The sequence below is a fragment of the Macaca fascicularis genome, chromosome 5, assembly GCF_037993035.2.
Source record: "Macaca fascicularis isolate 582-1 chromosome 5, T2T-MFA8v1.1".
NCBI lineage: Eukaryota > Metazoa > Chordata > Mammalia > Primates > Cercopithecidae > Macaca > Macaca fascicularis.
The window spans coordinates 39,366,872-39,511,050 of NC_088379.1; the positions used below are offsets into that span (position 1 = coordinate 39,366,872).

Consider the following 144,179-nt stretch of genomic DNA (forward strand, 5'->3'; position numbering starts at 1 on the left):
CCAGGCTGGCCAACATGGTGAAACCCTGACTCTACTAAGAATACAAAAATAAGCTGGGTGTGGTGGCAGGCACCTGTAATCCCAGCTACTTGGGAAGCTGAGACAGGAGCATCACTTGAACCCAGGAGGTGGAGGTTGTAGTGAGCCAAGGTTGTGCCATTGCACTCCAGCCTGGATAACGAGCGTGAAACTTCATCTCAAAAAAAAAAAAAAAGAAAGAAAATAATAGTTCGAAAAACTGAAAAATAGTTCAGGTGCTGTGGCTCATGCCTGTAATCCCAGCACTTTGGGAAACCAAGGTGGGAGGATTGCTTGAGCCCAGGTATTTGAGACCAGTCTGGGCAAAATAGTGAGACCCTGTCTCTACAAAAAAAATTAATAAAAATAAAAATAATAAAAACAAATCAGCTGGGCCTAGTGGCATGAACTAATCGGGAGGCTGAGGCGGGAGAATCCCGGAGGGAGTAGGAGTCCTGGAGGTCTAGGCTGCAATGACCCTGTCTCCAAAAAACAAAACAAAACAAAACAAAACAAAACAAAACAAAAAAAGAGAGAGAGGGAAAAGAAAGCAAATAAAAAAAATTAAAGGGCCAGGCACGGTGGCTCATGCCTGTAATCCCAACACTTTGGGAGGCCAAGGAGGGTGGATCACGAGGTCAGGAGTTTGAGACCAGACTGGCCAATATGATGAAACCTCATCTGTACTAAAAATACAAAAATTAGCTGGGCATGGTGGTGCGTGCCTGTAATCCCAGCTACTCAGGAAGCTGAGGCAGAAGAATTGCTTGAACCCAGGAGGCAGAGGTTGCAGTGAGTCGAGATCGTGCCAGACTCTGTCTCAAAAAAAAAAAAAAAGGAAAAAATCAGAAACATTTTGCTGGAGTGTTTCCTACTTTTTTGCTCCCTCGGGCTGCCCCACTCAGCTAATTTGAGGACATAGGATTATAAGAAAGGTGTGAGGACTGGGGGGTGTGTTGTGGTTAGAAAATGGGAAAATTGAATTGCAGCTAATACAAACTTTCTGGCTACTTAGAGTCTTCTAGGATTGTAGTACCTTGGATTAAGTCATTATGGTTTAGATTTTGAACTTCAACATTCTCAGTTCAATAACATGGTCAAGTCAGTTATATGAAAATGAGTTAAATGAATCCATGGATTCTCATGCCAAACAGTCTCTTGTGAGAATATATAAACCAGAATGTTAATTTACTATCTTACAATGAGAAATGTAACCGGACAGCAGATTGTATATTCAGATTGTATATTTTATCAGCTGCTTGAGATTTTTTGTTTTGTTTTTGAGACAGGGTCTCACTCTGTCACCCAGGCTGGAGTGCAGTACGATCTCAGCTCACTGCAACCTCTACCTCCTGGGCTCAAGCCATCCTCCTACCTTGGCCTCCTTAGTAGCTGGGTCTACAGGCTCAAGCCACCATACCAGCTAATGTTTTGTATTTTTGGTAAAGACAGGATTTTGCCATGTTGTCCAGGCTGGTCTTGAACTCCTGGTCTCAAGTGAACCACCTGCCTGGGCCTGCCAAAGTGCTGGGATTACAGGCGTGAGTCATCACCCCAGCCTGCTTGAGATATTCTTTCCTTATAGGATAATCTACATAGGAAGCCTAGTTATAATCAGATTTTCTGGTAAACAGGAATCTGGAGCAAGAAGAATTAGATCGGTAATCATAAAAGATCAGTGTTATGTAATTACGATAACCAAATGCAATCATTTCAGCTTTAAGAACAGAATTGCTAAGAGAGGGTTGCTTTTTCTCTACTGCTATTTTCTTTCATGTGAGTTGAACTGGAATGATGCGCTCATTGCTTTCCCTTTATTCATTGTAATCCAAGGCAGAGAGTAACTCATCTGATTGCTAAATCAGGAAGAACAACCTAGGTATGCTTGCCTCATTTCTTCTCATTTCTCTCAAGAGTACACACTTCCTCTGGGATTTAAGCCTTACTTGGGCCAGTGTGTTCAGTGTTGTTCAGAGCCAACTTCTTCCTTAGGCACAGCAGGCAGTGCCTAGGGTCCATGAAAATGTTTTAATTTCCTTAAAAATCGGAAGAAAAAAAATGAGGCTGGGTGTGGTGGCTCAAGCCTGTAATCCCAGCACTTTGGGAGGCTGCTGCCGTAGGATCCCTTGAGCCCAGGAGTTGGAGACTAGCCTAGGCAATATAGTGAGACCCCGTATCCTTATCTACAAAAAATTTAAAAATTGGCTGGGTGTGGTGCCATGTGCCTTTGGTCCCAGTTACTCGGAAGGCTGAGGTGGGAGGATCCTTGAGCCCAGGAGGCTTAAACTGGAGTGAGCCAAGATATTGGTGCTACAGTCTGGCCTGGGCAACACCCTGTATGGAAAAAAAAAAAAAAAAAAAAAGAAAAAGAAAAAAGAAAAAACAGAAGAAGAAAAAAGTGAATTTGTAGCTCAAAAATGTTTTAATATATGTATATCAGTATAGCCATAATGTACAATTTTTAGTATATATATTTAATGAAGGAAAAAGAAGGGGAGCCCAAGGAAAAAGCAGAAGTGCCTATGGCCCCATGAAAGCCATAATGTGTGCCTTTGCTGCCTGTGGAACACGGTAGGTAAGTGTGTATCATTCTGGGGTTCAGGTGACAGGTCAGTTTGGTTCTCATGAGCTGCATCCTCCAGTTAATCCTTATCAGTTCAAGGTGATATCTGACCTCACATTTACCTTATGCTTGCCCTTTATTCTCAATTTGGGCAGAGAAGAGCCATGTCCTTTATTGGATGCCCTCAAGACCTCAACATAAACTATAGGAATATATATTTACTGAATCACACTGAAGGAGACTGGAGAATCTGTGTAGTGAGCAAGGCTACACTGATCGATGCTGGCTAACTTCTGCAGAAATACCGTTATTTAACTTCCCTTTTCTATGGTCCATACAGATCAAATCCTTCTATATATATCTATGTATATGTGTGTGTGTGTGTGTGTGTGTGTGTATATATATATATATATATTTTTTTTTTTTTAGACAGAGTCTTGCTCTTTCACCCAGGCTGGAGTGCAGTGGTGCCATCTTGGCTCAGTTCAAGCGATTCTCCTGCCTCAGCCTCCCAAATAGCTGAGATTGCATGTACACTCCACCATGCCCAGCTAATTTTTGTATTTCTAGTAGAGATGGGGTTTTGCCATGTTGGCCAGGCTGTTCTCAAACTCCTGACCTCAAGAGATCCGCCCACCTTGGACTCCCAAAGTGCTGGGATTACAGATGTGAGCCACTGCGCCAGGCCCAAATCCTTCTATATTTTGCATTTAGCCAAAAAAAAAAAAAAAAAAAAAAAGAGAGAGAAAACTCATTGACATGATCGTATACATTATGATTGATTTCTGATTTGGAACAAGTTTTTGTTGTTGTTGTTGTTTTGAGACGGAGTCTTGCTCTGCAGCTGAGGCTGGAGTGCAGTGGCTCAATCTCGGCTCACTGCAACCTCCGCCTCCCAGGTTCAAGGAATTCTGCTGCCTCAGTCTCCTGAGTAGCTGGGACTACAGGCGCACTCCACCATGCATGGCTAATTTTTGTATTTTTAGTAGAGCTGGGGTTTTCACCATGTTGGTCAGACTGGTTTCGAACTCCTGACCTCAGGTGATCCACCCACCTCAGCTTCCTAAAGTGCTGGGATTACAGGGTGAGCCACCGAGCCTGGCCCAAGGCATGGTTTTATATATTAAAAAGTTGCTGGGTGCGGTGGCTCACGCCTATAATCCCAGCACTTCAGGAGACCGAGGCAGGTGGAATACCTGAGGTCAGGGGTTTGAGACCAGCCTGACCAACATGGTGAAACCCCATCGCTACTAAAAATACAAAAAATTAGCCAGGCATAGTGACAGACGCCTATAATCCCAGCTACTCGGGAGGTTGAGGCAGGATAATTGCTTGAACCAGAGAGGCAGAGGTGCAGTGAGCTGAGATCGTGCCATTGCACTCCAGCCTGGGCAACAAGAGCAAAAGTATGTCTCAAAAAAAAAAAGTCACTGATGTTCAGTGATATTATTACATTCGGAGAGCAAGTTGGGATTACAAATAACATTTTTCCAGGTAAATCAGTATATTCTTAGTTTTTTTTCCCCTTATCTACATTAGTTACCTGATTAAAAATCCTGGATATTTGAGTTCTAGTTTTTTCTTTTTTTTTTTGTTTTGAGACAGAGTTTCGCTCTTGTTGCCCAGGCTGGAGTGCAGTAGCGTGATCTCGGCTCAGTGCAACCTCTGCCTCCCAGGTTCAAGAGATTGTCCTGCCTCAGCCTCCCGAGTAGCTGGGATTACAGGCGCCCGCCACCACACCCAGTTAAGTTTTGTATTTTTAGTAGAGATGGGTTTTGCCATGTTGGCTAGGCTGGTCTGGAACTCCTGACCTCAAGTGATCCGCCTGCCTCAGCCTCTCAAAGTGCTGGGATTACAGGCGTGAGCCACCGCGCCCGGCAGAATTTTTTTTTTTTTTTTTTTTTCCCAGCCAAGCAGCAGCTTTATTAGTGGTGCTGGGTTCTTCCCATACCTTGCAGTGTGCTGGGAAGCATTCCCCAGGGTTTCCACAGAATGCCTCCCAGCGCTCGGGACAACACTGTGTAGCTTTGACACTGGAATGATAGAAATAAAGCTTTGGTGTGTAGGTTTGCAGGAGAGAGTACAGGTTAATACTATGATACGAAAAATTCAGACAACACCAGTTCTCAATGTGAATTGGGTTTTTGGCCAAAGGGGTAACTTCTATGTGACTGGACACTGGGCCTGTTGCCACATCTACTCAAGGCCCCAGCGGCAGGAGGAGGGCGTCTAGGGCTGAGGCTCCAAGTGGCCCTGCCACTTCGCCTTCATCGGCAGGTACCGCCCTTTGCCTTCCTCTAAGCGCTTCTCTCTCTCTCTTTTTTTTTTTTTTTGAGACAGAGTTTCGCTTCTGTTGCCCAGGCTGGAGTGCTCCCTGCAACTTCCGCCTCCGGGTTCAAGAGATTCTCCTGACCCAGCCTCCTGAGTAGCTGGGATTACAGTTGTGCACCATCACTATCACGCCCGGCCAAGTTTTTGTATTTTTAGTAGAGACGGGGTTTCACCACGTTGAGCAGGCTGGTCTGAACTTCCAACCTCAGATGATTCGCCTGCCTCAGCCTCCCAAAGTGCTGGGATTACAGACTTGAGCCACTGAGTCAGGCTTCAAAGCGCTTCTTCTCATCCTGGGTCTCGGGCAAGCGCTGGGGCATGGGCAGCGACCCACCCTCCTGGCTCAGTGACACAGGTGAAGACACTGGCGGCCCGGTAGCGCTTCTGGGAGCTGTCCGCAACAGAGTTGGCGTCCACCAAGACCTCTATTTCTACGGATTTATTGCTCGTGAAGGCCATGCGTCCGGAGATGGTCTTGATGCAGTCTTTTCTGATCTTGTCGTGAAAATTAATGGCGTTCACGGAAGCTGTGACGAGGTTGGTCTTGCAGTGGCGTGCAGCCACGATCCCGACGACCTCGTCCGTGAGCTTCATGGTCACGCCTTCATGCACGAAGCTGTGCAGGGTACAGTCTGAAGGCCCCACCAGGTGGATCAAGCTGGACTGGCTGTAGCTGACAGTGTTCGGCTCTGGGTTGAGGACTGGCTGGACGACGTCCTGGTTCCTCCACTTGGTCTCCATGCGCTCCAGCTTCTGGGTTTTGTACCGCTTCCGGCCCTCCTCCTCCTGCTCCTGCCGGGAATACACAACAGGAGGCACTTCGAGGACCTTGTCCACGTTCTTCAGCGACAGGGGCACATACCAGAGGGTGGCCTTATTGGTCAGCTTTTTGGTACCTGTAAGGATGTTTTCGGACATCACGTTGACCTGCACCTCCACTGAGTGCTTGGAAGTGTAGGTGATCTCCGCGCTGATGTGGGCCACCTCACCGATGCACATGGGCCACAGGAAGTCGGTGTGCTCGACCCGTGCCAGAGTGGCCACACAGCGGTCCCTGTTCTGGCTGTTGCAATGCCAGGTGCTGATGATGGCGCCCACCTCCTCGATCATCTTCAAGATGGTCACCCCTAGACATTGCGGACCACACTGGCGTCATCTGGCCGCATGATCCTGCAGATCTGGATGGCAGACGGCGTCTGGATGTCTGGGCCACACACGCTGGCAGCTGCCGCGGTGGCTGCGGGCCGGCGCAGGTGTCTGGCAGGCCTGGCGGGGAATTGAGTTTTAGTATTGAGAAAATTAAAATTTTGGTTGTTAAAATGATTGCAGTTTTAGCTAACTTCAATTTTAAAATTCACCAATAATAAAACTATTATTTATCAATAAGTAGAAACGAGTTAGAAAATATTCAATCCTTTCAATTCAGTTGGGGAATAAACTAATATTTTTCGAACACCTGACACATATCAAGCATTTACTTACGTATTTGCATCCATATTGCAGTTTAATTCCTGCAACTGTCCTGGACGGGCACAGTGTCTCAGGCCAGCATTTTGGGAGGCTGATGGGGGAGGATCGCTTGGGCCCAGGAGTTCATAGACCATCCTGGGCAACATAGTGAAATCCCCATCTCTAAAGAAAACTAAACAAAACAAAACCAGTTCTTTTTTTTCTTTTTTTTAGAGAGGCTCTCACTCTGTCACCCAGGCTGGAGTACAGTGGCACAATCTCGGCTCACTGCAACCTCCGCCTCCCAGGTTCAAGCAATTCTCCTGTCTCAGTCTCCCGAGTAGCTGCGATTACAGGGTCTTGCCACCACGCCTGGCTAAAAACCAGTTCTTTAAATTTAGCATCCTGGTGAGGCACGGTGGCTCATGCCTGTAATCCCAGTATTTTGGGAGGCTGAGGCAGGTGGATCACTTGAGTTCAGGAGTTTGAGACCAGCCTGGGCAACATGGCAAAACCCTGTCTTTACAAAAAATACAAAAATTAGCCAGGCATCGTGGCATGTGCCTGTAGTCCCTGCTACCTGGGAGGCTGAGGTGGGATGATCACTTGAGTTCCAGAGGCAGAGGTAGCAGTGAGCCGATATAGTGCCACTGCACCCCAGCCTGGGCAAAAGAGTGAGACTCTTTCTAAAAAAAAAAAAAAAAAAAAAAATTAGCACCCTTATCCCCACTGTAGAATTAAAGAAATTGAGGCTAGGAGCAGTTAAATATCTTTGCAGAGATCATACATTAATGGGATGGCAGAACTAAAAATATGGATCTACACCTAAAGTTTAAAAGCCTGTATTATTTTCCACTTCACCATACTACTTCTCTTAGTAAAAATAACAGTGATGATGCTTTGTATCTGTCTTACCTCACATAAATTTTAACAAAGGTCCTTAAGGACAGGGGCTATGTCTTATACTTTTACAGTATCCCTAATGAATTTTCAGGAAATATTGCTTGAATGGTATGGTTGGTTCCTGGTATTTAAATACTGTTATTTAATTTTTCAATGGTATTTCAATGATAGAAATAAATTATGCTTTTTTAACTTTAGTGTTTATAATGCAATTATTCTGACTTATTTCACATCAGAGATAATTTTATCCAGTTTAAATTCATCTTACATAGAAAATGTGTAAATAGGCTGAATGCAGTGGTTCACACCTGAATCTCAGCACTTTGGGAGGCTGTGGCAGGCAGATTGCTTGAGCTCAGGAGTTTGAGACCAGCCAAGGGAGCATGGCAAAACCCTGTGTCTACAAAAAATATAATTATTAGCCATGCATGGTGGCACATGCCCGTGGTCCCACCTATTGGGAGGCTGAGGTGGGAGGATCACCTGAGCCCAGGGAGTTTGAGGCTGCAATAAGCTGTGATCACGCCACTGCACTCCAGTCTGGGAGACAGAGTGAGACCATGTCTCAAAAAAAAAAAAGCATAAATAAATATGCAGTTATGTTTGCTGCCATTCTGCCATTTTTTGGAGTGTATGATTTTTTGGAGCATTATTATATCACGCTCATATAAAATATATTTAATATATTTAACTTCATTTGTAGGCTATTGAACTCTAGGAGTTGCCTTATGAATATCATTCTGGGACTTCCAGGATTTTCCTAAGTACTTTCTGTCTGTTCAGTACCAGGAATAATAATATAAAATAAATAGTAAAAGGAGAGTACTATCTATAGAGTTGAAAACACTGACAGAGAAATGGACTTTGCCTTCAGAAAGGTATTAGCCTGAAAGGGTTAAGTAGTCCTAGAACTTGGAAACATGTATGTTTTCCTTTTTCTTTCTTTTCTTTCTTTTTTTTTTTTGAGTCTTGCAGAATTAGCTAGAATGGAAACCCATATTTGAATGTACTAAAATAACTATCAGCCAAGGACTCTTCACTCTGGGATTGGTGCTCTTGCCCTGGCCCTAATGCCTTTCTTTTCAAAATACAAACCAGATCAAACCAAACAAAAATGTCTCACACTCCTCAAACTCCATTCTAATTAGCAACATTCAGAATTTATCTTTCAGGCAGGTCATTACCAAACATTGAAAAACCTAACTTCTTAGGCAGGGACTGAGAGGAAAGTCTAGTGGGTGGAATGTGTTACTTGGCCCCAGGCCCAGCTCACATTTTCCATAAGCAAACACCACCTTAGACCTTAGCTTAGGGTGAATGTCTTTTTTTTTTTTTTTTTTTTTTTTGAGACGGAGTCTTGCTGTGTCACCCAGGCTGGAGTGCAATGGCCAGATCTCGGCTCACTGCAAGCTCCGCCTCCCGGGTTCACGCCATTCTCCTGCCTCAGCCTCCCGAGTAGCTGGGACTACAGGCACCTGCCACCTCGCCCGGCTAGTTTTTTTTTTGTATTTTTTAGTAGAGACGGGGTTTCACCGTGTTAGCCAGGATGGTCTCGATCTCCTGACCTCGTGATCCGCCCGTCTCGGCCTCCCAAAGTGCTGGGATTACAGGCTTGAGCCACCGTGCCCGGCCTAGGGTGAATGTCTTTAACAACACCTCTGGAGCTGGCCTCCCTCAATTTAGGAGGTTTTTTTTTTTTTTTTTTTTTAAGTACAATCAAATTTTGAGAACCTAAATAATTTCATTACAAAGAACTTTACATTTCCCTTTAACAAGCATTTACAGAAAAACTACTATGAGGTCACCCACAGTGGCTCACGCCTGTAATCCTAGCACTTTGGGAGGCCAAGGCACGCAGATCAGTTGAGGCCAGGAGTTCAAGACCAGCCTAGCCAACATGTCAAAAACCCATCTCCACTAAAAATACAAAAATTAGCCGAGCATGATGGTGCATGCCTGTAATCCCAACTACTTGGGAGGCTGACGCAAGAGAATCGCTTGACCCAGATGGGGGAGGTTGCAGTGAGCCGAGATCACGCCACTGCATTCCAGCCTAGGTGACAGAGTGAGACCCTGTCACAAACAAACAAACAAACAAAAACAAAAAGGAAAACCTGCTATGATAGTTAGATTTCTCTGGATGCAACTATCAAGAAACAACTCAAGTTAGCTTAGGCCAAAAAAGGAGAGATTTATTGTAAGAAAATAGGGATGTTTTGAAGAAACCAAGGAGAGAGATGTAGCTGGCCCAGGAAAGACCAGAAACAAGTTGTTGAGAGCCCAGACATCATTTTCTCTCCATCTCTCCAATATCTCTTTTCTTCCTGTTTCTTCTCCCTAGAGCAGCTTCCTCTGCTACCCTGGACTGACGTAGAATATAGCTGCCTCCAACTCCTGAGTTAATCCTATACAAGCTCAGCAGCACAAAGAAACTGAGAATCGCAAATCTTTCATATTTTTACTTAAACGCTATTTATTTTTACACAGCAAATAGATTTTTTGGGGGGGTCTTGCTCTGTTACCCAGGCTGGAGTGCAGTGGAGCAATGATAGCTCAAGCCATCCTTTCACCTCAGCCTCCAAAGTAGCTGGAACTACAGGCACACACCACCGTGCCCAGGTAATTAAAATTTTCTTCTTTTTTTTCTTTTCTTTTTTTTTTTTTTAAGGCCGGGCACAGTGGCTTATGCTTGTAATCCCAGCACTTTGGGAGGCCGTGGCAGGCAGATCACTTGAGGTCAGGAGTTTGAGACCAGCCTGGTCAATACGGTCAGACCTCATCTCTAAAAATACCAACATTAGCTGGGTGTGGTGGTGCGTGCCTGTAATTCCAGCTACTCGGGAGGCTGAGGCAGGAGAATCACTTGAACCCAGGAGGTGTTGAACGTGGGAGGTGGAGGTTGCAGTGAGATTAGATTGCGCTACTACACTCCAGCCTGGGCAACAAAGTGAGACTCTGTCTCAAATTTTAAAAAAGTAAAAAAAAAAAAAAAAATTTGGGCCTGGTGTGGTGGCCCATGCCTGTAATCTCAGCACTTTGGGAGGCCAAGGTGGGCAGATCACCTGAGGTCAGGAGTTTAAGACCACCCTGGGAAACATGGTGAAACTCCATTCTATACTAAAAATACAAAAATTAGGGCTGGGTGCAGTGGCTTACGCCTGTAATCCAAGCACTTTGGGAGGCCGAGATGGGCGGATCACCTGAGGTTAGGAGTTCGAGACCAGCCTGGCCAACATGGAGAAACCCCCGTCTCTACTAAAAATACAAATTTAGCCGGGTGTGGTGGCCCATGTCTGTAATCTCAGATACTCGGGAGGCAGGAGAATCGCTTGAGCATGGGAGGTGGAGGTTGCAGTGAGCCGAGATCATGACATTGCACTCCAGCCTGGGCAACAAGAGCAAAACTCCATCTCAAAAAACAAAACAAAACAAAACAAAAATTAGCCTGGCATGGCGGCAGGCACCTGTAATCCCAGCTACTCGGGAGGCTGAGGCAGGGGAATCGCTTGAACCTGGGAGGCGGAGGTTGCAGTGAGCCGAGACATGCCATTGCACTCCAGCCTGGGTGACAGAGAGTGACTCCGTTTAAAAAAAAAAAAAAATTAGCTTGGCACAGTGGTGTATGACTGTAATCCTAGCTGCTCAGGAGGCTGAGGCAGGAGAATCGCTTGAACCCAGGAGGTGGAGGTTGCAGTGAGCTGAGATTGTGCCACTGCACTCCAGCGTGGGCAACAGAGCGAGACTCCATCTCAAAAAAAAAAAAAAAAAAAAAAAAAAAAGGCGGATTGAGTGGCTAATGCCTGTAATCCCAGCATTTTGGGAGGCCAAGGCAGGTGGGTCACCTGAGGTCAGGAGTTTGAGACTAGCCTGGCCAACATATTGAAGCCCTGTCCCTACTAAAAATACAAAAATTAGCTGGGCGTGGTGGTGCACATTGTAATCCCAACTACTCAGGAGGCTGAGACAGGAGAATCCCTTGAACTCAGGAGGTGGAGTTTGCAATGAGCCGAGATTGCGCCACTGCTCTCTAGCCTGAGCAACAGTGATACTGTCTCAAAAAAAAAAAAAAAAAATTGGTACATTAGCCTGGCATGGTGGTTTGTGTTTGTAGTCCCAGCTACTTGGGAGGCTGAGGCAGGAGTATAGCTTAAGCCCTAGAAGTTAGGCTGCAGGGAGCTGTCATCGTGCCACTGCACTCTAGTCTGGGCAATAGATCAAGATCCTCTCACGAAAAATAAATAAATATATAAAATTGTTTCAGTGAAAAGTCTCTTCATCCTCTTTCCTCTAGCCACCGTCGCTTTCTCAAAGGCAATTAATGGAGCAGTTTGTTCTATCTTCTTCTTGAGATATTCTATGTATATGTGATAAAATCCATCCATCCATCCATCCATCCATCCATCCATCCATCCATCCATCCATCCCATCCGTCCATCATCATATCTATTATCTATCTACCTACCTACCTATCTATATTTAGCTCTCTTTTTCTCCTCTCTCCATTTTTTTTACACTAATGGCAGCATACCATACAAACATTTTTCTTTTTTTTTTTTTTTTTTTTTTTGAGACGGAGTCTCACTCTGTCGCCCGGGCTGGAGTACAGTGGCCGGATCTCAGCTCACTGCAAGCTCCGCCTCCCGGGTTTACGTCATTCTCCTGCCTCAGCCTCCCAAGTAGCTGGGACTACAGGCGCCCGCCACCTCGCCCGGCTAGTTTTTTGTATTTTTTTAGTAGAGACGGGGTTTCACTGTGTTAGCCAGGATGGTCTCGATCTCCTGGCCTCGTGATCCGCCCGTCTCGGCCTCCCAAAGTGCTGGGATTACAGGCTTGAGCCACCGCGCCCGGCCAAACATTTTTCATTGAGCAATATATCTTGGAGATGGTGCAGTACGAACATTTAGAGAGTACCATCATTCTTTTATATTGTGGCATTCTGCTGTTTTCATGTAACATACTGCATTTAACCAGTTCCCTGTAGGTGGGCATTTAGGTTTTCCCCCATCTTTTGCTATATTACAAACAATGCTGCACATATGTAATTTAAAAATATGCTTAAGAGTAATCTGTATTTCTTTTTCTGTGTGCAGTCTTTTTTATAATGTGTCCATTTTTTACTATTGGGTTGTTAGTCTTTTCCTTATTGATTTCTACATGTTTGTATATTGATTTCTACATGTTTGTATATTAGAAATCAGCCCTTTGTCTCTGATGTGAATTGCATTTTTTTCTTATTATTTGTATTTTGATTTTACTAATGGTCTTTGTCCCAATTCTAAAATTTCCCAGGAAGAGACTAATTGGATTAAAACATCCACTCTTGGTTAAATGTGGTGAAAGAAGTGGGTGATTTTTCAAAACCCTGGAGTCTGGTCCTATAGAATTGGGGGAAGAGGGTACAACTGACTAGGAAATTGTAAGCTAGGAAGGTACCCTAAAAGGAATTCAGTACATTTCAATGTGTAAGGAATGTTTTCTAGTTACTGTGGATACATATTTTGTCTAGGGGAAGAGAGTTCACAGTTTTGGCAAAGATACAGACCAACAAATAATCATCACTGAAATTAAGAGAAGTATATAGACATTGCTGTGGGCACAGAAGAAATCATTCTCTTTGGGAGGCCAAGGTGGGAGGATCACTTGAGCCCAGGAGTTTGAGACCAGCCTGGCCAACATGGTGAAACCCTGTCTCTACAAAAATACAAAAAAATTAGCCAGGTATGGTGGCACATGTCTGTAATCCTAGCTACTTGGGAGGCTGAGGCAGAATTGCTTGAACCTGGGAGGCAGAGGTTGCAGTAAGCCAAGATCACGCCACTGCCCTCCAGCCTGGGTGAGTCTCAAAAAAAAAAAAAAAAAAGAAAAAAAAATTATTATTTGTATTTTGGTTTTACTAATGGTCTTTGTCCCAATTCTAAAATTTCCCAGGAAGAGACTAATTGGATTAAAACACCCACTCTTGGTTAAATGTGGTGAAAGAAGTGGGTGATTTTTCAAAACCCTGGAGTCTGGTCCTATAGAATTGGGGGAAGAGTTCTATTTGGGGCATCCAGAAAAACTTTACAGGATAAAAGGACATTTGGGTTGGGTTGTAAAACACAAATGAAAGTGAATGACTAGGTTAGCCAACGGTTCAACATCCCTGGAAAGGATGTATTATGAAGTGTGTGATTGTCTCAAATAGAGGAGTAATTAACTGGCAGAAAGATGTTAGCAGGTATGGTTACAGGATGTACAGTTTCCTTATTGGCAAGTGATACGAAAACTTGGCTGGGCACGGTGGCTCATACCTGTAATCCCAGCACTTTGGGAGGCTGAGGTCGGTGGATCACCTGAGGTCAGGAGTTTGAGACCAGCCTCGCCAACATGGTGAAACCCTGTCTCTACTAAAAATACAAAAATTAGCTGGGTGTAGTAGCAGGCGCCTGTAATCCCAATTACTTGGGAGGCCGAGGCAGGAGAATTGCTTGAACCGGGGAGGCGGAGGTTGCAGTGAGCAGAGATCGTGCCACTGCACTCCAGCCTGGACGACAGAGTGAGACTCCATATCAAAAAAAAAAAAAAAAAAGAAAAGAAAAGAAAAGAAAACTTATAGTTACATAAAGCTGGAGCTCCCACAACATGCTTACAGAGGTATGGCTTCCTGTAAAGTCTCTCACGAAGACACAGAATTGTTGTTGCTATCACACTCACAGAAGGAGGATTATCCCGGGAATGAGGAAGCTATCCTTGGCATTATCTAGACTTTTTTTTTTTTTAATGCTGTCTTTGCCAATCCCATCTCCACCCTTTCTTGTCAAGTTTGGAGACTGTGCCTCATGCCTGCCCATTCATGTACAGAGAAACTGGGTAAAACAAAGGTCAGTTTCTCAAGAGCATTTCTCAGGAGACCTACATTTCAGGCTTATTTGAGGTCATTTCTGCAGGAGTGGCAGCATTTGGAAGCAGAGGTGAGGTGGTTTGGATTTTAAATTCGAATATGTAGACAAGTGTTTCCTCCAAAATGTGATACAAAATCACATGCCCTGGGATACTCTTATGAATAAAGGATTTGCGGTCAAGTACGTTTGGAAATATTTACTATTATATCCTTTTCTTAGAGTTCATAGCCACATTGGCATATTAAAAGCTCTGAGAATTTATTCAAAGAAAAAGCACAGTGTGCAATGAGAAGCCCTTCAGTTTAAAAGCAATGCATAACTATTGATCCCTATTGAGAAAAGCTAGTAGAAGAGGAGCTGTGAAGTTTGTGAGAGGAGACACAATCAGATTAGATTTTTCATAGTTTTCACTCAGACTGGAATGCCATTGTTCTTTATTCTTAGGAGTTATCTTTTTTTCTTTTTCTTTTCCTTTTTTTTTGGAGACAGTGTCTCACTCTGTTGTCCAGGCTGGAGTGCAATGGTGCAATCTTGGCTCACTGCAGCCTCCACCTCCCAGACCCAGGTGATCCTCCCACCTTAGCCTCCTGAGGAGCAGGGACTATTCCTCCCACCATGCCTAGTTAATTTTTGCATTTGTTGTAGAGATGGAGTTTCACCATGTTGTCCAGGCTGCAAAAGTTATCTTCTTTTGGTAGATTTTCTTAGTACCCTATTCCTTCCTTAAGATACTTGTTTCCTTATTATTAACAGCCTTTATGCTTGCCTTTTTTTTTTTTTTTCTGTTTTTGAGACAAGGTCTCACTCTGTTGTCCAGGCTGGAGTGCAGTAGCGTGATCTCAGCTCACTGCAGCCTCTGCCTCTCGAGCTCAAGGGATCCTCCCACCTCAGCCTCCCAAGTAGCTGGGACTGTAGGTCCATACCACCACACTGGGCTAATTTTTGTATTTTTTGTAGAGATGGAGTTTCCCTATGTTGTCCAGGATGGCACCTTTTATAGATAAATAATTGCACTAAGAAAATTACATTTTCTTTATGATTAAGTCCACTAATATCTGTAAAAACTACTATTTATTAAGCCTCTACTTTTATGTACATTTTTATTTTAATTAAGCAGAATGTAGCTTTTATGAACGCCATTTGAGAGATGAGAAAACTGAGTATTTGAGAGTTTAAGTAATTTTCCCAAAGTCAGAGCTTGACGCACCCTGGGTTGAGTGTGGTAAAGCAATCTTTTTTTTTTTTGAGACGGAGTCTTGTTCTGTCGCCCAGGCTGGAGTGCAGTGGCACGATCTCGGCTCACTGCAAGCTCCGCCTCCCAGGTTCACACCATTCTCCTGCCTCAGCCTCCGAGTAGCTGGGACTACAGGCGCCTACCACCACGCCCGGCTAATTTTTTGCATTTTTAGTAGAGACAGGGTTTCACCGTGTTAGCCAGTATGGTCTTGATCTCCTGACCTCGTGATCCGCCTGCCTCGGCCTCCCAAAGTGCTGGGATTACAGGCGTGAGCCACTGCGCCTGGCTGGTAAAGCAATCTTACATAAAGATAAAACCCACTGATATTTATTTACTTTAGATAATGGCAATATTATCTACTATTCGGTTTCCACTAAATCTAAAATGGAAAGTACAAGAATTTCAGTGTATGTTGGTTCTACTTTCTTTTAGTAAAGTTCTTGCAACAATACTATTCTTTTTTTTTTTTTGAGACGGAGTCTCACTCTGTCACCCAGGCTGGAGTGCAATGGCACAATCTTGGCTCACTGCAACCTCCACCTCCCGGGTTCAAGCCATTCTCCTGCCTCAGGCTCCTGAGTAGCCGGGACTACAGGCAAGAGCCACCACACTTGGCTAATTTTTGTATTTTTGGTAGAAACAGGGTTTCAGCATGTTAGCCAGGCTGGTCTCGATCTCCTGACCTCAGTATTCGCCCGCCTTGGCCTCCCAAAGTGCTGGGATTACAGGTGTGAGCCACTGCACCTGGCCAACAATACTATTCTTAGTTGGGAATGAAAACAGTGTATCAGCCATTATGTAGAAGAGGAAAAAATCCTGACACAGATTTTCTTGATTTGCCATATGTTTTGTCATAGAGTGATGCTCACTTACTCTTTCACTCAATAAACATTCATGGAGTGTTTATATTGTACAAGGCTGGGAGTTTGACAATGAGGAATACAAGGCTGAATGGGAAACTTCAAGGCATTGATGACCTAGTAAAGGAGATTATAAACACATGAATAATTAAGCAGAACGCTTCAAGTCATAATCCAAGTATAGGAATACAAAGGTGGCATAGATTATTAATACTTTTGGTTGGAAGGAAATCAGACTTATGTTCTAAACATAAACATAGACAATCATGTTTAGAATTTAGCTGTTAAATAGACCAAATTTGGACTTAGGTAAATATAAAAGGTTTACTTTTGACGACTTGGCAGTTTTTTTGTTTTTTTTGTTTTTTTACAAAAATCCAAGACATTTCCCAAAATACAAACTTTAGTCTTTCCTTAAGGGTAAGTTTTTAACCTAAAACGCCAGGATTCACTTTAAGGTATTAAGTAGTAGACATTTTACCATTCCTCAGATTTATCTGGCATTTTAGATAATTCAATATTGTCACATAATTCTAAAAAGACCAATTGTAATAAAACCAACTGGAAGACTGAAGAGAGTGTGAGCAGGAGTGGCACCCACAAGATAGTCAATAATTCTTTTTTTTTTCGAGATGGAGTCTTGCTCTGTTGCCCAGGCTGGAGTGCAGTGCCGCAATCTCGGCTCGCTGCAACCTCCGCCTCCTCGGTTCAAGCGATTCTCTTGCCTCAGCCTCCCGAGTAGCTGAGACCACAGATGTATGCCACCACGCCCAGCTAATTTTTGTATTTTTAGTAGAGACGGGGTTTCACCATGTTGGCCAGGATGGTCTCGATTTCCTGACCTCGTGATCCGATCTACCTGCCTCGGCCTCCCAAAGTGCTGGGATTACAGGCGTGAGCTACCGTGCCAGGCCCTAATTCTTAAATGTCTTCTTTGAAATTTAAGGAAACACTGCCCGGCGCGGTGGCCCACGCCTGTAATTTCAGCACTTTGGGAGGCCGAGGTGGGAGGATCACCTGAGGTCAGGAGTTAGAGGCCAGCCTGGACAACATAGAGAAACCTCTCCTCCACTAAAAATACAAAAATTAGCTAGGTGTGGTGGCGGGCGCCTGCAATTCCAGCTATTCGGGGGGGCTGAGGCACGAGAATCGCTTGAACTCGGGAGACGTAGGTTGTGCCACCGCACTCCAGCCTGGGCAACAGAGCAACTCTTGTTACCCCCACCTCCGCAAAAAAAAAAAAAAAAAAAAAAAAAAAAGAAATTTAAAGGGACATGAACTTCAATGAGAATGAGCATGATAAACAAAACCTTTATCCCAGGTACTAATCTAATGCTGATTAATGCTTCACCCTTTAAACGACGTGTTGTACTTTTCCCATTGGCTTAGAATTTGAACCAATAAGAAAGGAGGAAATCTTTATAAATATTCACAACCGAAGGCTGGTATTGCGAATGTTGAGTGAAGATTGCTTTGTTCTTCATTCGAGTCTCACTTTCAGAACTTTATGGTATTGATGTTCTTCTTATTGCCATAGTAAGCAAACTTTAAAAACATTCAGCTTGGGTGTTTCTTTGTGGCTTGAAATATATTTTCCAATGTTAAGAAGAGTTTATTTCTTATTGTTCTGACTTAAGATGTGATGAATCCTTAACAAATGTTCAAAGGAAAATAATTTAAATGCCAGTTTTTATTATCATGGTGAACATATTTCAAAAACAAAATATTAATTTCCTCGACTTCTTTCAAGTTTATAATTACTAGGGTTCTTTCATTTCTAAAGTGGTATATATTACAGTTTTTAGTCTCTTATAATGGCTGTTTAGAAGCAGAGTTAATGTTAGGTTCTCAGCAACAGCTATTTATCTCTTGAGATTCTGGGTTATTACAATTTTTTGTTCTTGAAATTTAATAAAAACATTAAGGAGTTTTTCCATAGTGATTTTTTTTTTTTGAGACAGAGTCTCGCTCTGTCGCCCAGGCTGGAGTGCAGTGGCCGGATCTCAGCTCACTGCAAGCTCCACCTCCCGGGTTTACGCCATTCTCCTGCCTCAGCCTCCCGAGTAGCTGGGACTACAGGCGCCCACCACCTCGCCCGGCTAAGTTTTCGTATTTTTTAGTAGAGATGGGGTTTCACCGTGTCAGCCAGGATGGTCTCGATCTCCTGACCTCGTGATCCGCCCGTCTCGGCCTCCCAAAGTGCTGGGATTACAGGCTTGAGCCACCGCGCCCGGCCATAGTGATTTTTTTTTTTTTTTTTTTTTTTTTGAGACGGAGTCTCGCTGTGTCTCCCAGGCTGGAGTGCAGTGGCGTGATCTCGGCTCACTGCAAGCTCCGCCTCCCGGGTTCACGCCATTCTCCCGCCTCAGCCTCCCAAGTAGCTGAGACTACAGGCGCCCGCCACCACGCCCGGCTAGTTTTTTGTATTTTTAGTAGAGACGGGGTTTCACCATGTTAGCCAGGATAGTCTCGATCTCCTGACCTCGTGATCCACCCGCCTCGGCCTCCCAAAGTGCTGGGATTACAGGCTTGAGCCACCGCGCCCGGCCAATAGTGATTTTTTTTTTTAAGGATCAACATGAAGTCTGTGATTTAACACTGGGACTCGAGACCTCTTATAAATACAAAATTCATACAAAAGGAAAAAATTGCCCTATTTTTCTATGTGGATGGTTTCATCAGAAAATTTACCATCTTGAGTTCTCTCCTTATATATTACTGCTTTCTTGAAAAAGCACTAGAATGTTCTCATTGTGAATAAGTGTTCCAGTTAGACCTAAACGACAAAAACCACTTGCACTTGCCCCAAATTTACACTCTGTTTAAAGCAACTCCCATAACAACCAACAATGTCTCTTCGATGCAAAGGGACACTTTGTCATGAGGTTATTTCGTTTCCCTATTCTGGAAAAAACCACTGCAAGTGGAATGAAAAGTAATTGCAGAGGGAGGGGACGGAGGAAGTAAAAAACAGGCAAAACCACCACCACCACCACCACCACCACCACCACCACCACCACCCCCCCACCCCCACCACCACCCCCACCCCCACCCAGAAAGCAAAGGTGAAAAATTTGCGTACCCTGAAAACACTAAACATTTCATATCAGAACCCAGAACAAATAAACCAGGGAAAGCAGAGTTGAGAGAGAAAAAAAAATGGTGCAGGCTTGGAGACGGACTCATACTACAGCGGTTGCAAGAGGGAAGCGTACGTCTTTGCTTTTTCTTGGCACCCGAAAACTCAAGCTCGAACTGGGGGCAAAGGCCAGCGGCTGCGGTTCCACCGGCTAAGGCGCCCACATTCCCCGAGCTCATACCGCACGCTGGCAGGGCCGATGGGGCTGGGCGGCCTCCCTCCACCCCGTGACCGTCACCGACCCCTTTGTCTCCCCGTGGGGCTCCGAGGCCGCGCGCCCGGAAGCCTCCCGCGGGAGGGCCGCGCGCTAGGAGGCGGGTTCCCGTGCCCGCCGCAGCGGCCATGGCCCGGCCGGACCCTTGGCTTCCACAGCTCCAGTAAGGCAATGCCGAGGCCGGTCGCTCGCCTCGCCGTCCCTCCCAACTTGCAGCCCGGACCCCGCGCGCGTCAGGGCTCGCCCCAGCTCTGCTTTCTTCTCTCCCCTTGCCCCGCGAGGCCGACCTCGTGTTTGTTTTATTTTTTGGGGCTCGGGCGAGTGCCGAGGGCTAGAAACAGCTGTGGTTTACCGCGCCGCTTATTTTGGCAAAAATTCCGGGCCTGTTGCAGTGTTCCCCAGCGCCAAACATCTCCCGCCTTCCCCCCGGCAGAACCCGACACTTGAAGAAGGGCTTGCTCCTTCAGGCACCCCCTGACAAGAAAAGTGGGGACCACGGCCGGCTCTTGGGCGAGCCTTGGGTGGGCGGTGGGCGGCCAGAAGCCGCCGAACCGGCCGGGCAGGACTTGCTCTCCAAAGGGAGCGGGAGAGGTGGGAGCGCCCGCGGGCTCAGGTCACCCAGGCCGCCGCGCCGAGGCGGAGCTCGGGGACGAAGCAGAGGTCGTGGCGGACAGCCGGCGGGATTGGGGGGGCGGTGGGCGGCGATCCACCTGGGCGACGTGGCAGCCATTGCCGGCGCCTCGAGACCCCTCCCCACACGGCCGCCCACCCGCCCTCTCGCGGCGGGCTTCTGCGCGGCTGCTCTTCCCCGGCCGGACGGAGAGCGGCAGTGTCTCCCCGCCAGGCGCGCTCGCCGCGTCTCCCCCGCGGCCGCAGCTGCTCGCTAGCCCTGCGTGGCGCGAGAGAGCGCAGTGGCGCCGGCGGGAAAGGGTTGCGGACCTGCGGCGCCGCGTTGTGCGCTAGACGACGCGGCCCCGGTTTCGACGCCCTCTGCCCGTTCCAGGAGCAGGTAAAGGCGGCGGGTGGGAGGCAGGGAGGCTGGTCCGAGGTGAGGGCCCTGGAGGTTAGGAGTCCCGGGGCGCCGAGCCGAAGCGGAGGGCCTGAAGCAGCGGCGGGAGGCGCGGCGAGTGAACCCCCAAGCCTTGAACGTGAGGCCCGGCGCGGGCCGCCTCCGATCCGACCTGCGGGCCCGGCTGCCCGGACGGAAGGGAAGTGAGGCGTCGGCGAGAGGCGGGCCCTGGCGCTCAGCCCGAGGCCGGGCGAAGGCGGGGGCCGCGGCCGCTTCCTTGGCCTCCGAGTGCCTGGCGGGCCTCCAGGCCCCAGACACACCCCTCTCGACCCCCCGAGGTTTCTTCCCAGCTCTGTTCCCGCCAGGACCTGACCTTGCGCCCCTCCAGGCGCCTTCGATGTTTGCCAGGCGGAGCCTTCTGGGAACTTCAGGCCACCTTCCTGAGCACGTAGTCCTAGCTGAAGCGTTTATTTACTCACTTCAAGTCCAAACACAAAACCACTCACACGTTCGGATTTTGGAGACTGCAGGGAGACTTTCCCCTCCCCGGCATTTGTGCGTCTTTGGCCCTCGTCCCGCCTCCCCTGCCCCCTCCTGCAACTTTGACCCTCACTGGGACCCTTCTAGAGCCCCTCTCTCATCGGAACCCTCTATGAGCCGTTTGTTTGGAAATTCATCCTCAATAGAGTGAGTCATCTTAGCGGGGGCACAGTTTATCCCTCATGCGCTTTTGGTTAAAATAGTTTTTTTTTTTTTCCCCCCCGAAAGAGAGCTAGAGTAATATAATGTAGATGACAGGTCAGTGTCAGTGTTGGCTTCAAAAGCTCTTCCTTTCGGCGGCAGTCTTTGTAACTAGGATCTGATATTTGTGGTACGGACAGGTTTGTACACATTCTCGCCATGCAGTGGTTGTAATGTCTCCATGGCACAGTTCTGGCTTGAAGGCAGGATTGGCTGCTTTTTCTACTCGACATCTTTGAGCCAATCAGCAAGGGCTGCTTGCCTGGAGACTGGTTAACTCAGTAAAGGTGGCGATTGGTTGAGCTCCTAGAAGAAAATCCTGGAGATGAACCTAGCCTCTCAGAAAACAATGACTGATTTGCAGCTGTATTAAAAAAATGTTTTCTTTAAATCCCAACATCAGCCTTTTCACTCCGTTTTTATTACTTCCAGTGTTTTTCTTTCAAACACCAGCTGTCTTTTGTAACTCGTTTTAACTCTCATCCTTTAATTTTAACTAAAAGACTTTTTATGCGCTTTAGGAAATGTAAACATCGTGCTTTCTGTGTTTTGATAAACGTGGTTCCATCTGCCTTTCTAACATTGTTTATTGCTAAAGGTCAGAAATAAACAGTTTAGAGTTTCGCTGCCAGGACCTTTATTATTTAAGTGCCGTGCTAGGACGGGGGGTTGGAGTGAGGGGCTGTAGTGGTGAACATGGTGGGAAGAATAGGAAATAAATGGCTGCTCTTTTGCAAGGAGGCTACAATTTAGTTAATGAAAAAAGACTAACATGTAAAACAATAAAGACTAAAGCAGTAGAAATCAGCACGCAGTACGTACGACTGCCAGTTTGTATACCTGTTGACTTTAGTTGATTTGGAGAGGAGATAGAAGTACTGTACTTCATAGAAAAAGTGGGCTTAAATTATGGTAGAGGCATGTTTTTTCCTTCATTAAAGTATATTAAAGTAGGCATAGTATCTTGTTTGTACATAGTAGAGGCTAAATATTATCACTGTAGTTGCATGTTTTTTAAAAATATTTGAATCTAAATACTGTTACATAGTTTAATCTTATTTTATTTTATTTATTGTTTTGAGACAAGCTCTGGCCATATCGCCAAGGCTGGAGTGCAGTGGCACTATCTCAGCTCACTGCAAAGTCTGCCTCCCGGGCTCAAGCCATCCTCCCACCTCATGCTCTAGAGTAGGTGGTACTAGAGGCGCAAGCCGCTACGCCCGGCTAATTTTTGTATTTTTTGTAGAGGAGGTTTCGCCATGTTGCCCAGGCTGGTCTCAAACCCCTGAGCTCAAGCAATCCGCCTGCCTCGGCCTTCCAAAGTGCTGGGATTACAGGAGTGACCGCCACGACCGCCCGGCGGTTTTAAAACCCTGATTATTTTCCTTTTAAAACTTCCCTTTTCATCATGATTAGCCATGATTATGCATGTCTTTTGATATGCAAAGCAGCAACCATTTATTAGTCAATGAATTTCAGAAAAATAGCTACCTTCCTTCACTTTCCTTTCAGCTTTTTATATGCAAAATCATATTGTAAGTCTTGGGAAGAATCAGTTGTCTATTAAATGCCTTTAGAAGTAGTTTATGTTAGGAATTTAAGAAGAGATTGAGCATTTTTTGTGTATGTATGTATGTATTTTGAGACAGAGCCTCTGTCGCCCAGGCTGGAGTGCAGTGGCGCTATTTTGTCTCAGCCTCCGGAGTAGCTGGGATTACAGGTGCTCAGCACCACACCTGGCTAACTTCCGTATTTTTAGTAGGGATGGGTTTTTGCCATGTTGATGAGGCTGGTCTGTAACTCCTGGCCTCAAGTGATCTGCCTACTTGGCCTCCCAAAGTGCTAGGATTATAGGCGTGAGCCACCCCTGCCTGGCCTTAGATTGAATACTTTTTTGATACCTACCTTGCCTGATAATGAGTAAGCATACATCAAGCCATATATCATTATCAACCTCATTGCCCTTGTCCTCATAGTAATGAAGTGGCATACGTATATATATACATACATGCACACCAGGTGCTGTTTTAAGCACTTTACATATGTGATTGTATTTAATTCTTACAACTCTGAGATTTGCACTATTCTTACAGAGGAGGAGACAGAGACTGAGAAATATTAAGAAAGTTGCTGAAAGTTACCTGACTAGTGTGTGGGAGTGTTATGTATGTATCAGGGAGGTTTCAGTCAAACCTAGATCTTTATGACCCAAAACCTTATTATTATTATTTTTTCTTTTTTTAAAGAGACAGGGTCTCACTATGTTGCTCAGGGTGCTCTTGAACTCCTGGGCTCAAGCAATCCTCCTGCCTCAACCTCTCAAGGTGCTGAGATTACAGGCATGAGCCACTGTGCCTGCGCTTTGGGAGGAGTATTTTACTTTCTTACCTGAGAGCTTGAATCTCTCAGCATTGCCCTCCAGAAATTATTTTATTAGAACTCTATATCTAGATTGTGGTTAATCAGTTCTATCTGAGCTCTCATACTTTATTTTATTTTTTGAGATGGAGTCTCGTTCTATTGCCCAGGCTGGAGTGCGATGGTGTGATCTTGGCTCACTGCAACCTCCGCCTCCCAGGTTCAAGCAATTCTCCTGCCTCAGCCTCCCAAGTAGCTGGGATTACAGGTGCACACCACCACGCCCGGCTAATATTTTTATTTTTAGTAGTGACGGGGTTTCACCTTGTTGGTCAGGCTGGTCTCGAACTCCTGACCTCAGGTGATCCACCCGCCTTGCCCTCCCAAAGTGCTGGGATTACAGGTGTGAGCCACTGCATCCAGCCACACATACTTTAAAAATTAAAAGAGCCTTTTATAAATTTATGTGGCTAAGTAGCTAGATTTTTTTTTTTTTTTTGAGACAGGGTCTCCCTCTGTTGCCCAGGCTGGAGTGCAGTGGCACAATTATAGCTCACTGTAGCCTTGAATTCCTAGGCTCAAGGGATTCTCCTGCAATAGCCTCCCGAGTAGCTGGGAGTATAGGCCCATACCGCCATGCCTGGCTCATTTTTAAAATTTTTTTGTAGAGACAGGGTCTTGCTGTATTGCCTAGGCTGGTCTCAAACTTGTGGGCTCAAGTGGTCTTCTCACTTCAACCTCCCAAGTTCCTGGGAATATGGGCCTGAGCCACCATGCCTGGCCTGTTTTTCTAAATGTGGATTGTGTGACCATATCCTTTGATCATGTATTGGCTGCTTTTCTTTTCTTTTCTTTTCTTCTTTTTTTAAAATTTAAATTGAGATGGGATGTTGCCATATTGCCCAGGCTGGTCTCAGACTTCTGGGCTCAAGTGATCCTCCCACCTCGGCCTCCTAAAGCCCTAGAATTACAGGTGTGAGCCACCATGCTCAGCTGGGTGTTTTTCTTAAAACTTTATGCAAGCCCCAGATATATGGTTATTAGTGTCTTTATTATTATTATTTTTTTGAGGCGGAGTCTCACTATGTTGCCCAGGCTGGAGTGCAGTGGCACAGTCTCGGCTCACTGCAACCTCTGCCTCCCAGTTTCAAGCAATTCTTCTGCCTCAGCCTCCCGAGTAGCTGAGATTACAGGTGGCCACTGCCATGCTTGGCTAATTTTTGTATTTTTTATTTTATTTTATTTATTTATTTTTGAGATGGAGTCTCACTCTTGTTGTCCAGTCTGGAGTGCCATGGCATGATCCCAGCTCACTGCAACCTCCGCCTCCTGGATTCAAGTGATTTTGCTGCCTCAGCCTCCCAAGTTACTAGGATTATAGATGCGTGCCACCATGCCCAGCTAATTTTTGTATTTTTAGTAGAGATGGGGTTTGGCCATGTTGGCCAGGCTGGTCTCGAACTCCTAACCTCAGGTGATCTGCCTGCCTCGCCTCCCAAAGTGCTGGGATTACAGGCTTGAGCCACTGTGCCTGGTGTATTTTTTTTTGTTTTTTTTGAGATGGAGTTTCGCTCTTGTTGTCTAGGTTGGAGTGCAGTGGCATGATCTCGGCTCACTGCAACCTCCGCCTACCGCATTCAAGTGATTCTCCTGCCTCAGCCTCCCAAGTAGCTGGGATTACAGGCGCCTGCCACCATGCTTGGCTAATTTTTGTAGGTTTGGTAGAGACAGGGTTTCGCCATGTTGGCCAAGGTGGTCTGGAACTCCTGACTTTGGGTGATCCACCCACCTCGGCCTCCCAAAGTGCTGGGATTACAGGAGTGAACCACCAGACCTGGCCATTAGTGTCGTTTTTTTCTTGAAAATATTTTCATTAATTTGCTGCTTTATTTATTTATTTTTTTGTTTTGTTTTTGCTGCTTTATTTTTTGGTTACTTTTTTTTTTTTTGAGACGGAGTCTCGCTCTGTCACCCAGGCTGGAGTGCAGTGGTGCGATCTTGGCTTGCTGCAGTCTCTGCCTCCCGGGTTCAAGCGATTCTCCTGCCTCAGCCTCCTGAGTAGCTGGGACTGCAGGTACCCACCACCACGCCCGGCTAATTTTCTGTATTTTTAGTAGAGACGGGATTTCACCATGTTAGCCAGGATAGTCTAGATCTCCTGACCTTGTGATCCTCCTCTCTTTAATATCTCTTGAATCTGTTCCTTTTCCCTATCCTCACTGCTGCACTCCTACTCCGTGGTTAGTATCATCTCTCACCTGGGTTGTTGCAGGAGCTTCCTAACAGCTCATCCCTGCTTTCAGTCTTCCAATTCATTTTTCCCACTGTAGCTAGAGTAATCTGTCTAACACATTTGAGCATGTAACTCCTCTGCTTAAAACTTTTTTTGTGACTTTTCATGGCCTTCAGGGTAACTTCTGAACTTCTTTTTTGTGTGTGTGTGTGTGTGACTTCTGAACTTATTCACTTGGTTTTCAGGATCCTTATCTCATGATTTGGATCCTTATTGACACTTGGCTTTCAGTGTGGTAGCCCTGTTAAGTTCCTTGTATTTCTCCCTGAAGGGATCAGAGTTCTTAAATCTATGCTTGACTACAGAAGCTTCTATCTGTCTGGAATACCTTTCCTAGTTTGCTCCTTACCCTCACTTTTGTTTTGTTAACTCACGCTTATCTTTCAGGTCTCAGCCTAGGTGGTAGCTATAGGAGAAAGCCCTCGGATACTTCAAGTCTGGGTTACATGGGCCTCTTCTTTGTGTCCTTAGCACTCTGTGTTCTTTTATTGTGATTGCTTGCTTATTTGTCATTTCACCACATAGCGATAAATGGACTGTCTTAAAAAAAATGATGTGATTTACATGGAGTGTATTGAAAGAGAATGAAATAGTAATTTTGGGGTTTATCTAATAGGGAGAGGAAAGGGACATTATATTTGATAGATGAAAGTTTTCTAAGCCAGAGAAGGCATACCAGGCTCTTTTATAGCCTAAATGAAAAATATCCGTTGATGTCTAATTTTTATCAATTCAGATTCTCTATTTTATTAGGACTTTTTGGAGTTCAAGTGACAGAAATACAGCTTGGAGTAGCCTGTAGGGGAACCTTATTGGTTCATATAACCATATAATAGACATTGTATGGATAGAGATGGCCATGAAGAGCTAGGGTGGGAACTTTCCCATAGTTGGGACCTTTCCATACTTATACTCTGTGCATACTGGCTTCATTCCTTTTACTGCAAATATGTTTCTTCATATGGGAAACCTGGTTCCTGGCAGCACAGGGGTATCAACTAGAACCTTGACCAAATCTAGCGTTTAAGGGGATGAAGTATTATGCTTAGTTCATTCTAGGTTGTGTGATATGCTCACTTACATGACAAGGAATCTGTTAGCAAAAAGCAGAGCAGACCTTGAGTAGAGGAGGGGATGGAGTTCTGGGCAGACATAAAGAATATCTACTTTAATTCTTTATAATTTTATTTATTTATTTATTTTTAATTTAATTAATTAATTAATTTATTTATTTGAGATGGAGTTTTGCTCTCATTGTCCAGGCTGGAGTGCAATGACGTGATCTCGGCTTACTACAATCTCCGCCTCCCCGGTTCAAGTGATTCTCCTGTCTCAGCCTCCCGAGTAGCTGGGATTACAGGCATGCATCACCACACCCAACTAATTTTTTGTCTTTTTAGTAGAGACAGGGTTTCACCACTTTGGCCAGGTTGGTCTCGAACTCCTGACCTCAGATGATCCTCCCACATTGGCCTCCCGAAGTGCTGGGATTACAGGTGTGAGCCACCATGCTGGCCAATTTTATTTATTTATTTAGAGAGATGGGGTCTCACTATGTTGCCTAGGTTGGTCTCAAACTCCTGAGCTCAAGTGATCCTCCTGCCTCAGCCTCCCAAGATGCTGGGACCACGCGGGAACCACTGTGCCTGTCCTCATCCACTGTAATTCTTAACCACCTTTCTGATTATGAATTTATTTTCATTGGTACTTTATTTGTGGTAAAGAGATGCCCTGTAATATGCACCTGTGTATTCCAGGTACTAAAATGCTAAGTCCAACATTTTAAAGAAGTTGGCCTTTTGGCTTATGCTAGCTTATAACAAGTATTTATTTATTTATTTTTTTGAGACAGAGTCGCGCTCTGTCGCCCAGGCTGGAGTGCAATGGTGTGATCTTGACTCACTGCCACCTCTGCCTCTTGGGTTCAAGCGATTCTTCTGCCTCAGCCTCCCGAGTAGCTGGGACTACAAGCACGCGCCACCATGCCCAGCTAATTTTTGTATTTTTAGTAGAGACGGGGTTTTGCCATGTTGGTCAGGCTGGTCTCAAACTCCTGACCTTGTGATCCTCCCGCCTCAGCCTCCCAAAGTGCTAGGGTTACAGGTGTAAGCCACCATGCCTGGCATTAACAGGTATTTATTGAGCTCTTGTTTGCTAAATAAAACACTTATCTGCAAGATACTTGCAGACTAGTAGTCTCAACAAGTAAATACAAAGGTGCTAAGATAGACAGATGTCTAGGGTGCACTGGGAGCTGTGGCTAAATCATACTTTGAGATAGTGGGAAACTTTCCTAAAGGAAAGTAAATTGAACCAAGAAATATGGGTTGGGTGTGATGGGGTAGAGATGGAGTCTCGCTCTGTCGCCCAGGCTGGAGTGCAATGGTGTGATCTCGGCTCACTGCAACCTCTGCCTCCCGGGTTCAAGTGATTCTCCTGCCTCAGCCTCCTGAGTAGCCGGGATTACAGGTATGCACCACCACACTGGCTAATTTTTGTATTTTTAGTAGAGATGGGGCTTTACCGTGTTGCCCAGACTGGTCTCGAACTCCTGACCTCCTGATCCACCCACCTCAGCCTCCCAAAGTGGATTATAAGGGTGAGCACTGTGCCCAGCTGGGGTTAGAGGGACTTTCAGGCGGAGCATGTATAAGGCACAGAGCTGTGAAATGGGCTACCTTGTGTGGGAAACAAATAACTAGATACAGGTGGATTAAAGAGTACCTGATGAGAAGTAGAAGAGGAGGCCAAAGGTACATAAGGGATCACGTCACAGAAGTCCTTGAATGCTTTATCACAGAGTTGGAACTTGATCTTGAAAGCTATTCTATAGCTTTCACTGAAGGAAATTTAAGCTGGACCTCTCAGGTTTGAAGTGCCTATGCAATATTCAAGTGGATATGTCTGTCAAGCGGTTAACTATATTGGGGTTTGGGAGAAAATTATTGACTGGAGTCACACTTATAGGTATTGAAACCATGGGTTTGAATGGACCTAGAAGAGGTGAATTGAACAAAAGATTAAGAACAGAACCTTAGCGAGCAATGGCACTGAAAAAAGTGAGCAGAAGGCAGGAAATCCATAACAGAGACCAAGAAGGGCCAGCCAGAAAAAAACCAGTAAATGCTGCTTGGGGTGGATTGTATGGGGTCAAGGAGTCAACAGAAAAAAGTTGAAACAACAAATATAAACTACTTTCATTTTAAGAAACTGAAACTGTATAGGAAATAATAGGAGTTTGGTTAGTCTGATCATTATCAATTCTGTGTGTACAGAGAAAATAAAATTTCTAGACAGTTCTTCCAATGCAGGGATTTGAATTTTTTTAGAATTTTTAAGGACAGGTAGGAGCGGATGGAGGCTCTTTTGGCGGTGTTTGGGAGGTAAGAAGTGGGTGACTCGGGGCATGGATATGATACATACACAGTCACTGGGGAGTACAAGTACCTAGTAGAGTATTTTGCATATAGTTTCTGGACCTATAAATATCTAGTAAAGCATTTTTTTTTTTTTGAGACAGAGTCTCGATCTTTCGCCAGGCCGGAGTGCAGTGGCGTGATCTTGGCTCACTGCAACCTCTGCCTCCTGGGTTCAAGCGATTCTCCTGCCTCAGTCTCCTGAGTAGCTGGGACTACAGGCGCACACCACCGCACCCAGCTAATTTTTGTATTTTTAGTAGAGACGGGATTTCACCACGTTGGCCAGGATGGTCTCAATCCCTTGACCTTGTGATCCGCCCACCTTTTTTTTCAGGGGACCCGGAGTTAATTACTGATTATATCATTGTAATTAAATTTAGTTCATTTCTCAGGATTTCTATTTGTGATTTTCTTTCTGTTTTTTGTTTTGTTTTGTTTTTGTTTTTTGAGACAGTGTCTCACTCTGTCGCCCAGGCTGAACTGCAGTGGCATGATCTTGGCTCATTGCAGCCTCTACCTCCCAGGTTCAAGCAATTCTCTTGCCTCAGTCTCGCAAGTACTTGGGACTACAGGCATGTGCCACCACACCCAGCTAATTTTTGTATTTTTTATTAGAGATGAGGTTTCACCATGTTGGCCAGGCTGGTCTTGAACTCCTGACCTTAAGTGATCCACCTTCCAAAGTGCTGGGATTACAGGTGTGAGTCACCGCGCCTGGCCCTGGTCTGTTTTTGAGTCTATCTCTCTTGAGTGAACATTCTGTTTCTCTGCTAAATCACCTCTCAATTTTTTTCTTTATAGTTAAGCTACTCATAGTTTTTTTAGTTGGGGAGAAAAGTACAGCGTATTTACTATCTTAACCACTTTTAAGAGTACAGAACAGTAGTGTTAACTATGCACATTGTTGTGCAGTTTTTTTCATCTTGCCAAACTGAAACTCTGTACCCAGTGAACCCATTTTCTCCTTTCTAGCCCTTGGCAACCACGATTCTACTTTCTGTGTCTAGAGTTTGACTGCTTGTAGATAACCCATATAAGTAGAAACATGCAGCTTTTTGTCATTGTTATTGCTGTTTTTGGGGTGACTGACATATTTCACTTAGCATAGTGTCCTCAAGATTCTTCCATGTTGCAGCATGTGACCTAATTTCCTTTTTTTTTTTTTTTCTTCTGAGACAGGGTCTTGCTCTGTCACTCAGGTTGGAGTGCGGTGGTGTGATCATGGCTCACTGCAGCCTTGACCTCCCCGGACTCAAGCCATCCTTCCACCTCAGCCTTCCGAGAGTAGCTGGAACCACAAGTGTGCACCACCACACCTGGGTAATTTTTGTAGAGATGAGGTTTTGCCATGTTGCCTAGGCTGGTCTTGAACTCTTGGGCTCAAGTGATCAGCCAGCCTTGGCCTTCCAAAATGCTGGGATTACAGGCATGAGCCACTGTGCCTGGCCTCCTTTTTTTTTTTTTTTTTTTTTTTTAAGGCCGAATAATATTCCATTGTATGTATGTACCACATTTAAAAAAAAATTTTTTTTTTTAATCCATTCACCTGTTGATGGACATTTAGGTTGCTTCCACCTCTTGACTATTGTGAATAACGCTGTAATAAACATGCATGTGCAGGTATCTCTTGGAGATCCTGTTATTAATTATTTTGGATATGTACCCTGAAGTGGAATTGCTGGATCATATGATAATTGTTTTTAATTTTTTGAGGAACTGCCATACCCTTTGCTTAGTAGCTGAGCCATTTTATGTTCCTACCAGTAGTACACAAGTGTTCCAGTTTCTCTACATCTTCGCCAACATTTTAATTTTTAATTTTTTAATTTTTTGAGACAGATTCTCACTCTGTCACCCAGGGTGGAGTGCAGTGGCATGATCTTGGCTCACTGTAACCTTTGCCTTCTGGGTTCAAGTGATTCTCCTGTCTCAGGCTCCTGAGTAGCTGAGACTACAGGCTAATTCTTATATTTTTAGTAGAGATGGAGTTTTACCATATTGGCCAGGCTGGTCTGGCCAGGCTGGTCTTGAACCTCTGACCTCAGGTAATCCACCTGCCTTGACTTCCTAAAGTGCTGGGATTATAGGCGTGAGTCACTGCACCCGGCCTGTTTTTTAATTTATTTGTTGATAGTGGTCATCTCAATAGGTGTAAGGTGATATCTATCTCATTGTGGTTTTAATTTGTATTTTTCTGATTAGTGATGAGTATCTTTTCATATACCTGTTGGCCATGTGTATATCTTCTTTGGAGAAACGTCTATGGCAAGTACTTTGCCCATTTTTAAATTGGGTTATTTGGATTTTGTTTGTTGAGTTGTAGTTCTTTATATATTCTAGATATTACCAACTTATCAGATAGATGGTTTGCAAATATTTTCTCTCATCCCATAGGTTGCCTTATTATTCTGTTGATTGTTTCCTTTGTGATACAGAATTCTTTAAGTTTGATGTCCATTTTGTCGATTTTTGCTTTTGTTGCTTATGCCTTTGGTGTCATCTTCAAGATATCATTGCCAAATCCAATATCATGACGCTTTCTCCCCGTTTTCTTCTACGAGTTTTAAGTTTAAGGTCTTAGATTTAGGTCTTTAGTCCATTTCGAATTACCTTTTGTATTCAATGTAATGTACATTAAGATTCCAGCTTCATTCTTTTGCATGTGGATACCCAGTTTTTCCTATATCATTTGTTGAAGAGACACTCCTTTTCCCATCGTGTGACCTTGGTACCCTTGTTGAAGATCATTTGATCACATATGTGAGTATTTATTTCTAGGCTTTCTATTCTATTCCATTAGTCTTATGTCTATCTTTAAGCCCTACCATACTGTATTGATTACTGTAGCTTTGTAATGTAAGGTGTTTTGAAATCAGGAAGTATGAGGCCTCCAGCTTTGTTTTTCTTTCTCAAGTTTGTTTTAACTATTTGGGATCCTTTTCATAATTTTTATCCTTTTTTTTTTTTTTTGAGAGGGAGTCTCGCTCTTTCGCCCAGGCTGGAGTGTGCAGTGGCACGATCTCGGCTCACTGCAAGCTCCGCCTCCAGGGTTCACGCCATTCTCCTGCCTCAGCCTTCCGTGTAGCTGGGACTACAGGCGCCCGCCACCACGCCCGGCTAATTTTTGTATTTTTAGTAGAGATGGGGTTTCACCGTGTTAGCCAGGATGGTCTCAATCTCCTGACCTCGTGATCCACCCGCCTCGGCCTCCCAAAGTGCTGGGATTACAGGCGTGAGCCACCGAGCCCGGCCATAATTTTTATCCTTTTAAAAATTCCCAGGCTGGGCATGGTGGCTCACATCTGTAATCTCAGCACTTTGGGAGACTGAGGCAGGCAGATCACTTGAGGTCAGGGGTTCAAGACCAGCCTGGCCAACATGGCGAAACCCGTCTCTCCTAAAAATACAAAAATTAGCTGGGCATGGTGGCGGGTGCCTGTAATCCTAGCTCCTCGGGAGGCTGAGGCAGGAGAATTGCTTGAACCCGGGAGGTAGAGTTTGCAGTGAGCTGAGATCGCAACATGGCACTCCACTGGGCGACAGAGCGTGACTCCATCTCAAAAACAAACAAAAACAAAAAACAACAAAAAAATTCCCAGCCAGGTACAGTGACTCATGCCTGTAATTCCAGCCCTTTGGGAGGCTGAGGCGGGCACATCACTTCAGGTCAGGAGTTCAAGACCAGCCTGGCCAACATGGTGAAACTCCCTCTCTACCAAAAATGCAAAAATTAGCTGGACTTGGTGGTGCTTGCCTGTAATCCCAGCAACTCAGGAGGCTGAGGCAGGAGAATCACTTGAACCTGGGAGGTGGAGGTTGCAGTGAGCCAAGGTTGCACCACTGCACTCCAACCTGGGTGAAAGAGCGAGACTATCTAAAAAAAAAAAAATTCCCTTTCATTTTTTTCCCTTCCTTTCATTTTAAACTCACAGCATGATTGAATTTTTCTTTTTTCTTCTCAACATGTAAGGACAAATAACCTGTACGTAACCTTTGCAATATGGAGTGTGCCCTGCTTTATAAAAACTTGGCATTTTTGAACCACATGTTTCAAATTAAGAGTTGATATTTGAATTAAAAAGGATTTTGGCCAAGCACAGTTGCCCATTCCTATATTCCCAGCACTGTGGGAGGCTGAGGGGAGGAGGATTGCTTGAAGCCAGGAGTTGGAGGCCAGTGTGGACATCAAAGCGAGACCCTGTCTCTACAAAACAAAATAAAAGAAGCAACAACAAAAAATTAGCCAGGCGGAATGGTGCATGCATGTGGTCCCAGCTTTGGGAGGCTGATGCAGGAGTCTTACTTGAGCCCAGGAGTTCAAAGCTGTAGTGTTGTACCACTGCACTCCAGCCTGGGTGACAGAGTGAGACCCTGTCTCTCAAAAAAATAAAAAACAAAAACAACCCCCCAAAACTCTTTCTTTGCTTTGTAGAGGTAGTCTTTTAGTGGATTAAATATGGTTTTATCTTTTCAAACATCTTAGAAGCAAACTAGTTTGCTTGAAGCATTGGTACATTTTAAAAACTTTTATTAGGAAAATACAGATATAGAAAAGTAGTATGATACATTGAACCCACAGGTACCCACCTCCTTGATTCAACAATTGTTATCATTTTGTCATATTTGTTTTATCTACTTATATAAATTTCCTGAACCATTTAAAAGTAAACTAAGAGTGGCAAATAAGTTTTTTTTCAGTTTTCCCTTTTAAGTATCATACGATTGTATTATAAATGTATGTATTTTGGACTCTGACATTTAAAGATTTAGATTGGTATTTGCTCTTTTAAAAGATTATAAACATCCTGGCTAACACGGTGAAACCCCGTCTCTACTAAATATGCAAAAAATTAGCCGGGCGTGTTGGCAGGTGCCTGTAGTCCCAACTACTCTGGAGACTGAGGCAGGAGAATGGTGTGAACCTGGGAGGAGGAGCTTTCAGTGAGCCAAGATCGTGCCACTGCACTCCAGCCTGGGCGACAGAGCAAGACTGTGTCTCAAAAAAAAAAAAAAAAAAAATTTTAAGAAGACATATATCTTCAGATCTCTCCAAGGAAAAGGAGGACATTCTCCCTATATAGCCATAAAACCATTATCATTCCTAGCAAAATTACCAATAATTCCCTAATAATATACTACTTTTTGATTTTTTTTTGAGACGAGGTCTTGCTCTGTCGCCCAGATTAGAGTACAGCTGCACGTTCATGGCTTACTGCAGCCTTGACCTCCTGGGCTCAAGCCATTCTCCTGCCTCAGCCTCCTGGAGTGGCTGGGGACTACAGGCACATACCACCATGCCTGGCTAATTTTTGTATTTTTTGTAGAGATGTGGTCTTGCCACGTTGCCCAGGCTGGTCTTAAACTTGTGGGCTCAAGTGATCCTCCTGCCTTAGTCTCCCAAAGTGCTGGGATTGCAGGCATGTGACCTGATTCCCTGATATATGCTACTTATACTATATTCAGATATCCCGAGTTGTTCCAAAAATGTTTTTTATTGCTGTGTGGTGGGTTTTTTTTTTTTTTAAGAGGAAGTCTCGCTCTGTCACCCAGGATGGAGTGCAGTGGTGTCATCTTCGTTCACTACAACCTCCTCCTCCTGAGTTCAAGCAGTTCTCCTGCCTCAGCCTCGCAAATAGCTGGGATTGCAGGTGTCTGCCACCATGCCCGGTTAAGTTTTGTATTTTTAGTGGAGACGGGGTTTCACCATGTTGGTCAGGCTGGTGTTTTTTTTTTTTTTTTTTTTTTTTTACGCCAGATTTCAGTCAAGAGCTACCCGTTGCATTTGGTTGTAATCTCTTGAGTCTTTTTAAATATATAGGTAGAACTGTCTCTTCTACCCATCCACCTCCTTCTCTACTCTGCTTCTGCTTCCCTGTGGTATTGACTCGTTAGATCTGTTGAGACGATTACATTTTGTATTGCTGCTTGTTTCCTCATGGCGTAGTATTACTTCTTCTTCTATCTTATTTAATTCCTGTAAACTGGGAGTTAGATCTAAAGGTGTGAGTAGACTTAGGGTAAACAGTTTTGGAAGAGTACCTCATTTAGTAATGCTATGTAGTTCCTGCTGTTTCTAGTTAAGAGGCATATAATGTCAGGTCCCACTATTTTGATGCTGTATTTGATCACCAAGCTGATGTGGTGAGAACCTGATCATTTCATTATAAAGTTATGGTTTTCTTTTTGCTTTTAGCAAGTAGTAATCTGTAGGGTGGTACTTTGACATCAGGTAAATTTTTTTATTCTTATTTTTTATTTTTTTGAGATGGAGTTTTGCTCTTGTTGCCCAGGCTGGAGTACAATGGTGTGATCTTGGCTAACTGCAACCTCTGCCTCCCGGGTTCAGGTGATTCTCCTGCCTCAGCCTCCCAAGTATCTGGGACTACAGGCTCCCGCCACCACGCCCAGCTAATTTTGTATTTTTAGTAGAGATGAGGTTTCGCCATGTTGGCCAGGCTGGTCTTGAACTCCTGACCTCAGGTGATCCTCCTGTCTTGGCCTCCCAAAGTGCTGGGATTATAGGTGTGAGCCACGGCCCCTGGCCTCAAATTTCTTTTTAAAAAAATTTTTTTTAACTTTTTTGGAGATAGACTCACTCTGTTGCCCAGGTTGGAGTGCAGTGGCACAATCTCAGCTCACTGCAACCTCTGCCTCCCGGGTTTAAGTGATTCTCATGCATCAGCCTTCCTGAGTAAGCCGGGACTACAGGCGTGTGCCACTATGGCTGGCTAATTTTTTTTTTTTAATTTTTTGAGATGGAGTCTCCCTCTGTCACCCAGGCTGGAGTGACACAATCTGAGCTCACTGCAACCTCTGTCTCCTGGGTTCAAGTGATTCTCGTGCGTCAGCCTCCTGAGTAAGCTGGGACTACAGGCGTGTGCCACCATGCCTCGATAATTTTTTCTTTTTTTTTGAGATGGAGTCTCACTCTGTCGCCAGGCTGGAGTACAGCGGTATGATCTTGGCTCGCTGCAACCTTCGATTCCCTGGTTCAAGCAATTCTCCTGCCTCAGCCTCCCAAGTAGCTGGGATTATAGGCACACGCTACCATGCCCAGCTAATTTTTGTATTTTTAGTAGAGATGGAGTTTCACCATCTTGGCCAGGATGGTCTTGATCTCCTGACCTCGTGATCTGCCCACCTCGGCCTCCCAATGTCCTGGAATTACAGGCGTGAGCCACCGCGCTCAGCCCACCTGGCTAATTTTTGTAATTTTAGTAGAGATGGGGTTTCATCATGTTGCCCTGGTTGGCCTCCAACTCCTGAGCTCAGGCGATCCCTCCCTGCACCCCCCCCAGGCCTCCCAAAGTAATACGACTATACTCGTGAGCTACCATGCCCGGCCCCAGATAAATTTCTTTGTCTTTTTTTTTTTTTGTGGGTTTTTTTTTTTTTTTTTGGGACAGAGTCTCTGTTGCCCACGCTGGACTGCAGTGGTGCCATCTCGGCTCACCGCAACCTCCGCCTCCCAAGTGATTCTCCTGTCTCAGCCTCTGTCCCGAGTAGCTGGGATTACAGGTGTGCCCCACCATACCCAGCTAATTTTTATTTTTAGCAGAGATGAGGTCTCACCATGTAGGCCAGGCTGGTTTCAAACTCCTGACCTCAAGTGATCCACCCGCCTTGGCCTCCAAAGTGTTGGGATTACAGGCGTGAGCCACTGCCGCTGGCCAGGTCAATTTCTTTATCAACTTTCACCTATTTTAGCATTCATTGATGATTCTTGATTAACTATTCAATTATAGGTTAAAAATGGTAATCAGTTTTGGGTTCTGTTGTTTCTTTTACATTTAATAGCCACCTTCTATAAGGATAAGGTTTCTCTTACCGGCTAAGGCTATTTTGTTATCTGGAATTAGTGTTCTACTTAAAGGCAGAATAATGCTTAGTTACTTTCTTTTATGTAGACATTTTCAGAGTGCAATAGCACCTCCAATGGCAGTAAGTGCAGTCTTTCTTGTCTTTTCTCTTTTGTACTTTCTCTTTGGAATATCATGTATATTATATATATTATAGACATTTTTGACTTTGATTTATTTTGTGATTATAGTTTGATGTGAATTTGACTTTAATATATAATTTTCCTTTTATAGTAAGAAGACATGTTGGATAACAAGAAGAGGTGTGGAGTTTGCATACATCAACCGTGGCCTTAATGAGCATGTTGACAGCATCAATGCTAGACAGACAGTAAGTGTTATTAAAGTTGTAGAGTATGAATATTTTACACATAAGATGTTTTTGTTTTTTTTTGAAATTGGGTCTCGCTCTGTCACCTAGGCTGGAGTGCAGTGGCGCGATCTTGACTCACTTCAGCCTCAAACTGCTAGGCTTAAGCGATTCTCTCACCTCAGCCTCCCGAGTAGCTGGGACTATAGGTGCATGCCACCACACCCAGCTAATTTTTGTATTTTTTGGTAGAGATGGGTTTTTTTTGTTTTTGTTTTTTTTTGAGACGGAGTCTTGCTCTGTCGCCCAGGCTGGAGTGCAGTGGCCGGATCTCAGCTCACTGCAAGCTCCACCTGCCGGGTTCACGCCATTCTCCTACCTCAGCCTCCTGAGTAGCTGGGACTACAGGCGCCCGCCACCTCACCCGGCTAGGTTTTTTTGGTATGTTTTAGTAGAGACGGGGTTTCATCGTGTTAGCCAGGATGGTCTCGATCTCCTGACCTTGTGATCCGCCCGTCTTGGCCTCCCAAAGTGCTGGGATTACAGGTTTGAGCCACCGCGCCTGGCCTGTTTTTTGTTTTTTTTTTGAGATGAATTTTCATTCTTGTTGCCCAGGCTGGAGTGCAGTGGCATGATCTCGGCTCGCTGCAACCTCTGCCTCCCGGGTTCAAGCGATTCTCCTGCCTCAGCCTCCTGAGTAGCTGGGATTACAGGCACACGCCACCACGCCCAGCTAATTTTGTATTTTTAGTAGAGACGGGGTTTCTCCATGTTGGTCAGGCTGGTCTCAAACTCCTGACCTCAGGTGATCCGCCTGCCTCAGCCTCCCAAAGTGTTGGGATTACAGGCGTGAGCCACCGAGCCCAGCTTGTTTTTGCTTTTTTTTTTTTTGAGATGGAGTCTTGCTCTGTTGCTTGGGCCGGAGTGCAGTGGCACGATCTTGGCTCATTGCAACCTCCCCCTCCTGGGTTCATGCAATTCTTCTGCCTCAGCCTCCCAAGTAGCTGGGATTACAGATGTGTGCCACCACGCCCAGCTAATTTTTGTATTTTTAGTAGGGATGGGGTTTCAGCGTATTGGTCAGGCTAGTCTCTAACTCCTGACCTCAAGTGATCCACCCACCTTGACCTCCCAAAGTGCTGGAATTACAGGCTTGAGCCACTGTGTCCGGCCCAGAGATGGCGTTTTGTCATGTTGCCCAGGCTGGTCTCGGACTCCTTGGCTCAAGTGATTCGCCTGCCTCAGCCTCCCAAAGTGCTGGGACAACAGGTGTGAGCCACCATACCTGGCCTACACAGGTTTCTAAGCTTTTACTTACATATTTGAGGGACTAAAATAACACCTCATGAGAAGGGAAGTATAATCACAGATTTTGTTACTAGAATTTTCAAAAGAGCTTATGGTGGTGTAAGACATGTTCACTGAGGAAGCATTAAGAACTGAATTGTGGTGTTAGTTTTTCTATTTAATGAGTGTTTTCATTTCTCTGCTTCTTTTTTTTTTTTTTTTTGAGACGGAGTCTTGCTCTGTTGCCCAGACTGGAGTGCAGTGGCGCGATCTCGCTTACTGCATGCTCCGCCTCCTGGGTTCTGGCCATTCTCCTGCCTCAGCCTCCCATGCAGCTGGGACCACAGGCGCCCGCCTAATTTTTGTTTTTGTATTTTTAGTAGAGACGGGATTTCACTGTGCTAGCCAGGATGGTCTCGATCTCCTGACCTCGTGATCCGCCTGTCTCGGCCTCCCAAAGTGCTGGGATTACAGGCGTGAGCCACTGCACCTGGCCTTTCTCTGCTTCTTAAAGGCCAATCTTGGCTAGGTACGGTGCCTCACACCTGTAATCCCAGCATTTTGGAAGGATGAGGCAGGCAGATCACTTGAGGCCAGGAGTTCGAGACCAGCCTGGCCAACATGGCAAAACCCTGTCTCTACTAAAAATACAAAAATTAGCGGGACATGGTGGCATGCACCTGTAGTCCCAGCTACTTGAGAGGCTGAGACACACGGATTGCTTGAGCCTGGGAGGCAGAGGCTACAGTGAGCTGAGCTCTTGCCACTGCACTCCAGCCTGGGCGACAGAGTGAGACTCTGTCAAAAAAAAAAAAAAAAAGCTTAAAAAAAAAAAAGGCTAATCTTGCTTCTTCGTATTTTACATATTGTTAGCTATCCGTAAATATTTGTCTACCTGTTTTACGTGTGTTACTATGCATAGTACCATTTTGGAGTATATATCATGATCCATGTTCTCAAGAAACATTGTTAGTTGTAAATATAAACACATATAGATGGAAATTATAGACAGTGCTGATGTATTATACAGAAATACACTTGGAATTAAAGATATATATTTTTCAGCAACTGGCTTTAACATTTAACAACATGTCCTAGAGGTCTGTCTCGTTTTTGCACAGCTTTTCTTTTATTTATTTATGTTTTTGAGATGGAGTCTTGCTCTGTTGCCTAGGCTGGAGTGCAGTGGGGCTCACTGCAACCTCTGCCTCCTGGTTAAAGCGATTCTTCTGCCTTAGCCTCCCGAGTACCTGGGACTACAGGTGCATGCCACCATGCCCGGCTAATTTTTGTATTTTTAGTAGAGACAAGATGTCACCATATTGGCCAGGCTGGTCTAGAACTCCTGACCTCATGATTCGCCTGCCTTGGCCTCCCAAAGTGCTGGGGTTATTACAGGCATGAGCCACCATACCAGGCCTACACATCTTGTTTCTATATTCCACCTAATTTTTTTTATTACTGCGTAGTATTCCAAAGGATGATTTCTGTGATAATTTATACTGTTTTCCTAAGTGTTTAGAATGTTACAACAGATAGATAAATATTTCTCTTTTTGTTTGTTTGTGTGAGACAGGGTTTTGCTTTGTTGCCCAGGCTGGAATGCAGTGCTTTGATTACTGCCTACTGCAGCCTTGGCCTCTCAGGCCCAAACAATCCTCCTACCTCAGCCTCCTGAGCAGCTGGGACGACAGGCATGTGCCACCAGACCCAGCTAATTTTAAATTTTTCGTAGAGATATGTTTTCCCTATGTTGCCCGGGCTTATCTTGAACTCCTGGGCTTAAGCAATCCTCTTCCTTTGGCTTCCCAAAGTGTTCGAATTAGAGGTGTGAGCCATCATGCCTGCCCCTGATAGATATATTTAAAGATTATTGGTTACTTAATTTGGTTACATTTTCTATAAAAAATATTTTTTGGCCAGGTACGGTGGCTCCTGCCTGTAATCCCAGTACTTAGGGACACTAAGGCAGGAGGATCACTTGAGGTCAAGAGTTTGAGGCCAGCCTGGCCATCATGGTGAAACCCTGTCTCTACTAAAAGTACAAAAATTAGCCAGGTGTGGTGGCCCTCACCTGTGGTCCCAGCTACTTGGGAGACTGAGGCAAGAAAATCCCTTGAACCTGGGAGGCGGAGGTTGCATTGAGCTCAGATGGTGTCACTGCACTCCAGCTTAGGTGACAGAGGGAGACTTTGTGTCAAAAAAAAGCCAAAAATACCTTTTTTTTGAGATGGAGTCTTGCTCTGTGGCCCAGACTGGAGTGCAGTGGTGTGATCTTGGCTCACTGTAAACTCCGTCTCCCAGGTTCATGCCATTCTCCTGCCTCAGGACTATAGGCGCATGCCGCCACGCCTGGCTAATTTTTTGTACTCTTAGTAGAGACAGGGGTTTCACCGTGTTAGCCAGGATGGTCTCAATCTCCTGACCTCATGATCCACCCGCCTCGGCCTCCCAAAGTGCTGGGATTACAGGAGTGAGCCACCACGCCCGGCCCAAAAATACCTTTTTTAGTGACATACTTTTGGTATCTCATGAGATTTTACCATCTACCTTTTTCTTATCACAGTAGTATTTTGAAATCATCTTGTAGGTAACTTAATCCATGGGAAAGACATTGATGATACTGGTTTTTGGTAGCTTCTCTTTCTGAGGAAGTTGTTTGCTGATTGTGTTTGGGAGCATGCTGTGTTTGGGTTCCCTATATATTACATATAGATATATTTTTTTGTTTGTTTCTTTTTTGATGGTCTTAAGGAGCTAAATATTTGATTCTTAGTATCAGTTTTCTTAGGCCTATTATTCCTAGTTGGTTGATATTGAATATTATGTAGAATATACATATGTGGGTCTGTGTATGTATGTGTGTGTGTGTGTGTGTGTGTCTGTGTGTGTGTGTGTATATATATATATAGTTTTTTTTTTTTGAGAGTCTTGCTCTGTTGCCTAGGGTGGAGTGCAGTGGTGTAATCTCAGCTCACTGCAACCTCTGCCTCCTGGGTTCAAGCAATTCTCCTGCCTCATTCTCCTGAGTAGTTGGGACTACAGGTGTGTACCACCATGCCTGGCTAATTTTTGTATTTTTAGTGGAGACAGGGTTTTACCATGTTGCCCAGGCTGGTCTTGAACTCCCAACAAGTGATCTGCCCGCCTCAGCCTCCCAGAGTGCTGGGATTACAGGCGTGAGCCACTGTGCCTGGCCAGAATATCTTTTTTGTTTGTTTGTTTGAGACAGAATCTCGCTCTGTCGTCCAGTCTGGAGTGCAGTGGCGCGATCTCAGCTCACCGCAACCTCTGCCTCCTGGATTCAAGTGATTCTCCTGCCTCAGTCACCTGAGTAGCTGGAATTACAGGCACCGGCCACCACACCCTTCTAATTTTTGTATTTTTAGTAGAGATGGAGTTTCACTATGTTGACCAGGCTAGTCTCAAACTTCTGTCCTCAAGTGATCCACCCACCTCAGCCTCCCAAAGTGCTAGGATTACAGGCGTGAGCCACCGCACTCGGCCACAATATCTTTTTTGATTGTTATAGAGATCTGTTATTTTCTGGATATTATTCCACCGAGGTAAGTTATTCAAACTTACTTGTCCTTGTCATGTACTACATATAACAGATTTATTTATAAAATGATATGGAGTATAGCACATTTCCTAAAATTGGAATGATACAGAGAAGATGAGCATGGCCTCTGTGCAAGGATATGACACGCAGATTCGTGAAGTGTTCCATATTTTTAGCTTCAATATAAAAACTGTATAAATATTTGTATAGCTGATAAGGTTCTTTTTAGATAAAATACTTAAAAAAATGCAGGTTGTACCTTTTTGAATTAGATTTTAAAGCTTCTGATGTTGAATATTTCTAAATGTGTGTGTGTGTGTGCGCGCGCACGTATATATATATATATATATATTTTTTTTTTTTTTTGGAGACAGTCTTGTTGCCCAGGCTGGAATGCAGTGGCAGAATTTCAGCCTCCTGGATTCAAGAGATTCTCATGCTTCATTGTCCCGAGTAGCTGGGACTAGTGTCATCTGCCACTATGACCGGCTACTTCTTGTATCTTTAGTAGAGACAGAGTTTCACCATGTTGGCCAGGCAGGTCGTGAACTCCTGGCCTAGGTGATGCACCTGCCTCGGCCACCCAAAGTGCTGGGATTACAGGCGTGAGCCACCGTGTCCAGCCCAATATTCCTAAATATTTAATGGTTTTTTAAGTTTCTTGACTTGTGTATGGTAGCATAGCAAGCTTGGAATTAATATCTTTTGTTTTAAACTTTTTCTTTGAGTCAGGGTCTCGCTGTGTCACCCAGGCTGGAGTACAGTGGCATGCTCATGTCTCAGTGCAGCCTTGACTTCATTGGCTCAACTGATCCTCTCACCTTAGCTTCCCAAGTAGCAGGGACTACAGGTGTGCACCATTACGCCCAGCTAATTGTTTTGTATTTTTTTGTAGAGACGGGTTTTATAATGTTTCCCTGGCTGGTCTTGGACTCCTGGGGTCAGGCAGTTCGCCCACCTTGGCCTCCCAGAGTGCTGGGATTACAGGGATAAGCCACCTGTGTTTGGCCTCAGAATTAGTATCAATAGTAAAGTTTGTGATTTTTAGGATACTGCATTTTGTTTTTTTAAGAAAATCTGTAATAAAATTGCGTATCTTGAATAATGATATGGTGCTTTTCAATTTTTATTTTCTCATTTTTTTAATTGTTTAGAGAGGAGTCTCACTCTGTTGCCCAGGCTTGAGTGCAGTGGCATGATCTCAAGTGATTCTCCAACCTCAGCCTCCTGAATAGTTGGGATTACAAGTGTACACCACCACACTCGGCTAATTTTTGTATTTTTGGTAGAGACGGGGTTTTACCATGTTGGCCAGGCTGGTCTTGAACTCCTGACCTCAAGTGATCCTCCTGCCTCAGCCTCCCAAAGTTCTGGGATTATAAGCATAAGCCACTGTGCCTGGCCTGATATAGTGCTTTTTTTTTTTTAGTATTGATGATGTGGTTTTCAGTGGGAAGGTTTTGTATTTTTTGTTTATTTATTTATTTAGAGATAGGCTCTTGCCGTGTTGCCCAGGATGGTCTTGAATTCCTGAGCTCAAATGATCCTCCTACCTTGGCCTTCCAAAATGCTGACATGTGCCCATAGCCCTCGCTGCTTGGGAGGTTGAGGCAGGAGGATCACTTAAGCATGGGCAATTGAGGCTGCAGTAAGCTGAGATCATGCCACTGCAGTTCAGCCTGGGTGACGGAGGGAGATTGTCTCAAAAACAAAAACAAAAATCTAGAGTTGGTAAGACTTCTGCTTACCATGTTGGAATATTATGATGATAATCAGTGAGCAAGTATTTATTGATTAGATTTTACATCAGGTTAAAATTATATAATAGAGGCAGAATAATTTGAAAAATGCATATATTCATGGTATTGTTAATAATTATTTGTTTTGAGGACGGGAGCGGGGAGTATATTTGTTTTTACATTGTTCATTTGAGCCAGTCCATTCACATTTCTCCATAATATATCAAATCTTACTTATGTATTCTTATTTTCTATATCCTTTTCAAATACACTCTGTTTAGGTCAGGTATATATATGAAGAAGCTATAAAAGGTTGTTTAATGTATTAATGATGAGGCTTTCATTATGAAAAAAGAAAGATATGTAAGATTAGATGATAAAATAGTTAAACCCAGTGGAATAGTTAAATACAGTGGAATATGTGGGATTGAGATAAACTGGATTTATAAGTAGAACAGGTGATTGGAAGATAGTGTCAGCTATCTACATATAAATATATATTTACATATATTTATATTTATGTATTTATATATTTATATTTATATGTATTTATATAATGTTTTTTTTTTTGAGTCGGAGTCTTGCTCTGTTGCCAGGCTGGAGTGCAGTGGCACGATCTCGGCTGGCCGCAACCTCTGCCTCCTAGGTTCAAGCAATTCCCCTGCCTCGTCTCTCGAGTAGCTGGGACTACAGGAGTGCGCCACCACGCCCATTTAATTTTTTGTATTTTAGTAAAGACAGGGTTTCACCATGTTGGCCAGGCTGGTCTCGATCTCCTGACCTAGTGACCCGCCTGCTTCGGCCTCCCAAAGTGCTGGGATTACCGGCGTGAGTCACCATGCCTGGCCTGCGTGCCTGGCCTGTATATGTTTTTATACATAAGAATTTTCTTTTTTTTTTTTTTTTTTACGGAGTCTTGCCAGGCTGGAGTGCAGTGGTGCGGTCTTGGCTCACTGCAAGCTCCACCTCACGGGTTCATGCCATTCTCCTGCTTCAGCCTCCTGAGTAGCTGGGACTAGAGGTGCCCGCCACCACTCTCGGCTAATTTTTTTTTTGTGTGTTATTAATAGAGACGGGGTTTCACTGGTTTAGCCAGGATGGTCTCGATCTCCTGATCTCGTGATCCGCCCACCTCGGCCTCCCAAAGTGCTGGGATTACAGGCATTAGCCACCGTGCCCGTCCAGAATTTTCTTTAATACACTAAACATTATTTGGACCCTAAAACTGCCTATATGTTTAGATCTTTTTACATACAAATAGACAAAGTGAAAAAAAGGGAATGGAAGGGATATATAGCTTGCAAACCGGAGGAAGTATAGCGGCAAGTCCATGATTCACCTTTAATTTATAATAATGATTTTTTCCTGATTATGAAAAAAATGCATTTATTATGGTTTATGTGGAAAATGCAAAAGTACCATATAAAAAAGTATATAAAAAACAAAGTCACCTATGATTCTATTATCCAGAGATTTCTTTTCTGGTCTAATCTAATTCAGTCCCTTTTGTGTGTCTGGGTAGATTATATTTAGTTGAGTGTCTTGCTTTCATTTCTAACATTCTCTTTTAAAAAACTACAGTGAAGCCCAGGTGAGGTGGCTCACGCCTGTAATCCCAGCACTTTGGGAGGCTGAGGTGGGCGCATTACCTGAGGTCAGGAGTTCAAGACCAACCTGACCAACATGTTGAAACCCTGTCTCTACTAAATATACAAAAATTAGCAGGGCGTGGTGCTGCATGCCTGTAATCCCTGCTACTAGGGAGGCTGAGGCAGGAGGATTGCTTGAATGCGGGAGCTGGACGTTGCAGTGAGCCGAGATTGTGCCATTGTACTCCAGCCCAGGTGACAGTGTGAGACTCCGTCTCGAAAAAACAAAAGCAAAAAACTACAGTTAAATATTATCCAAAACAGGCTGGGCACAGTGTCTCATGCCTTTAATCCCAGCATTTTGGGAGGCTGAGACAGGTGGATTACCTGAGGTCAGGAGTTTAAGACCAGCCTGGCCAATGTGGCGAAACCCCATCACTCCTAAAAAATACAAAAATAAGCCTGGGTGCAGTGGCTCACGCCTGTAATCCCATCACTTTGGGAGGCTGAGGCGGGTGGATCACCTGAGGTTGGGAGTTTGAGACCAGCCTGACCAACATGGAGAAACCCCGTCTCTACTAAAAATACAAAATTAGCCGGATGTGGTGGCTCATGCCTGTAATCCCAGCTATTACATGCCTGTAATCGCTGCTACTAGGGAGGCTGAGGCAGGTGAATCGCTTGAATCCGGGAGGCGGAGGTTGCGGCGAGCTGAGATTGCACCATTGCGCCATTGCAATCTAGCTTGGGCAACAAGAGCGAAACTCCATCTCAAAAAAAATAACAAAATAAGCTGGGCGTGGTAGCGAGCGACTGTAGTCCCAGCAAATTGGGAGGCTGAGGCAGGAGAATTGCTTGAACCCAAGAGGTGGAGGCTGCAGTGAGCCAAGATGGCGCTACTGTACTACAGCCTGGGCGACAGAGTGAGACCCTGTCTCAAAAAAAAAATTATTTAAAACATAGTCTTTTTAAATGGCTGCCTAAACTTCCATTATATCAATCTAAAGAGATGTTGTATTCAATAATCTAACAATCCTGGGTTCAGCTTAATAATAGAAACAACCCAATTTACAAATGGGCAAAATAATCCAAACAGACATTTATTCAAAGAAGTATATAAATGCCAATAAGAACATGTAAAGATGGTAGCCAGGTGCGGTGGCTCACACCTGTATCACAGCACTTTGGGAGGCCGAGGTGGGCGGATCACGAGGTCAGGAGGTCAACACCATCCTAGCTAACACACTGAAACCCTGTCTCTACTAAAAATACAAAAAATTAGCTGGGCGTGGTGGCGGGCACCTGTAGTCCCAGCTACTCGGGAGGCTGAGGCAGGAGAATGGCGTGAACCTGGGAGGTGGAGCTTGCAGTGAGCTGAGATCACGCCACTGCACTCCAGCGTGGGCAACAGAGCAAGCCTCTGTCTCAAAAAGAAAAAGAAAAAGAATATGTAAAGATGGTCAACAACATTTGTCCTTAGGAAAATGCAAATTGAAACCACAGCTAGATACCACCAGGGTTATGTGGAAGAGTTCCTTGAGCCCAGGACTTCGAGACCAGTGTGTGCAACATAGTGAGAATCTGTCTCCAAAAAAACCAACCAAAAAGCCTAACCAAACAAATAACAAACCCAACACCTCCTGGTGCTTAACCACAGGCTGTATTCTTACACTGACTAGATAGATAGAGGAGATAGAGTAAACCTACCCCATATATACTTCAGCCCACGCTTTGTGCCTGTTCTGTATTATGAAGCGTTTGGGGGCGTGCATAGAAAAAGAAAAAAAAAACAAAAGGTAAAAATGAAAAAAACAAACCCAAAACAAAACAATGGACAGTAACGGTGTTGGTGAGGATTAGAGAAATCAGAGCCCTCACATTGCTGGTGGAAGCTGAAATTGGTGCAGCTGCTTTGGAAAACTATCTGGCAGTTCCTCAAAAGGTTAAACATGGAGTTACCATATGAACTAGCAATTCCACTCTTAGATATATACTTAAGAGATATGAAAACGTGTCCACAGAAAACTCTTATACAAATGTTCATAGCAACATTATTCACTATAGCCAAAAAGTAGAAACAACCCAAATGTCCCTCACTTGATGCATGTATACATAAAATGTGTTATATCTGTACCATGCAATATTTCCTAGCAATATCAGTGAAGTACCAATACAGGCTACAACATGGATGAACCTGGAAAACATGCCAAGCGAAAGGAGCCAGTCACAAAAGGCCATGTTTTATATTATAAAATTCTGTTCATATAAATGCCTAGAATAGGTAAACCTGTAGATACAAAAGTAGATTCGTGGTTGCCAGGGGATAGGAGAGGGAGGAATGGGCATGGTTGCTAATGGGTTGCGGGGTTTCTTCTTGAGATAATAGAAATGTTCTGGAATTCGTGGTGATGGTTTTACAACTCTGAATGTACTGAAAACTACTGAATTGTACACTTTGAAATGGTGAATTTTATGGTTTGCATATTATATTTTAATAAAGCTGGTATAAGTAGAAATTTGGGAGCTCCCACACTTAAAACCAATCCATGACATTACCTTTGATACAGATGGTAGTGGTGAAGGTGATGATTTTAAATGTATTTTGAATTTATTATTCATTCATTCATTTAGACAGAGTCTCATTCTGTCACCCAGACTGGAGTGCAGTGGCATGATCTCAGCTCACTGCAACCTCCCCCTCCTGGGTTCTCCTGCCTCAGCCTCCTGAGTGTAGATGGGATTACAGGCATGTGCCACCACTCCCAACTAATTTTTGTACTTTTAGTAGAGACGGGGTTTCGTCATGTTGCCCAGACTGGTCTCGAACCCCTGACCTCAGGTAATCCATCCGCCTTGGCCTCCCAAAGTGCTGGAATTACAGGCGTGAGCCACCATGCCTGGCTTATTTTGAATTTACAACTGGTAGGAATTGCTGAGTGATTAGGTTTGAGGGAAAGAATAGGCAGAAATGACTATTAGTTTTTGGCTTCAACAAGTAGAAATTGCCATCAGCTGAGATTGAAATTACTGTAGATAGGGCAGGGTGGCAGTAGAGAATCAGGTCACTTTTAGACATGCCTGGTTTGAGGTTTTTTAATTTTTTTTCCTCTGAGATGGAGTCTTGGTCTTTTGTCCAGACTGGAGTGCAGTGGCACAATCTCAGCTCACTGCAACCTCCGTCTCCCGGGGTCAAGTGATTCTCCCGGCTCAGCCTCGCAAGTAGCTGGGATTACAGGCATGCGCTTCCATGCCCAGCTAGCTAATTTTTTTTTGTTTGTTTTTGAGACGGAGTTTTGCTCTTGTTGCCTAGGCTGGAGCGCAATGGCGCAATCTCGACTCACTGCACCCTCTGCCTCCCGGGTTCAAGCAATTCTCCTGCCTCAGCCTCCTGAGTACCTGGGATTACAGGCATGCGTCACCACACCTGGCTAATTTTGTATTTTTAGGAGAGATGGGGTTTCTCCATGTTGGTCAGGCTGGTCTCGAACTCCCAGCCTCAGGTGATCCACCCGCCTCGGCCTCCCAAAGTGCTGGGATTACAGGCGTGAGCCACCGCGCCCAGCCTTTTTTTTTTTTTTTTTTTTTTTTTTGAGACAGACTCTCTCTCTGTCGCCAGGCTAGAGTGCAGTGGCATGATTTCAGCTCACTGCAACCTCCGCCTCCCGGGTTCAAGTGATTCTCCTGCCTCAGCCACGCAGGTAGCTGGGATTACAGACATGTGCCTCCACGCCCAGCTAATTTTTGTATTTATTTTTATTTTTTTAATTTTTTTGAGACAGAGTCTCTCTTTGTCACCAGGCTGGAGTGCAGTGGCATGATCTTGGCTCACTGCAACCTCCGCCTCCCGGGTTCAAGCGATTCTCCTGCCTTAGCCTCCTGAGTAGCTGGGCCACCATGCCCGGCTAATTTTGTATTTTTTGTAGAGATGGGGTTTCTTCATGTTGGTGAGGCTGATCTCGAACTCCCAACCTCAGGTGATCTGCCTGCCTTGGCCTCGTAAAGTGTCGGGATTACAGGCGTGAGCCACAGCACCCGGCCTTTTTTATTTTTATCTTTTGAGATGGAGTCTCGCTGTGTCGCCCAGGCTGGAATGCAGTGGTGCAATTTCAACTCACTGCTACCTCTGCCTCTCAGGTTCATGCGATTCTCCTGCCTCAGCCTCCTGAGTAGCTGGGATTACAGGCGCCCACCACCACGCCCAGCTAATTTTTATGTTTTTAGTAGAGACGGGGGTTTCACTGTGTTGGCCAGGCTGGTCTCGAACTTCTGACCTCATGATCCACCTGCCTCGGCCTCCCAAAGTGCTGGGATTACAAGCATGAGCCACCGCACCCAGCTAATTTATATTTTTAATAGAGACGGGGTTTCGCCATGTTGACAAGGCTGGTCTTAACCTCAGGCAATCTGCCCGCCTCAGCCTCCCAAAGTGCTGGGATTACAGGCCTGAGTCACCTCGCCCAGCCTGATATGTTTTTTAGATACACAACGTAGAGATGTTCAGTGAATAGTTTGATGTGGGTCTAGAGTCAGAGAAGAGTTGCTGGCTGAAGATGTAAATTTGTTAGCATGTTGATAGGATTTATTTTTTATTGTTTTTCTTAAGAGATGGGGTCTCACTCTGTCACCAAGGCTGGAGTTCAGTGGCACAATCATAGCTCAGTGCAGCCTCCAACTCCTGGAGTCAAGTGATCCTCCTCCCTCAGCTTCCAGAGTCGCTGGAATTACAGGCATGCCACCATGCCTGGCTAATTTTTAAGTTTTTTGTAGAGGGAAAAGAATAGACCCTAGGACTGAACTCTAGAACACTCCATTGTTTCCAAGTTGAGAGATGCGAAAATCTTGAGAGTGGCAGTGTCCTCAGGAGAAGAAAGCCGGTTCTTGGGGGAGAGATTCATCAGCTGTGTAGATGCTGCTGATAGGTCTAGCAAGACAAGAACTGAGAACTGATCATTTGATTTAATTTTATTTTCTAATTGTTGTTGGTATAAAGAAGTATAATCTAGCCAAGTATGCTGCTGACACCTGTAATCCCAGCACTTTGGGAGGCTGAGGCAGGAGGAATATTTTAGGCCAGGAGTTTTTTAATTTTTAGATGGAGTTTTGCTCTTGTTACCCTGTTCTTGTTACCCAGGCCTAGAGTGCGATGACTCGATCTCAGCTCACTGCAACCTCTGCCTGCTGGATTCAAGCAATCCTCCTGCCTCAGCTCCCGAGTAGCTGGAATTGCAGGCGGCTGCCAACATGCTGAGCTAATGTTTGTATTTTTAGTAGAGACAGGGTTTCACCATGTTAGCCAGGATGGTCTCCATCTCCTGACTTAGTGATCCACCTGCCTCGGCCTCCCAAAGTGCTGGGATTACAGGCGTGAGCCACTGCGCCCGGCCCTGGTAGGCATTTTCTTAAACTTGTATATCAATTTGGGGAAGAATTGACATATGTGTTGTCTTCCTGTCTTTGAACATTTCTTTCATAGTTTTCAGCATATTAAGTTTTGTACTTGTTTTCTTAGATTTATACCTACGTACTGAAATATAGGAAGTCCTCACATAACATCATCGATAGGTTTTTGGAAACTGATTTTAAGTGAAACTACATATATCAGGTCCTTGAACAGTACTTTCATTCAACGTCATTCTGTTATGTTGATGAGGAAAAAAATTGGTTATGTATTGTTTTGTTTAAAGTTGTAGTTTATAGCCAAGAGTGGTGACTCACGCCTGTAATCTCAGCACTTCGGGGGGCTGAGGCAGGCTGATCACCTGAGGTTAGGGGTTCGAGACCAGCCTGGTCAACATGGTGAAACCCCATCTCTACTAAAAATACAAAAATTAGCTGGGTGTGGTGGCATGTGCCTGTAAACCCAGCTACTCAGGAGGCTGAGGCAGGAGAATCGCTTGAACCCAGGAGGTGGAGGTTGCAGTGAGCCAAGATCACGTCATTGCACTCCAGCCTGGGCAACGGAGTGAGACTCAGTCTCAGAAAAAAAGTTGTAGTTTACAAGATCCTATTGATGGCAATAAGTGAGGACTTAGTGTATTTCTGTTTTTTTTTTGTTTTGTTTTGTTTTTTAGCAATTGTGAAGGGTATTGTTTCTTTAATTTCAGTGTCTGTGTGTTTTTTGCTAGTATGTATTTTTTGCTAGTATATATAAATGCAGTTGCTTTTATATATTTATCTTGTATCTTGCACCCTTGTTAAACTCACTTTCTTGTTGGAGATTTTGTAGATTACTTGGGATTTTCTATAATACACAGATAACCATGTTATCTGCAAATAGGGACACTTTTGTTTCTTCTTCCCTAATCTGTATATGTTTTCTTTTCTTTCTTTTTCTTATTTCATGGGCTATAACTTCAGCATTATTTTGAATAAAATTGGTGAGAACAGACATCTTGCCTTTTTCCTGATGCTAGGAAGAAAGCGTTTAGTATTTCATTATGAATACAATGTTAGCTGTAGGTTTTTGTAGGTGCTCTTATCAGGTTGAGAATATTTTTGTTCCTGTTTTTCTGGTAGTTACCATGAATGGTATTGAATTTTGTCATTATTTTCTGCATTGATTAATATGATTCTTTCACCCATTAAGATGGTGGATTATACTGATTTTTGAATATGGAACTAGCCTTGCCTTCCTGTAATAAACCCCATTTCATTATAGTATACAATCCTTTTTTTTTTTTTTTTCAAGACAGGGTGTTGCTGTTGCTCAGGCTGCAGTGTAGTGGTGTGATCATGGCTCACTGAAGCCTCAATCTTCTGGGCCTAAGTGATCCTTTTACCTCACCCTGCCCCCCAGTACCTGGGACCACAGGTACGTACCACTATGCTTGGCTAATTTTAAAATTTTTTGTAGAGTTGAGGTCTCACTCTATTGCCCAGGCTGGTCCTGAACTCCTGGGCTCAAGCAATCCTCCCAACTCAGCCTCCTAAAGTTCTGGGATTGTAGGTGTGAACTACTATGCCCTGCCAAAATTCAGCAATATATAAAAACAATGATATCCACTGTACTGCCGCCTGGGTGGTAGAGCAAGACCCTGTGTCAAAAATAAAAAAAAAAACACAAATGAAATATATATTGCTGAATTTTATTTGCTAGTGTTTTGCTAAGGATTTTTGTGTCTGTAGTCATGAGTATTGGTTTGTAGTTTTTTTGTACTGGCTTTGTCTGTTTCTGGTATCAGGATAATATTAGCATCATAAAATGGATTGGAAGTGTTTTCTTACTTTCTGGAAGAGATTATGTAGGATTAGTATTATTTTTTCCTAAAAATATTTGTTAGAATTTTCCATTGAAGCTATTTGGCCCTGGAAATTTTTTTTTGTTTTAAAATTATGAATTAAATTCCTTTATAAATTATAGTGATTTTATCTATGTCTTATTGGATAAGTTGTGATACTTGTGTTTTTTGAGACATTGGTCCATTTCATATAAATTGTCAAACTTTTGTGTGTTCATAGTTTACTTTATTAGCCTTTTGATATCTGCGAAATCTATAGTAATATCCCTTTTTCATTCCTGATATTGGTGATTTCTGTCTTCTTTTTTGTCAGTCTTGCTAGTCTTTCAGTTTTATTGATCATTTTGGTAAATCAACAATTTATTTCATTGAATTTTCTCATTGTTTTCTGTTTACAATTTATTTGTTATCTATTTATTATTAATATTTTTATTATTATTATTATTTTTTAAGACAGAGTCTTGCTCTGTTGCTCAGGCTGGAGTGCAGTGACACAATCCTGGCTCACTGCAACCTCCATCTCCTGGGTTCAAACGATTGTCTTGTCTCAGCCTCCCAAGTAGCTGAGACTACTGGTGTGCACCACCACGCCCAGCTAATTTTTGTATTTTTAGTAGAGACGGGGTTTCACCATATTGGGCAGGCTGGTCTCGAACTCCTGACCTCAGGTGATCCACCCACGTTGGCCTCTCAAAGTGCTGGGATTACAGGTGTGAGCCACCGTGCTTGGCCTGCTTTTTTTTTTTTTTTTTTTTCCCAAGACGGAGCCTTGCTTTTGTCACCCAGGCTGGAATGCAATGGTGCAATTTCAGTTCACTGCAACCTCTGCCTTCTGGGTTCAAGCGATTCTCCTGCCCCAGTCTCCTGAGTAGCTAGGATTACAGGTGCCTGCCACCATGCCCAGCTAATTTTTGTATTTTTAGTAGAGAAGAGGTTTTACCATGCTGGCTAGGCTGGTTTGAAACTCCTGACCTCAGGTGATCCACCCGCCTCAGCCTCCCAGAGTGCTGGGATTACAGGCACGAGCCACTATGCCTGGCCTACTCTGTATTATTTTCTTTTTTCTGATGGGTTTGAGTTTATATTGCCCTTCATTTTCTAGGTTCTTATGGTGGGGGCTTAGATTATTCATTTGAGACTTCTTTTCTAATGTATGCATTTAGTGCTATAGATTTTCCTGTTATCACTGCTTTAGCCATGTTCTACAATTTTTTTTTTTTTTTTTTTGAGACAGAGTCTCACCCTGTTGCCCAGGCTGGAGTGCAGTGGCTCGATTTTAGCTCACTGCAACCTTCCCGAGTTGAAGCAATTCTCCTGCCTCAGCCCCCTGAGTAGCTGGGATTATAGTTGCGCGCCACCTTGCCCGGCTAATTTTTGTATTTTTATTATTATTTATTTATTTACTTTTGGAGACAGAGTTTCTCTCTTGTCGCCCAGGCTGGAGTGCAATGGTGCTATCTTGGCTCACTGTAACCTCTGCTTCCTGGGTTCAAACGATTCTCCTGTTTCTGTTTCTTTAGTGTGCTCACCAGCACGCCTGGCTAACTTTTGTATTATTAGTAGAGACGGGATTTCATCATGTTGGCCAGGCTGGTCTTGAACTGACCTCAGGTGATCCACCTACCTTGGCCTCCCAAAGTGCTGCAATTACAGGCGTGAGCCACCGCACCCAGCTAATTTTTGTACTTTTAGTAGAGACGGGGTTTCACCATATTGCCCCGGCTGGTCTCGATCTCCTGAGCTCAGAGTGGTCTACCCACCTCAGTCTCCCATGGTGCTGGGATTGTCGGCGTGAGCCACCACACCTGGCCTACAAATTTTGATATGGTATATTTTCATTGGCATTCAATTTATTATATTTTTAAAATTTTCTTTGAGACTTCATCATTGACCCATGTATTATTTAGATGTATATTGCTTGGAAATTTTTATGTTATTGATTTCTAGTTTGATTCCATTGTGGTTGGAAAACATACCTGTGTGATATCAATTCTTTTAAATTTGTTGTGGTTTGGTTTTAGCTTAGGATATGCTCTATCTTGGTATGTCTTCTGTTAATACTTGAAAAGAGTGTGTGTTCTGCTGTTGTTGGGTGGAGTGTTCTGTAAGTATAGATTAGATCCTTAATTATTGGTGGTGTTGAGTTCTATATCTTTGCTGATTTACTGTCTACTGTTGATAGAGTGATGTTGAAGTCTCCAACTATAATTGTGAATTTGTCTATTTCTCCTTTCAGTTTTAGCTTCACTTATTTTGTAGCTCTGTTTAGTGCATATACATTTAGGGTTGCTATATATTTTTTATTTATATTTATTTATTTATTTATTTTTGACATGGAGTTTCACTCTTGTTGCCCAGGCTGGAGTGCAATGGTGTGATCTCAGCTCGCTGCAACCTCTGCCTCCTGGGTTCAAGTGATTCTTCTGCCTCAGCCTTTCAAGTAGCTGGGATTACAGGCATGTGCCACCACGCCTGGCTAATTTTGTATTTTTAGTAGAGACAGGGTTTCTCCATGTTGGTCAGGCTGGTCTCAAACTCCCGACTTTAGGTGATCCACCCGCCTCGACCTCCCAAAGTGCTGGGATTATAGGCATGAGCCACATGCCTGGCCTTTTTTTTTTTTTTTTTTTTTTTTTTTTAATTGAGACAGTGTCACTTTGTCTCCCAGGCTGGAGTGCAGTGGCATGATCTTGGCTCGCTGCACCCTCTGTGTCCTGGGTTCAAGCGATTCTCCTGCGGTTAGTCTCTCGAATAGCCGGGACTACAGGTTAGTTCTTTTTGTATTTTTAGTAGAGACAGAGTTTTGCCATTTTGGCCAGGTTAGTCTCAAACTCCTCACCTCAAGTGATCCTCCTGCCCATTGTCTACTGTGCTGGGATTATAGGCGCCATCCCCTGAGTCTGGCCAGGGTTACTGTATCTTTTTTTTTTTGAGATGGAGTTTTGCTCTTTTTGCCCAGGCTGGAGTGTAATGGCACTATCTTGGCTCACTGCAACCTCTGCCTCCCGGGTTCAAGCAGTTCTCCTGTTTCAGCCTCCTGAGTAGCTGGGATTACAGGCACAGGCCACCACGCCTGGCTAATGTTTGTATTTTAGTAGAGACAGGGTTTCACCATGTTGGCCAGGCCGGTCTCAAACTCCTGACCTCAGGTAATCCACCCACCTTGGCCTCCCAGAGTGCAGGGATTACAGCTGTGAGCCACTGCACCCAGCCTGCTATATCTTTTTGATGGCCTGATCCTTTATCATTACACAGTGCCCTTCTTTGTCTGTGGTAATTTTCTTAGCTCTGAATTCTACTTATATCTGATATTAATATATAAGTGTACTTTTATTTAATTGTAATTAATTTAAATTTAAATAGGAACATGTGGCCCGGTGGCTGCCATATTGACAGTGCAGTTCCGGAAGGTGGAGAGAGCTATGATACAAATTTAATTAAAAGGTAAATTTTATAATGTAATAGAAGACGATAAGGGCCATGGATAGTTAGCAGGAAAGGAGAGATTAGGGCAGAGGGAGCAGGGTATATGGTTTTCAGTTGGATAATCAAGAGAGAAATCATTGAATGTGACACTTGAACAAAAATTTGCAGGAGTACAGGAGTTAGCTGTGCAGATATCTTGAGGAAGAGTATATCAAAGGCTAGCAGACAGATAGGCCATTGTAAGAACTTTAGCTTTGTCTCTGAGTGATGTGGAGAACATGTAGGGGTTTAGATCAGACCCTTTTTACATTGTATAAAGCTCAGTCTGGCTGGTATATTGAAAATAGACTATGGGGTATAAGGTACAAACAGGGAGAACAGGTAAGAGGTTGGAATATGGGTTAAAGATGACAGGTGTCAGACCAATGATTAGAGCAGATTTTGGGAAATATATTAGACATTTAGTTTTGGATATGTTAAGTTTGAAATGTTTGTTAGGTATATTCAAGCAGAGAAAACAAGCAGACTGCCTGTAGTTCTATTCCAGATATGAGTCCCTGCCCTTGTGGAGCTTACACTTTATTGGAATATGGGTGGTAAATACAATATGTGTATAAAACATATGCTATGTAAGAAAACAATAAGTCCTGTGGAGAAAATTCAAGTAGGAAAGTGGGGTAAATAGTGTTGAGGCACTGAGGTCTTGAGAAGGTAATATTTGAATAATGATAAGAAGGTGATAAGGAGATAATTGGAGAAAAGTGGTTCCGTAGAGGGAACCAAGGTGTAAAGGTTCCCAAGGGAGGACATTGCTGGTGTGTTTGAAGAAGAGCGAGGAGACTTAAGTGTGGCTAAGGGAAAGGACAGTGCAGAGGTGACCAGTGTCCAGGTTATGGGCCATTTTAAGGGCTCTAGCTTTTATCTTGAGTTAGGGAGCTAGTGGATAGTTTAGTAGAAGAAAGGCATGGTCCAACCTATGGTTTAATTGAGTCACTCTGGCTTTGGTGCTAAATAGACTGAAGGGGCAAGGGTGGAAACCAAGAGACAGGAGACTTCTAGGAATTTAGGCAAGAGGCTGTGGTAGCTAAGTCTAGGGTGGTGGCAGTGAGGAATAATAGTATTCTGGATACGTTTTGGGAGTCACATTGACAAAATTGGCTTACCAGTTGCATGTGGGATGAGAGGAGTCAAGGATTATTCCAAGATTTTGGCCTGAGTCATTGGAATGATACAGTTGCGCTAACTGAGATGGGAAAGACTGGGAAAAGCAGTTTTGAAGGGGGTGATGAGGAGCTGTTTTGGACATGTTAAATGTACGGTGCCTATTGGACATCTGAGTATAGGTGTTCAGTATGCATTCTAATTATATTTATGAAGACTTTCATGTTTTTAAAAATGAAAAAATATATTGAAACAGTGTATTCATTGTTCTGAAATATATATTGTTAACATCTTAATTTTTAACATGTTCAATCCTGGCAAAACCTGAATATTTTGGAGAGAGAGAAATTGACTACTTTTTAGCTCTGTTGTTAGAGTTGGTGGTACTTTCTTAGAGCTAAATAAAGATGTCATTCCGATTTCAGAAATGGAAATATATATAGTCTGAGTGTTTTTAATTGCTTTCTATTTTAGGTCTTTTTACTGCTGGATTGTGCAAGATATTTAACCCTATTTTTTTTGAATTATGACTTAAATATCAAACATCTTAACTAAGAAAAGGGAAACATTTTAGTTTTGGAAGTCAGAATGCCAAGGAAAAGGAAAAATCTTGGGGGAAATCCTTTTCGGAAGACTGCAAACCCTAAGGAAGTTATCGTATCCAGTGTTGCTAGTCGTGAGGAGCCAACCACTACTCTTCCTTCCATGGGTGAGACAAAAGTTGATCAGGAAGAACTCTTCACCAGTATCTCAGAGATGTTTTCTGATCTGGATCCTGATGTAGTGTATTTGATGCTTTCTGAATGTGATTTCAAAGGTGAGAAAAAGTTTAGTTTGAACCCTGTCCATCTTATAAGAAGACTTTGTGTACTATGCCATGATTAATAGTAATATAGAAAAATGTCTTATTTCTATTTTATTCATCATTTATTAATCATCTGCTGTTGGCAAGTTATTAAGGTTGGTATTTGAGTTGGTATTTGGGATATGAAGAATGAAACATAGTTTCTACTCTTAAGAAATGTGCAGTTCTAAATGTAAGGTATTTGTATAGATATCATATTCTATCTCTTTCATCTTTACTCTAGAACAGACTGGCACTATTGACACTTTAGGCTACATAATCCTTTCTTTTGAGTGGCTCTCCTATGCATTGTAGGTTTAGCAGCATCCCCGGCCTATACACACTAGTTGCCAGTAGCTCCTTACCACCCAGGTGTGACAATAAAAAATGTCTCCATGTCTTGTCATTTGTTCCCTGGGAGGCAAAATTGTACCTGGTTGAGAACCACTCTCCTCTAATGTAAGCTCCATAAAGACAGAGGTTTTAAAAACTTTGTTTTACTCCTGTATCTTCAGCCCATAACATGGCAACTGACTCATAATAGGAACTGAGTAAATATCTATTAAGCAACTAGGTAAGTATAATTTTGAAAATAAGAGCTGATTAAGAGTTGAGGCTAGTCGGGCGCGGTGGCTCACGCCTGTAATCCCAGCACTTTGGGAGGCCGAGGCGGGCGGATCACAAGGTCAGGAAATGGAGACCACGGTGAAACCCCGTCTCTACTAAAAATACAAAAAATTAGCCGGGCGCGGTTGTGGGCGCCTGTAGTCCCAGCTACTCGGGAGGCTGAGGCAGGAGAATGGCGTGAACCCGGGAGGCGGAGCTTGCAGTGAGCCGAGATCGCGCCACTGCACTCCAGCCTGGGCGACAGAGCGAGACACCGTCTCAAAAAAAAAAAAAGAGTTGAGGCTAGCAGAGTAGTATAATTTCAAAACATTGACTTTGGAGTCAAGAAACCTGGGTTGGATTTCCAGCTCTGCCACTTAATCTCTCTGAGTCTCAGTTTTCTAATCTGTTAGGGAGAAAAATAACAGTATGCACCTCATAGGACTTTTTTTTGGTGACAATTGAGTTTTATTTTTTTGTTGTTGGTAAAGTCTTCAGTATGGTAGGTTATTAATAACTTGTCATACATTGTTTACAAGTATGTAGACAGAAGGGAGTTTATGTAAGTTGGCTAGATGAGTAATTAAATGTTGATGCTTAGTATTGTTACTAGCCATGATTAGTATAAGATAAAATTATTCTAGATTTGGAAAGTTTTGGTAATGTGTTATAAACTTCCAGTTTCAGTCATTGTGTGGTCTGTGATGTGAGCATGTCTTATCCAGTTATGTATGCAGAAAACCAGTTGTCAGCAGTGCATGATGCTCAGAAATGATAGTATATTGAATTTTGTAAGTTACTTCAACATTTTCCTTTGATGTGTTTCAAATTTAATTGTTGCATATAAACTAATACAGCAATGAAGAATTATAAGAAATCCACATCATCCTATACCATAACAAAACAACTTATTTTTGTTTTTCAGAATCTTCTATAGACCTTGTTCATAAGCATTTGCGATTTGAGTGGTGGAATTTTGTATTATGTATTTTTAACTTAACATAAACATTTTGTCTGTGTTGCTGTAATCTATATTTTTAACGGGTTTCTAATATTCTACTGAGTTGTTGTGCTATAGTTTAATTATATCTCCATTTTTCACGAATAATTAATATTGCAGAGAACATCTTGGTAAAAAATATATTTTTCTTTCTTTTGGCTTTTTTTTCTTAGTTCCAAAACTTTATTTTCTTGCATCACAGGGTAAGAACTGCTTTGGCTCTTGGAAGCATACTCCTAAATTGCCTACCAGTGAGGTGTTCTGATTTGTAATTCCACCAGCCTTGCATAAGTGTAGTGGTTTCACTTCAGCCTTTTCAACATTGTGTAGTAGTGTTTTAAGATTTTTTTTTTTTTTTGAGATGGAGTTTCGCTCTTGCTGCCCAGGCTGGAGTGCAGTGGTGCCATCTCAGCTCTCTGCAACCTCGGCCTCCCGGGTTCAGGTGATTCTCCTGCCTCAGGCTCTACAAGTAGCTGGGATTACAGGCGTCTGCCACCATGCCCAGCTAATTTTCTTTTTTTGTATTTTTAGTAGAGATGGGATTTCGTCATGCTGGCCAAGCTGGTCTTGAACTCCTGACCTCAGGTCATCCACCTGCCTCAGCCTCCCAAAGTGCTAGGATTACAGGCGTGAACCACCACACCTGGCCTGTGTTTTAAGGTTTTAATAGGAATAAAATTGCATTTTTCTTTGTGTTGATTTAATAAAGAGGAATGTTGGACATTTTTGTACATGGTTGTTTATTCTTGTAATCTTGTGTAAATTGTTCATTCATTGAAAAAAGTTTTTTTTTTTTTTACCATGGTTTTAATTTTTCCCAACAATCTGTATAAGGACTTTTCTTTTTATGTGATAAGTACCTATCCATCTTGGTCTTTAATTTACTTTTACTTAGTGTTAGTGTAATTTTTCATTGTATACACATTAAATTTTTAGTTGATCTTTTCTGGTTTTACTGTCACTTTACTGTCATGTAGATTTTTTTCATAGAAATACTCCTTATGTTTGCTTTCTTTTTTTTCCCCCCTCCCTGCCCCCCCCAACCTTTTTTTCTTTTCTTCCATTTTTAGGTTTTCTGTCCTTTGTAGTATTGCTATGATCTCCTAATTGGTCTCTGCCAGGCTTGCCCCCTCCAATCCCTCTTTGTTTTTCTTCTTAAGGGAACATTAATTGGGTGCTTACTAGGTGCCAGTTCTTTGTGCACAGCACTTTTTCATGGATTATCTCATTTAATCCTCACAACAACCTATGAGGTAGGTGCTTTTATTATCCCCATATTACAAATGAGAAAATCGAGGTTTAGGGACGTTAACTTGTTGAAAGTGTCATAGCCAGCAGTAGAGATTTAAATGTTGGTGTTCTGACTCCAGACCAGAGCTGTTACCTACTCTGCTGTGCTGTTTCCAGACTTACCTTTCTTAAAACAGCAAGACAAAACACAAAATAAACAACCCCTCGCTCCAAACTTCAAATGCTTAAAAATTCTAATTTTATTTTATTTTTTTTTTGGTTTCCTTTTTTTTTTTTGGGATAGGGCCTCACTCAGTTGCCCAGGCTGGAGTGCAGTAATCTAATCACTTTCACTAGAGGCTTACTGTAGCCTTCACCTCCTGGGCTGAAGCGATTCTGCTACCTCAGACACCCTACCACACTGGCTAATTTTTGTAGAGATAGGGTTTTTCCATGTTGCCCAGGCTGGTCTTGAACTCCTGGTCTCAAGCGATCTACCTGCCTCAGCCTCCCAAAATGTTAGGATTATAGGCATGAGCCACCACACCTGGCCTTAAAATTTCTAATGGCTCCCTATTTGTGTTATAACAGAAAGAGCTCAGCATTGGAGTCAGATACACCAGTCCTGGCTCTGTCACTGACTATCTGTGTGACTTGGGCCAAGTTAATGTACTTTTTAACTTCATTTCTTCATCTGTTTGCTAGGAATAATATACCTCATGGTAGTATTTGAGGATTCAGTGAGGTGATGTGTATAAAACTTCTAGCTGAAATGCTATGACTGGTAGTTTCCTTCAAGTTCCCTTCGAAAATAAAATTAATATTTCTTAACATGGCATACAGGACTGTTCCCAATTTTACCCAATCAACCTCCCTCTAGGGAGAGCCAAGCCTGGGTTTACCCTTTTTTCTCTTGTGTCTGGCAAGTTACTTTTTAATCTTCAAGTCCCAGTTCACATATCACCTTATGTGAAATCTTTTCTTATTCTCCCTTGTGCTTCTATGGCATTTGTACATTATCAAAAATGTGCATTATTTATTTATTTATTTTTGAGAGGGAGTCTCGCTCTGTCACCAAGGCTGGAGTGCAGTGGCTCGATCTCTGCTCACTACCACCTCTGCCTTGCCGGTTCAAGAAATTCTCCCACCTCGGGCTCCTGAGTAGCTGGGATTACAGGCATGCGCTGCCACTACACCCAGCTAATTTTTATATTTTTAGTAGAGACAGAGTTTCGCCATGTTGACTAGGCTGGTCTCTAACTCCTGACCTCAGGTGATCCACCTGCCTCAGCCTCCCAAAGTGCTGGGATTACAGGCATGAGCCACTGCGCCTGGCCAAAAGTGTGCATTATTTAATCTGTATTATATTACAATGTAATTGTCTCTAATATAATTGTTTTTAATCTCTATTAGACTGCAAAGTTCTCTATTAGACTGCAAAAAAAATCTATTAAAGATTTTTTTTTATAAAATATTTCTGATATGCAGTACACACTCATAAATATATTTGTATTAAGTGCAATTCATAGCATGGATCATGTAAATAAATTAGATTTACTAAGAGAATATATAAAATACTTAATATTTAAAAGTGTATATTCAATAGGTATTTGTTAAATTAATCAACAGGCTTTAGGACTTTTATAAATAAGCCTAATATATCCAATGACAGATATCTATACATTTACTCAATAAATTCAGCAAATAATATTTATTTAATTAGTTTATTAGCTTGGTTTATTACTGTTTCCTGAAAGAATAGGATTGCATGTCTCCATCATTCAGACTTTTTGCCACTACAGACTTTGGTATGTTAGTAAAATATTAATTTTTTAAAAATAACATGAACATTGTACATTTATATTTTGTTCAATGCAAAATCCAATATAATTTTAGCTGGATTTTAATAAAATTATTAAATCTGTTTTCTCTATGTTTTTGTTGTTGTTATTATTCTTGTTGTTGTACAGTTGAAAATGCCATGGATTGTCTATTAGAATTATCTGCCACTGATACCAAGATAGAAGAATCATCTTCACAAAGTTTTGTTGCTTCTGGGAACCAAGTAGGTGCAGCAGAAAGTGAAATAATGGAAAAACGTCCTGAAGAAGAGAGTGAAGATTCAAAAATAGATTCATTTTTGGACATGCAGCTAACTGAAGACCTGGATTCCTTAATACAAAATGCTTTTGAGAAATTGAACTCTTCTCCTGATGACCAAGTATACTCATTTTTGCCTTCACAAGATGTTAATAGTTTTAATGACCTGAGTGAGTTTGTAAATCCTGATTCAAGTAATATGACTCCCATTTTTTCTACACAAAATATGAATTTGAACAGTGAAAATTTAGACAATTCTGGCTCTACGTTAAGTTTAAACCCATTACCTTCACATTCTGTTTTGAGCGAGTCCAAATGTTTTATAAAGGATAACACATTGGCTTTGGAAAGTAACTACCCAGAAGATTCTCTTCTCAGTAGTTCTTTAAATGTAGCAAGTGACTCCATCGTGGGCTGTAGCAGTCTCAATCAAAAACAGAAAGAACTTTTAGAATCTGAGTGTGTTGAGGCTCAGTTCTCTGAAGCTCCTGTAGATTTGGATGCCAGCGAACCTCAGGCTTCTTTAAACCTTCCAGGGCTTGATTTACCGGGTACGGGTGGGGATCAAAAATCTACTCGGGTCTCTGATGTTTTTCTGCCTTCCGAAGGGTTCAACTTCAAGCCACACAAACATCCTGAACTGCCAACTAAGGGGAAAGATGTGAGTTACTGCCCAGTACTTGCTCCTCTCCCCTTACTGTTGCCTCCTCCGCCACCTCCACCGATGTGGAATCCAATGATTCCTGCTTTTGACCTCTTCCAAGGAAACCATGGCTTTGTAGCTCCTGTTGTAACCACAGCTGCACACTGGAGATCTGTGAACTACACATTTCCACCCTCAGTTATTTCTCACACTTCCCCAACAAAAGTATGGAGAAATAAAGATGGAACAAGTGCTTATCAAGTACAAGAAACCCCAGTTTCTCAGGTTGTAAGAAAGAAGACATCTTATGTTGGACTAGTTCTTGTTCTTCTCAGAGGTCTTCCAGGATCTGGAAAATCTTTTTTGGCAAGGTATGAGGTTTAATTGGGTTTTAAAAAAATAGTATAATGTCTGAATTTGAACACAAGTGTGAATATATATGCAAAATGCTTTGCTTAGTACAGATCTTTAGTAACCCCTAAAATGTTTTCTTTTTACTAAGTTTTACTAACTTTGTGTAGCTAATAATAACACTATTTTCTCTGGAAACTTTTTTTATGGAATCCCTTCATCTTTGACTATCTCTTTGAAAGACAGAAGAAAAAATTAAAGAGGATTCCAAAATTGTGAGTTATTGACATAGTAGAGGAGAGCTAATTTGAGTGGGAGAAAGATGAGTTCAGCTTTGATCACAGAGTTAAAGAGGTATAATTGATCTTGATTTCATGGAATGAAAGTCTTAAATATATTAATTTTACTGGTAGTTGGAAATTCAGGATTATAGAATGTTGTTAAATAATGCTTTTAGAAATATGTGATTTGAAGGAAGAGAGTATAGGATGACAACTGGTAGTCAGAGAACTTCAAGTTTTCAGGGACTTTTCTGTTCCAAAATAGAGTACCATTAGTTATTTGATCTCATATATACACCTTTATCCCTTCTGTAGTTAAGGTAGGCTGTGAGTGCCTTAATCTGGGAGATAGGAGTCAAGTGTTACAGGCAGCTTTGTAATGGTTTCAGTGGCACTCCTTGAAGAGTATTGTTTTCATAATTTCTCTCTATCCCTGCTTAACCTTTAAATTCCAGAAGATTTCACCTAATCTATTTTATTTGCTAGTTTTTTTTTTCTTCTTCCAAATTTTAATCGTTAGCCTTCTAATATTATTAGTTGGGTGTCCTCTATTTGATCCTGGGTGTATCTAGTCTAGTCTTAATGAATATGCATAGATAACTGGAGAATGTCCTTCATAAACTTATTTTTAGTTTTTTTTTTTTTAATATCTTTTCTGTGTCTGAGTTTCTCTGCCAGTAAATTTCCACATATTCTGCTGATACACTTACAGGCATATTTTTCAGTAGACATGTAGGCTTTTCTAACTGACTTAATAGCAACAACAACAATAAAACAATATTATAGATGTTACTGTCAGTCATGGCAGTGTGTTTCATGAAAGAGATTGGACTGAAAGGTGGTACCTTAGAAGGCAGTTGAGCTGTGAGACAATTTTGAAGAACTAGGTTTCAGGGGCCTTTAGAATCAGAGGCAGCTACAGTTTGAGTGTGGGTAAAGAAAAATGTGCTTGTCACAAGGTAGAAACTTAATATTTTTTGAATGAAGAGAGAGAAATAACGGGGATAGTGTTGAGACATAGAACCTGCGTTGTCTTGAAGAGAATGGTCCCATATTCAAACCAAAGGAAAACGATGGATGCAAAAAGTCTTTTTGAATTTTTTGGAAAGAAGGTCATGAATGGATATCTGAGAAACAATTTTGTTGTCCTGTGAGGGTAGAAAGCAAAAGGGTTTAGCAAGCTCTGATGATGGAGTTAAGGGAAAGAGAGAAGTTGGGTAGTAGTTGAAAGGGGTCACAAAGTGTAGTTACAATTTTTTTTTTTTTTGACAGAGTCTGACTCTGTCGTCCAGGCTGTTGTGCAGTGGTGTGATCTCAGCTTACTGCAACCTCCACCTCCCCAGGTTTATGAGATTCTCCAGCCTCAGTCTCCTGAGTAGCTGGGATTACAGGTGCCTGCTGCCACCCCCAGCTAATTTTTATATTTTTAGTAGAGACAGGGTTTCACCATGTTGGCCAGGCTGGTCTCAAACTTTTTTTTTTTTTTTTTTTTTTAAGAGACAGGGACTTGCTTTGTCACCCAGGCTGGAGTGCAGTGGCATGATCATAGCTTATTGTTGTCTTGAATTCCTGGGTTCAGGCAATCCTCCTGCCTTGGCCTCCCGAGTAGCTGGGACTGCAGGCATGGGCCATCACACCCGGCTCATTTTAAAATTTTTTGTAGAGACAGAATCTCGTCATCTTGCCCAGGCTCATCTCAAACTTCTGGGCTCAAGCAGTCCTCCCACCTCAGCCTCCCAAAGTGCTGGGACTATAGGCATGAGCTATCATACCCAGCCTAGTTAGAATTTTTTAAGATAGCTGAGATATATGCATGTTTAATGGTAAAAAAGGAAGTGTCAGAGAAGGGAAAGCTACAAAGAGAAGAGGATAAACATAGGAATTGGGATCAAATGAGCATTCCCTAGAATGTAAGCTCCATGAGTGCAAGCGTTTTTGTGTTTTTTTGTTCATTGATGTATGCTCAGTGCTGTTTAAAACAGTGCCTGGCACTTAACAGATGCTACAGAAAGGGATATATATTTTCAGAAAAGGATAGTTAAACATTTGTTAATCTTCAAACCATTATAACGATTTTATAGTTAAGGATAAAAGGTCTTCATAACATTAAAAACAAGTTTCTGAATAATAATTTACATAAAGCAAAATAGACCTGCCTTAGGTTGGATTTTTTTGGAATTAAACTTCTGCTTAGAGTATTTTCAGTATGATTTGTTTGAATATTACAATATGTTTATTCTTTTATTTATCTATTTGTGTTTAATTTTTTCTTTCTTTCTTTCTTTCTTTTTTTTTTTTTGAGAGAGGGTCTTATTGTGTCACCCAGGCTGGAGTGCAGTGGTGCAACCTTGGCTCTCTGTAACCTAAACCTCTTGGGTTCAAGTGATCCTCCCAACTTAGCTTCCCAAGCAACTGGGATTATAGGTGCACACTACCACACCTGCCTAATTTTTGTCTTTTTTGTGTAGTTGGGTTCTTGCTATGTTGCCCAGACTGATTTTTATTCTTTTATTTTATTTATTTATTTATTTTGAGACACAGTCTCGCCTGTTGCCCAGACTGGAATACAGTGGTGCAATCTCAGTTCACTGCAACCTCCACCTCCTGGGTTCTAGCAATTTTCATGCCTCAGCCTCTAGTAGCTGGGACTGTAGGTGCATGCCACCATACCTGGCTAATTTTTGTATTTTTAATAGTGATGGAGCTTCACCACGTTGGCCAGGCTGGCCTTGAACTCCTGGCCTCAAGTGATCTACAAAATGATAGTACTTGAATAATGTATTTGGTTTATGACTTTGAAAAAATTAGGAGAGAAAATTTAGAAGAAAAGGTAATGAAAATTATTTCATTTATCTTTCACAGGACTTTGCAAGAGGATAATCCAAGTGGAGTCATTCTTAGTACTGATGATTATTTTTATATAAATGGACAGTACCAGTTTGATGTAAAGTACTTAGGAGAAGCACATGAATGGAACCAGAATCGTGGTAAGAACAGATAATCAGATTCTGGGTAACGTTGTGAGTAATATAAAGAAAAGATTCACTTAGTATTTGTTTGTGTATTTGTTTTTTGTTTTTTTTTTTTTTGAGGCAGGTTCTCGCTATGTTGCACAGGCTAGAGTGCAGTGGTGTGATCTTGGCTCACTGCAGCCTTGACTTCTGGGTTCAGGTGATCCTCCCACATTAGCCTCCCGAGTAGCTGGTACCACAGATGTGCGCCACCATCCCTGGCTAATTTTTGTATTTTTTGTAGAGACAGGATCTCACTTTGTTGTCCAGGCTGGTCTTGAACTCCTGGGCTTAAGCAATCTGCCTCTCTCAGCCTCCCAAAGTGCCGAGTTTGCAGAAGTGAGCCACTGCGCCCAGCTAAATTGGCTTAGTATTTTTTTTCGAGATGGAGTCTCGCTCTGTGCCCAGGCTGTAGTGCAGTGGTGCAATCTCGGTTCACTGCAACCTCTGCCTCCTGTGTTCAAGTGATTCTCCTGTCTCAGCTTCCTGAGTAGCTGGGATTACAGGTGCATGCCACCACACCTGGCTAATTTTTGTATTTTTTGTAGCGACAGGATTTCCCCATGTTGGCCAGGCTGGTCTCGAACTCCTGACCTTAGGTGATCCGCCTGCCTTGGTCTCCCAAAGTGCTGAGATTACAGGTGTGAGCCACCGTACCCAAGCTATAACTGTATAGTATATATAAAATTTTAACTATAATTAACATTAATTCTTGTGTTACATAGTAAGAGGTAAGTTTGTCTTATAGGGTTGTTATAAGGATTCAAATAGTTAATTTTTGTAAGGTACTTAGAATATTGTGTGGCATATTTAAGTTATCAGTAGGGATCTTTTGAGAAGTAAATCTAATTTTCTGCTTGGATCTCAGAATAGCTGTAAGGAAATTGCACTTGTTTCCTATGCTCTGGTTACTGTTGTCTTTTTTTTTTTTTTGACACAGAGTCTTGCTGTGTCGCCTGGCTGCAGTGCAGTGGTGTGATCTCGGCCCACTGCAACGTCAGCCTCCCACGTTCAAGCAATTCTCATGCCTCAGCCTCCCAGCCTGAGTAGTTGGGACTATAGGCGTGTGCCACCATGCCTGGCTAATTTTTGTATTTTTAGTAGAGATGGGGTTTTGCCATATTGGCCAGAGCCAGGCTTGTCTCGGACGCCTGTCCTGAAGTGGTCTGCCTACCTCGGCCTCCCAAAGTGTTGGGATTACAGGTTTGAGCCACCATGCCCAGCCTGGTTACTGCTTTCTAAAATCAAATTTGAACCACTAGAAATGGAGTTTGACCAGTTAACCACTGGTCTTCGTTAGATTGGTTTACTCTTTTTTTTTTTTTTTTTGAGACCAAGTCTCACTCTGTTGCCCAGGCTGGAGTGCAGTGGCTCAATCTCGGCTCACTGCAACCTCTGCCTCCCGGGTTCAAGCGATTCTCCTGCCTTAGCCTCCTCCTGAGTAGCTGTGATTACAGGCGCATTCTACCGTGCCTGGCTAATTTTTGTATTTTTAGTAGAGACGGGTTTCACCGTGTTGGCCAGGCTGGTCTTGAATGCCTGACCTTGTGATTTACCTGCCTCGGTCTCCCAAAGTGCTGGGATTACAGGCATGAGCCAGTATGCCTGGCGATTGGTTTACTTTTTATAGAAGATAGTGTGAGAATAAAAACGACTCTCTATAAACTGAATCTGTAGGGACATCATAGGTAAAAATTTAGTTTCCTTGCTAGCATAACTGTCTATTCAGTGAAGGTGGTTTTATCATTAAATGTTTATTTGCATAGTTTGAATTTTCTATGGAGAATCTTATTAAGATATAGGGACTATATTTTCCTCAGGTTTTTTTCTTTTTGAGACAGAGTCCTGGTCTGTCGCTAGGCTGGAATGCGGTGGCTTGATCTCAGCTCACTGTAATGTCTGCCTCCTGGGTTTAAGCAATTCTCCTGCCTCAGCCTCCTGAGTAATGGGGACTACAGGCATAGGCCACCATGCCCAGCTAATTTTTGTATTTTTAGTACAGACAGGGTTTCACCATGTTGGCCAGGATGGTCTCGATCTCTTGACTTCGTGATCCGCCTATCTCGGCCTCCCAAAGTGCTGGGATTACAGGCATGAGCCACCGCACCTGGCCCTCAGTCTTTTATGATAAGTGTACTATAAAGGTGATTATTGGGTTTGCCATCTTCAGACATTGTTAACTTTTTATATATTCATTTTTGAACTAAAGATTAAGAATTCAGGAATCTGAAAATACCAACATAACTAAAACCAAAGGAGGCAGTATGATTTGGTGATGAAGATCACCCTTGGATTCACCAGTTACTAGCTATATGATCTTGTGCAAGTTATTTATACTTTCCAAGGCCCAGTGTCCCCTTTGTGAAAGGGAATAATAATACTTAACTCCTAGGATTGTTGTGAAAGTTAAGTGAAGGTAAAAAGTGTTAGCATTGGCTGGGCGCAGTGGCTCACGCCTGTAATTCCAGCACTTTGGGAGGCTTAGGCAGATGGATCACCTGAGGTCAGGAGTTCGAGACCAGCCTGGCCAACATGGCGTGACCCCATCTCTACTAAAAATACAAAAATTAACCAGGCATGATGGTGCACACCTGTAATCCCAGCTATTTGGGAGGCTGAGGCAGGAGAATCGCTTGAGCCTGGGAGGTAGAGGTTGCAGTGAGCCAAGATCCCACCACTGCACTCCAGTCTGAGTGACAGAGCGAGACTCTGTCTCAAAAAAAAAAAGTGTTAGCATGGTTCAGCATGCCATTATAACAGCAACAATAATATATGTTAATAGGTGGAATTCATTTTAAAACTGCTTTGTTAAGACAAAATTCATGTACGATACAAATCATCCATTTAAATTGTACAATTCAATGGTTTTTAGAACTTAATATTCAGGGCTGTGCATTCGTCAATACACTCTATTTAATTTGGCTTTGCTGCAACTTTTAGAACACACTAAATTTTAGAACATTTTTATCATCTCAGAAAGATTCTGTACCTATTCACAGTCACTCTTCATTTCTCTCTAGTCTGTGTTTTGTCACTATAGATAATTTGCCTATTCTGGACCTTTCCTACAACATGTGGACTTTTGTGATTGGCTTCTTTCACTTAGCATAATGTTTTCAAGCTTCATCCATGTTGTAGCATGTGTTTCATTCCTTTTTATGGATCAGTAAGATTCCATTGGGTGGATATATCACATTTTGTTAATTTGTTCATCAATTAGTAGACATTTGCATTGTTTTCACTTTTTGGCTATTAAGAACACTGCTGCTATAAACAAACACACATGTCTATGTCTGATCTTTCTAGGAACTGCCATGCTGTTTTCCAAAGCAATCACACCTTTTTATGTTTCCTCTAATAATTTATGAGGGTTTCAACTTTTCCACATCCTCACCAACACTTGTTATTGTCCGTTTTTTTGATTATTCCTATTCTGGTAGGTGTGAAGTGGTATCTCATTGTGCTTTCAATTTACTTTTCTCTGATGGCTGATGAAGTGGAACATCTTTTTGTGCGTTTATTGGCCATTTGTATATCTTCTCTGGAGAAATGTCTATTCATATTTGCTCTGTCGCTCAGGCTGGAGTGCAGTGGCACGATCTTGACTCATTGCAACCTCCACCTCCTGGGTTCAAGTGGTTCTTGTGCCTCGGCCTCCTGAGTAGCTGGGATTACAGGTGTGTGCCACCATCCCTGGCTAATTGTATTTTTAGTACAGACAGGGTTTCACTATGTTGGCCAGGATGGTCTAGAACTCCTGACCTCAGGTGATTCGCCTGCCTCAGTCTCCCAGAGTGCTGGGATCATAGGTGTGAGGTACCATGCCCAGCCTCTTTTGCCCATTTTTAAATTGGTTGTTTCATTAGTGAGTTATTAGAGACTGGGCAGAACTTTGAAAACTTCCAAATAATTACTTGTAAGACTTACTTGTTGTGGTACATCATTAATTTCCTGTATGGTCTAATTCCTTTGGAAGAAAGGTAAGAAAATCCCTTGTGCAACAGTGTATTATAATATTTTCTTTATTTCAGGTCATTACATTTTGTGTGTATTTGTCCATTTGGGTTTGTTGTTTATTTTTAAGCTTTAGTTTTGAATATTAGATTTATGGAAAAGTTGCAGAGATACTATGGAAAGCTTCTGTATACCCTTCACTAATTTATCCTTCATGTTAACATCTAATATAACTAGGATACATTTGTCAAAACTAAGAAATTGGTTTATTATTATTAACTAAACTCCAAACTATAGTTTGATTTTAATTTTTCTACTCAAGGTATTTCTCTCTTGCTTGACAGTCTTAATATGTGGGTATTTTTTTTTTTTTGGAACGGAGTCTTACTCTGTCACCCAGGCTGGAGTGCAATGGCGTGGTCTCAGCTCACTGCAACCTTTGCATACTGGGTTCAAGCTATTCTCCCGCCTCAGCCTCCCAAGTAGCTGGGACTCACATGCGTGCACCACACCTGGCTAATTTTTGTATTTTTAGTAGAGACGGGGTTTCAGTATGTTGGCCAGGTTGGTCTTGGACTCCTGACCTCATGATCTGCCTGCCTTGGCCTCCCAAAGTTCTGGGATTACAGGCGTTAGCCACTGCACCCGGCCTTGTTTTGTATTTTTTAGGCAGAGTCTCACTCTGTTGCCCAGGCTGGAGTGCAGTGGCACGATCTTGGCTCATGGCAAACTCCACCTCCTGGTTTCAAGTGATTCTCTTATCTCAGCCTCTTGAGTAGCTGGGACTACAGGTGGGCACCACCAAGCCCAAATAATTTTTGTTTTTTTAGTAGAGATGGGATTTCACCATATTGGCCAGGTTGGTTTTGAACTCCTGACCTCAAGTGATCCACCTGCTTTGGCTTCCCAAAGTGCTGGGATTATGGGCATGAGCCACCATGCCCAGTCAACCTGTACTTACTTAATTTTTATGTCCCCAAAGGGATATTTAGAAGTTGAGCAGTGAGTAAAATTAGCGCATCTGTGTTTTTCAAATTATGAAAACATCAGATTTTTTGAAAATCATAATACTTAAATATTGTTATTTAAAAATGATTTTTAATTATCTGTTATGTTTTTCAGCAAAGGAAGCATTTGAGAAGAAGATATCTCCTGTAATTATAGATAATACAAACCTACAGGCATGGGAAATGAAACCATATGTTGCTTTGGTTAGTACCATAAGTTGTCATAAGTTTATAACAGATCATATGCAGTTATTGGGGAACATTAATTATGAAAGTGAGTCTGAAGCACTTAAGAATCTCAGAATTTTGGATAGTCTGTAACTGAGCTTTCTTTGGTCTTCAGGAAAATGAGGAAATTAGGCCATTTAGCTGAGTTTTTCCATAAAGGTAAATTTTTAAATTCTGAAATTCAATTTTTAAACTCTAAGTTAAAATTTTTTTTTTGAGTCTTTCATGAAAAGATAGTGGTACTAAATTATAGTTTTTTTGTACATATGTTATATATATTTATTTCATTTTCCTCATACTTAGCAGAATCAAAATTTGTTGGTCCTTTGTTTTTCCCCAAATTTCTTTTGAAATTTTGCTGTTCTGAGAAATTCAGCAATCTGTAAACTCAGCTATTCTCTCTAAATTTGCCAGATTTCTTTTACTATCTAAATCCTTTCCGTTTACCTGACCTATACCTAATCCTCTTTCCCTCCTTGCTCTTTTTTGCCCAGCTTTTTTTTTTTTTTTTTTTTTTTGGTGAAACTGAGCTTCGCTCTTGTTGCCCAGGCTGGAGTGCAATGGTGTGATCTCAGCTCACTGCAACCTCCGCCTCCTGGGTTCAAGCGATTCTCCTGCCTCAGCCTCCTGAGAAACTGGGATTACAGGTGCCCGCCACCACGCCCAGCTAATTTTTTGTATTTTTAGTATAGATGGGGTTTCACCATGGTGGCCAGGCTGGTCTTGAACTCCTGACCTCAGTTAATCCATCCACTTCGGTCTTGCAAAGTGTTGGGATTATAGGTGTGAGCCAACATGTCCGGCTGAAAATTCTTTATCTTCCTTTTTTTTTTTTTTTGAGATGGAATCTTGTTCTGTTGCCCATGCTGGAGTACAGTGGTGTGATCTCAGCTCACTGCAAGCTCCGCCTCCCGGATTCATGCCATTCTCCTGCCTCAGCCTCCTGAGTAGCTGGGACTACAGGCGCCTGCCACCATGCCCAGCTAATTTTTTGTATTTTTAGTAGAGACGGGGTTTCACCGTGTTAGCGAGGATGGTCTCGATCTCCTGACCTCGTGATCCACCCGCCTCGGCCTCCCAGTGTGCTGGGATTACAGGCAGGAGCCACTACGCCCAGCCTATCTTCCTTTCTTAACATTTTTTAAGAACTGTCTGTCATTAACACATGTAGAATTTATAAAATTACTGTGTAGTATTTTCATCTTGTGGTTATACCTTCACTTATTTAGTCAGTTCTATATTAATAGCCACATGGTTATTTGTATTCTTTTGATGTTACAAATAGTGGAAAACTGGCTATCCTGGCGTATATCTAATATATGTATTTTTTTTTTTTGGAGACGGAGTTTCGCTCTTGTTGCCCAGGCTGGAGTGCAATGGCACAATCTCGGCTCACCGCAACCTCTGCCTCCCAGGTTCAAGCGATACCTACCTCAGCCTCCCTAGTAGCTGGGATTACAGGCATGTACCACCATGCCCGGCTAATTTTGTATTTTTAGTGGAGATGGGCTTTGTCCATGTTGGTCAGGCTGGTCTTGAACTCCCGACCTCAGGTGATCCGCCCGCCTTGGCCTCCCAAAGTGCTGGGATTACAGGCATGAGCCACCGCTCCTGGCCTAATATATGTATTATATAAATAAATGCTCTTATATAAGTATTTATCAGTAGTATAAATTTCTAATAGTTAATTGCTAGGTTAAAGTGATTGTATATTTTGCCATTTTAACATGCTCATCAAGATGAGATAATCTTTACGTTTAAAATGCTATAAATTTAGAAACAATAATTTTAATTTCTTGGAAGTATCTATTTTAAAATGTTTTTGTCTTTGTTGTATGTAGTCTCAGAAACACAAATACAAAGTCCTTTTTCGGGAACCAGACACATGGTGGAAGTTTAAACCAAAGGAACTTGCAAGGTAAAACTTGGAGGCTACGTAACATGCTTTTTATATAACAGCAGACAGAGAGGGTCCATCTAGATTTTTCCCCTTGTAAATGATGAATGAATTGATTAGACTGTATTTAATTTCTATTGCTTACAACTTTTTGTCTAGTTTTATGAAGAGTTTGTGTTTCTAAAATTGAGTTAATTTACAGTAAAAATTCCCCTTGTATTATATATTCTGTCCCTTATTACCTTTTTTGAGTTCTTATTATTTATTTATTTATTTATTTAAATATAGAGACAGGGTCTTGCCATGTTACCCAGGCTGGTCTTGAACTCCTGGCCTCAAGTGATCCTCCTGCCTCTGCCTCCCAAAGTGCTGGGACCACAGGTGTGAGCCACTATGCCCAGCCTGTACTTTATTACTTTGAATCATATGTTAATATCTGAAACTAGAACGGACCCTAGGATTTGGCATACCTGAACCATGTGCTACTGGGAGGGGCAGACTGTTGTAGCTGCTTAGTGACTTAGAGCACTGGAAGGTAGTACGAATGTAGAGATGGAAAAAGTAGCAAATATCCAGCTGTCCAGGTATCTCACTCCATGCCTGCCTCCCCCTATGGCTATACTTTTTTCTTTATTCAGTTGCTTGACTTGAATAAAAATGTCAGTCAAGGCATGGACATACAGTGTGTTTTGCTTTGTGTTCTATATTTCCATAGAGATAGCCCTAACTTCATTTTGGTTAGGTAATGTTTTTTCTTGGCAATTTCAACTAATTTTAGTACTAAAGGACAACCTAATTTTAGTATATTCACAGTGTTGTGTGATCATCACCCCTATGTAATTTCAGAACTTTTCCATTTTCTCCAAAGAAGCCTTATGCCTACAAGCAGTTACTCTGGTTCCCCCCTCCTCTTGGCAACTACTAATGTGTGTTCTGTATTTATGGGTTTTCCTGTTGTGTATACTGCATATAAATGGAACGTATAATATGTGGCCATTTGTGTCTGGCATCTTTTCACTTAGCATAATGTTTTTAAGGCTCATCCATGTTGTAGCATGTATCACTACTTCCTTTTCATTTCCTTTTGATAGATTACTGAGTTTGGTTTTCTAATATTTCATTTAGGATTTTTGCATCTTTATAAGTGAATGAGATTGACTACAGTTTTTTATTCCTTGACTTGTCTTACCTGACTTTGCGGATCATAACATTAATTGGGAAGTATCTCCTCTTTTCTTCTTTTCTAGGTTTATCTAAGTTTGAATGTTAGAATTTACTTAAAAAATTCTCTGGATCTGATGTTTTCTTCGTGAGAATGTTCATTTGGAATTTTTCCTTTACAGCAACATTTCCGAATTTATTAAGACTTTATTAAAGCAATTATAATCGTCTCTTACTGTTTACACATCTACTGTGTTAGCAGTTAAGTTCCCTCCTGCAATCTTAGTATGTTTATATTATCTTCCCTCCTTTTTTCTTTATTGTTCTCATCAGAGATCAGATTTTGTTTTAATTAGCCTTTTCAGATAAACAAGTCTCAGCTTTATTTGAACTCCATTGTAAGTTTTTTGATGTTTAATTTCTGCTTCTCATTATTCTACCTTTATTGCTTTAAAAATCAGTTTTGCTTTTTTATTCTCTTGTGTTTTAAACTTCTCTACTTGAAGGTTTAGGTCATTTTCTAATATGACATTTGATGTTAAAATTTCCCTATGTATGCCAGGTGTGGTGGCTCCCACCTGTGATCCCAGTACTTTGGGAAGCTGAGGCAGGAGGATTTCTTGAGACCAGGAGTTTGAGACTAGCCTGGGCAACAGAATGGGACCCTGACTCTACAAAAAATAAAAAAATTAGCTGGGTATGGTGGCATGGGCCTGTGGTCCCAGATGCTGAGGTGGCAGGATCGCTGTAGCCTGGGAGGTCGAGGCTGTGGTGAGCCGTGATTGCACCATTGCACTCCAGCCTGGGCAACAGAGTGAGACTCTGTCTCCCAATAAAATAAAATTTTCCTATGTATTATTTTAGCTGCTCTCAGAATTTTAATATATAATACTTTATTTTTGTTTTATTTAGTTATTTTCTAGTTTGCATTATGATTAATTTCGTCCTTTAGCTCTTGGGTTATTTAGTACTGTGTTTTTAAATTTCTGAACAGATGGGTGTTTTGTCTTTTATAAAAATTGGTTTTCAACTTAACTACAGTAGGTCAGGTTGTGTAGTTTGTGTGATACTAATTCACTGATATTTTAAAGATTTTTTTGGCCTACTTAAGTGTTGATTTTTTATACATTTCATATTTGCTTGATAAGAATGTATATGATTACAATGTGTCAATATATCCATTAAATCATGCTTCTTGTTACTCATATCTCCTATATTTGAGGGATGAATGTTGAAATCTCCCTTTATTTTGTTGAACATGTGATTTCTCCTTATAATTCTGCCTATGTTTGCTTTATATATTTAGAGGGTAGTTTTTGAAATGTATACAAACTTAAGATTTTTATATTATCCTAATAATTGAATCTTTTATTATTTTCTGGTGATTTTTGTTGTCTTTAGTAGTGATTTTTGTTGTAAAGTGTAATTGGTCTAATACTGATAGACCTATATCAACTTCCTTTTAGTTAGTATTTATTTCTTTTTTCATACTTTTACTTTGAATGTTTTTGTTAGATGTATCTCTTGTAAGCACGATGGCTGGATTTTTTGAAATCCACTCTGTCCACCTTGACTTTTAACTGATAAACTTAGTTCTTTTATGGTTATTTTGGTTATTCATATAATTGATCTTGTTTCTTACAATTATGCATATAATTGATCTTGTCTCATTCTGTGCTTTTTGTTTATCTCACATTTTCTGTGATTGTTCTTCTAATATAGAAAATGATGTAGTTGGATTTTTTTTCCTATCATGCCTTATTTAAAATTTTTAAAATTGTTTCCAAATTTTTTAATTAAATTTTTTTCTTCTCTACTAATTTGGAAATCATATACACTATTTTTATTCTTTTAGTGGTTACCTTACAAGTTTTATCATGCAGACTTTAAATCTAAAGTCAAACCATTTTCTTGGCTTTCCTCCTCACACATATGAAGACTTTAAAACATTTTAATTCTGATACTTGCCTCCCTCTCAGTTTACATGCTCTCATTGTCCAGAGTATACAGGTAGTGTTTGTTTTCACTTATTCATCTAGTTATTGCTTTCTGCTTCATTTTTTTCTTGCATCATATACCTTTCATCTGGGAATTTCCTTCTGCCTGATGTTCATCTTTGAGAATTTTCTTTACAGTAAGGGTCTGCTTGGTGTCAAATTCTTTTTTTAAAATCTGCAAATCTTTTTATTGCCCTCATTCTTGTAAGATACTTTTGCTGGATATGTATATTCTATACTGACAGTTATTTTCTGTTGTTGAAGATAACACTTAACTCCCTTCTGACTTACATTATTATTGTTGTTAAGTCAGCTGTCATTCTAATAATTTCTTTGTAGATAACTAGTTTTAAAATGATTTTTTTTAAATTTCTGGTTGCTTTTAATATCATCTCTTTGTCTTTGGTGAATGACAATTTCAGTACTATGTTTCTAGTTATGGATTTCTTATTTTTTATCTTGTTTGGCATTTGTTGGCTTCTGAAATTAAGGGATTGGTATTTTTCATCAGTTCTGGAAAATTCTCAGCATTTTTCTTTACATTGCTTCCGTCCCATGCGTTCTCTTCTCTTTCCGGGACTTAGATTAGATGTATACTAGAACTTTTGGCTCTGGCTCCTATGACTCTTAACCTCTCTTTCATATTTTCTATCTCTTTGCTTCTCTGTGATCTGAAACCAGACAAGATCGAGGTAGGTAAATATGAAAGCCAGATTTCCCAACTGGCAAATGCATATATTATCCCTGGGATCCAGACACAAAGCCTTGAATTCAACCCAAGACAGGAGAGTTGCAATTGAGATGTTTTCATAACATCTGGCCTCCTGGCAGAGATAAACCTAGATGCTGTGTGAAAGTACTCCCGAGTTGAAGGCCTCAGAATTCTCATGTATTAAGTTCAACCAAATATGAGCTTATAATAAAAAACATTTTTTAAAAAGCCACCATGAGTGAAAACACAAACAACAAACTTCATATTTGAACCTCTAGAAACTTCAAATACTAGAATTTTCTTTCTTTCTTTGAACTTAAAGTGTATAATTTAAGAAATCCTTAATAAAATGAAAATTAGGATCGATTCATATATATTGTGGTCACAATAAAGCAGCTTTGATATTCTTATCTATTAGAAATATATTATTGTTTTTCTGGACATATGTTCTGATTTTTAAAAATTTAATTATCAATATTCCTTCAACCCTTTTCTCCCCTGGAATTTTCAGGCGTAACATTCACGGGGTAAGCAAAGAAAAAATAACAAGAATGTTGGAACATTATCAACGTTTTGTTTCAGTGCCAATAATTATGAGTTCTTCGGTTCCAGAGAAAATTGAACGTATTGAGTTGTGTGCATATTCTTGTGAGGATAGAAGCACTAGGTAGGTTAAAATGCCTTATGTACGAAATTCAATTTGAAATACAATTTTTAAAAAGTATAATTTTGGAGCGTGTGGAATCATTGCTGATAAACTTTAAAAATAAGGTGGAGTTGGCCAGGTGTGGTGGCTCACACCTGTAATCCTGGCAGTTTGGGAGGCTGAGGCAGGTGGATCATCTGAGGTCAGGAGTTCGAGACGAGCCTGACCAACATGGAGAAACCCCATCTCTACCAAAAGTACAAAATTAGCCGGGCTGGTGGTGCATGCCTGTAATCTCAGCTGCTTAGGAGGCTGAGGTAGGAGAATCACTTGAACCCGGGAGGCGGAGGTTGCAGTTAGCACCATCGAGATCGCACCATTGCATTCCACCCTGGGCAACAAGAGCGAAACTCCATCTCAAAAAAATAAATAAAATAAAAAAATAAATAGGGTGGACTTTTGTTATTTATAAGGGTTTACTTATAGTCTTACCTGGGGTGGGATGTATGTAGTTAGCAAGAGAAGTACAAGTTCATATGGGAGATGACGTGATGGTTCTTTTGTTGTCCTAGAGTTTTGCGAGTCCATGATTATGCTGTGAATTCTCCTGCCAGTTTTATGTGACGCTCGCTGCTAAACCAGTATTTCCCTTATCTTCTCGCTGTTTTATATCCACTTAAATCACTTCTTAATTTCCTTAAGTTTTAATGAAAATATTCTTTCAAGCTAGTGTTATAAAAATTATTAACGGTACACTTTTACCAAGTAATACAAGTCGTGGCCTTCTGACAGTTTGCAATCCGAGGTAGCACTGATTCTGTTTAGCAGTGAGGACACATAAACAATTGAATAAATAAAAACAGCATTAATTGACCGAGTAAAGAAGAAACCAGATATATGTAGAGGTCTGAATTATCCATATGTTATGATGGTAAGGGATAAAAAGGAGTTGGGAATGGGGAAGACAAAATTTATAAATGCTTTTTTAAATTGAGAAACAGTGTTGCAAAGTAGTTAAGATCATGAACTCTTGAACTATGTTTCCTGGGTTCAAAAATCCCAAAGCTTTGTAATCTTTGGCAAGTTACAAAATCTCTCTGTACTTCAGTTCTTCATTTCTAAAATGCCAGTAATACTCTGCTCATAAAAATCTTATAAGGATTATGAATTAGTACATGCAAGGGACTTAGAGTTGTATCATCATCTAACACATAGAAAACTCAGTGTTAGGTATGAGTTCACTTAGGAAGGCATCCTGTGAGAGTTGGGACTTCGAGCACTCCTGAAGTTAAAAAAAAAAAGGAAAATGCGTTGACAAATTTAATCTGGAAAAATTAACTGAAGTTGAGAGTAAAATGATTTGCACAAGTGCTCTGAGTCTGAAATTAACATTAAGTATGGCTTTAAAAAATCTTACCAAATGACATTTCAAATGAAAGCTCTTTTTCTCTCATTTCTCTTAATTGGGCAAATAGCGTTTGTTGGCCCTTTGTGACTTTGTAAATGAAGCTTCCTCTGTATCAAATGACAGGTACACAGTATAGAGGCAGACCTATTTTACATATGCTTAGCTATGTAAAACTAAAGTCAGAAAGAAGCCAGGAAAGTGGTGTCCTCTCCTGGGAACAAATTCAGAGCTTTAACTTTAATGCATAATTAACACCTAAACTGAAAATCTCATATGTACTATTCAATTCAAAAAAAAGTTTGAGTGCTTCATATATGCCAAGCATCATGCTAGGTAATGGGGTTACAACAAAGTAATGTGTTCATAGTGATCAAAGATCACTATGATCAAAATTAGCTTTTATAATTTTAATGTAGTTTATTTATAAAATTTTCAGAATAACTGTTAAGTGCCCTGACAATTAATGCTTCTTTAAATCATAGTATTGATGGCAGCATTAAGAGACTTTCTCATGATACTCTTTAAAATAATCTTACAGCCCAAGAGACAATGAAGATACTATCTCTGAAAAAGAAGAAAATGTTTTATCTTCATCTTTGAAGCATCTAGATTTCATTGAAGAGAAGAATCTTGATGTAACCAAAGAAACGGTGTTACCCGAGAATGTTACATATCTCTCTAATGCAGATTTAAACAAAAGAAGAAAAGAAATAAGTGATATGAATCCTAGCATTCAAAGTGCTTTAATTCTGGAAACTCCACACATGTATTTTTCTGACTCTGAAAGCAAACTACAAGTAACAGACAAAAGTGAAGAAGAGCAAATAGAAATGGTGGCTGTAAAAGGGTATAGTAAAACTGACACAGATAGTTCTATGGAGAGAGTATCACCTAGTACTTGCTATAGTGAAAATAATCAAGAAGACTGTGATCTTGCAAATACCGAACCACTTCAAAATGAAAAACCCTCACCTGGTGAAATAGTGGAAGAAAGAGCAACAGTAAAGAAAAAAGCCTTTGGGAAACAAAAAAGCAAATCAACTTTGGAAAAGTTCCCAAGACATGAGCTGTCAAATTTTGTTGGTGACTGGCCAGTTGATAAGACTATTGGTCAGAGGACAAAAAGGAATAGAAAAACGGAAAAAACTTCATCTGTACAAAATGACAAAAAGTATAATTACCCTCAGTCACACAAAGTATTAGTTAACAGTTTATCTGTGAATATAGATTGTGTCCAGCAACGAGGATCTCCACATGAAAGTGTAGAGGATGGCAGAAAGTCACAGTGTGATGATGCTTCAGAGCCACTCAGTAGCTATAAATATGATGCTTATAAAAATATTGAAAAAAACTCATTCAACATTGTGGGTGACTGGCCTGCATCTGATTCTTTAGCTCAGAGGGAACACAGATCAAGAATGCCAAAGACTGGTTTCAGTGAGCCCAACCTAGAAATTGGAACAAATGGCAAAATGAATGAAATATCATTATCTACAGCACATGAGGCCTGTTGGGGCACAAGCCCTCAAAAACTAAAGACATCGAGTAGCTCCAATTTAGGAAGTTCTGAAATGCTACCCAGTGAAATGACCTGTGAGAGTCAGACCTGTCTAAGTACAAAGAGTCATGGGCAACACACATCATTGCCTCTTACTTTTACCAATAGTGCACCAACTATTTCTGGAGTAGTGGAACCAGAAACATTAGCTGAATGTCAAGAGCATATGCCTAAGAGAGACCCTGGAAAAGAAGTGGGCATGTGTACCCAGACTGAACCACAGGATTTTGCTCTTTTATGGAAAATAGAAAAGAATAAAATTAGCATTTCAGATTCTATCAAAGTATTAACAGGAAGATTAGATGGATTTAAGCCGAAAGTTTCCAGTATTAACACAAAATCAGGTGTTCAAGAAGCAATTCCATATAGAGTAATGTATGATAAAAGCACGTTTGTTGAAGAAAGTGAGCTTACCAGTGCAGATGAATCTGAAAATCTTAACATTCTTTGTAAACTGTTTGGATCCTTTTCATTAGAAGCCCTGAAAGACTTATATGAGAGGTGTAATAAAGATATTATTTGGGCCACAAGTCTTTTGTTGGATTCTGAAACTAAGTTATGTGAGGATACAGAGTTTGAGAATTTCCAAAAATCGTGCGATGGATCACAAATTGGGCCTTTTTCTCTGGGGTTGAATTTGAAAGAAATTATTAGCCAAAGAGGAACTTTAGAGAATTCTAATTCTCCTGTGCCAGAGTTTAGCCATGGGATTGGTATTAGTAATGCTAACTCACAGTCTGCTTGTGATGCAGAAAGAGGAAACTCAGAGCAGACGGAAATGAGAGCTGTTACTCCTGAAAACCATGAATCAATGACAAGTATACTTCCCAGTGCTGCTGTGAGTCTAAAGAATAATGACGACGTACTTCCTAACAGCCAGGCAGAACTTTTATATAGCAGTAAGCAGTCCTTTCCAGGTATTCCAAAAGCTACTACTACAGATATGAGTGAAACAGAAAAAAACCTAGTAGTCACAGAGGCTGGAGACAACATACATTCTCCTTCACATTTTTCTGATATTTTTAACTTTGTATCTAGTACTTCAAATCTTGAATTCAATGAAGAAATTTATTTTGCTGACTCTCTTGAAATAAAGAAAAATGAAAAATTTCCAAAGGATTATGTGAAATTTTCAGATGCAGAAGAATTTATGAATGAAGATGAGAAGGAAATGGAGGAAATTCTAATGGCAGGAAGTAGTTTATCAGCTGGAGTTAGTGAGGAAGATAATACCGAGATATTGAATCCCACTCCAGCGATGGCCAAATCTCTGACTATAGACTGTCTGGAATTGGCATTACCGCCTGAACTGGCTTTTCAACTTAATGAATTATTTGGTCCTGTTGGTATTGATTCAGGTGAGGAAAAAGTAAATGACCATGTGTGTGTCTTTGTGTGACTAGACTATAGAGGCTTCTATTTTTTTTTTTCCCCCTGAGGCAGAGTCTCGCTCTGTTGCCCAGGCTAGAGTGCAGTGCCTCAGTCTCAGCTCACTGCAACCTCCGCCTCCCAGGCTCAAGTGATTCTCCCGCCTCAACCTCCAGAGTAGCTGGGATTATAGGAATGTACCACCATACCTGGCTAGAGAGTTCTATTTTGATTGTAAAATTATTTTCTATGTTAACTGAAATGCAAAAGTAATTTTATGTTGTCTAACTTCACGTAGTGCCTTATTTTTGACACATTTCTGGAGACCTTTAAGAAATATAATTGGAATAAATAGAGAATATTTATATGGAGTTTGTATTTATCCCATGCATAGTTTGAACGTTTTCTCTGGTGTTTACTTCACACCTGATTGTACGGATGAACCTTTTAAAATCCTTTGGTGCTACTCCAGTTACGTTTAAGACAAGATTAATTTTTTTAGAGCATATTTATTGAAAAGTCTTGATTAACAGAAATGAATAAAGTAAACATATTTAGACTCATGGAAAGGAATAACTTAAATAGATTTACTATGAAGCTTTGTATGACTGCAGTAGTCAAGAAGTGTGAAGACAGTAACATAGCATATAACATAAATAAAAATACTCTGAGATTTAGTAAATAGAAGCATAAGTTAGGAATTAATAATACAAGTTAGTTTTATAATGCATGAGGTGGTTTAGTATGTTTTCTGCAAATATATAATGACTAATGATTACATTTTCTTCCCTCCCCCTTCCCCCACAAGGGTCTCTAACAGTTGAAGATTGTGTGGTTCATATAGATCTGAATCTGGCGAAAGTGATTCATGAGAAATGGAAAGAATCTGTAATGGTTGGTAGGCTTCTTTTTATAAAGAGCTCCTTTTTTGTCCATTTTGAACCTTTGAATTTCAATAAAATCTACCACATAATATGAAGGAGTTCTGTTGAGTTTTGACTTTGAGATGGATGAGTTCTGTTGAATTTTGACTTTGAGAGAGAATGAACTTGTACCACTTAACAGATTACTGTCTTTTTTCTTTCTTTCTTTCTTTTCACTAGTTTAAGTATTTCCAGACAGCCCCAAGTTACATAATTAGCGATGGAGCTCATTGTGATTGTTCATTTTTTTTTTTTTCTTTTTTCTATTTTAGAGACAGTGTCTAACTCTGTTGCCCTGGTTGAGTGCAGTGGCACAGTCATAGCTCACTGCAGCCTTGAACTACTGGGCACACAATCCTCCTGCCTTAGTCTCCAGAGTAGGTGGGACTAAACAGGTGCCTGCCACCACACCTAGGTAATTTTTTTTTTTTTTTAATAGAGGCGAGGTCTCACTATGTTGCCCAGGTTGGTTTTGAATTCCTGGCTTTAAGTGATCCTCCTGCCTTGGCCTCCCAAAGTGTTGGGATTATAGGCATGAGCCACTGTGCCTGGCCTGTTTTTTTTCCAAGAAAAAAAATTACAAACGGTGAGTTTTTCACTCCCGGAATTAAAGACTTCAATGCTGATTGGTTAAATTTCAAAGACAGTTTTTAATTTATTAAAAATTTTTTTTTCAGACCATTCTCCATAACAAGAATTTTTTTGAAAAAAAGGGCAGTGTTTTTACCATTCTGTAAGTGGAAAAATATGTAGCTGTAGTCATGCTTCATAATTTTTATTATCTAACTTTATTGTTTTACTTAGATTTAGTAAGGATCGTTTACAGTTATACAAAGAGAAATGATTTCTAGAGAAAAATAATATAACCTTGTATCCTTGTTTACTAATGCACTCCTTGTTTGCCAATCTCTTGCCTGGCTTTTGTGTTTAGGAGCGACAAAGACAAGAAGAGGTGTCTTGTGGCAAGTTTATGCAGGGTAAAGCACATATTTTTATTTCTAATGTCTTAATGTTGAAACTTGGTGTGTGTGTTTGAATTTTAACTCATTCTAAATTACTTCCACAAAATACAGTACTCACAAATTTTGATTTGCAAATAAAAGTTTTATTTATTTATTTAGGGACGGAGTCTTGCTCTGTCGCCCAGGCTAGAGTGCAATGGTGCCATCTTGCCTTACTGCAACCTCTGCCTCCTGGGTTCAAGCAATTCTCCTGCCTCAACCTCCCGAGTAGCTGGGACTACAGGTGCATGCCACCATGCCTGGCTAACTTGTATTTTTAGTAGAGACAGGGTTTCACCATATTGGTCAGGCTGGTCTCGAACTCCTGACCGCAGGTGATCCACCCGCCTTGGCCTCCCAAAGTGCTGGGGTTACAGGCATGAGCCACCACGCCCAGCCAGTTCTTTAAAAATATTTAATACTTTATTTATATGAAATAGAACTTAAAAGGGAAAAAAGCCCCTATAATATATATTGAACTTTCATGAGTGCTGTGGAACACCTAGGGTATGCTCTCAAAGTATTTCCTGTTGAGGTTTTGCTCTCCATGAAAGAAAACTTTTGGTTTGAGAGCAATAAAGTGTTCATGTGTTTGATCAAGAACATCATTGAAATATTACTAGGTTATTCAAAGTTTTTATTGATGTCAGTATTGTTAGATCACAAAACGCAGCCTGCTTTTTTGGTACATCCTGCCAACTTGAAAATATTTGATTCCAGATGACTTCTCTTAGATAGTGTTGTCTTCAGTGACTGTTGCAGGGTGGCAGACCTGTTATTAAGCATCCTCCTTTTGTGCATGAGTTCCTCCATATGCCTCTGTTGTCCACTCCACACTGGGACCAAGGCAAGGAGTTCCACCTTGAAGATTCTTAGGATCCACTTTGGTCCAGACCTGTGCTCATGTCATAGCCTCAAGAGCTACAGCTGATGTAGGGATAGAGGTGCCCAAACGATGGTGTGCAAATGCCAGTGTCTGTTGTTTCTTCACTCCCCAGGACAGCAGAGGAATATATCAGAATGTGTTGATATTCCTCTGAGAAGTTGAAATGTTACACATTAAATTCTGTTATTGTGAGCTTTATAGAATGTTCAGTTCCTTATTTTGAATATCATTTGCCCAGTCTTTATTGTGTGCCTTCAGTGAGTTACAGGTTTGCCAAAATAATCAATCTTCTTGGTCCTTAGAATGGGTGGGCAGAGCTGACTATAGCTGTTATGGTTGCTCACTTCCAGCTGGCTATAACTTCCTCTATTTATCAGTGTCCTGTATACATGTCAGCATATTTTGGGTTGATATGATATGAAAAAGAGTAGGAAGCATTGAGTCAGTTTAAAATTATACACAGACTGGCCGGGTGCGGTGGCTCACACCTGTAATCCCAGCACTTTGGGAGGCCAAGGCAGGCGGATCACCTGAGGTCACGAGTTCAAGGCCATCCTGGCCAACATGGTGAGACCCCGTCTCTACTAAAAATACAAAAATTGGGCGTGGTGGCGGGCGCCTGTAATCCCAGCTACTTGGGAGGCTGAAGCAGGAGAATTGCTTGAACCCAGGAGGCGGAGGTTGCAGTGAGCCGAGATCGCGCCAGTGCACTCCAGCCTGGGTGACAGAGCAAGACTCTTGTCTCAAAAAAAAAAAAAAAAAATTATACACAGATCATTACTCTTTTAAAATATTGCTACATTAACACCATTTCTTACTTGCAATGATGTGAAGTTGTATTTTACAATTTCAGAGTTGTGTTATATTTACAAACTGAAAATTAAAAAACTGTTGTTCCCTTGGTCTCTGAGGTAAATGTAACAGAGTGAATAATGTTTAATTTATACATTTATTGTTGAGAGTATGACAGTATTTATACTACTTTGTAGATCCTTCCTTGGTTGGACATACTGGGCTTGATAATCCTGAACAAAAATCATCTCAGAGAACAGGCAAAAAATTACTGAAGACCTTAGCAGCGTCCGAAATGCTACCTTTATTGGATCATTGGAATACTCAAACTAAAAAAGTATCACTCAGAGAAATAATGTCAGAAGAAATTGCTTTACAGGAAAAACATAATTTGGTATGAATTAATATAAATATTAAGCTACTGTCTCTGATTCTGGTTTATTGTGTATGTTTACTTTGTGATTTTCAAAGTATTTTCTAGTCTGGAATCCATATTTAACCTGATTGAATTTAATGTTAAAATTGAAAAATATTTTAAGTATAATTTGAAGCTGGAGGTTTTTGCTTCAGGGAAATTAGTTGATACTCAGCTATAAGCCATCCATGTTATGTTTGTGTTGTTTTAGATTTAATTTTATAGGTGATTGAGCTGCATCTTTCTTTTTTTTTTTTTTTTTTTTTTGGAGACGTGGTCTTGGCTCTGTTGCCCACACTAGAGTGCAGTGGTGTGATCACAGCACATGGAAGCCTTGACCTCCAGGGCTCAGGCAATCCTCCCACCTCAGCCTCCTGAGTAACAGGGACTGCCATGCCTGGGTTATTTTTTTGTTTGTTTGTTTTTGAGATGGAGTTTCACTCTGTTGCACAGGTTGGAGTACGGTGGTGCAATCTTGGCTCACTGCAACCTCCATCTTTCAGGTTCAAGCGATTCTCCTGCCTCAGCCTCCCAAATAGCAGGGACTACAGGTGTGTGCCTGGTTAATTTTTAGTAATATTAGTAGAGACGGGGTTTTACCATGTTGGCCAGGCTGGTCTCGAACTCCTGACCTCAAGTGATCTACCTGCCTCAACCTCCCAAAGTGCTGGGATTACATACATGAGCCACCATGCCCGCCAATTTTTGAATTTATTATAGAGACAGTTTTGCCATGTTGCCCTGGTTGGTCTTGAGTTCTGGGCTCAGTGATTCACCTGCCTTGCCCTCCCAAAATGCTGGAATTAAAGGCATGAGTCACTGTGTCTAACTGGCTGTGTCTTTTTTTCTTTTTTTAATTTTATTTGTTTGAAATGGAGTCTTGCTGTGTTGCCCAGGCTGGAGTGCAGTGGTACAGTAAGGCTCACTGTAGCCTCAACCTCCTGGGTTTAAGTGAGCCCCCTGTTTTAGCCTCCCAAGTAGGTGGGACCACAGGCACGTGCCATGTTGCCTGGCTAATTTTATTTTTTGTAGAGAGGGGGTCTTGCCATGTTGCCCAAGCTGATCTTGCACTCCTGGGCTCAAGTGACCCTCCTGCCTCAGCTTCCCAACGTGCTGGGATTACTGACATGAGTCACCATGCCCAGTCAGCTGCATCTTTTTCAGCTTTTAATATTTACCTCTATTTTTTTATTTCTATAAAAACATGAAAGAAATCTTATTTAAAGATAATTATTTATATTAGTAATAAGAAATGTCTGTCTTACTATTAAAGATGTCTATCTTTGAAACAAATTTTTTTTTTTTTGAGATGGAGTCTTGCTCTGTTGCCCAGGCTGGAGTGCAGTGGCGTGACCTCAGCTCACTGCAAGCTCCGCCTCCCGGGTTCACACCATTCTACTGCCTCAGCCTCCTGAGTAGCTGGAACTATAGGTGCCCACCACCATGCCTGGCTAATTTTGTGTATTTTTTAGTAGAGACGGGGTTTCACTGTGTTAGCCTGGCTGGTCTCGATCTCCTGACCTCGTGATCCACCTGCCTTGGCCTCCCAGAGTGCTGGGATTACCGGTGCGAGCCACCACGCCTGGGTGAAACAAAATTTTTTAGAGAAAAATTTTAGAAACTTATGAGTTTGAATAAAAAAAATTACTCTTCCTTTTCAAACAGAACCTTCACTTTACTTTGAATTTTAGTTTTGGTCTTTATTTCAAAATATCTAAATATATGAAGCCATACGTGCAGTTGATTTCATTTGGATTTCTTCTACTCTTTTCTGGAATTCTGAAAATTAGTATTAAAGAATTCCAGGTCAAAAGGGAAAACATCCTAGAGGTTATTTAGTCTAATTCTCAAGGGAAACAAATAATTCTTAGATGGTGTTCTTAAAACATTTTAGGGCCGGGCGCGGTGGCTCAAGCCTGTAATCCCAGCACTTTGGGAGGCCGAGACGGGCGGATCATGAGGTCAGGAGATCGAGACCATCCTGGCTAACCCAGTGAAACCCCATCTCTACTAAAAGAAATACAAAAAATTAGCCGAGCGTGATGGTGGGCGCCTGTAGTCCCAGCTACTTGGGAGGCTGAGGCAGGAGAATAGCATGAACCCGGGAGGCAGAGCTTGCAGTGAGCCGAGATCGTGCCACTGCACTCCAGCCTGGGCGACAAAGCGAGACTCCGTCTCAAAAAAAAAACAAAACATTTTAACACTTTCTTATTTGTTTGACTGCACAAAGGAGCACCTTTATATTTGGCTGTAATACATCCAGTTAAAGCATAGGGATTCCTATACCTTCGTATTTATTTTTTAAATTTATCTTGGTTAATTAAATTAGAAATATGCTGCCATTTCCATCTTTGTATCCTAATGCAATCCAAGAAATAACCTCTTCAGTAGATCTTAAAATTTTAGTGTCCTGTCAAATAGCCTCTTCAATTAATATATGTATTATTTTGAGGCAATGAATTCTCTCTTTTTTTTTTTTTGAGCTCATTCTGTCACCTAGGCTGGAGTGCAGTGGTGCGTTCTTGGCACACTGCAACCTCCACCTCCTGGGTTCGAGCAATTCTCCTACCTGAGCTTCCCAAGTAGCTGGGATTACAGGCATGTGCCACCACACCCAGCTAATTTTTGTATTTTTAGTAGAGACAGGGTTATACCATGTTGGCCAGGCTGGTCTTGAACTCCTGACCTTAAGTGATTTGGCCTCCCAAAGTGTTGCGATTATAGGCGTGAGCCACGGCGCCCAGCCAGCAATGGATTTTCTTAAAAAAATAAAAAATAAGAATAAGGAAAGCCTAACACTTAGGCTTAAATGATATGATACTTTCTGTTGAAATGCCATTTTCCCCTATTGAAACTTGTCTTTACAGTTCTAACCTCTCTTTAATATCTTGATGTAATAGTGAACAAATGAGCATCTTTTGACTTAACAACTTACTCTTTTTTTTTTTTGCTATCAGTGAGTTTTGCTTGGTTTTTTTTTTTTTTTTTTTTTTTTTTTGAGACAGAGTCTGGCTCTGTTACAGGCTGGAGTGCAGTGGCACCATCTCAGCTCACTGCAACTTTGCCTTTTGGGCTCAAGCCATCCTCCCACCTTAGCCTACCAAGTAGCTGGGACTACAGGTATGAGCCATGATGCTCTGCTAGTTTTTTTTGTTGTTGTTGTTTGTTTGTTTTGAGACAGAGTCTCGCTGTGTTGCTCAGGTTGGAGTGCAGTGGCACAATCTCGGCTCACTGCAATCTCCACCTCCCAAGTTCAAGCGATTCTCCTGCCCCAGCCTCCCAAGTAGAAGGGATTACAGGTGTCCGCCACCATGCCTGGCTAATTTTTGTATTTTTAGAAGAGGCGGGGTTACACCATGTTGGCCAGGCTGGTCTCAAACTCCTGAGCTCAAGCAATTCACCTGCCTCGGCCTTCCAAAGTGCTGGGATTATAGGTATGAGCTACCACACCTGGCCTTTGCTTGTTTTTCTATAGATTGGATAATATAATAGAAGCTGGTTGGCTTTGTCCCAAGGATACCCACCTTTACATAGAGCCTCAGAAAGATAATTTTTTTCTTTCTTTCTTTTTTTCTCAAATAGAGATGAGGTCTTGCAATGTTGCCCAGGCTGGTCTCGAACTCCTGGCTTCAAGCAGCCCTTCTACCTTGGCCTTTCAAAGTGCTGGGATTATTAAGTGTAAACGACACTGCACCCAGCCAGATAATTTTCTGATGCTGTCCTCACTCTTTGTCCCCAAAGGAGAAATATACTTTGTATATATTTTTTAAAGCAAAAAATAGAAACTTTACACATAATATATGAATAGAATAATTAATTTTAAGATGATTAAGGTTACAAGGTTTTAGTTCATTGATGAAACCTCAGAATTTATAGTTTAGAAACTATGACCTGGTAGATTGGTAGAAAATCTGATTATTGAATTTTTTAGTAAGTTTAGATTACATGCGTATCTTAGGTAAAATGTGAAGTATTTTGAATTTTTTTTTTGGGGACTGGGTTTCACTCTATTGCCCATGCTGGAGTGTGCAGTGGCGCAATCTCCTGGGCTCAAGCAATCCTGTCACCTCAGCCCCTCAAGTAGCTGGGACCAGAAGCACACGTCACCACGCCTGGCTTATTTTTGTATTTTTAGTATAGATGGGGTTTTGCCATGTTGCCCAGGCTGGTCTCAAACTCCTGGGCTCAAGCGATCTGCCCACCTTGGCCTTCCAAAGTGTTAGGATTATAGGCATGAGCCACTGCACCCAGCCAGAAATATTTTAAATTCTTCAGGTAGCTTGTTTCCATCACTCTTGTTATATGTTCAGCGTTATCACTCCTTTTTGCTTGTCATATTGTCACCTCTTGTGGTTCCTCTTTTATTGCTGTTTGGTGTTATAAACGGCCTAAGTATGGTTAAGCTTTAAAACAAATAACAATTCTACCTTTTTCCCAGATTATTTTAATTTGTTTATTTATTTATTTATTTATTTTTGATACAGGGTATCACTCTGTTGTCCAGCCTGGAGTGCAGTGACTTGATCCGAGCTCACTGTAGCCTTGACCTCCTGGGCTCAAGCCATCCTCCCACCTCAGCAGGGACTATAGGGACTTGCCATCACACCTGGCCAGTTTTTAAAAAACAATTTTATGTAGAGATAGAGTCTTGCAATGTTGTCAGGTTGGTCTTGAACTCCTGGGTTCAAAGAATCCTCCTACCTCAGCTATTGTAATTTTTAAATTTAGGAATTTTCAGTCATTTTATTGCCTTTGAAATTGTATAGGAAGTTATTTTTCAGACATCAGCATTTTTGTAGCAAACAAAATTATTTTGTTACATCACAGTGTTGACAAATTGCCACTTTAAGAATATTTATTATCATCTTAGGTTAGAATTAAAATAGCATATTTTTAGGAAAGTTCTTTTGGTCTGATAGTTTAGAGCAGATCCAAATATGAAATGTGAGTAATAATACAATTCTTATACAGTTATTTTGGAGTAAATATATTTGTGAAAAACTTAAAAAATAATTGTGAATTCCAAGATTTTCTGTTAATCTGAATTTACAGCTTGTTTGTACACTGTAGTTTCTGCCCATTGAGGAAAATATGTTTTGAGGACGATGTTCACAGCATCACACAGTGTCACTTTTATGAGGACCCATGGGAGAAGTTTCTCTCAGGTCTCAGTACCAGAAAAATCTGTATTTCTCCTGAGCAACTGGTTTGTTTTTATTTTATGGACACTGAGAATCTTTGTTTTCCCCTTTGCTTTGGCCATTAAGAGTCTCAGAACTAAATTTGTGGCCTGCCTTTTGCAATTGTACAGGATTTTGTGGCATGCATTGATATCTAATACTACTAGCCTTATCTTGTATTTTATCTTTATTTTCTCTGACTTCATTTATTTATATCCTGTTTATGTATGTGTGTGTATATATATACCTCTATATCTTCATCCTTTTAATGATTCAATGTGTTGGATATGCATGTGTGACAGTATGCATATATATATTTACATACACATGCCCACACATACATGTATATGTGGGATTTGTGTGTGTGTGTGTGTGTGTGTGTGTGTATTTTTGAGCAACTTCAAATACTTGGCAAAAAATGGGATATAAATAAATAGTGCAAGAGTACTCATATTACTAATTTCAGCCTTTAATCAGTAAAGAAAGTCTGTGATTGCTTTTCATCAGCAGTTTAGCAACAAGTTAACCGTGCCTTTGATGAGCGTTTCTAGTATTATGCATTTCATCTTGAAGATGATTTTTGTGTTTTTGTTTTAGAAAAGGGAGACCCTTATGTTTGAAAAAGATTGTGCCACTAAACTAAAGGAAAAGCAGCTCTTTAAGATCTTTCCAGCCATTAACCAAAATTTTCTGGTGGACATTTTCAAGGACCACAAGTGAGTGCTAGAAGGATTGTCTGTAGTTTCTACTCTGATATCACTGAAAGCATATTCCATGTTTATTTTTCTGATAACAAAAATAATACAGGTCTACAGTAGTCTCTCCTAATCTGTGGGTACTATTCCAAGACCCACAGTGGATGCATGAAACCATGAATATAACTGAACCCTACATATACCCTATATATACTATGTTTTTTTCCTGTAAATAAGAATTGATTTACAAATTAGGCACAGTAAAAATTTAACAACTATAGCTAACAATAAAATAGAACAGTTATAACAATATACTGTAATGTAAGTTATATAAACCTGGTCTCTTTCTCTGTGTCTCAAAATACAGTTGTCCTTCAGTATCTATGGGAGATTGGTTGCAGGACAGAAAATCTTTGCCTTTATTGTTTCTGAGTTTTATGTTTTATTTAGGGAGTCTGTTATGTCCCAGTATTATAAAAATTTTTCTTTATTATTTTAAATGTCTACCTTTTTATGTGTGTGGTATGAGGTAGAGATTTATAAATGAGCTAGAGATTTAACTTGTTTTTCCAAATGACTAACCAAATGAATGGGTCATCTTTGCCCCCCCACTTATATAAAACATAACCGGTAATACTTACTACATTCCCAAATACATACAAATACTTACTACATTCCCAAATACATTGTTAGATCCTGAGTTGCCACCACGTTGTTTTAATTATTGTAGTGTTATGTTTGGTATATCAGGAATGCTGTGGCTTGAAAAATGTATACTTTTGATCCTGTATTTTTCGTAAATTCTTCACAAGAGCTTGTTTTAAATAGATACTTTTTGAGAATCTTTTGAGAATCTAATAAAGATTTTGATCTTTAGTTTATTAATACATTTCATATCAATCACAATAATGGATTTCTGGAATAAAACCTACTTTACCTTCAGATTTTTTTTTTCTTCCTTTAATGCAGGTAGGAATTGATTTACTAATTCATTGGGATTTTTGCAATAGTAATGAAACTGTGTTGGTCTGTGATTTTTTTTTTTTTCTGTTCCTGGGCTATTTTCGTCAGATTTTGGTTTCAGTGTTTTATTTGGTGTCAGCCTTAATAAAATAAACTGGCAGACCGCCATTTTTCTCTCTGCTATGGAAAGTTTAAAGAACTTAGTACCTTGAAGGTTCTGGGCTTGTACCTTCTCAGAGAGAGAATCTTGGTTTATTGGTCAAAGTCTATTTTATGCTCTCTCATCATTTATTTTTACTGATATCTTTCTCTTAAAATTTGTTAGTATATTTTCAACTCTGGTTAGTTTATTTCCCTTCAGTCTTTAATAACATACATTTAAGGTATGAATTTTTCTCTATATGTTGTTCTGATTTTGATATATATTTTAATTTTCATTATTTTCTAAATCTCAGATTTTAGTTTGAATTTCTATTTACCCTGGAATTTCTTTCTTTTTTTTTTTTTGAGACAGTCTCACTTTGTCTCCCAGGCTGGAGTGCAGTGGTGCCATCACAGCTCACTGCAGCCTCCACCTCCCGGGTTCAAGTGATTCTCCTGCCTCAGCCTGCTGAGTAGCAGGGATTACAGGCGTGTGCCACTATGCCCGGCTGAGTTTTGTATTTTTAGTAGAGACAGGGTTTCACCGTGTTGGCCAGGCTGGTCTCGAATTCTTGACCTCAGGTGATCCACCCACCTTCGCCTCCCAGAGTGCTGGGATTACAGGTGTGAGCCACCTCACCCGGCCAATTATTAAGGCATATAAAAACATGAGTGAATTTTATGTTTAGACTTGGACCCCATTCCCAAGATACCTCATTATGTATATACAGATATTCCAAAATTTGGAAAAATTTGAAATCTCAGCCACTTCTGATCCCAAGTGTTTCGGATGAGGAGTAGTCAACGTATACTTTTTTGTGTGTGTGCGTTTGTGTGAGACAGGGTCTTGCTGTTGCCGAGCCTGGAGTATAGTAGCACGATCTTGGCTCATTACATCCTTGACCTCCTGAGTTCAAGTGATCCTCCCACCTCTGCCTCCCAAGTAGCTGGGACTACAGGCACGTGCCACCACACCTGGCTAGTTTTTATATATTTTTTGTAGAGATGGAGTTTCACCATGTTGCCCAGGCTGGTCTTGAACTCCTGAGCTCAAGGGATTCTCCCCGCTTGGCCTCCCAAAGTTCTGGGATTACAGGTGTGAACCACTGTGCCCAGTGCAGTCTGTACTTAAGAATATTTATTCTCTGCTGAGTGTGCAGAGTTCTAAATATGTCACCTAAATCAAATCTTTAAAGGTAGTATTCCAATCCCTAATTTTCTTATTTATTTTTGCTACCTAACTTGCTGTTTTCTGAAAGTTTTGTGTTAAAATCTCCCAGATGCCGGAGGGTGATGCTAGCATATGGCCATTCCTGTTCTATGAGTACCTAGGGCAAGAGGCCTGAGGTGAAATAGCTCAGAGTTGTGCTTCCCCAGGCAAAGGAGGGGGCTGGGTGTGTCCTTTCTGGGGATAGCCAGTGATTGGTCAGCCAGGCCCCTCATGTTAGGTGGCTGATTGCCTCTATTTATGTCTGCCAAAGACTGGCTGATTCTCTCAGCTAGCAGTAGGTGCAACTTCATCCTGGTAAGAAGGGTACGTAGGCTCAGTTACTACAGTATGTGCTTGAGGTGTAATCTTCTAGGGCTGTTTGCGTCAAACAGCGTCAGGGCTGGAGACTGACTTCCAGCAGGTGGGTGATTTTAAGGCCTAGAAAGGATGTGGATAATTGTTGATAGCATCCAGCCCCTAGATACTGATATCCTTTGTGTTGAGCATGTCTGAGGCAACAAGATGAGAGGGGAAGTGGAACTGGTAGTTGCACATGGCTTCCCTTCAAGGGTTGTCTTTAATAAATTGAAGAATAGCAAAACATCACATTATTTTGGATAATTAGTTTACCAAATTCCTTCCTTCCTTCCTTCCTTCCTTCCTTCCTTCCTTCCTTCCTTCCTTCCTTCCTTCCTTCCTTCCTTCCTTCCTCCCTCCCTCCCTCCCTCCCTCCCTTCCCCGTTCCCTCCCTCTCTCCCTCTCTCTCTCTCTTTCTTTCTTTTTTTCTGACAGAGTTTTGCTCTTGTTGTTCAGGCTGGAGTGCAGTGGCACCATCTCGGCTCCCTGCAACCTCTGCCTCCTGGGTTCAGGCATTTCTCCTGCCTCAGCCTCCCAAGTAGTTGGGATTACAGGTGCCCGACACCATGTAATTTTTTTTTGTATTTTTAGTAGAGACAGGGTTTCACCATGTTGGCCAGGCTCATCTCGAACTCCTGACCTCAGGTGATCCACCTGCCTTGGCCTCCCAAAGTGCTGCAATTACAGGCGTGAGCCTGGCCTAGTTAACCAAACTTCAAAAAATACTCGATTGTGGTCAGTTCCTCAGTATCTGGCCAATGGAAGAGGTGAGAGACATAAATAGTGTGAAATACTGAGCAGCACACTAAAATGTTGTGAAATACTGAGAAGCATATAATTTTTTTGAATTATTTTCTTTAGATATTGGAACGTGAGTGTATCAGACATTTGTCGATTTGTAGAATTTTATTCTACAGATAATATAGTATCACCCTCAAGATATGACTGAGTAATGCAGGGATGAGAGGTAGGGTAGTGCTTTACTTTTTCTTTTCTGTATCCCTGCTTAGAATTTGACTAAAATCCCGTGGTAAAAGTAAACTTAGAATTTGACACAATACAAATGTCAGCTTAAAGGTCTATTGTCTGTGTTTGATGTTTGAAGGAAACCAAGTGTGAATCCAACAAAGGATTTAAGAATAGGTGATAAGGCCGTGCATGGTGCCTCACGCCTGTAATCCCAGCACTTTGGGAGGCCAAGGTGGGCGGATCACGAGGTCAGGAGATCGAGATCATCCTGCCTAACATGGTGAAACCCCATCTGTACTAAAAATACAAAAAATTAGCCGGGTGTGGTGGTGGGCGCCTGTGGTCCCAGCTACTCGGAACGCTGAGGCAGGAGAATGATGTGAACCCGGGAGGCAGAGCTTGCAGTGAGCTGAGATCACACCACTGCACTCCAGCCTGGGTGACAGAGCGAGACTCTGTCTCGGAAAAAAAAAAAAAAATAGGTGATAAAATGGAAGAAAGATTTGTTGTGGTTAATCTGCCTGGAACAAAGGATTAGAAATGGAATTATCTATTTTTTTTTTTTTTTTTTTTTGAGATGAAGTCTCTTTCTGTTGCCCAGGCTGGAGTGCAGTAGCACGATCTCAGCTCACTGCAACCTCTGCCTTCTGGCTTCAAGCGATTCTTGTGCCTGTCAGCCTCCCAAGATTACAGGTGCATGTCACCACACCCGGCTAATTTTTGTATTTTTTGTAGAGATGGTGTTTCGCCATGTTGGCCAGGCTAGTCTAGAACTCCTGACCTCAAGTGATCCACCCGCCTTGGCCTCCCAAAGTGCTGGGATTACAGGCGTGAGCTACCACACCCGGCTGAATTACCAACGTACTATCTTTTGGCATTCGTTTTTTGAAAATTAGCTTTTGAGAACCTACTGCTTGATAGTTTCCTTCTGATTATTCTTGATTTTTTTTTGAGATATACCATGAGCATTTAATTTCAAGGTTGAAAACTTAAAAGTAAGCCAGTTTTTCATATTCTTGTAAGACGTTTGAAGATTGCTTGTGTTAATGTCTTCACATAACTTATTTTCATTTACTGACATTATGTTTCTACAGCTATTCATTAGAACACACAGTGCAATTTCTTAACTGTGTTCTTGAAGGGGACCCTGTAAAAACAGTTGTAGCCCAAGAGTTTGTTCACCAAAATGAGAATGTCACATCTCATACTGGCCAGAAGTCTAAAGAGAAAAAGGTATGGAGTTACTAATTTTTTTTCTATAAGGGTAGATAATTGCATATAAAAATGTAATTGGTTCATTGAGTATAATAATTTAATGATTATTTCTCACCATTTTGACTAGACTGGAAATTTAACCACCAGTGGCATATTTGGCTTATAATATTTGTGCACTCAAAATAATGAATTTATAGCTGATGCTTTTTTTCGTGTGCATGAAAAACAGGCACTTGAATTTCTGCAACTTCTGTATACTCTGACACAGTAGAGTATGAGGTTTAATTGAATAGCAGTAATATGATGGGTCTTGAATATAAACATGTGGGCCGAAATATTTAGCCTTTTGGGAAAGTGCCAAATTTTTTCCCTAAGTGGCTCCTCCATTTTATATTTCCACTAGAGTTGTATGAGGGTTACAATTTCTCCACATCCTCACTGACACGTATTATTATTTAACACCTGTCTTTTTTATTATAACCATTGTAGTGAGTGGGAATACCCAGGATTTGTTTTAAGAATACCCAGGATTTGGTTTAATCAGATGTGGTAAGACATGGAGACATGGAAGTGTCAGAAAGGAAGTTTATCATACTCACAGAGTTCTGGAAAAAGGAGGTATGGATTGCTACCCAAGGCCACATGGGGAGCCAACAGGATTGGTCAGGAGGCAGAAGGAGTAGGGGGAAATGTGGGCAAAAGCCTGTATTTTGGTTTCTATGGGAAAGAATCGGTAAGGTAGGGTAAGCAGGTTTAGGATTGGCTAGTTTAAATAATTTCAGTAGGCTCTAGGGCATAGGGACTTCTCCTGGTTGTCTGGTACTTGGGGCAGGTGGATAGTGCCTGGAGTGGGAGAACCCCATTAAAGGAGGAAGTTGGAGGCATAGATTCCGGATTGGTTGGTTTGCAAATGAAAGGCATGCTCCCAGACAGGTGTTTGTTATCTCTAGGAATTAGCTAAACCTGAGGAGGTGGTGAGAGTGGATGGAGATGAGGGGGCAGAGGGAGCAGCCTCTCTAGTGTCTCGAAGGCTGCAAAAATGCCATGGTTAATACAGAAGTGGTATCTTATTGTGGTTTTGATTTGCATTTCCTTGATGACTGTTGATGTTGAGCATCTTTTTATGTGCTATTGGTCATTTGTATACCTTTGGAGGAATGTCTGTTCATATCCTTTGCCTATTTTTAAATTGGGTTATTTGTCTTTATTGTTGAGTTGTAAGTGTTCTTTATATATTCTAGATACAAGTCCCCAATCAGACATGTGATTTGCAGATATTCTGTCCTGTCCATAGGTTGCTTTTTCACTCTGTTGTTTCTGTTGTGACACTGAAGTCTTTTAAATTTGATGTAATCTAGTTTGTCTACTTTTGCTATGTTGCCTGTGCTTCATTGCCAAATCCAATCTTATGAACTTTCCTCCTGTATTTTCTCTAGGAGTCATAGTTTCAGGCCTTTCATTTAGATCTTTAATCCATTTTGAGTTAATTTTTGTATATGTAGTGAGACAGAAGTTCAAGTTGATTCTTTTGCATGTGGATATCCAGTTGTTTTGTACCATTTGTTGCAAAGACTGTTCTTTTCCCATTGAATTTTCTTGGCACTCTTGTTGAAAATGAATTCACCATAATTGTAAGGATTTATTGTTGTACTCCTAATTCTATTCCATTGATCTGTATGTCTATCCTATTGCCAGTACCACTTATCTTGATTACTGTGGCTTCTTGATTACTGTGGCTTTCTAGTAAGTTTTGAAATTGGGAAGTGTGAGTCTTCCAACTATGTTCTTTTTTTTTTTTTTTTAAGAGATTTTGGCTATTCTGGTGCCCTTGGATTTCCATGTGAATTTTAGGATTAGTTTGTGAATTTCTGCACAGAAGCCAGCTAGAATTTTGATGGGGTTTGTGTTGAATATGTAGACCAATTTGAGGAGTATTGCCAATTAACAATATTAAATCTTTCAACTCATGAAATGGAGTATCTTTCAGTTTATTTAGGTCTTCTTTAATTTCCTTCAACAATGTGTTATAGTTTTCAGAGTATAAATTTTGCACATCTTTTGTTAAATTTATTTCTAAATACAGTATTTTATTCTTTTTCATGCTATTATAAATGTAAATGGAATTATTTCTTTTGTTTGTTTTCTTTCTGGTCTGGAATTACGCCCTTTTTAAAAATTTACTTTATTTTTTGATATTACTTTTAAATTAAAAAGAGATGAGGGTCCCGCTATGTTGCCCAGACTGGGTTCAACTCCTGGGCTCAAGCAATCCGCCCACCTCAGCCTCCCAAAGTGCTAGGATTATAGGCTTGAGCCACCGCACCTGGCCTGGAATTATTCATTAATTTTATTTTTGGATTGTTTATTACAAGTACATAGACATGCAGTTGTGTTTTTTGTATTAATTTTGTATCAGCATTAGGCTTTTTTTTTTTTGAGTCAGAGTCTCACTCTGTTGCCCAGGCTAGAGTGCAGTGGTGTGATCTCAGCTCACTGCAACCTCTGCCCTCTGAGTTCAAGCGATTCTCCTGCCTCAGCCTCCTGAGTAGCTGGGATTACAGGTGCCTGCCACCGCGCCAAGCTAATTTTTTGTATTTTTAGTAGAGATGGGGTTTTACCATCTTGGCCAGGCTGGTCGTGAACTCCTGACCTCATGATCCACCTGCCTCGGCTTCCCAAAGTGGTGGGATTACATGCGTGAGCCCCCACGCCTGGCCTAGCATTAGGCTTTTTTTTTTTTAACAGAATTTTTTTCTTTTTTTTTTCTTTGAGACAAGTGTCTTGCTGTGTCACTCAGGCTGGAGTGCAGTGGCAGGATCACATCTCAAGTGATCCTCCCATCTCCCCCTCCTGAGTAGCTGGGACTACAGGCACGAACCACCACACCTGCTAATTTTTGTATTTTTTGTAGAGGTGGGATTTTGGTTGCCTAAGCTGATCTCGAACTTCTGGGCTCAAGTGATCCACCTCGGCCTCCCAAAGTGCTGGGATTACAGGTGTGAGCCACCACGCCCAGCCTTATTTTTAAATTTTATTTTATTTTACAGAAACTTATCATCCTGCAGTTCTTATTAATAAAACCCCTCAGGGGTAAATTATATGCTCCCTTTTTTCTTTGAATGTTTCATTGTCAGTCAGTTGGTATTTAGGACTTAGGTAATTTTGATTTTCATTTGATCTGTTAGTGCTACCACCGATGCCTTTGCCCAACTGGAAAATATGCCGTTGTCATGGATAGATAGATGCAGTATATTATATAATGCAGAGAGTGTACACAAGATGATTATGAGACCTTATGGGCCAAATTGGCAGTGAAGTTACTTCTCCCTCCTGATAATATGCAAGGCACTGTGAGTCATTATGGTAATAGGGGGTGGTAAGAAGGTGTGCTTGCTCAAAGTGGGAGATGATTGGAAATGTAATCAGAAAGAGAGTTTTTGTGAGTTATGTAAACGTTGGCCAAAATGTAAACTTTAAGTTATTCTGGGAATTATTTTTGCACTTATTCTCTTAAATTATCATCTTTAGTTTCAAAACTCAGACCACCAGTGAACAATTTTTTCTATTGCTTTGGTTCCTTTGAGTCATGATCCTCCCCTCCCTGGCGCTGGTGGCGACGGCTGGAGTTGGGCTGGGGGCGACCGGATGGTGGCTTTACCTCCATTTTGAGACCGGACTTGCCTCTTCCAACTCAGAGTTTAATATCCCTAATTGTATTTTGATAATTTTAGAGAACTCTTCAACATCTACTAAGAGTGGTTAAAGAAAGGGTAACCTTAATGGCATAAAAAAGTTAATGATAGTCTATAAAATGCCTGACTTATAAGGTAGACACCAGGGAGAATCTGTTTCCTGAGGAGAGAGATGAAAATATACGAGAGCCCAGTTTTCACATGCGTTTTGTGAAGGTGTAAAGCGTGAGTTTTTTTTTTTTTTTAACTTTCTGTGTGTGTTACTTATTGTTTAATATCTTATAGCCAAAGAAATTAAAAGAGACTGAGGAAACACCAAGCGAACTGTCTTTCCAGGACTTTGAGTACCCAGACTATGATGACTACAGAGCAGAGGCTTTCCTTCACCAGCAGAAGAGGATGGAGTGCTACAGCAAGGCCAAAGAAGCATATCGGATAGGGAAGAAAAATGTCGCCACCTTTTATGCCCAGCAGGTAAAGTGGAAAAATGTTTATATATTTTTTGTTTGTTAGTTATAATAACTAAATAATCTTGAAGCAGATAACACCCATATTGTGACTAGATTAAGTTATTCTGAGGAACGTAGTAGTTGTATAAGTGACATAAATAAGGTATCCTAAGAAATGTATGGTTCTGAGAATTTCATCTGCTGTTTTGAGCATGTGAAATGCTCAGTTTCTGTGGTTGTTTTGCATTTACTGCTTATGTGAATTACGGTTTTTTCTGACAGTCACTATTTCTGGCAGCAGAATATTAATATTGGCCATCTCAATGAGATTAAAGGGATTTTGTGCCTTCTATGATGTTTGAATTTTTAGTAATATATCACTTTCATAGTAGAAAAATAACATTAAATTTTTTAGGGAAGTAAAATTTCTTTTCTTTTTTTTTTGTGAGACGGAGTCTCGCTCTGTCGCCCAGGCTGGAGTGCAGTGGCTGGATCTCAGCTCACTGCAGCCTCCGCCTCCCGGGTTTACGCCATTCTCCTGCCTCAGCCTCCCGAGTAGCTGGGACTAGAGGTGCCTGCCACCTCGCCCTGCTAGTTTTTTGTATTTTTTAGTAGAGACGGGATTTCACCGTGTTAGCCAGGATGATCTCGATCTCCTGACCTTGTGATCCGCCCATCTTGGCCTCCCAAAGTGCTGGGATTACAGGCTTGAGCCACTGTGCCTGGCCGGGGAAGTAAAATTTCTACTTGGGCTCATGTAACATGGTATTTATAAGGAACCTGCTTTTCTTTTCTTTTCCTCCCCTCCCCTCCCCTCTCCTTTCCTTTCTTTTCTTTCTTTTCTTTCTTTCTTTTTTGTAAGGTCTTGCTTTGTTGCCCAGGCTTGGAGTATAGTGATGCAATCTCGGCTCACTGTAGCCTTGCCCTCCTGGGCTCAGGTGGTCCTCCCATGTCAGCCTCCCAAATAGCTGGGACTACAGGCACGCGCCACCATGCCCAGCTAATTTTTGTATGGGGTCTTACCATGTTGTCCAGCCTGGTTGCGAACTCCTGAGCTCAAGCAATCCTCCCATCTCAGCCTCTCAAAGTGCTGGGATTACAAGTGCAAGGTACCACTTCCAGCCAGGAATCTGCTTAACTTTTTATGTTTGCGTTTCCATATGGGTTACTTCTTTGTGATTGAGCAGAGAAGAGTATCAGACTGCTATAGGCCTGCGAACCCTAACAGTAGTCCTTGGGGGATAGCTTCTGGGGTAACTACAAGATGTTGAAAGTGAACGCCAAGACGAGACCTAGCATTATCAAAGGATACACAAATAATAAACCAGTGGTTCCTTCTTGAGATAGTGTATTAGAGTTCTCTAGAGAGACAGACCAGTGGGATATGTGAAAGAGAATTTATTAGGGGGAATTGGCTTTCACAGTCACAGAGATGGAGTAGTCTCATAATAGGCCAGCTGTAAGCTAGAGAACCAAAGAATTCGATAGCCTGGCTTAAAGCCAGGAGTGTAGCACAGTCGAAGTTCAAAGCCTCAGAACCAGGGATACTGACTGCAGCCCCCAGTCCAGGGCCAAAGGCTCAAGAGCCGCCGAGAGGTAGCTGGTGCAGGTCCCACAGTCTAAAAGCTGAAGAATGTGGCTGGTGCAGGTCCCACAGTCTAAAAGCTGAAGAATGTAGAGTCTGAATTCCAAAGGCAGGAGGAGAACATCTGCCTGTTTGTCCTAGCCAGCCCCCAGCTGCCCACATGGTTGGTGCCTGCCCGCAGGGAGGGGAGGTCTTCTTTCTATCCACTGACACTCAAGTCAGTCTTCTCTGGAAACATCCTCACAGACACACCCAGAAACAGTGCTTCACCGGCCATCTAGGTATCCCTCAGTCCAGTCAAATTGATACCTAAAATTAACTGTCTCATATGGGGGATCGTGTTAAGTTTCCCACTTTTACGACTTTTGGTTCAGAAAATGTTAGAAAGAATGACTCAGTAGTTTAAGGATTACATTATTTTTTATTTTTATTTTTGTTTTTATTTTTTGAGACGGAGTCTTGCTGTGTCTCCCAGGCTGGAGCTCAGTGGCGCGATCTCGGCTCACTGCAAGTTCCGCCTCCCGAGTTCACGCCATTCTCCCGCCTCAGCCTCCGAGTAGCTGGGACTTCAGGCGCCCGCCACCACGCCCGGCTAGTTTTTTTGTATTTTTAGTAGACACGGGGTTTCACCATGTTAGCCAGGATGGTCTCGATCTCCTGACCTCGTGATCCACCCGCCTCGGCCTCCCAAAGTGCTGAGATTACAGGCTTGAGCCACCGCGCCCGGCCAGGACTACATTATTAATTCACTAAAATTTACCTAAATTTTGGTGCATTCTTATATATTAAACTCATTGCATTATTTAAGATTTTAGATTTATTATTCCCTTTTTTTCCCCCTGTCTTTTATTTGGGGCACTGTTAACTTCCTCATCACCCAAGTAGCAAATATCAAAAGTGTCCCTTGGTGATGTGTTTATGATTTAGGGTACTCTTCATGAGCAGAAGATGAAAGAAGCCAATCACCTTGCTGCCATAGAGATCTTTGAGAAAGTCAACGCCTCGCTGCTGCCACAGAATGTTTTAGACCTCCATGGACTGCATGTGGATGAAGCTCTAGAACATTTGATGAGAGTTTTAGAGAAGAAGACTGAAGGTAGGACTGTGGAAATCACAAGTTTTCAATAGAATATATGTCTTTGCTTGTATTGGTATAACTTGCAAATTCAGGAGAGTCTGAATATGCAGGCTGAGAATATCTGTGCAACATTTGTAAATGTTTGTGTTATTCTTCAAGGATTCTCACTGGTATGATGATTAATATTTTCTTCATTTGTATTCCTGTGTTGTACTTATTAGAGGGAGGGCATGGTGTAATCTGTGAATCCTCTCTGTGACTTATAAATGAGACCTTTCAGGAATATTACATATCTTTGTCCAATAGACATTTATTAAACTTAATAGATATTTCTTGGATTTCACTTTTTCAGTAGATGTTTGATAAAATACAGAAGATGTAAATAAGGTAATAGGATACTCCTGCCTCAGTAGTTTTTTTTTTTTGGTTTCTTTTTTTGAGACATAATCTCACTTTGTTGCCCAGGCTGGAGTGCAGTGGTGCCATCTTGGCTCACTGCAACCTCTGTCTCCCGGGTTCAAGCCATTCTTGTGCCTCAACCTCCCAAGTAGCTGGGATTACAGGCAGGTGCCACCATATCCAGTTAATTTTTGTATTTTTACTGGAGACAGGGTTTTGCCATGTTGGCCAGGCTGGTTGTTGAACTCCTGGCCTCAAGTGATCCACCTTCCTTGGCTTTGCAAAGTAAGCTACTGCACCTGGCCTGACCCTAGTATTTTTTTTTGGAGACAGAGTCTCGCTCTGTCGCCCAGGCTTGAGTGCGATAGTGTGATCTTGGCTCACTGCAAGCTCCGCCTCCTGGTTTCACACCATTCTCCTGCCTCAGCCTTCCGAGTAACTGGGACTACAGGTGCCCACCACCACGCCCGGCTAATTTTTTTGTATTTTTAGTAGAGTCGGAGTTTCACCATGTTAGCCAGGATGGTGTCAATCTCCTGACCTGGTGATCCACCCGCCTTGGCCCCCCAAAGTGCTGGGATTACAAGTGTGAGCCACCACGCTCAGCCTGACCCCAGTAGTTTTTAAATTGAATTTTAGAAATCTTGGAGAAAATCTAGAAAACAATAAAGATTAGAAAAGAGGAACTTTAAGAACCGTTTAAATGCATTATTATTTAGTCCAGAGAGAAGAAAACTCTTCAAATATATAGAAGTGTCGTGAGAGAATATTCTCTCTATAGAGGTTGAATTAATCGTGTTTTGCTCAATGAATATTTGGTTATCTTCTGTATTCTAGGCATCAAGGATAAGGTAGTGAAAAAGACACACAGTCCTTGTCTTTATTGGAGTTTATTGTCTAGTGGGGTATACCATCTAGTAGGGTAGATAACAGTGACCAAATAGTTACATAAGTAATTAGCATTGTGATAAGAAAATACAAGTTGTGGCCAGGCTCGGTGGCTCACGCCTGTAATCCCAACACTTGGGAGGCCGAGGCAGGTGGATCACCTGAGGTCTGGAGTTTGAGACCAGCCTGGCCAACATGGTGAAACTCCATCTCTACTAAAAATACAAAAATTATCCAGGCATGGTAGCATGCACCTGTAATCCCAGCCACTTGGGAGGCTGAGGCAGGGAGAATTACTCTGTAGGCAGAGGTTGCAGTGAGCCGAGATCGGACCCCTGCCCTCCAGCCTGGGCAACAGAGTGAGACTCTTTCTCTAAACAAATAAATAAATGAATAAATAAAATAAGAAAATACAAGTTGTATTTAGAATAAATTCTAAAATCCCTACGTAATGTCTCTTGCTTACCTCTCCAGTCTCATCCTGTGTTTTTTCCTCCTTTTCTGTGTATTTAACTACACTGTCAGTCTTGACCCCCGTACTAGTTAGACTCCCTGCTCATAACTTCTGACAGTACTCCTGCCTCTCACAATGTTTATAAAAAGCTTATTGTATAAGTGGTTATTAAATGTCTGTCTTTTTGGCCAAGAATTGAGCCAGTGATGATCATGTTTTTTCTTCAACACTCAAAAAGTTTTTGAATAAATGACTAAATAATGGTAGGTATTACTCTCATTTTTTTTTTTTGACAAATAAGATTGTTTATATTGAAAGTATGCAATGTGATGATTTGATAAATGTACACATTGTGAAGTGATTACCACAATGAAGTGCTTTAGCACATACATCACCTATTATTGTTACCATTTTGTTTGTGTGGGATGAGAACACTTATGACTTACTCTCATAGCAAATTTCAAGTATATGATATAGTGCTATTAAATATAATTACCATGCCACACATTAACTCAGCAGAATGTATTCTTTTTAGAACTGAAAGCTTGTACCCTTTGACCAGCATTTCATTTCCTCCTGTCTATTCTGGCCCCTGGCAACTACCATTCTATTTTGTTTCTATGTGTTTGGCTTTTTTAGGTTCCACATGTAAGTGAGATCATACAGATTTGTCTTTCTGTGTCTGGCTTATTTCACTTAGTATAATGCCCTCCAGCCACATCTGTATTGTTGCAAATGGCAGGATTTTCCCCTTTTAAAAATTTTTTAAATTAAATTTTTATTAATTTTTATTTAAAAGAAATAGGAGGTCTCAATGTGTTGCCTAAACTGGTCTCGAACTCCTGGGCTCAAGTGATCCTCCCGCCTTGGCCTTCCAAAGTGCTGAGATTACGGATGTGAGCCACCACGCCTGGCCTGAGCCACTGTGCCTGGTCCCCTTTTTATTGTTGAATAATATTCCATTGTGTCTGTATCACATTTTATCAATTTATCCATTGATGGACAATTAGGTTGTTTCACTCCAGCCTGGATGACAGAGCGAGACTCTCTAAAAAAAAAAAAAAAAAAAAATTGAAAAATTAAAAAATGAAATGGAAAGTAGTCAGTATTGTTAAGTATGTGGATAAATTGGAGCCCTCATATATTGCTAGTGTAGCCACTGTGGAAAATTTCACTAGTTGTTTGAAAGGTTAAACATATAATTAACCATATGACCCAGTAATTCTGCCCCTAAGTATGTACCCAAGAGAATTAAAAACACAATATGTCTTTACAGAAACTTGAATATGAATGTCTGCAACAGCCAAAAAGTGATAGTAACCTAAAAGTTCATTAACTGTTGAATAGAGAAACAAAATGTGGTAAATCCATACAATGAAATTTAATTTAGCCATGTGGAGAAATGAAGTACTGATAAATGCTACAGCATGGATGGACCTTGTAAACATTATTCTTTGTGAAAGATGAAGGCAGATAAAAAGCCGTATGTTGTATGATTTCATTTTTACCAAATGTTCTGAGTATGTAAATCTAGAGAGACAAAAATTAGATTAGTGGTTGCTGGGACTGGAATGGTGAGAATATGGGCAGTGACTGCTACGAGGCACAGAATTTCTTTGTGAAATCATGGAATGTTCTGGAATTAGTGGTGGTGGTTGCACAATATGATGAATATGCTAAAAACCACTTAATTGCATATTTTAAAATGGTTAGTTTTATGTTAATTTTATCTCAATTTAAAAAATTGTAAGAATTAAAAAAGAATTAATAATTTGCCTCAAGGTAACACTTGGTCAGATCCAAGATGCAGATCCTTTCTGGAGGCCAAGCCCCATCTCTAGTGCATGCTTCCACCCGTGGTAACCTGTAGTTACTGTCAGTCACCACCAGGTGGCAGTATTGTTGAATAGAAATGAATCCAGTGGAAGATTTGTGGCTCTGACCTGCATTACTTTTTGTCGTAAGATTAAGAAATGTTAAAATCGGAGATGAATTTTTTTAAAAAGAGAGACATCTGGACCTTATGTCCCTTCTGATTGAAATATGCACTGCTACCTATGAATCATTTTTGCCCCCAAATCAAATGAGGAGCAGATCAAACCTTTAGAACTGACTACTGTTTTACAAGGATTTACAGGGGACAGAGGAACGTGTTAAACAACACCATGGGGATACACTCAGCAAAATCCAGATTGTGAAAATTTAGGACAGGCTGGGTGTGATGGCTCATGCCTGTTATTCCAGCACTTTGGAAGGCTGAGGCAGTCAGATCACTTGAGGTCAGGAGTTTGAGACCAGCCTGGCCAACATGGTGAAACCCCGTCTCCATTAATAATCCAAAAATATTAGCTGGGCCTGATGTCTCAGGCCTGTAATCTCAGCCACTCGGGAAACTGAGGCAGAAGAATCGTTTGAACCCAGGAGTTACAGGCTTCAGTGAACCGAGATCGTCCCACTGCACTTCATCTTGGGCAACAGAGTGAGACTCCGTCTCAGAAAAAAACAAAACAAAAAAAAGGAAGTCTAGGATAAATGATCCAATTTTTTTCAATAAACTGTAAAGAAAAACACCAGGGGAGGGGAAACTTTGTTACTTAAGAAATATATCAAATAGAATGTATAGACTTATTTCAAATCTTGATGCCAACAAATCACTGTAAAAACATATTTTTGAGATAATTGGGGGAAATTTTTGGAAATTAATGATATTAAGGGACTTTTATTAATTTTATAAGATATGATGGTGCCATTATAGTTACTCTTTTTAAAGGAGTCCTTATCTTTTATGAGGTACGTACTGAAATATTTGCAGTTGAAATAAATCTGGAGTGTGCTGAAAGATGAGTTAAACAGTTTTTTCAAAGGTGTTAAACAGCAAGAACAGCCTGTATTTGGGAAACTAAGCATATACATTAATTCATGCAACAAACATCTTTTGAACTCTTACTTGAGGCATGTGAGTCAACTAGAGAATATTTTCATAGCAATAAATGAACTATTAGCAGGTGATAATGGTAGAAATGATTGACCTAAGTGATAAGGGGAGCCATAGTGAAGAGCATGAGTTATGGTTAGAGATTTAGTTGGGCTTTTTCTGTAAGTAAAGTTTTTCTTTTTTTTTCTTTTTTTTTTTTTTTTTTTTTTTTGAGACAGAGTCTCGCTCTGTCACCCAGGCTGGAGTGCAGTGGCCGGATCTCAGCTCACTGCAAGCTCCGCCTCCCGGGTTTACGCCATTCTCCGGCCTCAGCCTCCCGAGTAGCTGGGACTACAGGCGCCCGCCACCTCGCCTGGCTAGTTTTTTGTATTTCTTAATAGAGACGGGGTTTCACCGTGTTAGCCAGGATGGTCTCGATCTCCTGACCTCGTGATCCGCCCGTCTCGGCCTCCCAAAGTGCTGGGATTACAGGCTTGAGCCACCGCGCCCGGCCAAGTTTTTCTTTTTGAGATGGGAGTCTGTCTCTGTTGCCCGGGCTGGAGTGCAGTTGGTTGTGACCTTGGTTCACTGCAACCTCCACCTCCCGGGTGCAACCCATCCTTCTAACTCAGCTTCCCAAGTAGCTGGGACTACAGGTGCATGCCACCATGCCCTGTTAATTTTTATATTTTTAGTAGAGATGGGGTTTTGTCATGTTGCCCAGGCTGGTCTTGAACTCCTGAGCTCAAGTGGTCCACCTTCCTTAGTCTCCCAAAGTGCTGAGATTACTGGCGTGAGCCACTGTGCCTGGCCAAAGTAAACTTTTATATGTAATATAACATTCGTAAAGAACAGTGTCCAAAACTATAGGTATATAGTGCAAAAACTTTGTAAAAAGCTTGTAAAAAGGTTTTATACGATATACCTAGAATTTTGTGCACTGTGAATACCTTTGTGAAACTAGCACTCAGTTGAATTTTGAACAACATATTGCTTGAAGTAATGGATATGGATTAGAGATGGGGATCATAAACAGACAAGGAATTAGAAATGCAAGAGCAACATATTCTTTTAAAATTCCAGGCTGATACCATCTTGGAGATTTGATACTTGAAAAACCATTTGTTTGTATTCTATTGGCGTATTAGGACAATTTAATAAGCAGACTATGGAATGTTTATATTGTGTGTGTGTATTTTCAATTTATTAATTCATCTCATTGATAGTTTTTTTGTTGTTGTTGTTATTCTGCTACAGCTTTTATTAGTTTTCAGGATTTATGTCCTTGATTTTCACAAGGTCATTTCCAAAGTGGAACTGCAGTATTTTAGGAGGCTGTGACTCCTTTGATGTTTTAAGAACTATCTATTAGAAAAAGTTTGTTAACAATTGATTATCTTTAACAGTAAGACTGCAATCTAGCTGTGATTAGTGGATTTGCTAATAGCTATTACTGGAAGATAATCTATAAACTAGTTGCCATCATTATCCCTTTTTCCTGATGAGAAAATAGGTACAAAAGAAACTTAAGTAACTTGTCCATGTTCACACAGTCATTTAGTGGCAGAGCTATGATTCCGAACAAAGCTTGATGGCTTTAGAATATTTAATTAACAGGGTTGTTGTAAAGATTCTTAGTTAATAAATATAAGCCACTTAAAGCAGTATTTGACTCCTTTTGTGTAGTAATTATTAGGTATCATTAATGTTATTATTGCCATTATCATTATTTCAGGGACAGAAATCTCTTTCCCCATAAAGGAAGAAGTCCCACTTAAATCTTTTGATGGATAGATTACAATGAGGCTATGTGTTTTAAAACACATTAATTTGGGGGCTTTTTGAGATAGCAAATCTATCTTACTGTTTTGAGATGGCAAACCCCAAAATCCTCTTGGAAACAATTTCATGTACTTGAGCAGCTAAGGTTTACGTTTTCTACTGAGAATGTAAGATAAATGAATTTTAACTCCCCTAATTTCTGTTGTAACAGAATTTAAGCAGAATGGTGGGAAGCCTTATTTGTCTGTGATTACGGGGAGAGGAAACCACAGCCAGGGAGGAGTTGCTCGCATCAAACCAGCTGTCATTAAGTACCTCATAAGCCATAGCTTCAGGTGAGTGTAGATTTCTGTTATTGATAATGGCAACTGCCCATATAGAGCTGTATCAGAGATTTCTGCGAGTATAGATTTCTGTTTTTGATAATAGCAGTAGCCCTCATATAGCTAGGTAAATAAACACTAATAGCATACTAAGAACAATCTGTTAAAATAGTTAACGAAATTTAATCATCTGATTTCAGCCACAGATTCATGCTTAAATTATGATATAACTTTCCCTGCTGGATTTATGTTGTCTGGTAAACCAGAAATAAGGAAAAATGTGTTTGTTACCGATAATCATCTGATAAAACTTTCATAAATTTAAAGTTCTAAAAGAAAATATGTTTATTTGATAATATGCAAAATAATTAGGTAATATGTATCATATTTTAAGATTTGCTATTCTTCTTTAGAAAGGAAATAAGTATTTGTGGATTTTGGATGGAATTGGGTGGCTTCTATTGAAATATAGTTATAATTTAGGTACGTTTAAACTTTAGCAGAAATATTCCATTTAATATGAATGTATTTGTTTTCATAAGTTAAATGCCATTAATGACCTGTGTTGACAAACATGAAATGTTCTTTTTCATTAAGTGATAATTTAATAACAGAAAATGACAAGAAAGTCAAAGATGAAAAATCCGTTGATGGATAGATTTCCTGCAGATGTGTATCATTAACTCCTACCCACCAATTTCAGTGTAGCATATTTATTTTATGCCATGTAATAAGATGTTATTTGGCTACATTATTGAAAATGGTAGCATAAGTTATGAGCATAAAACAGGTGACACATCAGAGTTATTTTTATAAAAGGAGTAGTTAGACTGGAACATTATCATGTTGAGATTAATTATCTATTTTAGAGACTAGTCTTCCTTTAAATTCTTTACGGATAGAGCTGAAGCATTGCATGGCCAGATTAATCAGAATTACCTGATATATCAGAGATTTCTTCTTGGTGCTTTCATGATGCACCAAAACTTTATTCTTCCTACAGCATACTCTTTTTCATGAAGGTAAAATTCAGGCCTCACGAGTTTTAACAAATCTTAAGTTATACTAACTACTAAGTCAGGAGCAACCCCCAGCTTTAAGATTGTATTTCTTTTGACCGTAGATAAAAGGAACATAAACCTAGATGTTGGTCTTGGATATTGACTTAATAAGGGTTAATACTTTGGTAGTAAATATTATATTAAGCATAGGTACTTGGAATTGATTACAAGGTATATTCCTTAGCTAATTTGAAATTTTCATCTTTAAAATAACTCTTTTCTCATTTCTGCAGGTTCTCTGAAATTAAACCAGGGTGCTTGAAAGTCATGCTAAAGTAAAATAGACGTCCTTGAATTAGAAGTATGAAGGTTTGTAGGTTAAAATTACTTTTATTTGCAGTAATTCAGTCAAGTCTACCCTAAAGGTGTGTTTTATTATAAATAATACTCAGTTATGAAACAAAAAAATTATGTTTTTGCAAAATCCAAGCGAGTTTAATTTGCTTTTTTACTGAATCAAATGCAAATGTTACCTGTTAAAAATATTACAGAGAAATTTTATTGATTACAAAATATCTAAGAAAATTATCAGCTACAGTTTTAAAGTTTAAAATGCTCTAATTGTTTCTCAGAAAAGGTTACCTTCGTATTAACTGTTGTGTGACATTTAGTAATGTCCTAAAAGTCTTCTGTGAGAGGTATTTAAAGTGCTTTGAGACATGATTCATGCCCCTCAAAGGGTGGTATTAAAAGAAGAAAAAGACATAGTAGTGGGTAGTAAAGAAAAAAAGGAGATCTAACAAAAACACTTGAATATTTTTTATTTTCAAAACTAAACACATAAAATGCTTTTATTTTGCCATATCCTACAGGAAGGAAGACATGCTTTTGCCCTTTTTTCTGCTTTGTATATGACCTTCATCTTTTACCTTTTGTTCTGTTCTTCTGTGTGCATTTTATAGGAAGAAAGTTGGGTCTGAGATTATATTGTAATTTCATACTTTCTATAGACAGAAAAGTTTTCAGAGAAAAAGAAATGATTAAATATCTTCCAGATGTTGCTGCCTTATCAAAATGCTTCTAGAACTGTCTGTATAAGTGGTATTTCAGACAGTACTAAATACTTATATTTTATTTTTGAGGCATGTAATTTTAAAACTGCAGTAGCTTAAAATTCTATTAAACAAATGTAGAAAATATTTTGGTTATAATTGGCCTGGTGCGGTGGCCCACATCTGTAATCCCAGCACTTTGGGAGGCTGAGGTAGGTGGATCACCTGAGGTCAGGAGTTCGAGACCAGCCTGGCCAACATGGTGAAACCTAGTCTGTATTAAAAATACAAAAATTAGCTGGGTATGGTGGCATGTGCCTGTAATCCCAGCTATTTGGGAGGCTGAGGCAGGAGAATTGCTTGAACCTGGGAGGTGGAGGTTGCAGTGACCCGAGATCAAGATCACACCACTGCACTCAGCCTGGGTGACAGAGCAAGACTCCATCTCCAAAAAAAAAAAAAAAAAAAAGAAAGAAAGAAAAATATTTTGGTTATAATCATAAGAGGAATCCTTACAATTTAAAATATTTTCACTTTTGTTTTGAAAAAGAGCCAACTTTCTCAAAGGAAGCTTTCATTAACTTCTGTCGTTTGGTTAGCTAATAAATTCTGTTAGTATGCAAGTTAAACCTGTGTAAAGAAGGTTATAATATGGTAAAGTGTAATTTTCCAATATGAGATGATGGCTTAAATTTGTCTTTGGAGATGGAGAATATTTTCAACATATATAATTTTAACGAACAGTTTTGTTGCTTTTTGTTAAGCTTAAAAAAAGAAATTTAGATCAGGAATTATAGGATTGAGCTGGTACCAAAAGAATCCTGAAGTACAGAATGGTTTTCCGAAAGAGCAAACATTTCAATGAAAATAAAACCCCAAAACATTTTTTTATATATCATGATTGCATGCTTTTAAAATAAAGAGGCTTATCATTGAATTTTAGTTCCATAAAAATAAAAATACATGTTTATTATTTAGAAATGGTTAGTGACTGGTATTGAAGTATTGTTCACACTTACGTTTGTAATAATTTGTTTAAAGAGTGCCAACAGTTTAGCACACTTTTGTAGTCTCTAGAACAGTTCTATACATTAAAAATAAAGCAATTCCTTTAAACAACTTACTATAAAACTATAATTGTTAATGAAATAAGATATTCCTTTGTGTAAATTAGTATGATTTAAAAGTATGAAAAACAGTGTTAAAATGTGGAGTTACTGGAATGTGTGCAGCTGCATACTAACTCTGTGTTTTTATATTTCCTTACCTGGTTTTAAAAATCATCACTTTTGGGCACTTCAGCTAGACTTATTTCAATATTATAATTATGATTAATGAAGGAGCAGTCAAAAGAAGTAGAGGTGTGGTATTAGTGGGCAGAACTCAAATGAAAAAAGCTATATTGTTTACTTGTTTACTTTATCAATGTTAATATTATGCCTTATTTTGATAAATCATATATCTTAATCATTGTTGATAAGTATACAGGCAAAGTTTGAACATCACGTATTTTTATGAAGCTGCTTAATTCCAAATTGCCTCCCACGCCACTATCTAGCATAGTTTAAGAAACACATAATTTTGAAAGAAAAGTTTATAATCCCTCCTTTCTTTTTTTGCCCATTTCTAAATCCTGTATGCCCGAGGTAAATATAGTTTGGGGATTATAAAAGATTTCTCTATTACCCATTTCTAAATCCTGTATGTCAAAGATAGTTTGGAGATTATAAAAGTTTTCATGTATTGGTGTAGGTTGAGTATCCCTAATGAGAAAATTCAAAATCTGAAATGCTTCAAAATCTGAAACTTTTCGAGCACAGATATGATGCTCAAAGGAAATACTCATGGAGCATTTTGGATTTTACATTTGTAGGTTAGCAATGCTCAACAAGTAAATATAATGCACATGTTCTAAAATCTCCCCCCAAACCCCAGCAATCCAAAACACTTCTGGTCCTAAGCATTTTAAATAGGGGATACTCACTCAATCTGTATATTTGTGCCAATACATGACTCATTAGAATGATTCTTTGTAAACTTAATATTTTAAAAGTACAGCACTTCTATAGTTTGGAAGGTTTCAGTAATAATTATATTCATTCAGTAGTCTCTTACCATTATCTCCCAGATGGAAAAAGAGAACTAATGTGGAAACCCCAGACGGTGTCCAGTTGGACCAGGGCAACATTAGACACTTAACAGTATTTTCAGTCTGTCTGTCTCGTTATTCCAATGAGAGAAATGGAAGTGGTTTTTTTTTTTTTTACATTTATTGGCTCTTCATATTTCTCTACATTATTTATAAGTTGCAGTTTCTTCAGTTGGTTAGTATTTCCATACTGTTTGCAATTTTATGGCCTTTAAATATAGGACATATTATATAGCAGAAATTTTAACTTTAAAGCATCTTGAGTAGTATATTTTGAGAAGAAAAGCTATACTGCTTTTCTGGATGGTTTCCATCCTTTATTTAGGTCTTTTCTTTTTGAATTCAAGTGTTTTGTATGCTTAGAAAGTGGACATGTATAATAGCGAGATTGGTTGTTTCTGAGCTGGAAATTGGAAACTTTTGAAACTCAGGAAATTGCTCTGACAATGTTTTAACTGCTCTCAATTTAAGAAAATGACTAAATGTATAAGAAAGACAAAAACCACTTGTGCTGTTTTTTCCAAGTGCTTTTTCTAAGTGCTTTTGCATTGTGCAATGAGGTGAAGTTTGGTAATTTTTCTGTGAAGTAGTTAAATATTGCTAATTTTTATTTCCACGTAAAGAAAACAGATTTAATGTTTATGTGGCCAAAAAGTGTCATTTAAAAGGTAAAGTAGTTTGTGTAGAATGTATGTACATGGTGCTTATTTTTAAAATGTGATTCAAGTTTACAGTATTACTTAATGCTTCTTTACAGAATTTAATAGAGAAACAAGGCTAGAACACATCTACAGCCTGAAGAGCCGTTTATAACTTCATATTATGTGATGACAAAGTTCATTATTTTCCTTAAAGTTGAGCAATTGACTTTTATGGTCCAATGATGAACTTATTATTAATAAATGATTGGATTAACTGTGAGGCTTCTCATTAAAATACAATATTGCAGCTATCAGTTGGAGAATATATTATAAAATTTTCAGATGGTATATCAGAAAAATGTTTTTATTTGTACTGTAAAGAAAATGTAATTTTGCTGTTAACTCTGTACTTTTTAAATTGAAAATGTTTTATAAATTTGCTTTTAAAATTTCTTATGAAACCATTTGCAAATTACATACTTAATTTAATAAAATACTTTAGCCACAGTCCAGTGTGAGGAAATCTTTCATTTGATGTATTAGGGTTAGTGGTTTAACTATTTTAAAATATTTTTATGTGTAACTTTGTAATTTCAGGGGGAAAGTGTCATAAAAATTTTATTTCTGTACCACAACTTTTCTTCTATTTTAAACTATTTTCTGTAGCAAATAAGAGTCCACTTTTGAACCAGATAAATGGATTAGCTATGGTTTCTCTCCTCACACCCTGTATCTTTTGACTGACATCAAAATTAAAAATTATATCTCTTAGAGGCCGGGCATGGTGGCTCATGCTTGTAATCCCAGCACTTTGGGAGGCTGAGATGGGTAGGTTGCTTGAGGTCAGGAGTTTGATGCCAGCCTGGCAAACATGATGAAACTCTGTCTCTACAAAAAATACAAAAAATTAGCCAGGCATGGTGGTACACACCTGTAATCCCAGGCATGAGAATTGCTTGAGCCAGGGAGGTGGAAGTTGCAGTGAGCCGAGATTGTGCCACTGAACTCCAATCCAGCCTGGGCAACAGAGTGAGACCATCTCAAAAAAAAAAAAAAAAAGAATCTCTTAGAGACTCAAGTAATGCTTTAAATAATATTAATGACCTTTGGACTTAATATTTGAGTCCAAAGCAGAATAATTCACTCATTTCGCAAAGACTTAAAAACATTTATCTAACAAATATTTAGAGCACTTGTTACTGGGGTTACAGTGTAAATGCGATAGAGCTTTTATCCAGAGTTATAATTATTCTTATCAACTACTATGTGTATAGTGACTTATACTGTAGGATACTTTTGTGTATGTTATATTTTAAATCTCAAGAGAATTTTATTACGTAGGTAGTGCTATCACAATTTAATGAATAAAGCCACATAGAGAAGTTAACTGGTTTGCTGTTTAATGTCAGAGTTGTATAACTTGAACTTGTGTTCTCTGACTCCTAATATGGAGCAGCTGCATTTGTCCTCAGAGAGAGTAGTTACTTATAAAGAGATAATATTCTACTGTTCTCTTCAGAGAGTTGTGGCTCCACAGTATATGTCTTTGAAAACCTGCCATTTGGCCGGGCGCGGTGGCTCAAGCCTGTAATCCCAGCACTTTGGGAGGCCGAGACGGGCGGATCACGAGGTCAGGAGATCGAAACCATCCTGGCAAACACAGTGAAACCCCGTCTCTACTAAACAAATACAAAAAAAACTAGCCGGGCGAGGTGGCGGGCGCCTGTAGTCCCAGCTACTTGGGAGGCTGAGGCAGGAGAATGGCGTAAACCCGGGAGGCAGAGCTTGCAGTGAGCTGAGATCCGGCCACTGCACTCCAGCCTGGGTGACAGAGCGAGACTCTGTCTCAACAAAAAAAAAAAAAAAAAAAAAAACAACTAAACCTGCCATTTATGAGTCTGCCTTCTTCCTTTATAAGAAAGGTGGTACTTTGGAAAAACCCAAAATACTAATGGCAAAAGGTAAAAGTTTATTTCTTTCTTCCCATGAAATCCCAGAGATAAAAATTCCAGGACTGCTGGGAGTCTTCTTTTTCTTGATGCTTTTGGGAATCTAGGAAAGTTCACCATTCTGCCATACCCAAGATATTGGCCCTCATTTTCCTAGGCCAGGTTGGGTGGCCACATCTCGAACTCTCACATCTGTATTCTACTGGAGGAAAGATAAAGAAAAAGGGAGCAAAAGGCAAGTGCTAGTGATCTAAAGATGATTTTTGGAAGCTGCCATAGGAAACTTCTACTTACATCCTATTGGCTAGAACCTGGTCATGTCACATCTAGCTGCAAGGGAGGCTGGGAAATTATCTATTTCAGACTGCCATGTTCTGCTGAAATTTGGTGTTCTCTTGGTGGAAAGAGAATGGATATTAGGAGAATGAATAGCAGTCTCTGCCACATCATTTTTTTTTAATCATTATATGCAAATAATGTGAAAATTAGTTCTTGATATGTTGATGACTTCTAAGTGTTAGGAAATAAAAAAAGAAAATAACAGTTTTTTTTTGTTTTTTTGTGTTTTTTTAAGATGGATTCTCACTATGTCACCCAGGCTGGAGTGCAGTGGTGCAGTCTCCTGAGTAGCTGTGATTACAGGCACTCACTTCCACACCTGGCTCATTTTTGTATTTTTAGTAGGATGGGGTTTCGCCATATTGGCCAGGCTGGTCTCGAACTCCTGACCTTAGGTGATCCACCTGCCTCAGCCTCCAAAAGTGCTGGGATTACAGGTGTGAACAATCGCACCGGGCCAGGGAATTTTATTCAGGGAGGGTTGCCCTATATGATCCTGTTCTAGCCTCAAGTAGGAAAAAACTAAATGACATGGACTAGCTAAAAAAGTGCTAGTGGCAGGAAGTACATTAGTCAAAACATGTTTTTGGCATTGCTACATTAGCCTGCCCTATTTAATATAGGATATATGTACAGATGGTTCCCCACTTAGGATGGTTTGACTTATTTTTCAATTTTATGATGGTGTGAATGCCATATGCATTTAGTGGAAACCATCCTTCAAAGCTTGAATGTTGATGGGCTAGTGATATGCGGTGCAATACTCTCCTGCGATGGGCAGTGGCAGCGAGCTGCAGCTCCTAAGTCAGCCCCGCTAACGTTAACTTTCCTAAGCACATTTAAGGTAGGCTAGGCTAAGCTATGATGTTCAGTAGCTTAGGGGTATTGGATGCATTTTCCACTTACAATATTTTCAACTTACAGTGAGTTTATTACATAAGTGACTCCATTGTAAGTCGAGGAACATCTTTATTTCACATGCATCTCTTAGTTAGAAAACTCAGACTGACCCCCTAACTGGGAGAGTTGGGAAAACAAAAGATTCTGGATGAAAATATTAAACACACACTAAAAACACTGCATAGTTAATAAGATAAAAGGGGCTTAGGTCAGAAATCTAAGTGAGAATATTAGAGGCACTTTTGCAAAAGGTTCTTGTGCTCCTGACTCATGTTAAGTTTTAGTTTTCAGTTTTGAGGTGGAGGGACAGATGACAAAGGACAGCAAACCTAAAAGACTAAGACACTCCATAAAGCTAACACCCTGCAGAGCTTTATCCTCAGTGGGGATGGGGATGAATAAAACAATTTTGCTCTCCTTCCCACCCCCAGAAGGACTGCAAGGAATATTGTCTTGGCATGAGAAGAAGAGACCAAAAAATGAATCAATCAATCAATCCTGACAAGTTAAAATCACTACTGGCCCTCACAGAATAACAGCCCAAAGTCATAACACTTAGAGTGGTCAAAAAAATGACAAGTCAAGAATTGAATTGGTAGAGGTCTCGGCCTGATAATGCTGCCATTAGCTGCCCAACAAAGGCAACACAAATTTTCTCAGAGAAAATGCACCCTCATCTTGGACAATTAGATCTGATCAAGGCTGTAGATCCAACAACCGATTTATAGGGATTACAGAGGACAGAGGAATACGTCAGACATCACCATCGGGATGCAATTACCAGGATAGACTGTGGGAAACAACACAATTTCTTTAAATAAGTTGCAGATACAATAAAACCACACAGGTGGAGGGAGAGCTTACGCATTGAAACATTAGAGGCATATACCAGTTGCAGTTTTGGACCCTTTTTGGGTACTGGTTCAGCGGAAGAACTTTGACAGTCACAGGACAGTTGGCAATGTGAACATTGACTCGATAATTAATGATTGTTTTTTAGGAATGGTGTGGTTGTATTTTTAAAAGGATCTCTATTTTAAAAAAAGAGATACATGCTGAAATATGTATGTAAAATGATACGATATTAGCAATTTACTTCAAAATGAGATGGAGGAAGTGGGTGTGGGTACTTAGGAAACAAGATTGCCCGTAAGTTTGTAAATGGGAAAGATAGATGTTTATTATACTAGAATGTCTACTTTTGAATAGATGCAAAGCTCTATAAAAAAAGGATTTTTAGAAAGTTGGTGGAAGAACTGGAGAAGTGGATTCTAGACCTGGCTCTGGGGATGAATTCCAGAATGCTGCAGAATTAACCTGCTTAGTAGCTGCTACCTCTGCTTTAATTTAAAGGTGAGGAATCAGGAGGCCACCATGGCACTGTTGCCACAACTGTCTCTTAACCATTCTCAAAGGTGGTGACTAGGCACCAGAAAAGTGTTGTAGAAAAAAATCTCCATCATTTGCCTTTTGAGCAGAATGAGCCATACCAGTGGGTAGACGGCCTCCACCTTACTTATGCCTCCCAAATTTCACTGGAGTGTATCCAACTGGTAGAAACTATTGTATTCATATATATATATAATTTTACCTTCATAAAAGATCTGGGAAATGTTATTTTAAACTTTACAGGAAGGCTTATTAGAAGTAGAGCTGGGGCTGGGTGTGGTGGCTCATGCTTGTAATTCCAGCACTTTGGGGGACCAAGACAGGCAGATCACTTGAAGTCAGGAGTTCGAGACCAGCCTGCCCAACATAGTGAAACCCCGTCTCTACTAAAAATGCAAAAATTAGGTGTGGTGGCACTCATCTGTAATCCCAGCTACTCAGGAGGCTGAGGTAGGAGACTTGCTTGAACCCGGGAGGTGGAGGTTGCAGTTAGCCAAGATAGCGCCACTGCACTCCAACCTGGGTGACAGAGCGAGACTCTGTCTCAAAAAAGAAGAAGTAGAGCTGGAGGATGAGTATCAAATGTTCATATTTGCTACACCGATGGTACTTATCCAACCACGTATAGAAATAAAATGGCTTGACATATTAGTCACAAAAGCATTGCATGTCAACTGGGATATTTAGAAGTATGCCAAGGAGTACCCCAAGTCCAGGATAAGCTTAGGATATATTTCAGAAGCATTGGTTTTACTCAATGGCAAATAATACACATTATTATTTAATGTAGCTTATTGGTGTAGGTATTAGGGTTCTTCAGAATGAACAGGAGATAGATAGAGGATTTATCAGGAGAATTGGCTCCTGCAATTTTGGAGGCTGAGAAGTTCCAGCCAGAGAAGTTCTTCAGCAGAACCAGGGAAGCCAGTAGTATGGCCCAGTACAAGTCTGAACGCCTCAGAGCCAGGGACGCTGATGGTATTTTTCAGTCCAAGTCTGAAGTTCTCAAAATCCAGGGAGAGAGGACCCCATGTGGGCCTCTCCAAAGGCTGCTTGAGTGTCCTTACAACATGGTGGCTGGTTTCCCCAGAAGAGGTAATCCTTGTGAGCACGTCGGAAACTGCAGTACCTTTTATGACTTAGTATTGGAAGTTTTTTGCAGTTATCTGCCAAATTCTGTTAGAACCAAGCCATTAAATTCAGCTAACTTTGAAGCATAGGAGAATTAGCTCTACCTTTTGAAGGATACAATGTCAAAGGATTTGTGTATGTATTTGGAAGCCGTTATGTTTACTGTGAACTAGGCACCACTAGGTACTTTGCAGTGTACCCAGTATAAACCACCCACTGGGGTAGGTATTATTGCCCACATGGCAAGACATTGTTGTCCTACCCAACAGGTATTTCTATTACAGCTCTTTTTGTTCAGGCATCTGGTGGCAGTGTGCTCAGGAAAGATCAACCCCTCTGTAGCTCCTGCAGGTGAATTTTGATTGGTGGAAAAGCCAATCATGGCAATGCCATTTCCCCTTGCCAGTGATTAGTTGAAGGGTGGATATATGATCATACCAACAAGAATTCTGCTAGAATGGGTCTAGGAAAAGTTTTGCTCATGAATACAGAGAGACACATAGGAAGAAATGCACTCTTGTTCAGCAAGACTTTGTGTCTGTGTGTGATGTCTGGAATTGCAGTTTCCTTGTTGAAACGATGAAGAGACAAACCTAAGGCCCAAGCCAATGTGCTAAGGATGGCGAGTGTAGAGAAGAAAAACCCTCTGTTCTTGATGATGTCATTGAGCCCCTGAATTAACCCTGGAACTGACCTTTAGTGGTCTTGTTATGAGAGACAACAAGCTACCTTTGTTTGGGTTTTGTGTTACAGCTGGAAGCATCCTAATGATTTGATATACCCCATTTTACAGACTAGGAAACATGTTCAGAGAGATCATAGAATTTGCCAAAACTTTCCCGCCAATAATAGCAGAGCCAGGATTCAGACTGAGATGTCTATGTTCTAAGCACCTGGTCCTTTATCGGTTAAGTGACTTTTCTTCAGCAATTCTCAGGAATCAGAGAAGAGAAACAGAAGCCTCAGTTGGTTTCAGCAGAGGTAGTGATTGGAGGACAGGTATAGGAAGGGGTCAGTATGGGAAGGGGTCAGTGTGGGAAGAAAAGGAGATGAAATTCAGGACGCTGTATATGTAAGGTTGAAAAGCTTGACTGTGAGATACAGGCTGGTAAGGAGTCAAGTGGAATCCAGAGGGGGCTGATAGACTGGAATAGTGGAGGTGAGCAGTGAAGGTATAGCTGGGGAAAGAACAGATTCAGAAAGTTTGAGGGGGAGGGAAAGTGGAAGGAGATTGTAGGAAGGGAGAGAACTTCCGAGTTTAGGGTATTAGGATGTGGGTATTTGTTCCCAAGGGAGTTTGATTTGTGGCTGAGCATGGAGATGATGGTAGTTGGAGTGGAGAAGGTCACAGAATTGATACCAAATTTCTGGATCATCTACTTTGTGTACATATTACATAGAAAAATGACAGGCAGTGCAGTGGGGAGGAATATTGAAAGCTAGTCTGCTAGAAGTCTGGGTAAATTAAAAATGTTTTCTTTATTTGTGTGGTCTCCATTCTTCACACAGATAGGATCTGACTCAACACAGCCCCATGCTGAAGAAGAATTATAAGGATTATTCTGTTTTAATCTGCTGCTTTGCCAAGACTGGAGAGATGAGATGGATAGGGTCACTGGGAGGGGCTAAAAGGAGAGAGTGGTGAGAAATGGAGTTTCCTGTCTTTCTGAAACAGTTCTTTGCAGTGGGACCTCACTGTTTTGCTTGAAGTTGCTTCTTGACTAATCCATCTGAATTTATGAAAACCAACAAAATAGCCTTACACATTACCCATTATTTCAGATTATTGTGGTTTCCCTACTTATTTAAACAATTACAGGCAACTCTGCTGATCTCTTTGCTGAGACTCTGAAGACTCTGGTGATCTCTTTGCTGAGCTGTAGAGTAAGAAGAGCTCACTGTCTTAAGCTCTGGGCTACGTTTTTCTTTTCATTGTTCTGTTCTTTCTTAGGTAAAATCATTTTTTTCTTTCAAATTTTTGGCAGTGGGTTACATAGGAATCTATTTTTAAAGTAGCTTATTAATTTTATGTTACCTTCATGGAATCATTAGCTAGAATATCTGAATATAGTTTCTTCCTCGTCCCTTATATTTCTTGGTTCCTGTCCTTAGAGTCATGTTAATAGTTTTAGGTCATATTCCTGTGCTTTTATTGTAAGCTAACTCAAATCTTTTTTTGGAAATAGGATAAAAATCAATCTGTACTTTTTTTTGGTCTTGCTCTGTCACCCAGGCTGGAGTGCAGTGGCGCAATCACAGCCCACTGCAACCTCTGCTTCCTGGGCTCAAGTGATCCTCGTGCCTCAGTCTCCCAAGTAGCTAGAAATACAGGTGTGCGGCACCATGTCTGGCGATTTTTTGTATTTATAGTAGAGATGGGGTTTTGCCATGTTGGCCAGGCTGGTCTTGAACTCCTGGCCTCAACTGATCCACCTGCCTCGTCTCCTAAAGTGCTGGGATTATAGGTGTGAGCCACTGCCTGTACTTTTAAGAGAAAAAGAAGCAAGGTGCAAAAGAGTACTCACAGTATGATCCATTGTGTGTTTTTAAAAGGATATGTGTAGATAGATCCACCGATATACTCTACATCTCTATGTACATGTGTGTGTGTATATGTATATATAAATGCAAACCCACACATACAGTGAATAGAATAGATTCTGGGCCCCTTATGACTCAGTTTCAGAGGATGTCATGTTCAGAAGTCAGTATTCCTCAAAGAACTTGTAGGAAACATTTGTGTTTTATATAGCACAAGTTGAAATTAGTTTTCCCTTCATATTCTTTTTGTCTCCCACTCTCATACCCCAAAGCCTCTGTCTCTGTATTTCTTCCTCTCCTGCTTTCACCAAAACCCTCCCTGACGTCTCTACAACTGCTAGGCCTTATCTATCTCCCTTCCCATTTTCTTTCTATTTTCTTCTGCCTAGTGAATAGTTCTGGGCCTTCTGTATATAAATCTCTCATCTCAGCTTCCTTGGTTCTTCTCATAGAACACACCTCCCTTCCATTTATTTTATCTACACAATAAGACAATGCAAGAGGGCGGGGGCTGTGGCCAGTGGGAAGCGGTCAGGGTGCAAATATTGGCAATTTTTTTTGTTGTTGTTAGTAGGCAGGAGGAAGGAAGCTACAAATACTCCCACAGTAATAAGTTTTTTCCCTGTTTCACATGAAGAATTTCTGAAGGATTCTGTAAGAAACTGTGAACAGCAGGTTATCTTGCGGGATAGGCCTGTGGGGTCAGAGGTGGGAGAGTTAGATTTTGCCTTAATTGTCTGAACAGTTTTTATTTTAAAACTATATATATTACTATTAGAAAGTCATTAAAAAATAGAGACAATTGGCCGGGCACGGTGGCTTACGTCTGTAATCCCAGCACTTTGGGAGCCCGAGGTGGGTGGATCACTTGAGGTTGGGAGTTCAAGACCAGCCTGACCAACATGGAGAGACCCCCGTCTATACTAAAAATACAAAATTAGCCAGGCGTGGTGACGCATGCCTGTAATCCTAGCTATTTGGGAGGTTGAGGCAGGAGTATCGCTTGAACTCGGTAGGTGGATGTCCTGGTGAGCCAAGATCGTGCCATTACACTCCAGCCTGGGCAACAACAGCGAAACTCCATCTAAAAAAAAAAAAAGAAAACAAGATAATTAATAGATGTACTTTTTATTTTAAAATTTTGTGTGTACATAGGAGGTGTGTACATTTATGGGGTACATGAGATATTTTTGATACTTGCATGCAATGCATATTAATCACATCAGGGTAAATGGGATAGCCATCCCCTCAAGCATTTCTCCTTTGTGTTACAAACAATTCAGTTGTTTATAGTTATTTTAAAATGTACACTAAATTATTGTTGACTGTAGTCGTAGTCACCCTTTTATGCTATTAAACACTAGATCTTATTCATTCTAACTATACTTTTACATTTTGAAACATAGTGAAAATGTCATACTTGATATTAGAGTGAATTATTCAGTGTACAAATTATATGTATTTTAATATGTTTCTCTTTAGGCTGCCCTCTAGTACCAAATGTTATAATCAGATAATTGACCTGATGTTTGTGATGATCTGATATTATCAGGAAAAGCATTAATCTGCCTTTTTTAACTCTTAAATTTATACAACTGCTGAAAGAAGGGAGGACAGATCCAAGAGATCTAATTTGTGAATAATTGGAGTTCCAGAGTGAAATACAAGAGAAAATTCAGATTTAATAGAAGTAAATTTCCTGAGCTGAATAAAGCCTTATATTTGCAGGTTGAAAGTGTTCACTAAATTCTAGGCAGGATTGATGAGAAAAAGCATACACCTAAACATACTCTGACAGAATTCCTGAATCTCAAAGTTAAAGAGAAAAATATATAAGATTCCAGACGAAAGAAGTTATTTGTAATGGGAAAAGAGTTGGACTGGTATCAGACAGTGGAATCATATGTATACCTGTTAAGAGAAAAGGAAAGTAACCCAAGAAGTCACTTTCCAGCCAAGCATCATTCACCTGCCAGAGTGAAAGAGATGCAGAAAGGATTCCAAGAACCTATCGTCTGCGTATCCCCATCTGAAGGAACTGAAAAGAGGACTGTAACTAAATAACAAATTAATGAGAATAGAGACTCCAAGAAATGAGAAGGTAAAGTAGAAAGCGAAAATGATGAGTGAACAATAAGCCTTGTAATATACATGGGTATGTATATTAATGTACTTGGACGATGATGAAATGACTGAAAATGTGTACTATATGTGTTAAATAAAGACGCTTAAGATAAATGAGACTCATCTAACTAGAGCCTGGGAGTAAAAGTTACAATTTTTCTCAGCAAAACCTACGAGGTGGTATTGGAGGAAAGGGAGGAAGAAGTAAAAACATTCTAAAGTTTTATCTTATTGGGTGGAGGGAAAGTATCAAGAAATACAGTAACTTGGTGGGGAAATAATATATTCTTACATAATAGTAATAAAATATGTGTTTGATGATGTGTATTAAAAAAGAACATAACCACTAGTGGAGTGGGAAAGTATAATGTCATTTTGAAATTATAAGAGGAAACAAAGGAATAAATTATAACTTGATCATACCAGTATATATAAAGAGAAGGAAAAAAGAAAATGAAGTAAGTTTAATAGTAAATATAAGCAAGAGAGAAGGAATAAAATAAAGAATATCAGTGATTATATTAAATGTAAATGAGCCCAATTTTCCTATCAAAAGACAGAGACTATCAGAATAGATTAAAAACAAATCCAGTGAATATGTTGTTTATAAGAAACACACTTAGAGTGATAAAGAAATATTTAAGGGAATTGGAAAAGCAATACTACAGATATATAAAGAAATTAAAAATTAGGAGAGGCAATATTAATATCAGAAAAGGTGGGACTGAACAGGGAGAAGAACAGTACCTACAAAAGACAATGTATGAAGATAAGCACCAAACAATATCATAAACATATAAATCAGAAGATTGTTATAAGGATAACATAAAAATGAAATTTGTGGATTTTACTACACCTTTTTCAGAACCAGACAGATCTAGTAGACAAAAAATAGGAGACCATAGAGAAACCAATTGACCCATTTGCTGTAATAAATATATATAGAATTGTACATTCTTCAGAGAATATGTGTATTTCTTTTATTTCTTTTCTTCTTCTTCTTTTTTTTTTTGAGACGGAGTTTTGCTCTTGTTGCCCAAGCTGGAGTGCAATGGCGTGATCTTGGCTCATTGCAGCCTCCGCCTCCCGGGTTCAAGTGATTGTCCTGCCTCAGCCTCCTGAGTAGCTGGGATTACAAGTGTGCACCACCACACCCAGCTTATTTTTTGTATTTTCAGTAGAGACGAGGTGTCACCATGTTGGCCAGGTTGGTCTTGAACTCCTGACCTCAGGTGATCTGCCCACATCTGCCTCCCAAAGTGCTGGGATTACAGGCTTGAGCCACTGCACCTGGTCAAATATATATATTGGCTACTAAGTAGTTACACAAATTTATCATAAACTTGGCCACAAAAATAAAAAATAAAGGGCTGGGCATGGTGGCTCTCGCCTGTAATCCCAGCACTTTGGGAGGCTGAGGCGGGGAGATATCTGAGGTCAGGAGTTTGAAACTAGCCTGGCCAACATAGTGAAACCCCACCTTTACTAAACATACCAAAAAAAAGCCTGGCGTGGTGGCGCACACCTATAATCCCAGCTAATTGGGTGTCTGAGGCACGAGAATCGCTTGAACCCAGCAGGCAGAGGCTGCAGTGAGCCAAGATCCCTCCACTGCACTCCAGCCAGCACAACAGAGCAAGACTCTGTCTCAAAAAAAAAAAAAAGAAAAAAAACCTTAAAAATAGAGATTTTAAAATTTCACATTATTTGATGAAATTAGACGTAAATTAATGAAATTTGAAATATATAAAAGATTATAAAAATAATTATTTGAAATTTGAGACCACCCTCCTAAATAATCATTGGATCAAATTAGAAACTAAATTGAAATTATAAACTTTGTAAAGAAAAAAAGGGAAACTCGACATAACCAAACGTACAAAACCCAGCAAGAGCTGTACATAAAGTACATAAAGATTGGAAATTCAGTGCTCATCTTTAAAAAAAGAAAAAGAAAAAAGGGAAGCTGGGTGCGGTGGCTTACGCTTGTAATCCCAGCACTTTGGGAGGCCGAGTTGGGTGGATCACCTGAGGTCAGGTGTTTGAGACCAGCATGACCAACATGGTAAAACCCCGTCTCTACTAAAAATACAAAAATTAGCTGGGCATGGTGGCGGGCGTCTGTAATCTGAGCTACTCAGGAGGCTGAGGCAGGAGAATTGTTTGAAGCCGGGAGGCAGAGGTTTCAGTGAACTGAGATTGCACCATTGCACTCCAGCCTAGGTGACAGAACAAGACTCAGTCTCAAAAAGGAGAAGTAAAATAACCATAAAAGAAAATAGAGGAGGAAATTAATAAAAGACTAATATTAATGAAATTTAGAAAAGATAAAAAAATCTCTGAAAAAAGAGAAACACCTTATGAACTTGAGGGTAAAAAACTTAAAAATTAAAATACACATTTAACGCAGTAATTCTGTCTACAATTCTCATGGAAATAAAAACATAAATTTCAAGATATATACCCTCAATCATTAACTTCAGTTTTTTTTTAGGGGGCCTGCTTACTATGTACACTGGTCATCCCAATTTAAGAGTCCATTGTGGTAATATATTTAAAGATTACAAATAAAGAAAATGAACTAGGTAGTTGTCTAATAAGAGCACATGCAGGATGGCCAGGTGCGGTGGCTCATGCCTGTAATCCCAGCACTTTGGGAGACTGACGCAGGCAGATCACTTGAGCTTAGGAGTTGAAGACCGGCTTCGGCAACATGAGGAAACCCTATCTCTACAAAAAATACAAAAATGAGCTAGGTGTGGTGGCGCGTGCCTTTAGTCCCATGCGCCATCACAGTCCTACACTACCTGGGGGGCGCTAAGACAGGAGGATCACTTGAATCTGGGAGGTTGAGGCTGCAGTGAGCCGAGTGGTGCCACTGAACTCCATCCTGGGTGAGCAAGTGAGACCCTGTCTCAAAAAAAAAAGCACATGCAGGAGCTCAGCAGACCTCATCCATTTTGTATTCCAATTGGAAATTGTTGACTACCTTTTTTCAGCTGTATCTTTTTGGCCAGATGTTACCAAATGAGATCATTTCCTGTTCAATAATTCTATCAGGTTATGCATTAACTTAAATGATTGAGTTAATATGTCATGGGCCATTTAAGATAGTGCAATTGTATTTCACATATCCTCATTTTGCTCAATGATGTCTTTTCTATTTTGGTTTCTCTTTGATATGTTGGAAAGGTATTGAAACTAGGAGCTAAGTGATATGGAAAAGGCTTTTACATGTTTATGATGGAGAGATTTATTTACTTTCTTGGCAACTTGTGTGAGAATACAGTTTTAATATTTCAGCAAAAGCAGATTGGTGTATGTTTTATTTAGGGATGCCCAGTTTAATGATTTTATCAGTTATATTGGAGTTTGGTCAAGGCATTTAGGTATATTTAGCCTATCTTGCTAGGTTGCTTACCTAAAGGCCTGGGCTTCCACTTTTCTCAGTCTATCTTCTGCCTTTCGCAAGTTCTTCCAACGTGAAGTGCCAGGGCATGCTGTCACTTTCATTGTTTGTCCATCCCTTCTGCCAAAAACTAGCCAGGAAACCAGGAACCAAACTCTAGGAGAAGGCTGCCAATGCCATTGGCAGAAAGAGTGCCATCTTGTTTTTTACTTGTTGTTGAGCCTGGTGTCGGTGCCACCTTTGCGTCCCAGGGTAATGCTGTGTGGTGATTCCCATACAACATGGCCAGAGAAGCATTTCAGTGTTGTCTGATGACACTTAGGTTCAGCTTTGGATCATCCCCTATGATGTGGCTGGGTGTTATGGCTTGAATTGTGTTCCCCCAAAATTCATATGTTGAAGTCCTAACCCCCAGTACTCCTGAATATGATCTTAATTGGAGGTAAAGTCTTTACAGAAGTAATCAAGTTGCATTAGTCAGGGTTCTCTAGGGGGACAGAACTAATAGGATAGATATATACATAAAGGGGAGTTTATAAGGAGTATTGACTCATACAACCACAAGGTGAGGTCACACAATAGACCATCTGCAAGCTGAGGAGAAGGAAACCAGTCCGAGTTCCAAAACCTCAAATGTAGGGAAGCCGACAGTGCAACCTTCCATCTGTAGTTTAAGGTCCAAGAGTCCCAAAGCTGATGAACGTGGAGTCTGATATTCGAGGGCAGGAAGCATCCAGCACAGGAGAAAGATGAAGGCCGGGAGACTAAGCCAGTCTGGTCTTTTTCTGAGATGGAGTCTCACTCTGTCGCCCAGGCTGGAGTGTAGTGGCACGATCTCGGCTCACTGCAACCTCCGCCTCGTGGGTTCAAGTGATTCTCGTGCCTCAGCCTCCCCGGTAGCTGGGATTATAGGCATGCGCCACCACACCTGGCTAATTTTTTGTATTTTTAGTAGAGATGGGGTTTCATCATGTTGGCCAGAGTAGTCTCAGTCTTGTACTCCTGACCTCAAGTGATGCACCCACCTCGGCCTCCCAAAATGCTGGAATTACAGGTGTTAGGCATCATGCCCTGCCAACAGTCTAGTCTTTTCACGTTCTGCCTGCATTTATTCTGGCAGGCAGATTAGATTGGCAGCTGATTAGATTGTGCCCATCCAGATTGAGGGTGGGTCTGCCTTTCCCAGTGCACTGTCTCAAATTTTAATCTCCTTTGGCAACATCCTCACAGACACCCCCAGGTACAACACTTTGCATCCTTCAATCCATTAAAGTTGACACTCAATATTAACCATCACACAGTTAAAATGGGGGTAATTTGGGTGGACCCCAATCCAATGTGACTGGTGTCCTTATAAAAAGGAGAAATTTGGACACGGAGATAACCACAGAGGGAAGATGATGTGAAGAGACACAGGAAGAAGACACCATACAGGCAAGGAGAGAGGCCTGGAACAGCTCCCTCCCTCACAGCCCTCAGAAGGCACCAGCCCTGCTGACACTTCGATTTTGGAATTTAGCCTCCAGAACTATGAGATAATAAATTTCTCTGAAGCCACCCATTCTGTGGCAGTTTGTTACTGTAGCCCTAGCAAACTAATACAATGAGGTTGGATCAGTTCAACTCAGCAGTGTGTTTAAATCTGTGAATGACCACTTCACTGCAATCTTCCCAACAATGTGTTTTATGATATCTTAAAATCTCCAAATCTCCAGCACATGCCTGGCTAAAGTAATATTACTGTTTGTTAAATAAACAAATGAATGGTTACATTGAATCTAAGAACTTTTTCGCTTTTTTTTTGCAAAAGCACCACCCAGTATTCCCTGTAGGTATCTTTGAAATTATATCCAGTTGACACTGCCTTGCTGTTGACAGTTTGCTCCCCTAACTTCCCCTCCCATTGTCCGCATCCCTCTACTCCCAGCCCAGAACAAAAGAGGATCTTTGTGGTTATCTAACTCTACTATCACCATCAGTAGAGGACATCTCTTGCACATCAGGACAACTTCCCCTTGAACCCCTTGTCCTCTTAGAGGGCCTAGTTTAGGAAACCTCTGTTCTCCCACCTCAGTAAATTGCTCAGATCCTGGGTGTGGACAAATTGGCCACCCAAAATTGCAAAAGGTAGCTGATTACCCTAAATGCAGGAACTCCCTGGAAAGCACCCCATGATCACAAATAGTTTTTGCTTGAATATAGTTGGATGAAGATGAGAATGTGATCCCTGGCAAGTTAGATGCTGTGGGAATACAACCCCTGTCCTCAAAGATTTATGCAATAGCGGGAAAGAAAATAGGACACTCATTGCTATACTAGGAGGCAGCATTTGTAGTACACACTACGCGAGAGGTATGAGGGAACAGAGGAAGAAGTTCATTTTGACTGGGGCAGCCAAATAAGGCTCATGGTGATGAGCATCAGATGGAGGTGAAGGGAAATACGCTCTGTGCAAGGTAACAGTGTATTCCCAACCACATCCTTCCTTGTAAAGTGAGCCTGAAAACAGGCTGACAGTCAGTCGATATACAACAGTGCATGGACCAGTTAGTCACAGTCAGAGTCAAACTGTTCTCACTGTAGAGAGCCTGGGCCGAACTCTTGTTCAATATTTTGCATGTCACCTCTATTGGCAAACCAGTATTTCCTTTTCTCTGCATTATCACTTTCTCTTTCCTCTCTCTGCTCCCCTGTCCTCTCCTCTCTTTTTTTTTTTTTTGAGATGGGAGTCTCACTCTGTCGCCAGGCTGGAGTACAGTGGCGCGATCTCAGCTCACTGCAACCTCCGCCTCCTGGGTTAAGCGATTCTCCTGCCTCAGCCTCCCGAATAGCTGGGACCACAGGCATGCGCCACCATGCCCAGCTAATTTTTGTATTTTTAATAGAGACAAGGTTTCACCATGTTGGCCAGTATGGTCTCGATCTCTTGACCTCGTGATCCACCTGCCTCGGCCTCCCAAAGTGCTGGGATTACAGGCGTGAGCCACCGTGCCCGGCTCCCTGTCCTCTCCTCTTACCTCCCTTTTCTTTTCTCATTTCTTTTTTTTTTTTTCTCCTGAACTGATGGCAAGAAATAGAAAGTACGAATTTGAAATTTTACTCATAAACTTTCCTGGGCTTATTTCTGATTATAAAAGCAATAATGGTTATGAGAAAAAAACACTAAAACTACAAAAAAAAAAAAAAGGTATAAAGCAGAAGAAATTTGAAGTCTTTATTAATCTCATTCAAAACAAACAACTGGATAGCTAATATAAAAAAGACAAGAGAGGCCGGGCACAGTGGCTTATGCCTAATTCCAGCACTTTGGGAGGCTGAGGTGGGAGGATTGCTTGAATCTAGGAGTTCAAGACCAGCCTGGGCAACAGAGCAAGACACTGTCTCTACAAAAAGTAAAAAAATTAACCTAGTGTAGTAGTGCATGGCTGTATTCCCAGCTACTTGGGAGGCTGAGGCAGGAGAATCACTTGAGCCTAGGAGATGGAGGCTGCAGTGAGCCGTGATCATTTAAAGAAATTAAAAATAGAATTACGAGATGACCCAGCAATCCCTCTTCTAGGCATATACTCAAAAGAAATGAAATCACCACCTCATAAAGATATCTGCACTCCATGTTCATTGCAGCATTACTTGCAATAGCCTGGATGTGGAAACAACCTGTGTGTGTTGAAGGAAGAATGGATTAAAAAAACTGTGCTGACTGGGCGCGATGGCTCACGCCTGTAATCCCAGTACTTTGAGAGGCCGAGGTGGGTGGATCATTTGAGGTCAGGAGTTTGCGACGAGCCTGGCCAACATGGTGAAACCTCAAATGCAGTGAGCCGAGATCGCGCCACTGCACTCCAGTCTGGGCGACAGAGTGAGATGCTATAACAAACAAATAAACAAAACTGTGCTTAGTGTTCACAGCAGTTTGGGAGGAAAAAAAGGAAAGAAACTGTGCCATAGATAGACTGTGGGATATTATTCAATCTAAAAAAAAAGGAGATCCTGCCATTTGCTGCCACGTGTGAACCTGAAGGACATTATGTCAAGTAAAATAAGCCAGTCACAGAAAGAAAAATACTGCTTGATCTCACTTGTATGTGAAATTGTTTTTGTTTTTTGTTTTAACAAAGACAGTCTCATTCTGTTGCCCAAACTGGAGTGCAGTGGCACAAAGAGAACTCACTGCAGCCTTGAATTCCCGGCCTCAAGCAATCCTCCTGCCTCAGCCTCTCTAGTAGCTGGGACTATAGGTGCATAGCATCTTGCCTGGCTAAGTTTTTTTGTTGTTGTTGTTTTTGTTTTTGGTAAAGACAAGGTCTTGGTGTGTTACCCATATTACCCAGGCAGGATTTGAACTCCTGGCCATATGTGTGTCAGTTTCCCAAAGTGCTAGGATTATAGACATAAGCCACCCAGCCTGGTATATATGTGAAATATAGGAAAAAAAAAAAAAGCCAAATATACAAAGACAATAAAATAGTGATTACCTGGGGCAGGGTGGGAGGTAGGAAGTAGGGAGATAGAGGATGGGGGGATACAAAGTAACAGATACCTGGGATGAACCAGTCTAGAGATCTGATGCAAAACATGAGAACTAGAGGTAATAATAATGTATTGCATTCAAAAGAAAAACAGCTGGCCAGCGCTGAGGCTCATGCCTGTAATCCCAGCACTTTGGGAGGCCGAGGTGGGTGGCTCTCCTGAGACCAGCCTGGGCAACAAGGCAAAACCCTGTTTCTACAAAAAAAATACAAGAAGTAGCGGGGCATGGTGGCGGGTGTCTGTGGTCCCAGCCACTCGGGAGGCTGAGGCAGGAGAATCTCTCAAACTCAGGTAGCGGAGGCTGCAGTGAGCTGATATTGCGCCCCTGCACTCCAGCCTGAGCAACAGAGACTCTGTCTCAAAAAAAAAAAAAAAAAAAAAAAAGCCTGTAATCTCAGCACTTTGGGAGGCCGAGGCGGGTGGATCACGAGGTCAGGAAATCGAGACCATCCTGGCTAACACGGTGAAACCCCGTTTCTACTAAAAATACAGAAAAATTAGCCAGGTGTGGTGACGGGGGCCTATAGTCCCAGCTAGTCGGGAGGCTGAGACAGGAGATTTGCTTGAACCTGGGAGGCGGAGGTTGCAGCGAGCCCAGATTGTGCCACTGCACTCCAGCCTGGGCGACAGAATGAGACTCCGTCTCAAAAAAAAAAAAAAAAAGAGAAAGGAAAAAAACCCCCACATTTTGGTGATTTTCCTATCCACCCTCTCTGCCATGTATATAAACATCTAAACAAAAAAATCATATAAACAATGATTTTGCAAGATGAAAAAGTTAAACCATCTTTTCTGATGTTCTAAAAAGAAATAGTTACATATAATAATAACATAATTTATTTTCCTGTTGTTGGACATTCACGCTGATCAAAATCTTCATCACTAAGAATATGAACATCTATCCTTACTTTTATTTCCAAAACTAGATTCTTAGATTAATTTTTGTCCGTTATATCCCCCTTTCTTTTATTAGATCATTGTTGATCATCCAAGGAGTGGAGAGTGTATAGTTTTTTTTTTGTTTTTTTTTGTTTTTTTTTGAGATGGAGTCTCGCTGTGTCTCCCAGGCTGGAGTGCAGTGGCATGATCTCGGCTCACTGCAAGCTCCGCCTCCCGGGTTCACGCCATTCTCCCGCCTCAGCCTCCCAAGTAGCTGAGACTACAGGCGCCCGCCACCTCGCCCGGCTAGTTTTTTGTATTTTTAGTAGAGACGGGGTTTCACCATGTTAGCCAGGATAGTCTCGATCTCCTGACCTCGTGATCCACCCGCCTCGGCCTCCCAAAGTGCTGGGATTACAGGCTTGAGCCACCGCGCCCGGCCGAGTGTATAGTTTTGACAAAAATACTCCCAAGGTGGTTCTGATAAGCATACCTCCCTCTACCCCAACTCCAGTTAAGAAATGTAGGATTAAGGCATTGAAATCACTCTGTGGTGACTGGGAGAAAACACGAGAACAGTAACCATAACAAATGCCTGAATAATTGTGATACTCCTTTCTCACTGAGTTAATTATTCAAGCTCCCTGTGCTAGAATTCACAGTCAAAGCAGATGTCACCGAGACAGCCAGGTCTCAGTGCGAAAGGGTCTCTGGAGAAACTCCACCCAACCTGCCCACTGAGGTGGAACCTCAGGAAGTTCATGATGTTTGCAGCGGGGAGGAACCTCGCCCCTCCTCTTCCTGTGTGGAACCTGGGATTCAAACTGCGGGCGGGAAGCGCTCTAGCAGGAGACTCTGGCCTTTCGGGGATCCCTGTTTCCCCTGCTTCTTTCCCTTTTCACCCAATAAAATCCTTTTCTCATCCTTTAAACCTCTGCGAGCCTACATTTTCGTGGCCGTGGGACGGACAAGAATCCCCTTTTACCGTAACTACGGAAAAGTCCTGCAACGTCAACCAAGAGTATTTTCGCAGCAGACAGCAATGGAAAGCTAGCCTGCTCCTCTGTCTTCCAGAACTTTCCTCCAATGACCAACCTGGAGGGGGTCGTGCCTAGCTAAAGCTCAACTCTGAACACAGAATTCACACAGTATTTCATGTTTGTATTGACTAGGAAAGGAAACAGATAACTAGGTTCTTTGGGAGATGACAGGTGATCTGGTACCATGCAGAGGGAAGGAAGGGAGGGAAAGGGAATTTGTAGTTGTTTTGCTTTTTAAAGACTTCTTTCTGGGCTGGGCGCGGTAGCTCGCGCTTGTAATACCAGCACTTTGGGAGGCCGAAGCAGGTGGATCATCTGAGGTCAGGAGTTCGAGATTAGCCTGGCCGACATGGTGAAACTCCGTTTCTACTAAAAATACACAAATTAGCTGGGCATGGTGGCAGGTACCTGTAATCCCAGCTACTCGGGAGGCTGAGGCAGGAGAATTGCTTGAACCTGGGAGGCAGAGATTGCAGTGAGCCAAGATCGAGCTACTTGCACTCCAGCCTGGGTGACAGAGCAAGACTCTGTCTCAAAAAATAAAATAAATAAATAAAAAGAAAAACAAAATAAAGACTTCTACCTCAACTAGAGCACAGACTCCATGTGAGAATATCTGACTTTCAGTATCAGATGCTCTCATTTTCTAGTGTCAGATCCTTCATTTGTAGAGAAACAAAGATTTGGAAAGGTTTGAACAGACTCTATCTGCATGGTTTCCTTGAGACATGCGAAATGTGTAGGGAACGAGCTTCCTTTGAATATGAGCACGCATTTGCCTTCCATGGGATAAGACGTGCTTAGTGCAGCTGCTGTCCGAGAGCTCTGTCAAGGCCAGACTCACAGTTGAAACTCGCTGCCTCATGTTCTTCTATTTGCTTAAAGCTGGCTGAGTTTTTGCAGCTGGTACTTCTATTTGATTTGCAGTGTGACACTGCCCTTCTCATTTTCTGTCTTTGTGGTTGCTGATTTTCATGCTTATTGGTAGGGGCAAGTGGCAGAAAGCATAAGACCATTGTAAGGAATGGATGTATTGTGGAGCATTTATTTATGGGTCCTAGTAGATATTAAAGCATTTTGGAGGCCGGGCACAGTGGCTCATGCCAGCACTTTGGGAGGCTGAGGCGGTCGGACCATGAGATCAGGAGATCGAGACCATCCTGGCTAACATGGTGAAACCCCACCTCTACTAAAAGTACAAAAAAATTAGCTGGGCGTGGTGGTGGGCGCCTGTAGTCCCAGCTACTCAAGAGACTAAGGCAGGAGAATGGTGTGAACCTGGGAGGCGGAGCTTGCAGTGAGCTAAGATCAAGCCACTGCACTCCAGCCTGGGCGACAGAGCGAGATTCCATCTCAAAAAACAAACAAACAAACAAACAAAAACATTTTGGAAAACTACCATCGAGTCACAGCAAAAATAATAGTAGCTTATGTTTATTGAAATGTTCTGTGTTGCAAGAAGGTGCTAAGCAGTTGGTATGTACTAATTAATTTAATCCTCACAACAGCCATAAGAGGTGTAGAGGCTATTATTATCCCCATTTAACAGTTGAGGAGGCAGGGCGCGGTGGCTCAAGCCTGTAATCCCAGCACTTTGGGAGGCCGAGACGGGCAGATCACGAGGTCAGGAGATCGAGACCATCCTGGCTAACATGGTGAAACCCCGTCTCTACTAAAAAATACAAAAAACTAGCTGGGCGAGGTGGCGGGCGCCTGTAGTCCCAGCTACTCAGGAGGCTGAGGCAGGAGAATGGCATAAACCCGGGAGGCGGAGCTTGCAGTGAGCTGAGATCTGGCCACTGCACTCCAGCCTGGGCAACAGAGCAAGACTCTGTCTCAAAAAAAAAAAAACAGTTCAGGAAACTGAGGCACATGGAAATTAAATAATTTTCCTGAGGTTACATAGCATAATCAAGCTTTAAACTTGGGCAGGTTGGCACCAGAGACTGTACTCTTAACCATTATATTATTGCAGTGTAATTTTGAAAGAATGATAAATCATGAATTGTAGGAAAATATTGTTTATATTTTAGAGCAGTAAGGCCCTTCTTTCTTTCTTTCTTTCTTTTTTTGAGACTGAGTTTCACTTTTGTTGCCCAGGTTGGAGTGCAATGACATGATCTCGGCTCACCACGACCTCTGCCTCCTGGGTTCAAGCCATTCTCCTGCCTCAGTCTCCCAAGTAGCTGGGACTACAGGCATGCACCACCACACCCGGCTAATTTTGTAATTTTAGTAGAGATAGGGTTTCTGCATGCTGGTCAGGCAGGTCTCGAACTCCCGACCTCAGGTGATCCGCCTGCCTCGGCCTCCCAAAGTGTTAGGATTACAGGTGTGAGCCATTGCACCCGGCCTAGAGTGGTAAAGCCTTTCTAAGCAATTGCTGAAATTAAAAACTTGGGCATGGCAAAAGACACCATAAATAAAAGACAAGTGACTGAGAGATAATGTATGTAACATATAGACAGATTATTGATATCTTTCATATACAAACAACTTTTCTAAACTGATATGACAATAACAAATCAATAGAAAAAATGGGCACAAGATAAAATATGCCATTTTAGAGGAGAAATACAAAAGACCAGTAAATATGTGAAAAGATGTTGAATCTCAATAATAATTAATTAGCAAGACACCACTTTTCAACTAAAAAAGTAAAAAAATTTCTGACAAAAACAAAAAAGATTTCTAACATCTGGTGTTGTGATAATGCAGGCAGATAGTCAGTCACTCTCATACATCACTGGTGGACTTCCCTGGAGTGTATTTGACAATATCTACTACAATAAAAAAAATCTACTCTGAAACCTGCAAAGTCACTTCCTGTCATTATTCCACAGGAATACTTAATTACTCATGCATAATTCATTCATGCACAATCAATTCAGTTCACAATTACAAAATGTGTTACATTGTTTTGTACAAGTAGCACTGTTGGTAATAGCAAAAAAGTGAAATACATCAAGATGGGCTAGTTAAATTAATTATGGTACTTCCATACAAAGGAATATTATGTTGCTATTAAAGGATGAGGTTACTCTATTTTCCAGACTTGTTGTCCTTGCTATATTGATTGGTCAAAACAAAACAAAATTAAGTTGCAAAACAATACGTCTACCATGACCTTATCCTGGTATAAAGAAAAACTGTAGGCCAGGCACGGCAGTTCACACTTGTAATCCCAGCACTTTGGGAGGCTGAGGTGGGTGGATCACAAGGTCAGGAGTTCAAGACCAGCCTGACCAAGATAGTGAAACCTTGTCTCTACTAAAAATACAAAAATTAGCCGGGCGTGGTGGCATGTGCCTGTAGTCCCAGCTACTCGGGAGGCTGAGATAGGAGAATTGCTTGAACCCGGGAGGCGGAAGTTGCAGTGAGCTGAGATCTCGCCATTGCACTCCAGCCTGGGTGACAGAGCTAGAGTCTGTCTCAAAAAAGAAAAAAAAAAAAAAGATTATTGGCCAAATATTTGCCCTCATTCCCTCCCCTAAAATAGTCATTGGTGGCTCTAACTTGTCACCATATTGCTAACCCACTGTCTCTTCTTGTCTCTGTTTTCTTTTACAAGCAAACTTGAAGCTTCCCCAACTTTCTGTTTATTTCTTCTGGATAGCAATTCAGTGCTACTGTTGTCATCCCTTCTTCTCAATACATTTTTGATACTAACTCATCTTGTAGATTAATATATCAATTAGGATTAGGTTAAATTGTATGTGACAGAAAAACTCCCAAGCAGTGGTCGGCTGTGCAAGATATAAGTTGATTTTTCCCTGCTATGCAAATGAAACCGAGAGGTAGGTGCTCCAAGGCTGGTACAGCAGCAGTGTCATCTTCAGGGACTGGGCTTTCTTCTCTCTTGTTCCTCCGAGCTCAACTTGCGACTTTCATTTCATAGTTCAAGTTGGCTGCTCAAACTCAAGCACCTAAGAAGGAAAGGACAAAGAAGAAGTCCGGGCGCGGTGGCTCACGTCTGTTAGTCCCAGCACTTTGGGAGGCTGAGGCGGGTGGATCACAAGGTCAGGAGTTCAAGACCAGCCTGGTCACATGGTGAAACCCCGTCTCTACTAAAAAACTACCAGTGTGGTGGCACACACTGGTAGTCCCAACTACTCTGGAGGCTGAGGCAGGAGAATCGCTTGAACCCAGGTGGCAGAGGTTGCGGTGAACTGAGATCATGCTACTGCACTCCAGCCTGTGCAACAGAGCAAGACCGTCTCCAAAAAAACAAAGGACAAAGAAGAGAGTACTTCCCATTAAAGACATTCCTGGGATTGCCTGGAGGTTGCTTACACCCCATTAGTCAAGACTTAGCCACATGACTACATTCAGCTGAAATGAAGATTGGAAAAAATAACCTTTATTATTGGCTACAGTGCTCAGTTGAAAATTATGTTCTGTTGCTAATGAAAGGGATTTTGGGGGATAGTCAGCAGTCTCTAACACAACTAACAGTGTTTTACCTTGCACACAAGGAAAGGCTTTTCAGGCTGGTACCAGAACATGCGCAGAGACAGGAAAATGTGTTCATGTGCCTCGAACAGGACATGGGTGGAAGGTCGGGCTAGAAAGAGAGGCAGATGCCGTGTTAGGAAAGGCTTTGAGAGTTAGGCTGAGAAGTTTGCTTTTGTCCTGTAGGCAGTAGGGAGCCGAACAGATCCTTCTATTTGGTATAAATCCTTCCAGGGATTTAAACTAATTGCTTGTCTGAGTTCATTTTATTTATTTATTTTGAGACAGGGTCTCACTTTGTCACCCAGGCTGGAGTGCAGTGGCGGGAACACAGCTTACTGCAGCCTCCACCTCCCAGGCTCAAGCGATCCTCCCACTTCAGGGCCCCAAGAAGCTGAGACTGCAGGTGCACGCCACCATGCCTGGCTAAATTTTGTGTATGTGTATATATATATACATATATATTTTTATATATATATAAATTTGTATATATATATACATACAAAAAAAAAATATATATATATATATATTTTTTTTTTTTTTTTTTTTTGTAGAGACGGAGTTTCACCATGTTGCCTAGGCTGGTCCATTATATATATATATGTATAGAGAGACAGAGTCCTGCTCTGTTCCCAGGCTGGAGTGCAGTGGCCGGATCTCGGCTCAATAAAATCCCAGGTTCAAGCGATTCTCCTGTCTCAGCCTCCAAAGTAACTGAGATTACAGGCACCTGCACGCACAGCTAATTTTTGCATTTTTAGTAGAGATGGGGTTTCACCATGTTGGCCAGGCTGGTCTTGAACTTCTGACCTCAGGTGATCTGCCCGCCTCAGCCTCCCAACATGCTGGGGTTACAGGCATGAGCCACCACGCCTGGCCCCATTTTATATTTTTTAACATAAAAATTGTGTAAGTCCCAACATTTAGAAAATAGAGGAATGTATAAAACCAACCATGTTACCCTAAGACAATTCCTGTTAGTGGGTTGGCTCTGTTTCCTCACAGTCTTTGGAAACACTGTTGTATTCATAATGCACAGATACAATCCCAAGTCCTGTTTCTCTTTTTGCACATAAGCTCGTATCATGAGCATCTCCTTATGTGGCCACTTGATCTTCCCAAATACTATTTTCAAATGACCACGTATAACATCCCAGTAAAATAATCTACCAACCATTTCTATACAGTATTCTACAGTTTTGGCCATTTAGGTTGGGTATTGGCTAAATTACTTTTTACATTTTGTAAGAGGTGGATAGCTTCAACGTCATAAGCTTTTTCTTATTTGTTACTATATCATTAGAAGACATTTGATTTCAAGTATTAGAGTAACGAAAACTGTGGCTTAGATAAGACATTTATCTCACATAAGAAAAAGTAAGAGGTGGTAAGTGAGTCAACAATGCCAGGCTTCTGCTGTGTCTCTGCAGTCTTTTGGGTTTCTTTGCTTGTCCTCAGGGCTGCTGCAGCCCTCAAGAAATCTAATTCTCCCACGACTACACCCAAAGTACGTAAGAAAGACGGGTGCGCCTGCCCGTGTCTACTTAATCTAACTGGTGAGCAGCACCTTCCCAGGAGCAAGCAAGACTTTCCCGAACATTCGTTGATGAGGACTGGGTCACACAGCCACTTATAGCTGCAGGGGAAGCTGAGAAGCAGGAATCAGAAGATTCTTTTTCAGTCTTAGACATTATGATTCATCCCCTGGAACAGAACATTTTGTCCATCTCAAAATAGAGGTTCTTTTAGCAAGGAAGAAGACCTGACTATCGGGCAGGTAGTCACCTATGTTAAACGTGGGACTTACTGTGGCAAAGAAAACCACAAAAATGGTTTACAGATTAAGTTCTCAGAATCTGCCCTGTACTGCTGCATGGGCTAGAATGGAGAAACAGGCCCTCAAAATGCAGCACTGGACTTCACATTATTTTTTTTTCTTTACAATGAAACTTCATCTGCCTTTTTTTTAAATAAAAAATTCCCAGCAAATCAAAAAGCTGAAGTGAAACCAAATACATTAGAGAATCACTGAAGAGAATAAACTATATGAGTATAGCTCTTCATTAAAAATAGATTGTAATGTTTATTTTTCTGATTATAGAGTTAATCCTTACTGATCACTAAAAATCTGCAGAGTACAAAAAATTAAAGAAAAAAGTGAAAAAATTATCTCCAATTTTACCATTCAGAAACAGTCACTATTACTATTGGGTCTAATTATTTGTTGCCTTTCAGATGTATGAAAAAATTTTTTTCATATTAGATTGGGATTTGGGCTGGGCATGGTGGCTGATGCCTGTAATCCCAGCACTTTGGGAGGCCAAGGCGGGTGGATCATCTGAGATCAGGAGTTTGAGACCAGCCTGGCCAACATGGAGAAACCCCATCTCTACCAAAAACACAAAAATTTTCTGGACGTGGTGGTGCAGGCTTGTAATCCCAGCTACTCGGGAGGCTGAGGCATAAAAGTCACTTGAACCTGGGAGGCAGAGGTTGCAGTGAGCTGAGATTGTGCCACTGCACTCCAGCCTGGGCCACAGACCAAGACTCTGTCTCAAATAAATAAACAAATAAAATAAAAAATAACTTGGGATTTTACTGTATAGATAGTTTAATTTTGTAGCTTACTCTTTATAATAACAAATCTATGTCCCTTTAAAAATAAGTTTTTCTCTATTTTTTGCATGTCTGTCTTCCATTTGATGTGTACCTCTTGTTGTACTATAATGAGTTAATTTGAAAAGTAATTTGTCT

The 144,179-nt window shown here is 41.1% G+C and overlaps 2 protein-coding genes, 1 non-coding gene and 1 pseudogene across 42 annotated transcripts; 3 read left to right on the forward strand and 1 right to left on the reverse strand.

The window, feature by feature from the left end:
• Positions 1-4,725: 4,725 nt before the first annotated feature.
• LOC102120236 (putative cytosolic acyl coenzyme A thioester hydrolase-like) lies at positions 4,726-6,159 on the reverse strand. The gene is given in 3 exon segments (XM_015450104.4): positions 4,726-5,266; positions 5,268-6,042; positions 6,045-6,159. Coding segments are annotated over 3 exon segments (897 nt in total). The 5' UTR covers positions 6,079-6,159; the 3' UTR covers positions 4,726-5,178.
• Positions 6,160-20,423: 14,264 nt separating this feature from the next.
• On the forward strand, positions 20,424-117,249 carry N4BP2 (NEDD4 binding protein 2). 40 transcript variants are annotated; one of them, XM_074039578.1, is made up of 22 exons: positions 20,424-20,604; positions 32,090-32,175; positions 37,509-37,605; positions 52,450-52,572; positions 58,061-58,403; positions 63,237-64,380; positions 67,504-67,628; positions 72,729-72,817; positions 74,683-74,759; positions 77,879-77,909; positions 78,578-78,588; positions 79,120-79,275; positions 81,201-83,578; positions 84,397-84,482; positions 85,443-85,488; positions 87,388-87,584; positions 93,383-93,501; positions 98,215-98,353; positions 102,313-102,501; positions 104,989-105,157; positions 111,788-111,911; positions 113,194-117,249. In XM_074039578.1, the coding sequence occupies exons 5-22, from the start codon at positions 58,175-58,177 to the stop codon at positions 113,237-113,239; spliced, it is 5,355 nt and encodes a 1,784-aa protein (XP_073895679.1). In that variant the 5' UTR covers positions 20,424-20,604; positions 32,090-32,175; positions 37,509-37,605; positions 52,450-52,572; positions 58,061-58,174; the 3' UTR covers positions 113,240-117,249. The 40 variants fall into 40 exon arrangements, with proteins under 40 accessions (XP_073895679.1, XP_073895698.1, XP_073895697.1 ...); XM_074039597.1 differs by lacking the exon at positions 52,450-52,572 and adding an exon at positions 61,197-61,289; XM_074039596.1 differs by lacking the exon at positions 32,090-32,175 and adding an exon at positions 61,197-61,289.
• Positions 42,509-42,607, forward strand: LOC123573717 (U6 spliceosomal RNA; annotated as a pseudogene).
• Positions 47,396-47,531, forward strand: LOC123573796 (small nucleolar RNA SNORA51). The gene has a single exon (XR_006698528.2). It is a non-coding gene; the product is annotated as a small nucleolar RNA SNORA51 (small nucleolar RNA).
• Positions 117,250-144,179: the final 26,930 nt, after the last annotated feature.

Coding starts and splice junctions, on each gene's coding strand:
- N4BP2 (XM_074039578.1), top strand. CDS start 58,175: ATGCCAAGGAAAAGGAAAAATCTTGGGGGAAATCCTTTTCGGAAGACT. Junction 67,629..72,728: donor TGAATGGAACCAGAATCGTG/GTAAGAACAGAT, acceptor TATGTTTTTCAG/CAAAGGAAGCATTTGAGAAG. Junction 93,502..98,214: donor GACATTTTCAAGGACCACAA/GTGAGTGCTAGA, acceptor ATGTTTCTACAG/CTATTCATTAGAACACACAG.